The 111,509-nt window shown below is 43.1% G+C and overlaps 2 protein-coding genes and 4 non-coding genes across 6 annotated transcripts; all 6 read right to left on the minus strand.

The window, feature by feature from the left end:
- Positions 1-5,023: 5,023 nt before the first annotated feature.
- Positions 5,024-48,191, minus strand: LOC132392156 (guanylate cyclase soluble subunit beta-2-like). Its single transcript, XM_059966006.1, has 16 exons — positions 48,171-48,191; positions 47,158-47,231; positions 45,770-45,864; positions 44,617-44,777; positions 42,393-42,492; positions 41,131-41,315; positions 35,701-35,797; positions 33,637-33,740; positions 31,547-31,763; positions 28,823-29,143; positions 25,043-25,191; positions 22,709-22,855; positions 13,707-13,861; positions 12,800-12,996; positions 11,894-11,989; positions 5,024-5,175 (listed from the first exon to the last, which is right to left on the minus strand). The coding sequence occupies exons 1-16, from the start codon at positions 48,189-48,191 to the stop codon at positions 5,024-5,026; spliced, it is 2,271 nt and encodes a 756-aa protein (XP_059821989.1).
- Positions 48,192-79,466: 31,275 nt separating this feature from the next.
- LOC132392157 (uncharacterized protein C13orf42) lies at positions 79,467-84,882 on the minus strand. The gene is made up of 3 exons (XM_059966007.1): positions 84,481-84,882; positions 81,037-81,184; positions 79,467-79,711 (listed from the first exon to the last, which is right to left on the minus strand). Exons 1-3 carry the CDS (start codon positions 84,880-84,882, stop codon positions 79,467-79,469), a joined length of 795 nt encoding a protein of 264 aa, XP_059821990.1.
- A 4,507-nt stretch (positions 84,883-89,389) lies between these two features.
- Positions 89,390-89,462, minus strand: trnar-ccu (transfer RNA arginine (anticodon CCU)). The gene has a single exon. It is a non-coding gene; the product is annotated as a tRNA-Arg (tRNA).
- Positions 89,463-95,805: 6,343 nt separating this feature from the next.
- Positions 95,806-95,878, minus strand: trnar-ccu (transfer RNA arginine (anticodon CCU)). The gene has a single exon. It is a non-coding gene; the product is annotated as a tRNA-Arg (tRNA).
- Positions 95,879-99,589: 3,711 nt separating this feature from the next.
- Positions 99,590-99,662, minus strand: trnar-ccu (transfer RNA arginine (anticodon CCU)). Its single transcript has one exon. It is a non-coding gene; the product is annotated as a tRNA-Arg (tRNA).
- A 701-nt stretch (positions 99,663-100,363) lies between these two features.
- On the minus strand, positions 100,364-100,436 carry trnar-ccu (transfer RNA arginine (anticodon CCU)). Its single transcript has one exon. It is a non-coding gene; the product is annotated as a tRNA-Arg (tRNA).
- Positions 100,437-111,509: the final 11,073 nt, after the last annotated feature.

A 111,509-nucleotide genomic window follows, 5' to 3' on the forward strand; every position in this document is an offset into this window, starting at 1 on the left:
AGTGGGCCATCCAGCCCCGTGCGCCAACTCTGTAATCAGTACAATGATAGTGATCTATTCAGAGGCAACACGAGTGAATCTGCAGATGCTGGAAATAAATAAAAACACAAAATGCTGGCAGAACTCAGCAGGCCAGACAGCATCTATGGGAGGAGGTAGTGACGATGTTTCAGGCCGATCTATTCAGTGTCACTTTCCTGCACTAACTCTACTTCATCATTCCCTTAAAATCTAAACACTTCACTATTATGTTTTATTTCACTGTATGTTCCAATGTACACATGACAAGTAAACTTGAATCCTGAATCACGAAGCTTGAATTTAAAAAAGCCTTTACCATGAATTTATTCAGCTACCCAAATGTCTGTCGCATGATTGATGGAGGCTACAGATCCCTTTGATCCATGGGCCTAAAAAGCTTGGCTGGGGATTGCACCATCCGAATAGAGCTGAAATCTGATGATCTCCTGGCTGGCTGACTGTAATAGGGTATTCTGAGATTCATGCCCTGTGGAGTAGTAGTGTGTAAGGGTGTGGTAGGCTGTACTGTTCTGCCCTGGTGCTGATTGGTAGAGTTTGCCTTTCAGTGAGTGATAGGTCTACGATGCACTGAGCAGTGCCTGAGAAATGGACACAGCTCGTGGGATATCTTCTCTAAACCTGAATTCACTGATCTTGGCCACACATGTGATATCGCTGAACAATTAGTGGTATTGGGTCTAGAACATTGTTCCATTCACCTCAGCGTCTATTTCTCCACTGCTGCAATTGCATTTGATTGAAAGGTTTCTCTCTCTCCTCATCTGGCTTCAGGGACCAAGGTGTCCAAAACTGGACCTGAAAATCGGTGTGATTGCTCTCACCTATGCTGGCAGATCTCTGGAACAATTCCCTCCACTGTTTCTAGCTATAACTGAGATATCCGGAAGTGGAGGTAGGCCTTTTCAGTGCTAACTACCTTCAACCAGTGCTAACCTCTGACAAAGTTAGCCACTGTGCTGAGACGCAGTTAGTGCTCAGTAGCAAATAAAGAGCCGGCAGAAAAATTGTACGCAACTTGCACCAGATCAAACCAGGGTGTGTTAATCACACATCAGGACACCAGTGTGTAGTTAACTGCTTTAACTCATTTAGCCTCCTAACTCATTTTAACTCGTCTATCCTCATTTAGCATGAATGGTTACCATCTTGTGCTGTCTTTGCTGCTGTGTGATAGGCTTGGACAGATGCATCTGCTGATGTCTTCCAGCATAAAGTAACCTTTGTTTCTGATGGTGTGACATGTTCTTCTAAAGCGGGACCATAAACCTGCATCAATGTGAGTATAAATCTGTACAATTTCAGCCAGCTGTTTTAACACAAAGAGGTTTATAGCAAAGAATCTAAACAGACAGAAATGTAATGAGATTCGGTATTCAGAGCACAAAGTTCTCAGTGTTGATGTTTGTAAACCGTTATTTATGAGCTGTCTCCCACTGTGTTCTGAGTTAGTCAACAATGGGGTTGGAGGATGTGGGTAGGTGGGGATTATCATTGAGTTCTATCACACACTCCTAGCTAGTCTAGGCAGGATGTTACTGAAATGTTCAGAGCTGAGATGCATGATGTTTCCATGTATCAGTGGAGAAATGCAATAAAATTGAGATGCACATCAGCCATAGACTGAATGGAGAAGCAGGTTGACTAGCTTCTCCAGAATGTATGTGCAAGTCTCGTCTTGTTATTCCGCTGAACACTTCCATGGAGGGACAGGCAGTGCAAAAGAACCTGGACTGATTGGGAGAATGGGCAAAAAAGTGACAGATGGAATATAGTGTATGGTCATACACTTCGGCAGAAGGAATAAAGATATAGAGTCAGGGACTATTTCTAAATGGGGAGAAAATTCAGAAATCAGAGGTGCAGAGGGACTTGGGGCTCTTCGTGGAGAATCCCTAAAGGTTATCTTGCAGACTCAGTTGGTGGTAAGGAAGGCAAATGCAATGTTAGCGTTCATTTCAAGAGGTCTAGAATATAAAAGCAAGGATGTAATGCTAGGGCTTTATAAGGCATTGGTCAGACCACACTTGGGGGATTATGAGCAGCTTTGGGCCCTTTATCTAAGGAAGGATGAGTTGGTATTTCGAGAAGATCCAGATGATATTCATGTGAATGATCTCGGGAATGAAAGAGTTAACTTATGAGTTGCACTTGATGGTTCCGAACCTGTCCTCACTGAAGCTCAAAAAAATGGGGGATGGGGGGAAATCTCATTGAAACCTATTGATCATTAAAAGGCCTCGATAGAGTGGACGTGGAGAGAGTTTTTTTATAGTGCGGGTGTCTAGGACCAGAGGGCACAGCCTCAGAATAGTAAGACTCCACTTTAAAACAGAGATGAAGATGAATTTCTTTAGCAAGAGGATGGTGAATCTGTGGAATTCATTGCAACAGGCGGCTGTGAAGGCAAAATCAATGGGTATATTTAAAGCAGAGGTTGATAAGTTCTTGAATAGTAAGGGTATCAAAGGTTATGGGGTGAAAGCAGGAGAATGGGATTGAGGGGAATAATAAAAAGCCATGAGGGAATAATGGAACAGACACAATGGGCTGAATGGCCTAATTATGCTCCTGTGTTTTCAGGTCTTGTGTGGGAAAACATCAGGGATGGAGGTTGTGTCCATACTGCCTTTTACATAGTTGTAGACCTGGCTGCACAAATTGTGTTTACAGTTCAGCATGCTGTTCTTCCCATCTTACTGGTGATTATCAGCACAAAACCAGAAAAGGCTAATAAATGGAAAAGAAAACAAAATAGAGCAAGGCTCTGGGGAGCATATTGCACAATATTGGAACAAGTGGGGATTGAGTGCCCAAAACAAAATGTCCCGAAGGAAGTTTTGTACCTTCCAGGGGCCAGGTTCAGATCTAAAATAAGTCTGGATTGAATTTACTTAGTAATTATGCGGGGTGGGGGGGGGGGGGGGGTTGAACTTTATCCTAAGTTCTATTTCAAAATAATGATACTTATTTCCAATTACTAAAAGGTGTGCCTGTCACCAAGGTTACTTTGTACCTCTCAAAGTCTCCCTTACCTTTCAAAATCTGCCTTATTTTTGAATGTTCCCGTGCTTTGTTGCATCTACCTGAAAGTATTTTCCTACATGTCTCTGGATTGAATTTTCTACTTTTACACCCAGTTGACTAGACCATCCATATCTTTCTGAAGCCTAATACTTTCCACCTTATCATCAACTACATGGGCAAATATTGTATCATCTACAAATGTCATTGTCTGCATTTAAGTCCAACTCCACATCCATCTAAGAGGTGAAGGTTTGTATCATTCCATAAAATGCATTTCAATAATGTCTCCACCACTAATATCAAACCAACTGGTCTGTAATTACCTGATCTGTGCTTCCTTCTTACTCAACAGCATAGAATTAGTGCTCCTGTGATCCTCCAGCCCTATTCTAGAGCCGTGGAGTGACAGCCTTTTGAAATGTGCTACCCATAAAATACCTGTTGGTCAAACTCCAAAACTCAGAACTCAGGGATTCAAACAATGCATTCCACAGGCCTAAAGTACCCACAAAGTATAACAAACCCTTTTTTTCCACATTGCACCAAAATCCTGGGTTTCAAACTCGATAGGAGTAGTAGTTTATGGAATAAGAAGATACCATGTTGCTTACAGGTTCTCCCCGAGTTATAAACATCTGACTTGTGGACATCCCTTACATGAATACGCATTTGGAAGACTGGCAGGGTGGATGGGGCTAAACTCGCCAACTGCTGCATGTCTGCATGTATTTTCTGCCAGGTGGGAATAGGGCATTTTCACGTGTTTTTTCTCCCACCTGAACAGCAACAGGCAGGGGCTGGGTGGAGCCGAGCAGAGCTGGGAGGACTGAATCAGTGAGGCTGTTGTTTCCAGGCTTCCTCATGCTCTCGTCCCAGCTGTTTCTGTGATCCTCCTCCACACACTGTTTTCCTTCATCTACCTACAAAAAGTTCAGTTACTAACATTTCTCAGGATTAGAAATCTGTTGCAACCTGGGACTGCCTGTACTGCAAAAGGTGGCAAATCCTTCCTGTATATATATACTGGATTGTGTACATTTCACAGTTTATAATATACCTTATAACCTCCCAAATTTTGACATCATTTCTGCCCTCATCTGCCGATCCACCTGAATCTGTTTTAGCTCTTGCTTAGCCCTTTTCTCCACCTTCCTATTCTGGCTATTTCCCCCTTTGGCCCAGATGAAACACCTTGACCCAAAGCCACAGTTGTCCATTTCCCTCCATAGATGCTCCCTGACCTGCTGATTTACTCCTGTGTATTTTGTGTTGCTCTAGTTTTCTGCAATCTGCAGTCTCTTGTATCTCCTGTCTGTATTTATACTTGATCAAACCCACTTAGTACAAAACCCACCTCAGCAGTGGAAGAGTCTGCAGTCCCCACAGTGGCTTCATCAGTCACCTCAGCCTCCAGAACCAGAGCAGAAGTAAATCATTTTCAAAATTGGGGGACCACCTATGAAGAAGGAAATAACCAGTTCGAGCTGGCCACTTGCTGAACAACATGAAACTAACTACACTATTGTCAAAGTTAGAATAAATCCAGAATGCAGACTGTAATTTTTTTCAGATGACCGGTCTTGACCCAAAATGACAACTGTCCATCAATTTCCATCCACAGATGCTGCCTGACTGGTTGAATTCTTCCAGCATTTTATTGGTTGCTTTAGTGTAATCTATTGCATAATATATTTATTATTTTTGCTTTATATGTTTATTATTGATTTTCCACAGAACACCTGAGTGAGTAAAAGCCTTGTGGCTAAAACAGTACAGAAATGTGTAAGACATTTATAACTGCATGGTGAAAAACAATAGAAATACGTCTGGGTGAAACATTCTATGCTTCAATGCTCCAGAAAATGTTTTACTCCACCTATTTTTTATATTTTCAACACAAATCATGATGAAAACAAAACTAAGGTTGTGTCCCAGTTGGCTTTAGGCTGTAATCTGTTTACAACATGACACAGAACTCTGACTTTCCATTTTCCATATTGAGATGCTCCTCATTATTCAGGTCCAGTCCCGACTTTGCTCCATCCTCTTCCCTAGACTCTGCACTATTCTCTGGGCTCTTGTTACACTTGGATCTGCTGACCTCTCCACCTTCATAATGAAGATAAAAATATGATCACAATCACCTTTAACTCAAAATGTATGTCAAATACTCATGTTACATGTGCTGAATTATTCAAAGGGAGTAGCAGCTGGAGTAGGCCATTTTGACGCTTTGAACCTGCTCTGTTTTTCATGATCCTGCCCAACTACAGCTCCCACCCTCCCAAATAACCCTTGATACTTTTAGCCTTTAAAGCCAAATCTTACTCTTTCTTGAATATATTAATTGATTTGGCCTCAACTAGGTTGGTAGTATATAATTTTGCAGCTATCATAGTTATCATGTGTATTTAAGCACAAATCACAGAATTAATTATCAGCTGCACAATATCAATTAGAATAAATTAAGCAGTCTTTCCCAACCTTGGTCTACAGACCCTTTGCTTAACTCTAATGGTCCATGGCATAAAAAAGTTGGGGAACCCTTGATTGATAGGAAGTAGATAAAGAAAATGAGCTTTTTACTTGATTGAGTTGGCCAAGTGAGCAGTGGAATTGTATTTAGAAATGGAGCAGAACAATATTAATCAAGTTTCAAACAGCAGTAACAACTTGCATTTGTTAGCCCCTTTAACATAAAAATCCACAGTAGCCTCACAAGAGCCTGATCAGACAGATTTAACACCCTGCCGCATACATTAGTACAGCTGGCTAAATAGCTGAATTTTAGTGCAAATATTAGAGAAGGTAGTAAGATTGAGTCCTTTAGGGAAGGAATTTCAGTGTTCCAAATATAGACAACTGAAAGCACTGCTTCCTCTGGTGGAGTCCTGCACAACAAGCAGGAGTGCTCAAGGATGTCTTCAATCTCTCACTGCTGCAGTCAGGGGTTCCCACCTGCTTCAAGAGGGTGATAATCATACCAGTGCCCAAGGAGAGCATGGTGAGCTGCCTCAATAAGTATCACCCAGTTGCACACACGCCTACTGTGATGAAGTGCTTTGAGAAGTTGGTCGTGGCCAGAATCAACTCCTGCCTAACCAAGGACCTGAACCTGCTGCAATTTGCCTATTACACCAAAAGGTCTACAGTGGATGAAATCTCACTGGGTCTCCACACGGTCTTGGATCATCTGGACAATATGTCTGCATGATACTGCTGTTTATTGAATACAGCTCAACATACAAGACCATCATACCATCAGTACTAATCAGCAAGCTTCAAAACCTGGGCCTCTGTAACACCCTCTACAACTGGTCTCCCAGTGAGGAAGTCAAGGATCCACAGTCATTGCAAATTGGAAACAACATCTCCTCACTGACAATCAACACTGGCTCTCCTCATGGATGTCTGCTTAGCTCACTGCTTTACTCTCTCTACACCCACAACTATGGCTAGGCACTGCTCAAATGCCATCTATAAATTTGCTGATGACACGACTATTGTTGGCAGAATTTCACATGGTGACGAGGAGGCATACAGGAGTGAGATGGATCAGTTAGTTCAGTGGAGTTGCTACAACAACCACACACTCAACATCAGCAAGACTAAGGAATTAATTGTGGACTTCAGGAAGTGGAAATCAAGGGAACACACACCAGTCCTCAACGGGTGATCAGCAGTGGAAAAGGTGAGTAGTTTCAAGTTCCTAGGTGTCAACATCTCTGATGATCTATCCTGGGCCCAAAGCATTGATGTAATTGCAAAGAAGGCATGACAGCGGCTATATTTCACAAGCAGTTTGAAGAGATTTGATATGACACCAAAGACTCTCGAAAATTTCTACAGATGTACCATGGAGAGCATACTAACTGGGTGTCCACTATGGAGGGGCAACTGCACAGAATCAGAAATCATCTGGACAATAGCAATGTCTACATGAGACTGCTGTTTATTGAATACAGCTCCACGTACAAGACCATCATACCATCAGTACTAATCAGCAAGCTTCAAAGCCTGAGCCTCTGTACCGCCCTCTACAACCGGTCTCCTGGTGAGGAAAGTTGTGAACTTAGCTAGCTCCAACATGGGCACCAGCTTCCCCAGCATCAATGACATCTTCTAAAGACAGCAGCATCTATCAAGCCTCCACAGACAGATACCTCTTTCTCTCTGTTCTGTCTTTTGTAGCCCCTTGAGGCCTGTTATTTTTGCAATCTGTTACTGAAGTTAGCAATCCTGCTGAACTGCCTCTACTGCTCTATTTTTGGGTCAGCCTCCTCTGCATTTCTTGACAGGATGAGCAAACCCTCTGTTGACCCCAGAAGAGTATGCTTGCCTGAAGGAAGTCATTCTTTGACACGAGCACATGATCCAGACGCAGCAGGAAACCATTGACCATCTGCTCGCCGTTCCTTTCCAACTCTTCATCAACCCCATGGCAGTCAATCTCCTCCTTCTGAGCCCCAGATTCTGGTGCCTAAACATTTTGACGGATCCCCAATATGATACCCCAACTCTCTGTCACAGTACGTCTTACATTTTGAACTCCAGCGGTCTCTGTACCCTATGGAGTGAGCCAAGATTGCCTTCCTCTTCTCTCTCTTGACTGGGTGAACTCTGACTTGACCCACCTGAGCCTCCACCTCCAGAACCTAGGATGGTGGAAGGTGGTCCAGTGTACACAGTTCGCCGGTTGATGTATTCACATCACCATGGAAGGGTTGTGCAGCACCTGGTCAACTGGGAAGGGTACAGACTGGAGGAGAGGTCTAGGGTACCATCTGTTTGCATCTTGGATCCATCACTCATCAAGGAGTTCCACTGGACCCATCCAGATTGTCCTGGGCAGTCAGTGACTGGCTTTAGGAGGGTGGGTCCTGTTAGTTTCCACTCATTTAATAGGTGTCACCTGTCTCTCATTTCTCATTCATCTTCTGCAGCCATTTTAACTCTAGCTCTCATCCATAGTCCTTGTTCCCTCAGTGAAACAGTCAGCCTCAACAAGTTGCTCCTAGCCTTCAGTTACCTCACTGCCTGCTGTGTTTGTTTTTGTGACTTTCTGACACTTTGAGCCACACTGCCCAGCAACCCCGACAATTCATATTGATCCTAATATAATAATGGAACAAATTACAATATCTGATTAATCTACCAGGTATGTCTTTGGACTGTGGGAGGAGACCAGAGATCACGGAGAAAACACACATATTCTGTGGGGAGGACATACGAAGACTCCTTACATTGAGCTCCAAACTCCGATGCCCCAAGCTGTAATAGCATCACACTAACTGCTAGGCTACAGTGCTTCAGTATCTGTTCTCTTTTATTTGTGGCCCCTCACAGCTTGTTATTTTGCAGTTTGTTATTAAGGTTATTGTTATCTGCTGACTCATCTCTGCTGATCTGCTTTTGGATCAAGCCTCCACTGCATTTCCTGACAACATCCATCATTAAGAACCCCCATCACCCAGGACATGCTCTGTCCTCATTGCTACCATCGAGGAGGTACAGGAGCCTGAAGACACAGACTAAGTGTTTTAGGGACAGCTTCTTCCCATCTGCCATTACATTTCTGAATGGACAATGAACCCATGTACACTGCCTCAATATTTTTTGCTCTTTTTTGCACTAGTTATTTAGTTTAATTTAAAAAATATATATCTCTTATTGTAATTTATAGCCTTATTATTATTATGTATTGCAATGTACTGCTGCCTCAAAACAACAAATTTCATGACATATTCCAGTGATTTTAACCTGATTCTGAGATACTGACAATCTAAACTGAATACCTTAAAAATGATTCCTGTCCAAATGAAAAATAATTTAAAACAATTGTTTTTTTTTAATCCATGGCCTTTTGTCACTTGTGAAATATCAACAAACTTCCATATCTCACCCACAGCCTGTATGGAAGTTTAACATAAACAAACATCTAATGAAGGGCGGCTAGTGGAAATGCTGCTCCACAGCTCCAGCAACCCAGGCTCAATCTTGATCACTGGTGTGCGTGTGAAATGTGTTGCATGTTCTCCCAGTAATTGCGTGGATTTCTTCAAGGTGATCTGACTTCCTCCTACATCCCAAGGCTGTGCAGGATATTGGCCACTGTAGTATGTGGAGAGAATAAAATGGACAAAGGAACTTGATGCTTGCTTCATTTGTTTGCATGATTTGTTTTTTTGTCTCTTGTGCATCGAGTGTTGGTCTTTTATTTTTTTCTTTAAAGTGGGTTCTTTCAGGTTTCTTGCTTTGTGGCTACCTGTGAGCAAGCAGATCTCAAAGTTGTATAATTCTTACATTCTTTGACAATAAATAAATGTACTTGATGGTGGGCGTGTAGATAGAGGGCAAAAGTGCCTGCTTCTGTTCTGGACAACTTCATGACACTATTCATTTTGGGGACTGGAATTTGATATCTACTGTATATTTGTTTAATTGACTTTAGCTACTGCAAGTATTAAAGAGGATACTAAACTTCATCTAAATGTGTCCACAGTAGTTTTGAAAATAGGGGAGAGAAGATGTACAGTCATAGAGTCAAGTAACATGAGAAAACAGACCTTCCAGCCCACATAGTGCAGATCAACCATCAAGCATCTTGTTACACTAATGGTTGTATAACATTTCCAACAATGACAGGAAACCTGTGCGGGAGAATTTTTATAGTGGAAAAGCCATTGCACTGGGCCAGTTCCACTCTCTTGACCTCGGAAGTCCGGGTCTAATGGGACAAGTAGTCGTTGCAAACTGGGGGGCTTCCTTGGTTGCAGTGGATGACCGTGACTAATGCCTTGTCATGCCCTCGCTCTCCACTGGACTTGACTTAACATGCTAGGACAGGCATGTCCCTATCTCTTGGGTTACGAGGCACACCGGTCACCCTCACCTGGTTTAACCCGCCTGTCAAACTGGTGTACTACAATGTGACAGCTGTCACATGCAAACAACTACTTGGAGCCACAGATGAGAGTTGACTGTCAGTGGGGCCAAAAGGTGAATGAGCTGTCCCAAAATGGATACGACAAGCCCCTTTTCCAGAGGTGCTACCCCTCCCTGGACATCCCATACACCTCACCCTGTTACACTAATCCTGTTTTAGTCTCCACCTTCTCATCAACTGACTGCAAGTTCTACGACTCACCACTCACCTACACACAGGGAACAACTTACGGTAAACAATTACTTACCAACCCTCCCGTGTTTGGAATGTGGGAGGAAACTGGAGTTTCTGGAGGAAATCCACACAGTCACAAGGAGAACATGTGAAGCCCATACTGGCAGCATCCGAAAACCAGGATTGAACCGATGTCTTTGGAGCTGAGTGGAACCACTTCACCAGCTGCACCACTGTGCCCTGAAATTCCATCGTAATGTGCTGGAAGCTTGGTCTTTTATACCACAAAAGAGTTACACCCTGGAAATTCCCTGAGTTTTGAGTTTGGTTATGGCAGATCAGTTTTTGTTACTCTGGACCCTCTCCCAGCTTCTAAAGCCCGTAGGGAGACTCTGAACATCCATCTCTTGTAAACTGCACTTATCTGCTCTTTAAACCCACGTTAGATCCTGCCTTCCCCTGCCCAAGGTCATTCAGTTTTCCCTCATTTTCTTTGAATATAATTGTTTACCATCCAAAATTAGCCAAACCTCTCTCTGCTCCCACCAGTGACCCAAGCTTTTGTCTCTGATTTCATACAGCCTCATTCTGCTGTGCGAAGCTGAATTGGGCAGGATGTGGTCTCAGTAGCACCCTGCAACAATCACAATGCATCCATTTTATTCTCCCCACATCCTTCTCTATTCCACTGGACTTTACCAGTGTACTGTGCACTTGGGACAAGTTACAATGGTCAGTTGACCTACCGCTTCATGTGCTTTAAGATGCTGGAGGAAACCATCAAACTTCACACAAACCAAAGACCTGGCTTCAACCTGGATCACCACAGTGCTGTATTCTGCTAATCCTTCTCTGCACCCTTGCTAGCAATGCTCAGAATTGGTTACAACATGTCATGTGAGGTTTTGTTCAGCTTTATGGTGAACTTATTTCCTTTTCTATTACAGTTCTCTAGATATAAAGGCCTCCTCCCAAAGCTAGTCCATTCCTTTCTTGTCAATTTTTGTGTCTGCCAATTTTAATATCTGACAAACGGAGATCACAATGACTCTTGGGACCTACGTCGTTTCGACCTTTTAATAGTTTGGATAATTTTAATAATTACAATCTTTCTTACTTTGTGAACAGATGCTTTGCAATCTGGGTGAATAGCTTAAATGCGAGCTACAGTACCATGCAGAAGTCTTAGATATATACGTATAACTAGAGAGCCTAAATCTTTTACACAGTATTGTAATTTTATGCATTGCACTGTACTGCTGCTGCAAAAAAAGCAAACAAATTTCATGACGTGAGTGTAATGATAAATGTGGTTACGATATAGGTCTCTACTGAGAGTGGAAAGGGGGCAGGGAGAGGGGAATCATGGTTGGGAAAAGGAGATGGGAGGGAGTGGGAAAAACCAGAGAGACATTCTATAATGATCAGTAAACCAATCGTTTGGAATCAGATTACCTTGCCTGGTATCCCAGGGCTGGGTGTGTCTGCACCCATGCCATGCCCCTGCCTCTGGCACTCCTCTGCCACCTGTCCCACAGCGCTCCACTCTTGCCATTTCCAACATCCTTTGCTCCCACCAGATTTACAAACACACTCTCCACTCCACATTGAAAAATACAGCACTGTGCAAAAGTCTTAGGCACTCTTGCTGTAGGGCATATAGTTGTATATACTGTATTGTATGTGTAAAATGTATGTGCAAATTACCAGAAAGTGTGCAGCCATTTGCAGGTTCATTCTCACTGTCAGCGTATTTCATAGCAACAATGGTTTTGCAATCTTCATCGTCATTATTATTTTGATCTGCAATTTGAAGAACAGGGTAGGGTTGAAACCATTAATTACTGATAATGATATCCATTGATGTAAAAAGCAAACTTTTTCTATTCATTTCAGGATTCTGGCAAGGCCAGCATTTACTGTCCATCTCTAACTGTCTTCGGAAAGGTGGTGGTGAGCCACCTTCTAAACTGTAATCTACATTCATCACAGTTTCCAATTAATCAGTGATTTTTGAGCAATATCACTGTCATGCAATTAATATAATCAATGCCTGTACCTCTATTCTGAGGTATTAGGAAAAATGCATTTTATAAAATGACGTTTTCAATACATCAGTCCTATCTTGCCTTTGGCAGTATGTAAAATGCAGTCAAGATTACAGCAGAGAACACTCTCATTAAGGAGAACAGTTGGGATTTAATAGTTCCAGGTCAAAAGAACAAGGGTGAGACCAGATTGATGAAACTGCCCACACCTATGTGCAAGAAGACTCCAATAAGGCAAGTTAACGAAGAGGCCTTAAGTAGAGAAAGAAAGGCAGGTGGATTAATTTCAAGTGGATGCAGTACACATTGCTTAATTATGATCTCACTGTAGCATCTTTGAGATGATCCACGGAATAAGTGTCAGATACGAAGTTTCAGGATGTTGGCAGTTTTGCATTTTGCCAAGTCTCGTGGCATTCAAGCCCAGTACAAGTCTGATTATTTATTCAACTCCTGCTCCTGAAGAACCCACAATGTGTTGGAGAAAAATATGCTGGAGCTCTATTGCCTCTGTGTACAATTTTCAGAAATATGTCAACCCTGTTACACCTCCAGTTAAACTCACCATTATGGTTTGATTTCCCCTTGCTGTTCTCAGCAGTTTGGTTAGGATTCTCTTCATCGGCTGTCAATGGCTGTCCCATAATTTCTTCCTCTGTGGCACCCAGGTTCTGGACAAGGAAGTAGGTGATCATTTTTCCTTTGCCTTTCACTGTTATCGCCCCCCTTTCCTCTATTTCAAAACCTTTCTTCTGCAGTGCTCTGTAAGTCCAAAAATTTGTGTTGTTAGATGACCCTTATATACATATTTTACCAGGAATAATGGACTTGTGATTTTACGGTGCCCCTCATGACTTTTGGATGTTCCAAAGCAGTGTAGTCATTCATGAGAATTGCCACATCTAATATGCACATGTTATCATTCCATAACCACCAATAACATGACCTGATAAATTATTTCAACAGTGCTGAGGAAAGTGCAGTAGCCAGAAAATGAGGAAGAACTTGTTTCTCTTTAAATAATTCTGTAAGGGTATTATGTGGTAAAAACCCCAAGATCATAGATGCACAACTGGCAAGAAGTGGAAGAGGACAGTGATTGCTGAAGTACAACTAAGCATAGGAAATAGAAGCAAGAGTGGGACTTTCGCTCTGGTGTTCAGTAAGATCATGGTCAATCTTCTACTTCAACTCCATCTTCCTGCACTTTCTACTCACAGTACCCCAAAATCTCTCAATCCCAATCTTGAAATTGGAAGACAGCAGAACTGGAGAAGATGAATGTGGTGAGGAGGATAGTCGATGAAAGGATTTGAGAAAATGAAAACTTGAGCCTGTGTTGATCAGAGAGTTAATGTGAATTGGTGAGTACCAGGTCAATGTGCAGACAGCAATGTTTTAGATGAGTTGAAGTTGGGTAATGGGAGCCAAGGTGGAGTTGAAGCAGGAGCAGAGTTGCTGGATTGAACTACCTATTCGTTGATGCACTGAGATGGATTTTCCCTGGCAATCCATGGCTCTCCATCCTTGAGGCAGTGTTAACTGTGTCACCAAATAAACAATACCTCGGCATCTTCTGTCCTACCACTCCAGCCAGGACGGGTCCAGAATGAATGCCAACTCGGATCTGATTTTAGAGAAGAGAGAAAGAATTTAAAGTGAAACATCACCTTACGGAGGAATATAAAACCATGAAGAGTATTGATAACATAAATGTATGCAATGTTTTTCCCAGAAAAAACGTAAATCAAAAACTAGAGGCCATAGGTTTAAGGTGAGAGGGGAAAGATTTGAAAGGGACCCGAAGGACAACTTCTTCACACTACCAGAAAGTTGAAGCAAGTACAATTACAACATTCAAAAACATTTAGGCAGGTACATGGATAGCAAAGGTTTAGAGTGTACAGGCCAAATGCAGGCAAATGGCACTAGCTTAGATAGGCATATTGGTCTGCCTGGAGGAATAGGGCTGAAGGGTCTGTTTGCATGCTGTAATACTATAGGACGTTACACCAGTTAGCTGTGATACCATTGGTTCTCAACTGTCAGTCTCAGGTGAAAAATGATGATTTTTATGTCCTGAGTTATGGGCATCAGACAGGGTCATACACTCATGTTCGAACTGCCAAAGCTGATTGGAGAGCTCCAAACTCCTTCTGAAATTGCAGTCTTAAAGCACCTAGAATTACCAACTTGGCTGTTTCCCTGGGGAAACAGTATCCCAGTGAAGTTTGTGATGAGAGGTCAAGTTAGCCTTGTGCAAACTCTGGGCCAAATCTTTATCATTTTACCATCTGAATGGATGGACTTTCTAAAGTCAAAATTAAATCCTGGTCTATAATTCCCACGATTATCCTTATTACCTTTGTTGAACAAAGGGATAATATTTGCCATGGACCCCAAGATCCCCCTGTTCCTCCAACACGGTTAAGAATTCTGCCATTAATCCTGTGGTCTACATTCAAGTTTGAACTTCCAGAGTGTATCACTTCACACTTTCTTGAATTGAACTCCATCTGCCATTTCTTAGCCCAGTTCCGCATCCTATCAATGTCCCATTGTAACCTATGGCAACTTTCTACACTATTCACAACACCACCAACCTTCATGTCATCTGCAGACTTTCTAACTCACCCTTCTGTGTCCTCATCCAAGTCATTTATCTGGACCACAAGGTCCCAGAACAGATCCCTGTGAAATGCTACTGCTCACCAACTTCTAAGCAGGATAGGCTTCATCTACTGTCACCCTCTGCCTTCTATGAGGAAGCCAATTCTGAATCCACACAGTCAGTATTCTTTGGATCCCATGCCTCCTGACTTTCCATGTGAGCCTACCATGGGAAACCTTGACAAATGCCTTACTAAAATCCATGCACACTGTATCCACCGTTCTACCTCCATCACTGTTCTTTGTCACATCCTCAAATAATTCAACCAGGCTCATGAGGCATGACCTGCCCTTCACAAAGCCATGCTAACTATTCTGAATCTGACTACGTTTCGCTAAATGCTCATAAATCCTTTCTGCAATAGTTTGCTCATCACTGATGTAAGACTCACTGGTCTATAATTCCCAAGATTAATATTTGTCATCCTCCAACCTTATGGTACTTCTCCTGTGGTCATTGAGGATGCAAAGATCATTGCCAGAGGTGCGGCAATCTCTTCACTCCCCAGGAAATTACCCAGGAGGTGACTCGTGCAAGCAGCTTCAATGGAAACCATCAAATATTTCCGCTTCACTCTGCCACAGCTGAGAACCACAACTACATCTGAGGTCTATACAGTTAGCAATATCATTTTAAGGCAATTAAAAAAATCTATTCCCTCTATTCCCTCTCCATCACTGTCCATTTTCAACACTTGCTTTGTTCTATTAGCATATAATAAAACTATCATGAAACAAGAAGTTATTGGCCTCTTTCCTATCTTCTGAAAGAACTATGGATTAAAACATCAGAATCCAACAATTGGCATAGTCAGCAGGATATTGCAAAGTTTAAGGACTTGGAATAATCACAGACAAAGTGGAAATTATTCAGTGTCTGAACAAAAGGGGTAAGAACTTCTTCTGTTCCAATTTATCTTAGAGAAAACTTAGTTCTGGCTTCAATATCATTGGATAGAAATTAAGATTGAAGATGACTACATTACTATTTTGAACAGAAAAACAGATATAAAAATATTGTTTGCAATTAATTTCAATTGTAGGACAACTTATTTCTGTTGCATGACAATCTGTTGGTACCTAGTAAAGATATCAATTGCACAATCTATCAGTTGCAATCCATTAGTTTGGTTACAAGGCGACCCATCAGTCGCAAGATGACCCAACGGTTGCATTCTATTCAGTTAACCATAGAACATTACAGCACAGTACAGGCCCTTCAGCCCTCCATATTGTGCTGACCCATATAATCCTTTAAAAAAGTACTAAACCCACACTACCCGATAACTCTCCATTTTTCTTTCCTCCATGTGCCTGTCCACGAGGCCCTTAAATATCCTTAATGTTTTAGCCTCCACCACCATCCCTGGGCAAGTTATTCCAGGCACTCACAACCCTCTGTGTAAAAAACTTACCCCTGATGTCTCCCCTAAACTTCCTTCTCTTAATTTTGTACATATGCCCTCTGGTGTTTGCTATTGGTGCCCTGGGAAACAGGTACTGACTATCCACCCTATCTATGCCTCTCATAATCTTGTAGACCTCGATCAAGTCCCTTCTCATTCTTCTACGCTCCAAAGAGAAAAGCCCCAGCTCTGCTAACCTTGCTTCAAATGACTTGTTCTTCAAACCAGGAAACATCCTGGTAAATCTCCTCTGCGCCTCTCCATAGCTTCCACATCCTTCCTATAATGAGGTGACCAGAATTGAACACAATACTCTAAGTGCAGTCTCACCAGAGAGTTGTAATCTATTTCGGCAGCTGGACAATCTACTTAGTTACAATCTACTGATATTTCAAGATCAAGGTCAAAGTAACAAAAAGATGTACAAATTAAGATTGAAACAAAACAATGCCCAAAGTTGTGAAACCTACTAAGAGCTCTTACCTGAATAAATCATCTCAGTTTGATAAAATAGACAAAGAAGTCTGGCCAAAAAATACCGACAATGTTAAATTTATTGAGAACCAGATAATGCCCAATGGAAAAGAAAAACCTGGAATGGCTGTCAGTGATTTAGAGATAAGATCGCATGGTCAGTTTGATCAAATGTATGAGTGAATTAAAGAGCTAATGGGGTGAGTAAAGTCTTTTACTAATCTAAAGAAATGCAAAACTTGTAATGAACTATAAAAACAGTAGGATAGAGAGAGTAAAAAGTCTAAAGAACAAATCCTTGCATTAACTGAATGAACAAAAAAAAACTATAGGGTAACTGAACCGAAGTGCAGTGTATGGAGTTTCAAAGCAGACCGAGTCCACTTCCAACAGCGGTGGATACCTGCTGGTGGTGCTCATTTGATGTGGGTAATGATGCTACTGTTGTTGCTTTATCCTGGGAAACATGCCCTACATCAGACAGTTTCCCAAGATAGTGCTGGCATCTGAACTAGGAATTACAGCCTATATTGAACAGTGCCCTCACACAACAATGCCATCTGAACTCCGTAGAACTACAGGATGGACATGACATGGACTGTACAGTGGTTACTAGCAACTCAAGTGAGGATGATGGTAATGAAGCAATAAGATTGACACAAGTAATATGCTTGATGAACTCTGCAGGTCAGGCAGCATCTATGGAAATGAACAGTTAGTGTTTTTGGCACAGACTATGACTCTCCTAATTGCTGTCCTGTGTCTGGGCAAAGATTGACAGCTATATCACAGCTTGCTCCAATAAGGGCAAAGAAAGTGAAGATATGCAGGACTAAAGATGAAACCATTGCCCACCAATGTATTGACAAGCTAACCCCTCCAGTGGCAACTGTTGCTCAGCCACTCAACAACCTGCTGAAAGCAGTAAGTCCTCAGACAACCCTGTGATTCTTAATGAAGAACAACTGAAAGCATTTCAAACTTTAAAGGTGAAGTTGTGTACTGTACCTGCATTAAGAATTCCTGACACAAGTAAACCGTTGTGTGTCTCATTGTATGTCAATGAGAAACACAGCTACAGGATGCCAGTCTTAACCGAGGTACAGCAAATCCAGCTACACTGTTATCATTGGACATAGAAGACTATGATGACCATGACTGCAAGAACAGTGACCTGCCATGAAGATGCAAGTTACTACAAAGAATTGCCTCTATCAAACCCAGATCTGATCCTGTACAATAAGCAGAACTGAAAACTGATTGTAAGTTGGCAGAAGGAAGATTAGCTCATCTCTGCTCTGCTTCTCGATATGGTTTTGGAGTTGCTCATGATTTTGGAAACCCATGGAGACAAAGAGGATTTCTTAGGGCCATAGGAACACCAGTCTAGAATGACCAACTAGTACAAGAACTTATGTATGTCATACAATTGCTGTGTTAAAATGTAAAAGCCACTCAAAAATGACAATGACTAAGTATGATGAGGAAGGTTGCCATGCCCTATGGCTCTTCCTATGGTCTTATGTAACATCTGAGTAATCCCAAGCAAGAAAACCAAACTAATACTGCTGAAGGTAGTAACAAGACATCTATGTCACTGCCAGGAGTCCGTGATCTCAGACAAGCTGATATACACATTATGGCAGACAGTTTAGTTAACTATTGTGTGAAATTAACCCAAACTGTACGGTCTGCTTCTCAACAAGTTTCTGCCATTTGGAGTGATCCAACTGAAGGAGGACATACCCTGATTCCTGTTGAGTGGGTCCTGATTTAGAAACCACATAGGGCAACACTGGGAGATCAATAGGAAGGTCCTTATCAGGTGATGCTAATTGCTAGCTCAGCAGCAAAAGTAAGTGGAAACACACCAGCCAAGTGAGCTAAAGTGCTATTCAGATAGGGCAACATGCACTGTGATTACTCCGCTAGTAATCTCTAACACAGTGCCTGCACTGCTGGGCGACAGTGAGCAAATCACTAACCAGCCAGTAGACTTCAAGCCAGTCAACAACTACTAGACATTATGAAGTTTATTGTACTATTATTTTTTTACTGTTATATTTTCCCATCTTACAATGAGCCAGTTTAGATGTCTCTCAATGTATACTTGTGAGTATCACATGAATTTGCTGATGCCATTAATGCCTCTAGCTGGGTATGTCAATATATACAGCACACTCTAAAATATTCACCAATGCTGGGTATTCCTGCAGTTCCAGAACAAACATACACTTTCTTTATTAAACATTCCAGCAACGGTGATATTGACATTATGCCTATAATTCATTATTCTCAAGGGAGTTACAAGAATACAATGGGAGATACAAGGGAAATACCAGTATACCCACAACGTACCATCTTAAATTGGATCATTTATGTAAATATAATCAATATGATTTAGAGAATCATATCGTTCTGACTACACATGCATTTTTCCTGTGTTATCTCTATATCATGACAAAGCTATTAGATCTTTTCATGTGTTCACTATAAAAGCCACCTTTTGTTTGAGTTCAGAAGGTACCATTTCAATAAGGCATAGCTCATGCCTTATATTATACTAAAAAGGATAATGATTTGGGAATTTTTATTAGCAATCAGAAAAATATTACAATACAACAAAGCTCCTGCCATGTAATAAGAAATGGTCTAAGTTCATGGAACAATAGTACTTAATGTGCAGAAATGGTGCCTACAACTCTCTTCCACGTAATTGGTTAGGATCTTGTTATTTAGGGTATGTTCTTCCTCCCATGAGACATACACACTCCTGACTTTTACCTTGAGTCGAGAAGTAAACAAGACAGTTCAGAAGATCATTTTGCATCAATTTTATTTCAATTTTATAGTGTTGCACAAAGTACAAGAGAGATTAAAAATGTTGCTACAGCTTTATAAAGAACAGCCAATGACGCTGCCGATGCCTTGGGGAAAGTAACAGCAGAAATGGTCACCTTGTGTAGGATGGTTCTTCAAAATTATATGGCACTAGATCTTCCCTTAGCGGCTACAGGCAAGGAGCATTGTACTTACATACCTGATGGATCTGAAGACATAACTAATTGTCTATCATTTCCACAAAGAAGTAGCTAAAACACATCAATCTGATGGATGGGATTTCTTTGACTGGATTCACTTAAGTCTCAGAAGCTGGAGTTGCTCAATATTATGAGTCATATTATTCATACTAATATGCCTTATCATAATTGACATCTTTTTCACTTGTTTAAAGTTGATCATTTATAGAATAGTTCAAACTCGCATAAGAGTGCCTACTAACCTGCCCAACCATGACACAATCCTATGAATACTTAGAAGAATATATTCCTTTTGAATTTTCAGAACTTAAGTTTCAGATCATTTTATATTTAACATAGAGACCACAAGTTTCTCTGCCTCCGAATTTTCAGATGTAATGATTCTAAATGTTGGATCCCACTGTTAAATTGTTTTCTTAAGTTTAACAATTAATTGTCTGCTTGTATTTATACAATTACATATATACAAGTAACTGCTTACTATGCTTCCTAGTGGCCATAGTGTGTATATACAGCTGTTTAATATATTCCATAGTGGTTATATTGGTATGATTCTGGATATTTCTCTTGCTACTGCATTATTTGAATAAGAGCTTTCTCATTGATTGTCTCTTATTTATGAATTTGAATGGAATTTTCCACATCTCTGTAGCATGAAAGAGCTGATCACAAGGCCAGCACCATCTTAGTTCTTAGATCTTTTGACTTTTCCTTTCTTCAGCTAGTAGACCTCTATCGCGCTCTGTTTTCAACTCTCTCTTTGTTCTATTAACAAGTTTTCTGCCTTTTTCCTGACTTCTGAAAGAACTTTGGATTAAAGCATCAGAATCCAACATTCTCTAACTATTGAATCCCCTCTCTCCAGTGCTCTCCTCTTCTCCCCTCTTCCCTTCTGAGCCACAGAGCCAGACTCTGTGCCAGAGGCCTGATCACTGTGGCTTTCCCCTGGTTAATTGTTTCCCCCGACAAGCAATATACTTGTTATTACAGCTTCCTGACCAACAGAAGTCAGCAGGTAAGGATGGGACGGGTCACCTCGGATACTCGAATCACCAATACCGGCACCCTCCAGGGGTGTGTCCTCTCTCCACTGCTGTTCTCCCCCTACACCAATGACTGCACCTCCTCCAACCCCTATGTGAAGCTTTTGAAGTTTGCAGACAACACCACCATCATCGGACTCATCCAGAACAGTGATGAATCTGCATATTGACAGCAGGTGGACCAACTGGCGCTCTGGTGCAGTCGGAACAATCTGGAGCTGAACACGCTCAAGACAAAGGAGATGATAGTGGATTTCAGGAGACATCCCCCCGTTATGTCCCCCCTCACAGTCCTCGGCAGCCCTGTGTCCACCGTGGAGAACTTCAGGTTCCTGGGAACCACCATCTCTCAGGATCTGAAGTGGGAGCAGAACATCAGCTCCATCCTGAAGAAGGCCCAGCAGCGGATGTACTTCCTGTGGCTCTTGAGGAAATATGGTCTGCCTCAGGAATTGCTGCTGCAGTTCTATACCGCAGTCATTGAGTCTGTCCTGTGCACCTCCATCACTGTGTGGTTTGGAGCCGCCACCAAGCAGGATAGAACCAGACTACAGCGCACAGTGAGGACTGCCGAGCGCATCATTGGAGCCTCCCTGCCCTCTATTGTGGACCTGTATTCTTCCAGGTTGAAGAAGAGGGCGGGGAACATCATAAAGGACTCCTTCCATCCTGCGCACGGACTGTTTGAACTGCTTCCGTCTGGTAGGCGCTTCAGATCCCTCCAGACTAAGACTAATAGGCACTGGAGAAGTTTTTTCCCTACTGCGGTCACTTTGCTGAACAGTTAACTGCCGGTTAACTGTCAGCTAACTATTACTTGGATTGCACTACTTGTATGTATAATCTATATTTTCATTTATATTTATCATTATTATTGTTATGATCAGAGAGGCAACCTCTGCCGGAAGTAAGTTCCTTGTATGTGCACAGGTACTTGGTGATTAAAGTCTGATTCTGATTCTGATTCTGATTGAGGAGTACTTTGCACTATCCTTGGCAGCTCTGCTGGGAAAGCTGCAGCCTTTCCCTATTTTCAGGCCTCAGTTTATAAGGGTTACCTGGAGCCAGTGTTGGGAGGGTGACAGGCAACAAAAATGTAAAATTACTCTGACAGAAGCAGCAGGCAACTTACAGAACATAGAACATAGAAGAATATAGCACAGTACAGGCCCTTCAGCCCACAATGTTGTGCTGACCTTTAAACCCTGCCTCCCATATAACCTCCCACCTTAAATTCCTCCACATACCTGTCTAGTAGTCTCTTAAATTTCACTAGTGTATCTGCCTCCACCACTGACTCAGGCAATGCATTCTACACACCAACCACTGAGTAAAAAACCTTCCTCTAATATCCCCCTTGAACTTCCCTCTCCTTACCTTAAAGCCATGCCCTCTTGCATTGTGCAGTGGCGCCCTAGGAAAGAGGCGCTGGCTGTCTACTCTATCTATTCCTCTTAATATCTCGTATACCTCTATCATGTCTCCTCTCATCCTCCTTCTCTCCAGAGAGTAGCTCCCTTAATCTCTGATCATAATCCATACTCTCTAAACCAGGCAGCATCCTGGTAAATCTCCTGGTAAAACTAAGGAAACTATATCGCTGGACTTTCAGCCCAAACCTTTCCCCTACTCACCACTTCCATTTCCCTGGCTCTGGACATGCACTCCTAAGTGTTGAATTTATAATGCCACTATTGTTCTTATACTGCTGAAATACCCCTCTTCTCCAGCAACAACCATGGACTGAAACCCACAACTGCTCCCTTTTCATGAGCTGTATGTCTCACCCTATCTTGATGTAAGTGTCAGTCTGCAGAACAGTTTGGATCTGTTTCTCTACCTGAATTGGATTCCCAGTAACTGGGTTCTTCACCTTTCTTGCCGCAATCCTCATTCCCAGGGCAAAGTTGGCAACCCTTTCTGCATGGCTTGCTACGGGTACTGGAACCCCGCCGACAACCATGTAGGCATCTCCAATTGTTTCCACCTGCACAGAACCAAAAACATATTAATTTGCCCTCAAAACCAGACAGCTACTCAGAAGCAACATTTGTTTACCTTAATCCAAATGGAAGAACTTCATTTAATAATTTCAGCAACAGTAGCATTTCAGGAACACAAGTGTACCAAACACAAGTTTGCCATTTTCTTCTGTTAATCAGGACTTACTATTGGTTTTGCATTGTGCAGTTCTGCAATTATGGAATGACCGATGCAATTGTAGCACTGATGGAGGTGCCGTCCTTCAGACGAGACATTATTTTTGAGTGGACATAGGGGATCTCAAGGCATTACTTGAAAGAAAACTAGCATCCTTCCAGCATCCAACCCTCAGACAAACCACAAAAGAGTACCTGCTTACCATCATATTGCTGCTTATAGTGTTTGTTGTGCACCAGTCAGCCTCCAGTTATAACAGTAACAACAATTCAAAGATGTCTTATTGACAGAAAGAACTTTTAGTATTGTGAGAAAACATAATTAATCTCTTCTAAATGTAATCTCTCAGCTAATAGCATTTCACCTATGGGATAAAAGTGAAGCCTAAGCTTAAGTTCATTTGGGCATCCTGTTTGGGAATGGTACTCCCCAACACCAGATCTGAAACAGATTTATACTCTTTTGTACCTCAGTGACCTGTCAAATATGCACACGTACCATGTCTGCAGTAGATAATGGATCAGACCTTCTGCTGATATGCCCTGATCACCCAGCAGATAAGCTTGTCACTGGGTTGCTCCTGGAACAGAGTCCATGATGCACCCAGGCTCCCAGTAGGTCACCAGCCTCAGCTACTCATGGGCTCTACCAGCACAGACCTCGCTTCCCCAACTCTCAGAGGGAGAAATATAAGCCTCGCTAGTAAGTACTTGGATTAATTATTTTAGTTTTTTTTAAGTGTGAGTGTTACTATTAGTCATTGAACTTTCAAACATTTTTTGCATGTTTTGTATTTTTACAGGTGCTGAGCTACACTGGATGTTTGTGCTTGTAAAAGACATTCAACTGATAACTGATACAGCTGGGGGTGGGGATTCAGTGACATTCAAAATATCTCTCTCAGTTCAATTGAAAGAGGTCTTACACTTTGGTGGGTCACAGGAAGACTACACCCAGAGGTATGCTGGAAGTAACAGGAGAGGTAACAATGCATTCTTTAGCCAGCATGGGTCACAACAGCACCTCTAGCCTTGCAGTCCAATCCTCAACAACAGCATGTTTATCAGATTAAACACTGTGTAGGAACCACGTATCTGCCCTCTATCTGCTTTGTATTCTGTATTGTGCGTTCATTACGTTTATTATGGTAACTAGTCACATCAGTGGGCGAGGGGGTAGTAAAAGCAAAGAGAATAAGTTACGTTTTCCTGTTTATTTTGAGGAAGTTTGTAGCTTGGGACCAGCCGTGCTTGTATCTTTTCCTGATTGCTAGGATAATGCTGAAATAATGCTTAAATTCATTTGCTAATTGCTAATAAAGGATTGGACTTTTGGAGCAATCATTAGAGGTGGGGGTGCGCCATGCAAGTATAATAACTCCATAGCGGTCGCAGGCTAGCAGCTATTGCTTTGTTTTGGTTTTTGATTTAGTTTTGCTGCTACACAGCGCAAAAGATGAAGCCAACATGACAGCTGGAAAGTCCAAGGTGTCCAGAAGTCTCGTACCAGAGATGGAAGGGAAAGTGGCCACGAGCCCAGATTTCCTGTGATCACAGTGCCCTCAGGTACATGATTGGAAATGGGAAATTGAGCAAGAAGATTCACTACTGAAACTGGCAGGGAAGTTCCAACTCCACAAAAAGTCCTGCAGAGAGATGGAGAGTTTTTTTTGTCATTGTGTGGAGAATATTTACAATGCAGATTGCAAAGACTGAAAGGCAGCTGCAAGCAGACTCAACAACTCTAAGAAGAGAATTGAATAACTATTGGGAAAGGAAGGATTGCAGGGTATTAATTGGGGAGCTCTAAAATGGGCACAATGGGCCCATGCTGTCCCTTTTGTGATGGTCCTGTGCAGTGTGATCAAGTAATTCCATTATGGGAGGTACTGAGGGTACCATTAATATTCTCTTTTTTGGTTAGCTAATGGCATGCCTTTTCACCTGACAGTTTAAATCCATTTTACTGAGGGGGATTCAGTTTTGGGGTTAGGCGCCAATGCCGTCCGACTCACCTTGTAAACATCATGGACGGACGTTATGCGGTCAAATCGGGAATACATAGAATTGAGCATGTGGACAATCTGGATGGGCTCACAAGCAGCACAGATGTTGGTAAACGTCACCACGTCGCTAAAGAGAACAGTGCATTCTTTGAAGTCCCCTGAAGAAAAATGCAGATGGGTGTCACAACCACCATCACTTATGCAGAGGCTGATGAGCGACTTCGGAAGGAAGCCTGAATCATCTGGCCTGAAATTTGTCACAATGAGGGGCACATCAGGCCAACTCAAAGTTGAGTTTACTGTCATATGCACAAATATGTGTAAGAACAGGTACAATGAAAAGCTTACTTGCAAAAGCATGAAAAACTCACTATGAGAAGCTTAAATTATAAGCACCACAGACACATGCAAAAGGGGTAAGTTAGGTCAGTGTGTGAGTGGATGGAGCTAGTAAGTGCTGCACAGACCAGAAGGCAGGATGGCAAATGTATGTATTTTTAATTTTGCAGTCATTTGCAGGGGAATTAAGGGTTATGGGGGAAAGGCAAGCAGGTGGAGATGAGTCCATGGTCAGATTAGCCTTGATTTTATTGAATGGCAGAGCAGGCTCGACAGGCCAGATGACCTACTCCTGCTCCTATTTCTTGAGTTTCTTATGTATCTAATTTCAGATTGGCTGTTAGGTTCACTCTCAATCCTGTGGGTATATTCCCTCAAATGAGACCCAACAGCTAGGATTAAACAGGGGTTATGTGTTAAATTCCTGGACACTGCAATGAGCAATCCCAGAACAAAAATCATTTATAAAAAAATTTCAATTTTGTTTAACATTTTAGTTATAAGTTGTAACATTTCAGTTCTATCAGTGATCTGAAATCAGGACCATTTGACTACCATGAATTATCTATTTTGATACTGTAATGCCTGCTCATTTTCCAATAATTGTGAATTGGGATAAGTTGGTTAGAGGTAAAAACTATATTACATCAGAAATAAAAATGGAAGAAGGTGGCAATATTCAGCAGTAGGGGAGCATCTAGTATATGATGAGATAAATAGAATCAACTATCACTGAAACTAGAAAAAATTGGGATAAAAAAATTGCTAGGAAGGAGTAGTCAATACAGAGGCTAATAGGTTGCAGACCAAGAGACTGGATGACACAAGATTTGCTAATTGCAACTAATGATCTGATGGAAATGTAAACAGCAAGTGGTAATGGAAAAATGGGAGAATAAAATAAATACTCTAACACAGCAGCTGCTTGAAATCGGAAATGAAGCAAAGGATGCAGGAAATTCTCAATAATCCAAGCAACGTCTGTGGAGAGTCGGCATGCGATCACAAAGAAAACACACCAGTGGCTCTACTTCATTAAGAGTTTGAGGAGATTTGGTTTGCCACCAAAGACTCTTGCAAATTTCTACCGATATACAGTGGAGAGCCATCTGACTGTTCACATCCTAGGATTTCAAGAGGCTGCAGAAGGATGCTCACCATGTAGAACACACCTCCTTCTTGTTACTAAGATCAGGGAGGAGGTGCAGGAGGCTGAAGATCCACATTTAATGATTCAGAAACAGCTTCTTCCCCTCTGTCATCAGATTTCTGAATGGTTCACGAACCTACAAACCCGTGATCTACAGTGGATGCAATCTCACTGGCTTTCCATTTGGCCTTGGTCCACCTACTGTTGTTTATTGATTATAGCTCAACATTCAACACCATTATCCCATCAGTACTAACCAGCAAGCCTCAAAACCTGGGCTTCTGTACCGCCTCCTGCAACTGGATCCTTGACTTCCTCATTGGGAGGTCACAGTCAGTGCAGATTGTTAGTAACATCTTTTCACTGACAATCAACATGGGTGCTTAGTCCACTACTCTACTCTCTTTACAGTCGAAACTGTATGGCTAGACACAGTTCAAGTGCCATCTGTAAATTTGCAAATGACTCAACTATTGTTGGCAGAATCTCAAATGGTAACGTAAAGGCATGCAGAAGTGAGATTAGCTGGTTGAATGGTGTCGCCACAACAATCTTTCATTCAACATCAGTAAGACCAAGGTATTGACTTTGGACTTCAGGGAAGGGAAGTCAGGAGATGCACACCAGTACTCATCAAGGAATCATCAATGGAAAGGGTGAACAGGTTCAAGTTCCTGGATCTCAGCATTTCAGAGGATCCATCCTGGTCCCAACATATTGATGCCATCACAAAAGTGGCTATACATCATTAGGATTTTGAGAAATCTGGTATATCACCAAGGACTCCAGCAGGTTTCTACACCTTGAAAAGCATTCTTACTGGTAGCATCACCACCTGATATGGAGGCTCTAATGCATAGGATCAAAAAAAAAACAATCTGCAGAGGGTTGTAGATTCAGCCACCTCCATAATGGGCAATAACCTCTCCACTATCAAGGACATCTTCATCCAGAAAAAGGTGACATCCATCATTGAGGACCCTCACCATCCAGAACATGCTGTCTTCTCACTATGGCCATCAAGGAGAAGGTACTGGAACCTGAAGATGCACACTCAAAGTTTTAGGAACTGCTTCTTCCTCTCCACCATTAGATATCTCCACGGTCCATGGACCCATGAACATTACCTCATTGCTCTCTTTTTGCATTGTATTTTTAAATGTTTCTAATTGTAACTTATAGTAACTTTATATTTTACACTGAAAGCCCAACAAAAAGTAGTGGATATGGCCCTGCCCATCACAAGTAAAGCCCTCCCCATCATTGGGTATATCTACATGGAACGTTGTCACAGGGAAGCAGCATCTATCATCAGGGACCTCCACCACCCAGCACATGCTTCCTCTCACTGTTGCCATCAGGAAGATGGTGTAGGGACCTCAGCACTCACACCACCAGATTCAGAAACAGTTGTTACCCCTCAACCATCAGGCTCTTGAACCAGAGGGGATAACTTATATTTGCCCCATCATTGAAATGTTCCCACAACTGATGGACTCACTTTTAAGGACTTTTCATTTCCTGTTCATGATATTTATTATTTATTACTATTATTATTCTTTCCTTCTTGTTATATTTGTAGAGTTTGTTGTTTTATTTTGCACACTGGTTGAACCCTAAGTTGGTGCAGCCTTTCTTTCTTTGGTTCTATTATGGTTATTTTTCTATTATGGATTCATTGACGATGCCAACAAGAAAACAAATCACAGGGTTGTATATGACAACGTGTTGCTGATAATAAATTCACTTTGATCTTTGAACTTTGAATCACTGAGTTGACTGCACCACCACAGCCCTCACGGCTAGAGAATTTCAGACATTTGCAATCCCTTTGGGTGGAGAAATTTCTTCTCAGTCCCGTAGACAATATTAGACAAAAGCCAGTCCCTTCCCTTATTGTTTTCTTAACAAGCTGATCCAAAAAAACTGTATCTTATACACTCCATGAATTCACTATTGCCGGTAATTTAGTTTACCCAGACTCCCTGTGTAGCCCTGAGGAACTTTGCTCTGTCAGGTGGGCCATCAGTGAATCTCCCTCCCATACTAAAGTCAAAAAATCCCGTCGACCTTTCTAACAAATCCTGCTCTTTCGTCACTGACAAAGTTTATCATTCAAACAGTGTAATCAGCCTCATGCCCTTGGTGGGAATTTCATGACTGAAAATTTGATGCCGTATTTCCCAAATTTACAATGATTTACTTGAGGAAGTATTTCACTAGTCATGAAATGATGTGGACGGCCATGAAGAAGTGAAAGGCACGATACAAATGTAACTCTCGATTCCTGGCAGTATTACCTGCTTCGACTGGCTTGCCTTCCTTCAGCAGGTTGGCCACATGCCTGGGCAGCATGGCATACAGCAGCACCTCGGTCTTTTTCTTTTCCACCTCCAGGTTCTTAGACAGGATCCGAAGCTCTTCCTTCTTACGCTCAAGCTGATTGGACAATTCGATCTCAGCCAGCCGCTGCTGGTTGAGGAGGATGAGGTCTCGGGTGGTGTCATGTTGGGCAATATCAGCAAGATGCATTTTCCTCTCCTCCAGTTCCTGGAGGCAGCGCAGCTGTGGCGAGCACAAGTAGATCATGCACTGGAGGGATCCCATCCACAGCATCTGCCCTGAGCATCAGAGAGGGAGAGAGGGCAGAGAAAGAGAGGGAACAGGAGAGAGGACAGAGAAACAGAGGGAATGGGAGAGAGGACAGAGATAGAGAAAGAGGAGAGAGGGCAGAGAAAGAGAGGGAATGGGAGAGAGGAGAGAGAAAGAGGGAATGAGAGAGAGGACGGAGATAGAGAGAGAGGAGAGAAAGCGAGGGAACAGGAGAGAGGACAGAGAAACAGGGAATGGGAGAGAGGACAGATAGAGAGAGAGGAGAGAGGGCAGAGAAAGAGAGGGAATGAGAGAGAGGAGAGAGAAAGAGGGAATGAGAGAGAGGACAGAGAAACAGGGAACGGGAGAGAGGACAGATAGAGAGAGAGGAGAGAGGGCAGAGAAAGAGAGGGAATGAGAGAGAGGAGAGAGAAAGAGGGAACGAGAGAGAGGACAGAGATAGAGAGAGGGGAGAGAAAGAGAGGGAACAGGAGAGAGGACAGAGAAACAGGGAATGGGAGAGAGGACAGATAGAGAGAGAGGAGAGAGGGCAGAGAAAGAGAGGGAATGAGAGAGAGGAGAGAGAAAGAGGGAATGAGAGAGAGGACAGAGAAACAGGGAACGGGAGAGAGGACAGATAGAGAGAGAGGAGAGAGGGCAGAGAAAGAGAGGGAATGAGAGAGAGGAGAGAGAAAGAGGGAACGAGAGAGAGGACAGAGATAGAGAGAGGGGAGAGAAAGAGAGGGAACAGGAGAGGCAGAGAAAGAGAGGGAATGAGAGAGAGGAGAGAGAGATAGAGAGAGAGGAGAGAGGGCAGAGAAAGAGAGGGAATGAGAGAGAGGAGAGAGAAAGAGGGAACGAGAGAGAGGAGAGAAAGAGGGAATGGGAGAGAGGAGAGAGAGGGAATGAGAGAGAGGAGAGAGAGTAGAGAAAGAGAGGGAATGAGAGAGAGGACAGAGATAGAGAGAGAGGAGAGAGAGCAGAGGAAGAGGGAATGGGAGAGAGGAGAGAGAAAGAGAGGGAACGAGAGAGAGGACAGAGAGAGAGAGGAGAGAAAGAGGGAATGGGAGAGAGGAGAGAGAGAGGGAATGAGAGAGAGGACAGAGATAGAGAGAGAGAGAGAGCAGAGAAAGAGAGGGAATGAGAGATAGAGAGAGAGGAGAGAGAGCAGAGAAAGAGGGAACAAGAGAGAGGACAGAGAAAGAGGGAATGGGAGAGAGAGTAGAGAGAGAGAACGGGAACAGGAGAGAGGACAGAGAAAGAGAGGGAATGGGAGAGAGAGTAGAGAGAGAGAACGGGAACGGGAGAGAGGACAGAGAAAGAGAGGGAATGGGAGAGAGAGTAGAAAGAACGGGAACAGGAGAGAGGACAGAGAAAGAGAGGGAATGGGAGAGAAAACAGAGAGAGAGAGGGAAGGGGGAAGAGAGGACAGAAAAACGAGAGATAGAAGAGGACAAAGAAAAAGAGGGAATGTGAGAGAGGGGAAAGATGATAAAGAGAGGGAGTATGGTGAGAAAGGACAGTGAAAGAGGGAATGAGGAGAAAGGATGAGGAATAGAGAGACAAATATAGAAGAGAGAGGGAGAGCCAAAGAGATGAAGGGAGTGGGGGGGAGAGAAAGAGGGCAAGAGAATGAGAAAGGGAGAGGAAGGGACAGAAAAAGAAGTGAGATAGAGAAAGGTAGAAGAGAGGGGAGATGGGAAGAGAGACCAAAAGTAAGGAAGAGTGAGAGGGAGGGAAGGGGATAGAGAGTGACATTTAGAATATAATCCTGATTATCCCATCCGGTACTATAATGTAATGTTACAGGCAAAATATAACTTATAATCTTTACCTTCTGGTAAACAAACGAATTCCACCCCCCCCCCCACCTTTCCTCTATTCCCTCTCTGTTATTTTACCTCTTCTCACCCGCCTATCACTTCCCCTGGGTTCTCTTCTCCTTTCCTTTTACCTATGGTCCACTCTCCTGTTCGATCAGATTCCTTCTTCTCCAGGCTTTGATCTTTCCCATCTGCATCCTTCCCCTTCCTCCCATCTCTTCATTCTGGTATCTTCCTTCTTCGTGAAGAAGAACCTCATCCCAAACCATCGACTGTTTATTCACTTCCATAGATGCTGCCTGGCCCGCTGAGTTCCTCCAGAATTTTGTGTGTGTTGCTGTAATCTTTGAGATGCTTTCACAACAATTGCAGTGTCCCCATGTGGCTTTAGGAGGAAATCTCATTACTTAGATTGGGCTTGGTTCTTCTGTGCCCTTGTCTGTAGTCTTTGCAGTTATAGGGCACCTCATTTGAATACGAGAGCCTGGAACAAGCACCACATTGTCTGGTCATGCTCCATCTGCCATGGGGTTTTATCGAGATCACTACAGCCTTCTTCATCTCCTTAGTCCCCATCCACACCCCTACATCTGTTCTGAATGGCCATACCTCTGAGTTTCAGCATTGGTTGACTTCTCCAAGACACCGGCATCATTTCTCTCCGAGTTTTCAGTACAAACTGGCTGTTAATAAACTTTCTTATGCTGGAAATGGTAAACGGCACTGCTGGATGGGTGATAGTGAAGTACTCGTCGATGTTAACGTCCTTCATTTGTAACCCTGGCACATACTTCTGGATATTCACTCCTGCCTGCTTCACCCTTAGCTGGAGAGATCAGAAATTAATTTTTACCCTTAGCTGGAGAAACCGGAAATTAACTTGTAATCTGTCTTTCTAGTGTTCAATATGGATCAATCTTCAGTTGAGGCAATCAAAACCCTCGCAAGGGGTTTGCCAGAGTAATTCACCAACAACAAAACTCACGGAGCAACGTATTGAGTGTGTCTGATCATTTTAAGGCCATTGATGTTTAGCATTGGCTATACCTCAGTGGCAACCTGAAGATTATGGGTTCAAGCCCCACTTCAGGAACATAATTCATTGTGCAATTTTGGAGCAATGCAGTGGCATCAGATACGTTGACTTTCAGATGAGAGGGCAAAAAGGCTGCTCCTAAAGTGAATGCAAAAGATCCTACAGCACCAGCTTAAAGAACAAGCAAACCACTAGATGACTGCAGAGCCTTGCTATGTTTGAAATGTCTGATGCATTTGTCAATATTACATTGGCTAAGAAACCCTTTGGGAAATCCTGTCATCATTAAAAGTGCTCATTATGTCCTTCTCTCATACCAACATGTGAATTAGGAGCAAATTAAGTTGTTCTAGCTCTGTAACTGTTTAATTAGTATTGATCTAACTGTAACCTTAACTCTACATTCCCATCAGTCTGGTAGATAGACTGCCATCAGGAGTGTATCTATTATCTATGACTGCTTTCAAAATATCCTAAGACTCAGATTCCACCATCCTCCTTCCCTAAATATTTCTGCACCGTAAACCCCAAATCTCACTTTATGACCTCAGTTTTCTTGCTTTGATTGATTACATTCCATCATATCCCAGTCTCTGGGGGCTTTAATACACCATGCTGTAGTTATTACAGTGTTTGATGCTGAATTCTCATTCTGTATACACTCAATGGCCGCTCTATTAGGTACAGGAGTGGAACCCGGTGTGGTCTTCTGCTGCTGGAGCCCATCTACTACAAGGTTCAAAGTGTTGTGCATCCAGAGATGTTCTTCTGCACACCACTGACATAACATGTAGTTATTTCAGTTACCGTCACCTTCCTATCAGTTTCCTGGCCATTCTCCTTTGACCTCTCTTATTAACGAGTGTCCCCACCCCTACAGAATTACTGCTCATTGGATGCATTTTTGGTTTTTTTGTACCATTCTCTGTAAGCTCTAAAGACTATTGTGTGTGAAAATCCCAGGAGATCAGCTGTTTCAGAGATACTCAAACCACCCCATCTAACACTAACAATCATTCCAAGGTCAAAGTCACTTTTATCACATTTCTTCTTCATTCTGATATTTGGTCTGAACAACAACTGAACGTCTTGACTATGTCTGCATGGTTATATGCATTGAGTTGCTGCCACATGATTGGCTGATTAGATATTTAGATTAACGTGCAGATGTACCAGTGTACCTAATAAAGTGGCCCTGAGTTTGCATGGGTGTCCTTTCGGTGCTTTGGTTACCTCCCAGATCGCCGAACTCATGGACTTGGTAGGATAACTAGCCACTGTAAATTGTCCCTGGTGAGTAGGTAATTGGTAGAATGTAGGGGGAGTTGATGTTAATGTTGGGGAGAATAAAACGGGAATAGTGAAGGGATTAGTGTAAACAGGTATCATAGTTAAAGCATCATACACAACTAACTCTACACCCATAACAAACAGGTGGAGAGAAGGGGATGATAGACTTGCATAATTTTGCACTTGCCTGAACTGAACCTGGGCCACCATGTTGACTCACATTCTCAAGCAAACTCCTTTTGCAAACCTCAGTTACTTTCCTGCATCTCATCTGGTCTCGCTTCCACCTCCAGTTGATTACAATTGGAGGATGTCCGCACGCACTTTCTGAATCTGACAACACATAGCTTAGGAACAAGACACAAAGGTTTACCTCCTTATCAAAGACAATATGGAAAGGGAATGCGTCACAGAAAGCTTTGTTGTCGATCCAGAGCTTCTCCGGATAAACTGGCTCAAAGGAGTACAGCAAGTTACCTGGTGATAATAATACATCTGGGTGGTTAGTAAATTTTTTTACACATTTCTGGCTCTTGGCAGTTCCTTTGTGGTAGGGAACCAATTACATGGAAGGTAATCACTTCATTATGCTCATCACTGTAAAATCACTGCCGTGGAAGAGTTGGCATATTAATTAGCAGCTTGCTCCTTAACTCGGTGTCAGGTGGACTTGTTTGGGATGTCTCAAAGGTCCCATCTTTACCTTTGGGCTGATGCAACACTGAGGGAGAACATCACAGCGCAGATGATGCCCATTGGCGTCTACTGTTCACGGTCTTCATGTATTCTTTCTTTTCAAATCTTTTTATTATTATTATCCAAAATAACAAGAGTACATCGAAGCAGGTAACACTTACAATGTCTCAAAGGAAAAAAAGTAATGTTTTAAAGATTGAAAAATACGGTGACACAAAAAAAAAAGAAAAGAAAAAAAGCCCTACTAAAGCAAAGAAAGGTAAGAAAAAAAAAGAACCCATTAGGTGTTCAACCCCGGGGCCATGCGTCATACTAAAAGCTTCTAAAGATAAACATCAAACCGCCGGCAAACACAAATTATACCAAAATTTACAATTAGGTCATGGAGGAAATCTATCAATTAACTCAAATGGTAATAATGAGCAAATGAACCCCATCTTTTCTCAAAATCAAACATAGGTTCGAAGGTTTGACTTCTAATTTTCTCCAAACTAAGACGTAACATCACTTGAGAGAACCATTGTGACAGAGTGGGAGCCAACATATCCTTCCAATTCAACAGAATGGCCCTCCTAGCTATCAATGTAACAAATGCAATAACATGTTGGTCAGACAAAGAAGTACCGCAGATATTTTGAGGACTTATTCCAAAAAGCACTGTTAATTTGTTAGGTTGCAAATTAATTTTAAGTGCTTTTGAAATTGTAGAAAACATTGATTTCCAAAACTGTTCCAGTATAGAACAAGACCAAAATATGTGTGTCAGTTTAGCTTCATGGTCCTTCCAGAAATGGGTAATTGGCTGGCACGGATTTCATAGGTCAAAGGGCCAGAGTTACCTTTGTACCAGGTAGTCAGGTGGTTGGTCCAGCTAGAATCTAGAAAAAGCAGATTTGCTAGATAGTCACTCATTTCAGAAGTGTGTACAATGTGGCTGCTATATTTTTCTTTCTGGTGAATACACTTCAGTACATTATTGAGGGATTGCAGAATTTGTTCTAGAATTAATAAATAGGGCAAAACCATATCGGTAATCAGGATTAGAGTAGATAGATGAAGGAGAAGAAGATGAAGGACTGGGGGGGGGGACAAGTTAGATTGAAAGAATTGCACATCTGGGAAGGAAGTCAATAAGCTGTGTTTCTGATGTTCTAATGTATCTATGAGAAAGATGGACATGTGAGAAGGAAAAAATCCCAAGTTGAAGTGGCACAACTGATAGAGATGCTGCCTCACTCTTCAATCCTGATCTCAGGTCGTGCAGTATGAAGTTCATGCATTCTCCCTCTGTGACCACGAGGTTTCCTCGTGTGCTCTGGTTTCTCCCCAAAGGTAGATTAATTGTCCACTGTAAATTACCCCTCATGTGGGTTGGTGGTATGAGAATCAAAGGGATATGTATGAGAGAGAACATGTTGCAGGGATACAGGGAAATAAGGAGAGGGAAGATGGGATTGATGGAGATTGCTTCCCTGCACTAACATAAACCTGATGGGCCAAATGGCCTTCTGTATAGTTATGACTAAAATACAAAAAATGTTAACTCTATTTTTCTGAGCAATGTCAATAATATATCCTTTTATTTTTGGTTAAATAATTTATCACAAATTTCTTAAACTTGAATTAAACATTTTTAGAAATTCAAAATACAGAATAATGAGCAAAAAACTGATGAGTTTGAAGTGCACTATCCATGATTTATTTCATTTAATTTACCATCATTAAATATAAAAGAACATACCATAGCCTAATTTCACAACACTCCTGACAATGTCCCAGTATGTCCTTCTCCCCGACCTATGAGATGATGCATGATTGATCAGGTGCTTCTCAATGTCCTGTGTATACAGTAAGGCAGTATGTTAGTTCCTTCAGAGGTGCTGCCCGGTTCTTATTCAGTGACTATACTTCCTGTTAGAATAACTTCCAACTAGAATGAAACCAGTATGATAGAGTGAGCAGGATCCACCACAGGCAAGTCATCTATGTTGCCAGTCTGACTCCGAAAGGTTTGCCCTATTGGCTTTCAACCCCTGATGTAACAGTCTGCATTAACTAATGGCAGAAGGTGGTTTACCCCTCAGCTGCCAGAGTCATAAATCCCCCTGAGTCTGACCAAGAGTATTCTGGAACTAGGGGTTCTAGAATACTCCTGATCGGACTGGAACACGTTCAGAGAAGTGGCTACCTACGGCCATCACATTAACATTGATGAATAGGTGAGATCTGTGTCTGCCTGCAGAGAGAAGTGTGTCAAGAATGCCAGTGTTATTAAACACACCTATGTGAGGGAAAGTGAGAAGCCATGGCTGCAGAAGTCCAAGCACAGCTGAGAGATTGGAATGCTTCCTTCAGATTGGTGAATAAGAAAGCTCTCAGATCAGCAGGAGCTGTGCTCTCCCATGCCAAGAGGAAGGCAAGACAGAATTATTCACAGAGACTATTCAGCTCGGTGTTCAGTGCCCAAGAGGATGACAGTAACCTGCCTCAATGACCATCGTCCAGTTGCACTGGCCTCAACAATAATGAAGTGCTTTGAACAGCTGGTTATGGATTGCATTAAATCCCAGCTTCCTGCAACAGTGGGCTTTTTCCAGTTCGCTTATCGGTCAAATCGATCCAGTGATGATGCCATAGCCTCTGCACTCCACTCTGTCCTGTCCCACCTGGAAAATGATGCCTCATATACCGGGATTCTGTTTACTAACTTCAGCTAGGCAATTAATATGATCAACCCCTCAGAAGCTGGTTGGTAAACTGTACTCATTGAGTCTCAACAGCTCTCACTGCTGTTACCTAGATCCTGGACTTATTGACAGAAAGCCCACAGTCAATCCATTTTGACAGAAACATCTCTAGCTCCATCACACTAAGCACTGGCACGCCAACCCTGGCTAAATGCTCAGTCCACTGATGTTCACACTGCTGACGCACGACTGCACTGCTAGACCCAGTTCCAACCGTATCATCTAGTTCGCTGATGACACAACAGTGGTTGTCTCATCAATAATGATGATAAAACAGTGTACAGAGAGGAACTAGAGCACTTGGTAGAATGGTGCAAGCAAAACAACTTGAGTCTCAATGTGGACAAGACCAAAGAGGACTTTAGAAAGCTGTGAGCCAACTACTCCTCTCTGCACATACACAGATCCTCCAAGGAGAGAGTTGTAAGCACCAATTTTTTGGAAGAGCCCTTAACAGACAACCTCACCTGGTTCCTCAACACCACTTTTTTTTGGTCAAGAAACCACGGCAGCATCTTCACTTCCTGAGAAACTTGAGGTGAGTGAGGCTCACCCCACCCGCCCCCCCCCCCAAACTAATTTAATCAATTTTTTCATCAAGCGTGTTCTGGCCAGCTGTGTCATCATCTAACACAGGTATTTCAAGGCAACTGGCCACAATACCCTACAAAGGACAGCAAGGACTGCTGAGAGGATGATCAGGATCTCTCTTCCACCCATTAGAGATAATTATCAGGAGCACTGTGTACACTGGGCCCTTAGCATTTGTAAGTGATGCCTCCCTTCAGTCTATCAATCTTTTTGACCCTCCCCCCCCACCATCAGGCTGGAGGTATCATAGCATTAGCACCCAGGCCATAAGACTACTGAACTCCCTGACCCCATCCAGGTCTCATCACGCATGAAGCCACAGTGTTGTTTCATTTGGCAATATACATGTGAACAGTTGATTGACAATAAACTGTACTTGAACTTGACCTTATTCCACAGAACAGTAATGGGAGCCATAAGTAAAAATCAAAAGACTTTAAAAAATATTGAGTAGCAACTTGCTGTGAAGTTCTGGGAGTTCCTGATATAACTGTCAGAAAGTTTGTGATTGCAAAGGTTGAAGCCCCAATTTTCCTGAGAGCTTCTTGTTGCTATCTTTCTGATATGTTCCAGCACTGGATGTGGCGAAGTTTCCCAGCATCTGGAGTATACAGTTTGGTCTCCTTATTTAAGGAACAACATGCTTCACTGAAGCAGTGCAGGGAAAGCTTGCTTGGTTGATTCCTTGACATGTGAAGATTGGTCAGGCAAGATGCACCTATCCAGTATGAGGGGGATTTTATTGAAACATCTGATTCTGGGGGGACTGGTGGAGTGGTGCTGAGAGGAGCTGTTATGTTCCACTTGGATGTTTCCCTTAACAGGGTACCTAGAACTAGGGGTATGATTCCATTTAAGTTGGCAATGAGAAGGAAGTCCTTCCCTCTGTGGATTGTGAATCGTTGGAGTTCTTGAAGTGAGACAGCTGTAGAGACAGAGTCATTGAATGAGCCCTACAGAGAGTTGAAATACAGGGAGCCAATGGGTATGGAGAAAGAGAGGAAAGGTGGAATTGAGGCCAAGACAGGATGAACCATGATCTTTGTGAATGATGGAGCAGGCTGTAGAGGCTGACTGTTCTATCCCACTCCTGCTTCTTGTGGTTTTACATACAATTTCAAACCTACCTGGTGAACGTATACCAGAGTCCATCTGATGCTAGTTCATCCACTCCATTAATTTCAATGAAAGATGGTAACTTACAGGTATTTTTTATTTAACAAATTGAAATTAAATCTATTTAATTGTTTAAATGTTTTCTAGTGTTTTGAGTTGTAAATATAAAGCGTAATCAATTATTAAGAGTTTTGAGTGATGCTTTTTGACAATGGCATGGTTTTGGCAGCTGACAGCAACGTTCTGTAGGAGATGTACTCATTCCTCAAGAAGGCAGTGTCTATCATTATGGACCCTCACCATCTGAGACATCCCCTCATCTCATTACTACATATGGGAGGAGATACAGGAGCCTGAAGACTCACATTCAACAATTCAGGGACAACTTCTTCCCCTCCATCACCAGATTTCTGAATGGTTCATAAACCTATGAAAACTAACAGGATCCCACCACCAATCACATCTTTCCCTTCCCCCCCCCTTTCTGCTTTCCGCAGGTATCGCTCCCTACGCGACTCCCTTGTCCATTCATCTCCCCCATCCCTTCCCACCGATCTCCCTCCTGGCACTTATCCTTGTAAGTGGAACAAATGCTACACCTGCCCTTACACTTCCTCCCTCACCACCATTCAGGGCCCCAGACGGTCCTTCCAGGTGAGGCGACACTTCACCTGTGAGTCGGCTGGTGTGGTATACTGCGTCCGGTCCTCCCGGTGTGGCCTTTTATATATTGGTGAGACCCGACGCAGACTGGGAGACAGTTTCGCTGAACACCTGCGCTCTGTCCACCAGAGAAAGCAGGATCTCCCAGTGGCTACACATTTTAATTCCATGTCCCATTCCCATTCTGATATGTCTATCCATGGCCTCCTCTACTGTCAAGATGAAGCCACACTCAGGTTGGAGGAACAACACCTTATATACTGGCTGGGTAGCCTCCAACCTGATGGCATGAATATTGACTTCTCTAACTTCCGTTAATGCCCCTCCTCCCCTTCTTACCCCATCCCTGATATATTTAGTTGTTTTTTTTCTCTCTCTGCCTGTTCTCCATCTCCCTCTGGTGCTCTCCTCCCCCTTTCTTTCTCCAGAGGATTCACGTCCCATGATCCTTTCCCTTCTCCAGCTCTGTATCCCTTTCGCCAATCACTTTTCTGGCTCTCAGCTTCATCCCACCCTCTCCGGTCTTCTCCTATCATTTTGCATTTCCCCTCCCCCTCCTAGTTTCAAATCTCTTACGATCTTCCCTTTCGGTTAGTCCTGACGAAGGGTCTCGGCCCGAAACATCGACAGTGCTTCTCCCTATAGATGCTGCCTGGCCTGCTGTGTTCCACCAGCATTTTGTGTGTGTTGCTAAAATTACCTCTTTATTCCCTTCTTGGATAGATTATTTTGTAATTTATAATAATTTTATGACTTTGCACCGTATCGCTGCTGCAAAACACAGTTCATGTGATATACTGCACATCAGTGATAATAAATTTGCTTCTGAACAACCTATTTAAAAATTGTACCTCTTCCCTTCCAACAACACTCTGAAAAACTGTTTCCTCTCCCTCTTCTGCGAGTGACATCAGTTTAATGCTCTCACAATGAAGAACCATAGGGAATAATTTTTTAAAATCTTATTTGCCAATTGAAGGTGCCACATTTGGTAAATTTTATGGAATAGGAATTGTAGAGTTAATAACCTGAATCCACAATAGGCGATGGGCTTTGACTTGCAAAATAATTCCCACTGTTTCAGAAATTACAATTACTTTTTACACATACTCCCAGTTTAATCTATCTGGCATCAGCTATATAACTGCACATGTGACCATAGAATCTTGTGTCGTTTTAATACAGGTCCTCCCTGGGTAGTGAGTCCCCCGGCTTATGGACAGCCCTTACATATTTGGGAAAGGGGTAGGATGGATGGGGATGGATTTGCCAGCTGCTATAGGGTTGCAGGAATCTTCTGTTGGCTGGAAATGGGATATTTCCACACTTTCTCTGCCCAGCCTCTCCATATCCTCCCTCTGAACTTCGGCAGTCATGGGCCAGGTGGAGTCGAGGAAAACTGGGGAGCAGCGAGGTGTCTCACTCTCTCACTCACTCCTCCCACACTTGTTGACTCTCACATTACAGAAGTTTCTGTGATCCTGCCCCACGTGTTATTCTTGTTCATATCCTTCTTATGAACTGTTAGAGTCATGGACAGTTCTCAGGAACAGAACCCTGACATAACCTGGAGGCAATCTTTAATGTGGTTATCTGAATATTTCTAAAGAGCGCTAAAAGCTTTTGCAACAGGGCAGTCAAGCAGCCTCCTTAATCAAGAGAGCACACCCACAGCAGGCTCTATGTCATAACTATCAATATACAGAGCCTGAAGGCACTTGTATAGAATTTCCCTTGATGAGCAATTATTCCACCTACAAACTAGTGGCATGGAATAAACTGCCTGAAAGTGAGGCAGAAGCAATTCAATAACATTCAAATGTCAATTTGATATTTGGTTGAAAGGGGTAAATATTCTTGGCTACAGGAAGGAAAACGGATTGGCTGCCCCTTCAAAGGCCCAGCACAGGCAGAAGAGTTTGAATGACATTTGATTGCATGACTTAAAACAAGTGGATCTGCTGAAGATTCATGTAATAACTTTGGGACATTATTCCCAAAGAATAATTGCTTTCACAGATTTGGTTCCATGCTACAAAAAATGTAAGATCTACCTCCTTCCCTGTGGACTGTGAGTTGCCTTCCAGCCTCTCCCTCCTTCTCCTTGAGCATTTCTTCTGGACAACAAGGAAAATCACATGCTCCTTTTCCTCTGTGCATTCTTCCTCTTCTGACCGGTTCAGGATTTCCATCTCCACCTCTGTTTCAAAGAAGTCTATTGCAACGGCTTCTATTATCCCTAAAGGACCAGATGTTTAAAACAAAAGTGAAAAGCGATCTACATACTGGGGCAGGGTTTTCCCCAAACTGGCCCCTCAGCACGTGGAGGAAGTGGCCTTTCTATAGACCCCGTTTGATTTCCCTTCCAGTGTTTTGCAATTCACAAACTGGCTTTACACTTCATTGAAGAGCAACAAGTATGATAACCCTGGCTTCCCACAGTAACCCTGCCGGGTAACAACTGGGGCAAAATCCAGGCAAGTAGCAATATAGGCTGCAATCCAGTTTACCCTTGTAAACAGGCTGTAAGTGTAAAATCTGTCCTGTAAACAGATTACAGTTCTGCTTCCAGTCCAGCCTACATTCCAGCCTGAAACCCAATGTGTAATCAGACCTGCAATCTGCAATCAATCCTGTTTACAATCTAGTTACAATCCAGTCTGCAATCCTGCATACCTTCCTGCCTGCAATCCTGCCTACAAATCAGTTGCAATACAACCTGCAATCCTGCCTGAATAATCCCTTAATGCTGCCTTCATCTTGTCTGCATTCCAATTTCCAATCTGGCCTGTAATCCATTTAGCCAAGTTGCCTTTAACATACCCCCAAAAAATGGGGACAGATTTTTAATCCACTGGGCAGCAGCTGATGGCATCCTTCATGCATCAAGTGCACGCTAACACCACATGGTACACATCACCTTATCCAGTGCAACGGTCATTCCGCCTTGTTTACATTAAGACTCACGGCCCATTTGATGGTCCCAGCTTCCTATTTTCACCACAATCTTTGTTTGCAGGCTCAAGAATGGAGAGGAAGTAGCCAGTCAAAATAACAATTTCTTACTTTACTTCTTCCAAAGTCACAGGAAGGGCGTTGGGATAACTTGCCTAAATAAAGTACCTTTGATGAAGTGGGTAACATAAAGACACAAAAGAGTCACCAGGTCTCTGAGGTATAGATTCAATGTAGAATAAGCTCGATGTACTGAATGGCCTTATACTTTTCCAACATTAGTATCAATAACCGGCCTGGTTCTTCTGTATCCAACATAAAAAATGGGTGCAAGGGGGTGTTAAATAACAGCTGATAATACCTGGGACAATGTGGTAGAGACCTTTCCTGTCAGAATAATAATGAAGCCACATCTCTCCATTGTCCCTCATTTCCACTCGAAAAGACGGTGCTCTCATTGCCTGTTAACCAGATAAAATTGGGCGTTTTATTGACAGACATTGGATTTGGCAAATGTATTCTGCAACTTGCTTTCAGCACAGTAACTTCAAATGACTTCTTTGTCACTCTGGGGTACTGCAAGTCTGTGTCTTTATTGATACTCGATGGAGGGCGCTAATGTTTTTTGCTGTTGGGGGGGTTCTTTGCCTTGCTGCTGATTGTACATGGGGGGGGCCTTTGGGTTCTAACATTTACCTGTCGTTCATTCCTTGGGGCACTCCTCTGTTTTCGGGGATGTTTATGAAGAAAAAGAATTTCAGGATGCATATTGTATACATTTCTCTGACATTAAATGTACCGATTGAACCATTCACTTTGGACTTTAAAATCTTCTCTTTATACTTTTATTGGCTCCATTACAGTTCAGTCTGGAACATTGATAGTAGAGCAAGTGAAATATCTCAACCCTGGTGATTACCTGAACTCTGTGAACGTACCGAATCAGCTCTAGGCAACATTATTGCATTTGCTAGATTCTGGTAATTAAGCTGAGAATGGAATTCTCCCCGCTTAGTTTGAGCCCAGTATTGCAATGATTCACCGTGACCGAAGGCTGGTGCCGGGGCAATCGGCTGGGTGTGGTGTGGGTGACCTGCAGAGGACAGACACACTGAGTGACTGCAGCTGAATCTTTCCAGTTAGGCAGGCGCCTGACGGGGGAATCTGCTCTAACAGGAAGTATATCTGCAAGCAAGGCAAAATGTGTAGGGCAAGTGAAAAAACCAGGCAGGAGAACAGAACTAATTTGATGTTGGTTTTAATGATGCAGTAGGCTGAATAGCCACAAGGACCAACATTCCTCATCATCACCCAAAATAGCTGCCCCGAACAAGACTAGAAGCTCTGCTTCTCTCTCCATACATGCTACCTGTCTATCTGGGTGCTCTCCCCCTTTCCACAGTTAATTGAATTTCAGTCATCCTCAAGGTTGTACATTACAGAAATGCGTCCTTTGGCCACCATATCCATGCCAAACCTTTTGCCCATTTACCCGTGTTAGTTCCATATTCTTCTAATCCTTGTCTGTTAAAGTGCCCCTATAAAGACCTCTTAAACATTGTAATTCCAGAGATTGGTCACCCCTTGTGTTAAAAAGACCTTACACCTCAATTCCCCTTTAGACTCTGTCAACTCGGCTCCAACCTGTGGCCTCTTGTTTCTAGCGCTCTGTTCCTTCTTGTTGGCAGTGATAGCAGTTAGAAGGTGCAGTCCCACTCTCGGAACATGCTGTGACAGACACTTCATGGCCCAGCAACATTCAGATTGCGCTTTAGGCCAAGAGCACAGGGCATTTTGAAGCAGAAGTGAAGAGATCTTCCCAGTGTTCATACCAATATTAATATCTGAACAGCATTTCTAATTAAGGTTCATCTGCTCATGTATTTCATTGCTCTGTGGGAACTTTACTAGATGCAAATTTGCTGTCACGTTTCTTTTAGTGGCTACTCTTAAAACTTGTATCAGGAGGTACAGAAACCTGAAAGCACACACTTCAGGAACAGTTTCTTCCCCGCTGCCATGCAATTTCTGAATGGACATTAAACCCATGAACACTACTTCATTTCTTTTTTGCACTTCTTACTTAATTTAACATATGTATAAATGTAATTTAGTTTTTATTATTATGTATTACAATATTTTGCTGCCACATGACAACAAATTTCACAACATATGCTGGTGATATTAAACCTGATTCTGATTCCAATTTTGAGAATGTGTAAGACACCTTGGCTCATAAACAAAACATTGTAGAGGTATAAATATGTTTTCCGTGCTCAGAGTCAATTTACACAACCATCAGGTCAGGCAGCAGCCATAGAGAGAGAAACAGAGTTAACATTTCAGGTTGAAGATGCTTCATCAGATGGGTCTGATTAAGACCCTGTAACTTCTTCCCACAGTTGCTGCCTGACCTGCTGAGTATTTCCAGCATTTTCGGTTCCTGTTTCAGATTTCTAGCATCTGCGTATTTTTTAAACTTTCTATCAACCACAGTTTCAAATTGAAGTAATAAAAGTAAAATAGCTTCAATTATTATTAGCCCAAAGGATAATACCCACAATGCTTGTGGAAAGGTGTATTACCTGATACGACAGTGCAAGATAGCTGTGAAGGGCATCTAAATTTTCAATAAACTCCATCAGTGATCCTCCCAATGTGCGTAGCATCCTGTCATAGCCAGACATCTTACAAAAAGTGAAGAAGTATCCTCCAAAGAGTTTCAAAAGCACCTCAGTGGATAGGTCTGTGAGTAAGAAGATCTGGTTTAGTTTACCACTTTGACTACTGCAAGGTTACCAGTGAATTTTCACTTTATAACGCCACTTTTGAAAAAGATCGTGCTTTAATGCAGCCCAGAAAATACAGTGGAGTTTTACTGAGGGTGACGTGGAGTGATAGGCTGGTGACTATTCAGTGTCTGGGGAGGTGTGGTCAGTGTGTGACACATGCAAGCTCATACTTATTGTCAAGAACAAGTGCTTGTCAACAAGACAAGATCAATGAAGGACACCCACCCAGACACTCATTAATAGATGCATAGGTAGCTTATCGTACAGTTTAGTTCATCTGTATGTATGTAGATTGTTAATGTCCTAAACGGTGAGTGAAAAGCCATTGGGGTACAAGTATCTCATGCACTAAATATCAGAGGGAGTACGTATGGGTATCGAACTCTGCTTCAGTTCCATTGAAATCTGGGAACCTGAACCTCAGATGCAGAGTTTTCATACATTCCCACACTACCCGTTACTGCATAGGCAGAGAAGGAGTTAGGATATTAGTCAGTTTCTTCAGTAGATTGTTTGCTGCTCCAGGTTCAAGTATCTGCAGTCTTGACAGATTTTCCAAACTATTGGATAATATTCTGTTAGGGAAGCATGGGAACTGAGTCTCTGGGAATGGCAGGGGAATGTGGGAAGTGGGAACTGAGTAAGTTTAAAGGCAATGAGTTAACCAGGGCCCAGGTGAGTAGAAGGGGATTACTGATAAAGATCACCTGGTGAGCCAGATGCTGAACAATCATGGATTATTGAAGGTATTTTGCACTTGGCACAATCAACACCTATCTGCACTGGAATCTGTACATTTTGTATTGTCCATACAACTTTACTTTGTATGTGGCTCTCTGTACACCTGACAAACTGCAAATTGTGTTATACTCAGCTGCACACAACACTTTAACACATCCATTCACATAGGCATTGCATTCCCAATCTCTCGGCAATTGTGACTTACTGAGCATGTTAGATGATGCGTGCAGAAGACTCAGTGTGATAACGTCATCGTAAACCTGGTAGGTCATAAAGGTGTCTTGAACTTCAGCCTGTGCTCTGGGAAGAAAAGGGTTGTGAGGAAGAAGAACTTAAAGAAATGGAAAACCCTGGTGACAGCTAAAGAAAACAGGAAATTGGAACTAAAAGAGCAAGTGGTGGAAGTACACAGCAGATTGTTCAAAACCTAGCTGATATCTGTCCTGTACATTGCTCTTTGACTTCTGTGACTGATCCTTTTGACTGAACTGAACCTTTTTTGCTGGTTCCTTTCACCATAGAGTCTAATCTAAAACAATTACTGTCTTGCACTTGGAGTGTCAATAGTTCTTCTGGCTGATTTAGTTCAATGGACAAATCCACCCGTTGGACGTAGTCACAGCCCAAACTACAGTGTTGTCACTGGATGACAGTAGCAAAATAAACAATCATTCCACTCGAGGCTGTTGTAGCACCCTGTCCTTCAACAATTCACTGTCCCCATAGAACTTCACTGCTGAATTGTCCTTTGGGGATCTGTTTATTTTAACCACGTCCCTGATGCCTGGCCCAGAGATCAAAAGGTTATTTTTTAAAACAATGTCTTCCTGAAGGGATAATCATTCCAAATAAAATATCCATCATGTATGAGCCATGTGTCTGTTCTCTATCTGCATTGTGCTGTGTGTTTCTTACGGTAACTGGTCACATGAGTGTGGGTGTGGTAAAAGCAAAGGGAATAAGTTACATATTCACACTTTGTTCATGCCAGTTTGCAGCTGGATTCTGACGGATGTAGTATCTTTAGTTGACCCCCCAATTACACTTAACTTACACTTGGGCAATGCTTAAGTTTCATCGCTTCAAGATTGTATGTTTGCTAATTGCTAATAAAGGATTGAATACATACTGTATTTTCAACTTTTAGAACAATCATTATGGGAACCGAGGGTGCATCATTCAAGTGTATCAGATCCGTGGGGGTCACCAGTAGCAGCAAATGAATTTGGTTTGAATTGGCTGTCACATATTGGCTAAAAACTGGGCAAAAAAAACCACACTCACAGCAAGAAACCTCGAATCCCACTTTGGATTTCAACGCAAGTTAAAATAATTTCTGCCAAGCTTTTATTTTGAAGGAAATGGCCTAAGATTTCCAGCTTGTGGATGCCAAAGTCTCAGTGCCAGCTACATACCCTGCTAGTCTATACTGACTGGAAGAACTCAGATTTTGGCAATAATGGGAACCAAATGAGGACAGATCACCTGACCCTTTTCCACAAGAGGCTCCATTTCCAGTAACTTCAGTCAAAATGGCTCCCACAATCAATAAAGAACAGCTTCAAAGCCTTTGACAGAATTATTAGTACACACCTCAAGGCCTCCCATGTGTCTTCACCAAAGTTCTCCACTAGCAGAGATTTCAGGCAGGTATTAATGAATCCATACTGAAAACAAAATGTTTAAGCATCAGTCTATCACTGTGTTGGCTCTGTGACTACATTATAACTGTATCAAGTCAAGTTTATTGTCATGTGCACAAATGAAAAGAACTTGTTTACGTCACAGTCATATAGACCCAGACAACCGGGAACATGTTATACATAGATTATACATAAATTATATAAAACTTTAAAAATCCTGTGCAGAAACAGTGCAAAACAGAAGTAGTCAGAGAAAGTCCAGATGGTCCATTGTGTTGTGTTCCTGGGGTGGGTTTTGAGCTGTGCAGGTTGATTCAGGGACCCGATGATAACAGGGAAGTACAGTAGCTGCTCCTGAACCTGGTGGTTTGGATATTCAGGCTCCTGTGCTCCATTCTCACCCACCTGTTCTTTATCCATTACAACTTGGATTGACTGTTAAACACAAAGTATACTGCAGATGCTGTGGTCAAATCAACACGTACAAACAAGCTGGATGAACTCAGCAGGTCAGGCAGCATCTGTTGAAATGAGCAGTCAACGGATCCTGCCCGACCTGCTGAGTTCATCCAGTTTGTTTGTACGTGTTGGATTGACTGTGCTTTATGACTGAACATACAGCAAGGACTTGAACCTTGCAGGTCAGTGTGGGTGGTCTGTCCATGGTAGTTCCTTCATTAACTGTTTCTCCACAGATACAGGATATATGGCATATATTGCTGTAAAAACTCTACAACTGTTTGCAACAGTAGTGAGGCCACAGCTTAAGTTCTATGTGTTGTTTTCACCACGTTACGAGAAAGAGGGTGCAGAAGAGATAGAGGTTATGTTCTCAGTGCTGGAAAGTTGTCGGTGCTGGAAAAATAGGGGAGGCTGGGGTTATTGAAAGGAGACTTAACTGAAATGGTCCATGGTAATCTACGAGGGTCTAGATACAGTAAACAAGGAGAATCTATTTCCTACCACATAAGCATTAGAAACCATGTCGCACAGATTTAAAGCAACTGGTCGCAGGATTTGAAGAGAAACCCGATCCGCACCTCAGCCTGAAAGCACCCAGTGGCCGAAGCATTCGGTCAGCAGAAGGACCCTGACGACGCGGCGCGGGAGGGTGGAAGTAACAATCTGCCGGAGTTGCGATGGAGCTAGGCAAGGACAAGGGTGTCCCCACAAACTCAGTCAGAGTCCTCCGCAATCAGAAGCCCTGGATGAACCGTGAAATCAGTAATCTGCCGAGGGCCAGATCAGAGGCATTCAAGTCTGACGACCAAGAAAGTTACGGGAGGTCCAGGAATATCTCCGGAAGGCCATCTTACAGGTGAAGTGGCCCTCCCGGACCAAACCTGAATCATCGAAGGGTGCTCGACAGCTGTGATAGGGCTTGAATGTAATCACCTGTTATAAAGTTACACCAAGCGACAGCAGCGCTTCGATTCTGGGTGAGCTCAATGCCTTCTATGCTCGCTTTGACCGTCAACACTCGGAAGAAACTTTACGAAATCCCACAGCCCCCGATAATCCTGGGATTTCAGTCTGAGGCTGAGGTGCAGGCAGCCTTCAGGAGGGTGAACCCAGGAAAGACATCCAGCCCAGACAGGGTACCTGGCCAAATACTGAAGGCCTGCGCTGATCAGCTGGCTGGAGAGTTCGCTGACATCTTCAGCCTTCGGCCGTCTAAAGTACCCACCTGCTCCAAGCAAGCTTCATTTACAGCAACGTGCTGACCTGCCTCCATGTCAATCGTCCGGCAGCATTTACATCCACTGCGACGAGGTGCTTTGAGAGCTTGGCGATAAAGCATATCCACTCCTGCCCGAGAAGCGACTTCGATCTGCAACAATTTGCCTACCAGCACAACAAATCTACAGCAGATGCCATCTCATTGGGTCTTCACTCAACCCTGGAAAATCTGGACAGCAAAGATGCAAACATCAGGATGCTCTTTATCAACTATACAGCTCAGCATTCAATACCATCATCCCCTCAAAACTAATCAAACTCCAAGCCCTCAGCCTCAATACCTCCTTGTGTTTTCTGGAAATTACTTTGCACAAGTAACTCTGGCTTCGCTTGACATGGACACCTTCCAGGCTGAGTAAACTAACCCGCCAGACCAAATCTAACATTAGAGATAAAAGCGACTGCAGGCGCTGGAATCGCGAAGCCGCCGGGATCCTCCCGCTCTTCGTGTGCTGCGCCAAATCTAACGCTTGAAACGTTGGTGCAGATTCTGCAAGTAACAGTAGTGTAATTGTTGTGGGGACTACACACCACCGGACCCCGTTGTTTGTGAATCAACTGTTGACAGTACAGTTTTGGACAATTTGAAACTTCCCGCTGGTTCTCCGCAGATAATTTATTTTAGTCAGATATTCAACGATGTCCCTCCCCCTCCAGCGTGCCTTCTTCACTCAGGGTCCGCCTTTATACCGACTGAAGGAGACCTGAACCAGCTCTCCTAACCTTTCACCGTTCTGTGTTAATACCGCGCCCTGTGTTCCGGGCTCCAGCCGGTAACCACCGTCTGCGAGGGCAGGAAGGTCGAGAGGTGGGTGGGGGAGAATGAGAGCGGGAATTGGAAGTTGGGACAGGTCTACATGAGAGTCTAGCTACACGTACCATGTCGTCCGCTCTCCGCCGCTCTGTTGCCTCAGGCCCGTGGGTGAGTAGAGAGGACTAAACGGTAAATCGCGTTCCCGCTCTTCAGACAATACTTCAGATTTGCTCTGCCTCTCTCACTTTCTCCGCCTCTTGCTTTGACTGTGTCCCTCGGCGCGCGTTTCCTCGCTATGGGACAACCTGCTGGAGAAAGAGGCGTGAGGAAGGCACCGGCTTTCATTCCCTTGTGCGTATATCGCCCATCCTTTAAACCGGGTGCGGATCCTCCACCCCGGTGGGCAGAAATTCCGGAGCCCCTCCTGCTCTTCGCGAACGGCCAGTCCACGCCAAAACCTTCAAACCTCTCGAAGCCAGCACAGGTAGAATGCAGAATTTGCTTGCGGCAATTTGTACTAAAAATAATTCGAACATTATAATTAAATTAATATAATTAAACAATATTATCATTAAATTAATAGTACAATTGAATCAATATTATAATGAAAGTATTATTTAAATTGAGTCAAAATTAAAACTAAATTATATCATAATTAAAATAATTACAGTGAAAATCTAGCCATCAAATAACACCACACGCTGCAAAGTAATTTAACCAATATTACAATGAAGTGCTAAAGCGCCACATCAAATAACATTTGATGGTATCTGTTTTAACCTGTAGTCATACCATGACAGAATCATTCAACGCTGCGGTGCTACCGGGATGCACTCAATTCATGTAACTCTCAGACCGCGAAATAAATAGTACTAAATATACAACTTAATATCATCAAACAGTGTTATAATCAAATATTGCAATAAACTAATATTATAATTAACTCTACAATTGTGCCCAGTAGATGTCCCACTCGAACTATATTTAATAACAAAATCCTACAAATAAACGACGTTACAATCACTCTTTACTAGATTCAGAGTACATTTGTTATCAAAGTATGTATGTAGTATACAACCCTGAGATTCGCTTCGCACAGCCACACAACAAAGAAATCCATGGAACCTGCTCAAAGAAAATTATCTACCAACCCCCACCCCGCGCAAAAATGCAACTCGCGCAAACGGCAAAAAAACTAGTGGAAAGCACAGAATATAAAGCACAGAATTGAAAGAGTCCAGGTGTGAGAAACTGCAAACTATACCACAGTTTGTGATAGAAGACGGAAGGTGCTGAAGATCCTCAAGTTCATGCTTCAATTATCTTCCAACCTGAAGCATCCACCGCTTTTTCCTTCCAGATCTGCTGAATACACCCAGAATTTTCTGTTTTTGTTTCAGATTTCTAGCATGTGTTTTTTTTTAATTATTTTGCTTCTTGACCAATTGTGATACTGTCGTGGCATGGCTCCAGTAGGCAATACTAGGGTCAGAGAGGCTGCTGGAAAATGGCATCCAACAACACTGTAAGTAGCTGGCTTGTCCAACATTAACCATTACACAGCATAATGGAATACAGCTAATAGTCACACTTGTACAAGCAAGTGTTTTAACGCAATTTAACTTCATGTATTATTAACACTACAATGCTGAAATATCTCCATCCATCACTACCATAATAATGTATAATGTTAAATAGTATTGGAATTAGATAATGATAAATGAATCATAACATGGCACAGTCAAACAAAGCTTGAATTAAACAATGCTATAATCATTTATTGCAAAAGTTAATGAGGTTGAAAAAGAGCTGTATTTTGCTTAGAAACCATATTTTTGATAATAAGGTTATCCAAGGATTTATTGATCAGATCTATGACTGACACCCATTTAAAATAGATCCATTCCCCAGAGTTTAAAGGAGACATGAATAATGGAAGGCCGCAACCCCCAAACCCCTCCCAAGTGAAGGAACACACAAAAAAGAGTGGGAGGAGCTTAGTGAGTCAGGCAGCATCTGTAGAGGGGAATCAACAGTCAAAATTTAGAACCAAAAACTTTCGTCACATCTGGAAGCAGATTAACGGGTAGGGTGAGGGTGAAGAGCTGCTGGGTGATAGGTAGGTGAATGCAGGTCAGGGGGGAGGTAGGTAAGTGGAGAAAGAGGGAAGTGGGAATGGTGTGAGAAGCTGGGAGGTGGTAGGTGGAAGGGGTAATGGGCTGAACAAGATGGAATCTGATAGGAGAGGACAGGAACCAGATGATAAAGGGAAGAATATAGGGAACAGGAGAATCATATCAGATTCAGGTTTAATATGGCTGACATACTATATAATGTGAAATCTGTTGTGGCAGCAGTACAGTGCAATATGTAATAATAAAAACTATGAACTGCAACAAGAGGTATAGGTATATAAAATAAATTAAACACATAGTGCAGAAAGAGAGAAAGATTAGTGAATTAGAGTTTATTGTCCATTCAGAAATCTGATGACAGACAAGAAGAAACTGTCCTTAAAACATTGAATGCGTGTCTTCAGGCTCCTGTATTTCATTGTTGAAGGTAGAATAAGAAGAGGGCATGGCATGGGTGATGGGGGTCCTTAAAGATGGAGGCTGCCTTTTTGAGGCATTGCCTTTTGAAGATGTCCTGGATGCTGGGGAGGCCAGTGCCCATGATGGAGCTGGCTGAGTTTTTCCCAATCCTGTGCAGTGGCCCCTCCTACCAGATAGTGATGCAGTCAGTTAGAATTCTCCACATGGTATATCTGGAGAAATTCTTTGTTGCCACAGTAGGCATGAGTGCAAGAGGGGGATAGTCACTGAGGCACTCACCCTGCTTTTCTTGGCTGCTGGTATGATTGGCGGCCTTTTGAAGCAGATAGGGACTGCAGCAGTGAGAGATTGAAGATGTCCTTGAACACTCCTGCCAGTTGGTTGGCACAGGTTTTTTGTGACCCACACCACTGGGACCTAACTACTTGCAAGGGTTCATCCTCTTGAAAGATGTTCTGACGTCAGCCTCTGAGACGGAGATTACTGCAGGGATTCACACAGGAGTAGTTTTATTCTCCCTTTCAAGTCATTGGGTGTATTTAAGGCAGAGATAGATAAGTTCTAAAGGGTATAGGGTGAAGACAGGGGAGTGGAATTGGAAGAATTGGATCAGCTCATGATTGAATGACAGAGTAGACTTGATCGGCCAAATGGTCTACTTCTGCTCCTATATCTTATGGTCTTTCAAAGCATGCATAAAAGGTGCTGATATAATTAGGGAGTGAATGATCAGTAAGCAAGAGGGAAGAAGGAATATGTGATGGACAAGTCATGAGGACAGGGGAGGGGAAAGAGAAGGGGTGAAGGACCCAAAGGAATAAGTGAAAACAAATGGGGTGGAGGATGGAGGAGCCAAGGTGTTCCTCTAATCTGGGTCTAGCCTCAACTTGGCAGTAGAAGAGTCCATGGACAGACTTGTTGGAGGAATGGGAAGTGGAATTAAAATGGCTGGCCATTGGGAGATCCTGGCTGTTAGGGTGGACAGAACAAAGATACTCAATGAACTTGTCCCACACACCGTGTCAGGTCTCACCACTGTAGAGGAGGCAGCACCAGGAGCATTGGATACAATAAATGGCACCAATGGATTCACGTCTGTTGTTGTGGGTCACCGGGAAGGCACCTTAGGGTGATGGGGGAGGAGTTGTAGGAGCAGATGTCACACTTACCACTGATATTGGGAAAAGTGTCAGGAGGGGGAACAGTGGAGAGGGACAAGCGGATAAGCGAGTCTTGAAGGCAGTGATCCCTGTGGAAAGTGGTCAAAGGAGGGAAGGAGAAGGTGTACCTGGTGGTGATAGCAGAAGTTGCAGAGAATGATGTGCTGGGGGGGGGGGGGGCACTTGCCTCTGCATCCAATTCCACTCAACCGGTTCCCCTCTATCGTCACCCTGCTCTGTCTGACAGAACACTTCACAACTTCTCATTCAGCTCCTCTCGCTTTCTCCAGCCCAAAGTTGTAGCCATAAGCACTTGCATTGGTCCCAGCCCTGCCTGCCTGAAACAGCCCATGCAGCAAGCTGTACTGGTATCAGTCCCAAGCTCTTTCTCCACTACACTGCATTGGTGCTGCTTCCTGCACCCATGCTCAGCTTGGCAATTTCATCACATTTGCCTCCAGCTTCCAACCTGCCCTCAAATTTCCCTAGTCCATTTTTGACACTTCTCTTGCCTTTCTTGATCTCCATCTACAGCACTTTGTGTATTTTGCGTCAGATTTCCAGCATCTGCAGAATCCCTTGAGTGTGTACACCCATTATTTATTGTAATGCCTGCATTGTTTTGTGCACTTTATGTGTAGGTCCGTAGTCTAGTGTAGTTGGGTTTTTTTTCTCTCTCTGTTGTTTTTTACGTTGTTCAGTCTAGTTTTTGGACTGTGTCATGTAGCACCATGGTTCTGAAAAATGTTGTCTCGTTTTTACTGTGTATTGTGCATAGCAGTTATGGTCGAAATGACAATAAAAGTGACTTGACTTGACTTGACCCTTGTAGAAGGTAGTTTTGTTTTGCACACTTTGTTGAATGGTTTTCTATTTGAGCAATGTGCTGACACCATGTGGTGAAAGTGTGGCATTGCTATTCCTCAGGCAGTGTGTGATAGGCAAAAAAAACTGCTGGAGGAGCTCTGCTAGTCGGGGTGCAGAAGAGTTGAAAACATTTTGGACAAAGACCGGGCATCAATGCTGTTTGCATTAATGCAAGTTAAGAAATGCAACAACTGAATTATGCACAGAGAGACTCCAAAAACAACATCTGATTCTGCAGATGCCAGAAGTCCAGCACAACACACACAAAATGCTGGAAGAGCTCAGCAGGTTAGGCAGTATACTTGGATATGAATACATAGTTGATGTTTTGGGCCAAGCCGAGATCCTTCATCACTAGAATTTAGAACGGGGGGGGGGGGGGGGGGGTAACTCTTTGAAACCTATTTAATGTTCAAAGACCTGGATAGAGTGGGTGTGGAGAGGATGTTTCCTCTGCTGGAGGAGTCTAAGACCAGAGGACACAGCCTCATAATAGAGGGGTGTCCATTTAGGATGGAGATGAGGAGGAAGTTATTTAGTCAGACAGCTGAGCAGGCCACGTCATTGGGACAGAGGTTGACAGATTCATGATGGGGTATGGGGAGAAGGCAGGAGACTGGGCCTGAGAGGGAAATGATGAAATGAGAGCCATGATGAAATGGTAGAGCAGACTCGATGAACCAAATGATCTAATTCTGCTCCTATATCTTGTGATCGTATCGGGACTGAAAAGGAAGCGGGGAAGATAGGGGGAGGGGAAGGCATACCTGCTAGCAGGTGGGGGAGAGAGGATGAAGTTAAGAAGCCGGGAGGAGATAGGTGGAAAAGGTAAAGGGCTGAAGAAGGAGGAATCTGATAGGAGAGGAGAGTAGAACATAAGGGGAAAGGGAAGGAGGAGGGTCACCAGGAGGAGGTGATAGGCAGGTGAGGAGACGAGAAGTGGTAAGGGAGGGCCAAAATGGGGAATTGATGAAGTAGGAAAGGGGAGAGAGAAAAATCACCAGAAGTTGGTGAGGCAGAAATCACAGGGGGGGGGAGTGAGGGGGGTCATCGCCTCAAGGTATGCCTACCCTGAAGAAGTGCAATATTCTCTTGGACGGGAGTTTAGTGAGACCCTCTCATGATGTTTCCATTCTGTGATTTCTGCTCCTGTCTGACAGTCCAAGCTGCGGTAATTTTCCCTCCCTCCTGTCACTCTTCTTCTATGCCCCACTCTGACCACCCTCTTTTCCTCACCTGCCTATTTCCTTCCCTGTTGCCTCTCCTCCTTCCTTTTCTCCAATGGTCCACTCTCCTCTCCGATCAGACTCCTTCTTCTCCAGCCTTTTATCTTTTCCACCTTACTTCGTTCCCTGTTCCCTACTCATCTGGCCTCACCTCTCACCTTCTAGCTTGTACCCCTTCCCCTCCCTTCACACTTCCTTTCCAGTCCTGATGGAGGACCTCGGCCAAAAAATGGCTGTTCATTCACTTCCAACAACTGGATAATGTGATTTTAAGTGTGTTTGAAGGCAAACTCTTGTCCAGGGCATCCTGGAGCTTTCGTTCTCCCAATGTCACACACCACCATGGACCATTGAGTCATAGAGCATTACTTCACAGAGACAGGCCCTTCAGCCCATTGCATACTTGCCAAGGTATTCTTTCTAGATCCATCGACCTTCACCTATTGTAGCCCTCTGTACCCCTCCCATCCATGTACTTATCCAAATTTCTCTTCAATGTTGAAATCGAACTCACATCCACCACCTGGGCTGGTAGCTTGTTCCATGCTCTCACCACCCTTTGAGTGAAAATGTTCCCCCTCAGGTTTCCCTTAAATATTTCACTATTTTACCCCCTAACCTATGACCCCTAGTTCTAGTCTCACAATCTCAGTGGAAAAAGCCTGTTTGTATTTATTCTATCTTTACCCCTCATAACTTTGTGCACCTCTGTCAAATCTCCCCTCATTTTGCATGGTTCCAGGGACTGGAAAATTGCAAATGTCACTCCACTCTTTAAGAAAGGAGGGAGGCAGCAAAGAGGAAATTATTGGCCAGTTAGCCTGATCTCAGTGTTGGGAAGATGTTAGAGTCAATTGTTAAAGACAAGGTGTTGGAGTACTTGGTGACACAGGACAAGATAGGACAAACTCAGCATGGTTTCCTCAAGGGAAAATCTTACTGATGAATCTGTTGGAATTCTTTAATACAAATACAAGTACTTTATTGTCACCAAACAATTGATACTAGAGCATACAATCATCACAGTGAGATTTGTTTCTGCACTTCGTGCCCCCTGAAGTACAAGTCGAAGTAAATACAATAAAAATTTCAATTATAAATCATAATTAGAAAATAGAAAAGGGAAAGTAAGGTAGTGCAAGTCAGGTCCGGATATTTGGAAGGTACGGCCCAGATCCGGGTCAGGATCCGTTCAGCAGTCTTATCACAGTTGGAGAGAAGCTGTTCCCAAATCTGGCCGTACGAATCTTCAAGCTCCCGAACCTTCTCCCGGAGGGAAGTGGGACAAGAAGTGTGTTGGCTGGGTGGGTCGTGTCCTTGATTATCCTGGCAGCACTGCTCCGACAGTGTGGGTGTAAAGTGAGTCCAAGGATGGACGATTGGTTTGTGTGATGTGCTGGGCTATGTTCACGATCTTCTGCAGCTTCTTCCGGTCTTGGACAGTACAACTTGGACATCACCAGGTTGTGACGCACCCTAGAAGAATGCTTTCTACGGTGCATCTATAAAAATTAGTGAGGGTTTTAGGGGACAGGCCAAATTTCTTCAGCTTTCTCAGGAAGTAAAGGCACTGGTGGGCGTTCTTGGCAGTGGACTCTGCTTGATTAGACCAAGTCAGGTCATTTGTGATATTCCCCCCGAGGAACTTAAAGCTTTTGACCTGTTCCACCTGCGCACCACTGATGTAGATGGGGTCGTGCGGTCCGCTACTCCTTCTGAAGTCAACAACCAATTCCTTCGTCTTGCTGACTTTGAGGGATAGGCTATTGTCTTTGCACCATGCCACTAGGTTCTTAATTTCCTCTCTGTACTCAGACTCATCATTACCCAAGATGCGGCCTACAATTGTGGTGTCATCAACAAAGTTATATATTAAGTTCGATGGAAACTTGGCTACACAATCATGGGTGTACAGTGAGTACAGCAGGGGGCTGAGTACACAGCCTTGTGGGGCACCGGTGCTCAGAGTGATTGTAGAGGAGAGCTGGTCCCCTATCTTTACAGCCTGGGTCCTGTCTGTGAGGAAGTTGAAGATCCAGTTGCAGATCTGAGTGCTAAGACCCAGGTTCCAGAGCTTAGGAATCAGGTTATTTGGAATGACAGTATTAAAGGCAGAGCTGTAGTCGATGAAAAGGAGCCTTACATATGTGTCTTTATTCTCCAGGTGTTCTAAGGAGGAATGTAGTGCCAGTGAGATGGCATCTGCCGTTGACCTGTTGCTCCAGTAGGCAAATTGCAAAGCGTCGCGGTTAACCGGTAGGTTATGGTTGATGTGTGCCATAACCAATTGCTCGAAGCACTTCATAGCAATTGATGTTAGAGCCACAGGTCGATAGTCATTCAGGCATGCCACCTTGCTTTTCTTCGGCACCGGGATTATCGTTGCCTTCTTGAAACACAAAGGGATCTTAGACTGAAGCAGGGAGCAGTTGAAGATGTCAGCAAACACTCCAGCTAGCTCACTTGCACAGGCCCAGAGAACTCATCCCGGGACGCCATTTGGGCCCGTCAGCTTCCTTGGATTTATCTATGGGAAGGCTCTTCTAACGTCTTCATCGGTGACGATGAATCTCGATGCCACCAGGTCCGGTTCATCCAGAGGGGGCGGGACACTCCTCTTCTGTTCGAGTCTTGCATAGAATACGTTAAGTTCATCAGGAAGAGAAGCACTACAGTTATTGATATTCCCAGCCTTTTCTTTGCACCCAGTGACTCATTTAGACCCTGCCGTCCCTCTGGTTAGCTTGGGCTTCCAACTTGTCTCGATATTGCCTCTTGGCACCCTTAATGGCTTTCACACAGTCCTCTGCGCATTTCCAGATAAAGTCCGTGACAGCTGAGGCGTACTCATCGAGGTCAGCTGCCGAGTCCTTGAATACTAACCAGTCCACTGATTCAAAGCAGTCACGGAGAACCTCATCCGTTTCCTCTGTCCAACACGACACCACTTTTGACACAGTGACCTCCTGCTTCAGTTTCTGTTTGTAAGCCAGGAGGAGGAGTACGGCCTGATGGTCCAATTTTCCGAAGTGAGGTCATCGGACGGAACAGTAGGCATCCTTGACTGCTGTGTAGTGGTGGTCAAGTATATTCGGGCCTCTAGTGGAGCAGGAGACATGTTGGTATAAGTAGGATAGATAAAAGGGATGTAGTGGATGTTACATATTTGGATTTTCTGAAGGCATTTGACAAGGTGCCACATGCGGCTCCTTACCAAGTTAAGAGCCTATGGTATTAGAGGAATGTAATTAGCATGGTTAGAACATTGGCTGATTGGTAGGAGGCAGCGAGGTTCATTTTCTGATTGGCTGCCAGTGACTAGTGGTGTTCTGCAGGGGTCGATGTTGAGTCCGCTTCTTTTTATGCTGTATATCAGTGATTTAGATGATGGAGTAGATGGGTTTGTTGCCAAGTTTGCAGATGATACGGAGATTGGTGGAGGGGCAGGTAGTGTTGAGGAAACAGGTAGGATGCAGAAGGACTTAGACAGATTAGGGGAATGGGCAAGAAAGTGGCAAATGAAATACAATGTTGGAAAATGCATGGTCATGCACTTTGGTATAAGAAATAAATGTGTAGACTATTTTTAAAATGGAGAGAAAATCCAAAAAGCTGAGATGGAAAGGGACTTGGGAGCCCTTGTGCAGAACATCCTAAAGGCTAACTTGCAGATAGAGTCTGTGGTGAGAAAGGTAAATGCAATGTTAGCATTCATTTCAAGAGGTCCAGAATATAAGAGCAGGGGTGTGATGCTGAGGCTTTATAAGGCACTGATGAGGCCTGACCTTGAGTATTGGAACAATTTTGGGTTCTTTATCTAAGAAAATCTGTGCTGCATATGGAGAGGGTTCAGCAGAGGTTCACAAAGATGATTTTGGGAATGAAAGGGTTATCATATGAGGAATGTTTGATATCTCTGAGCCTGTACTTGTTGGAATTTCAAAGGATGAGGTTGAGGGGATTTCATTGAAACCTTTCGAATGTTGAAAGGCCTAGACAGAGTAGATGTGGAAAGGACGTTTCCCATGGTGGGGGAGTCTAGAACAAGACAGCATAGCCTCGCAATAAAGGGGCATCCATTTAAAACAGAGATGTGGAAAAAATTTCTTTAGCCAGAGGGTGGTGAATTTGTGGAATTTGTTACCACGGGCAGCAGTGGAGGCCAGGTCATTGGGTGTATTTAAGGCAGAGATTGATAGATTCTTGATTGGACATGGCATCAAAGGATATGGGGAAAAAGCCAGGGAGTGGAACTGAGGAGGGTAAAAAAGGATCAGGCATGACTGAATGGCGGAGCAGACTTGATGGGCCAAATAGCCTAATTCTACTCCTATGTCTTATGGTCTTATGATCTCATTTTCAGTGCTCCAGGGAATAAAGTCCTAACCTGTTCAACCTTCCCCTATAACTCAGTTCCTCAAGTCCCAGCAACATCCTTGTAAATTTTCTCTGGGTCACCGAGTGGAACTCCTAACCTTCTGGTTCTGCTCAGGACTGATTGACTCATCTGATTGAAACATTTAACATAATTAAAGGATTTGATAGGATTGAGGCAGGAAATATGTTCCAGATGTTGGGAGAGTCCAGTACCAGAGGGCATGGATTGAGAATAAGAGGTCAGTTATTTAAAACAGAGTTGAGGAAGAGCTTCTTCTCCCAGAGAGTTGTGGAGGTGTGGAATGCACTGCCTCGGAAGACGGTGGAGGCCAATTCTCTGGATGCTTTCAAGAAGGAGCTGGATAGATATCTGATGGATAGGGGAATCAAGGGATATGGGGACAAGGCAGGGACTGGGTATTGATAGTGAATGATCAGCCATGATCTCAGAATGGCGGTGCAGACTCGAGGGGCCAAATGGTCTACTTCTGCACCTATTGTCTATTGTCTATTGTCTATTGAAGTATCAGCCTAAACCCTCCGTGTTGCTGAAATAGGACTTCACTCTTGATCTAATTCAAATGAATCCTCAGTAAATAATAGGAGGGTGTGTGCAACAGAGACACATGATTTAGTGAAGTCTGTCTGCCACATCAGTCTTCCCAATCCATAATTAAGGGATCACTGAATCACTGATTGGGAAGGATCAGTGTTACAGGATGAGGCTTGTCCATTTAAACAAAAGAGCCCTCTAACCAACAATCTGGTTTCGTAGGGTGCTCACATGCCAATTCTGCTATGTCAGGATCAGAAGTATTGACACCACTGAAATAAAAGTCTGGGTCCAGAGGCAGTTTTTGAGTATACGAATAGTAAATGTAACTTGAATATTGTTGGATTGTTGAAATATTTATGGCGATGTTTGCAGTGCTGCCAACAAAGGACAGACCTCTTGTGATAGTAATGAGGTATGCACTGTCAGGGAGAATTGCCTCTGGCAGGAAGCTCAGGACTTGTGTTTTTTGCTATATTCCACTGAATGTCCTGAAGTTCCTTGTGTTTGATATGCTGAATTACAATGGTAACAACAATCTGGGGCAGCAGGGTAGAGAGGCAGTTAATGTATTGCCTACAGTAGCAAGGGTAGGCAGACAACTTGGAAATGTCAGTTCCCACAAACAGCATTGAGGTAACTTGATAACCTTCCCTTAGTGGTTTCTGAAGAAGCTCTCTCAGTCAGGATACCAGAGGAATTCGCTTGTTCTTCCTATGTCTTAGGCTCTTTTACGTCTCCTAAGAGAATGTATATGGTCTCGGACCACGTGGCACTCCCTCAGTGCTAAAATAATGTAATGCTGCTGTTCGCAATCACCCAGAGAATCAAAATCACAATCAGATTTAATGTCACTGGCAAATGTCATGACACTGTTAAATTTGTGACAGCAGTACAATACGATACATGATAAAAGAGAGAAAAAACTGTGAACTACAATAAATATATATATAAAGCAGTTAAATAAGTAGTGCAAAAATAGGAAATAGCAAAGTAGTGAGGTGGTGTTCATGGGTTTAATGTCCATTTAGAAATTGGACGGCAGAGGGGAAGAAGCTGTTCCTGAATTGTTGAGTGTGTGCCCTCAGACTTCTGTACCTCCTTCCTGGTGATAGCAATGAGAAGAGGGCATGTCCTGGGTGGTGGAGGTTCTTAATGATAGATGTCGCTTTTCTGAGGCATTACTGCTTGAAGATGTCCTGGATACTACAGAGGCTAATGCCCATGATGGAGTTGACTGGTTTTACAACTCTCTGCAGCTTATTTTGATCCTGTGCAGTACCACCTCCCACCCCTGCCCCCATACCAGATGGAGGTACAGCCAGTTAGAATGCTCTCCATGGTACACCTGTAGAAATTTGAGTATTTTTAGTGACATACCAAACCTTCTCAAGCTCATAATGAAATATAGCCACTGTCTTGCCTTTTACAACTGCATTGATATGTTGGGCCCGGGGTAGATCCTCAGAGATACTGACACTCAGGAACTTCAACTTGCTCACTCTTTCCACTTCTGATCCTTCTATGAGGATTGGTGTGTGTTCCCTCATCTAACCTGTTCTGAAGACCACACTCATTTCTTTGATCTTACTGTCATTGAGTGCAAGGTTGTTTCCGCGACACCACTCAACGAGCTGGTATATCTTGCTCCTGTACGGCCACACATCACCATCTGAGATTCTTCCAACAATGGTTATATCATCAGCAAATTTATAGATGGCACTTGAGCTGTGCCTAGCCACACAGTCGTGGGTGTATAGTGAGGAGAGCAGTGGGCTCAGCACCCGTCCCTGAGATGTACCAGTGTTGATTATCAGCGAGGTGGAGATATTATTTCCAATCCGCACAGGTTAGGAAGTCAAGCTCCCGGTTGCAGAGGGGGTACAGAGACTCAGGTGCTGGAGCTTTTCGATCAGAACTGTGGGAATGATGGGATTAAGTGCTGAGCTGTTGACAATAAACAACATCCTGGCATCGGTAATTGAATTGTCCAGGTGATCCAAGGCCACATGGAGAGCCAATGAGATCACGTATGCCACAGTCCTATTGTGGCGATAGGAAAATTGCAGTGGGTCCAGCTCCTTGTTGAGGCAGGAGTTCAGTCTAGTCATGACCAACCTCTCAAAGTATTTCATCACTGTAGATGTGAGTGCTACTGGACAAAGGTCATTAAGGCAGCTCACCCTGCTCTTCTTGGGCACCGGTAAAATTGTTACCGTTTTGAACCGTGTGGGAACTTCCGACTGTAGCAATGAGAAATTGATAATGTTTTTGAACACGCCAACCAGTTAGTTGGCACAGGTTTTCAGAGCCCTATCTGGTACTCCATCAGGGACAGTCGCCTTGTGAGGATTCAGCCTCTTGAAAGACAGTCTGATGTCGGAATGTGATTAATCTGCTGGATGGGACTCATAGCTGGAATGAGGTAATTGATTGGTGTTATACACACTGGCTGAGCCACAAATATTGGGTGTGGAACGGGACAGAGTTCAGATTTACCAGAATAATACCGGAATTTTATTGGCTGAACTATGTTGGTTTTATAGTGTGAAAGAAATTGAAAGGGTACTGCAAGTGAAGTGTTTGAGGAGTACGAGTGGGGGATACTGTGTAAGGAACACACCAAACTGAGCTACACCACTCGAGGCCTATGTTGCTTCTTCAGACAAAGTGAGGGGAGGTCTGGAAATCTGCTGAGGATTTAATGAGACAGCACTCCCATATTAAGCAACGCACGGTGAGCCTGTGATCCTGATGCAAATCAGTTTTAATTGCACCTGTGCATACATATTCTTGTACATCTGGCAATAAATTCAACTCCTGCAAAACTTCATCTGAAGGGAAATTGCACAATTACCCAGTTGGAACGGTTGATGATGTCATCACTATTTACATGAAAGGCTGGTGATACGTGAGGATCTGAGGAACTGTGGACAACGCAGTTGGAGTTTGAGGGAAGAGCTCCCCAGCGCTGCCGGCCTTTTCCCTGGACCCTGGTTCTCAAGCCACCCTGGTGCCAGACTCAGGACATACACAGTCAGGCCTCTAGAGCAGCCATTATGGTGACCAAATGCCAGGCTTGGAACATGCCAGGGTTGTTGCCCGACTGACGTCAGGTCACAAGACACATACAATACTAGGCCTGGGCACCAGGGGCCAGCTTAGGGAATGCTCTCGGTAGGTCAGTCTACCTTCTTATCGCTGGGACTACTTGTGGCAGAGCTATGGGCTTCAGAGTTTACTGTTCAGAGTTCAGATTGGGTAATTAGCAGAAATTGTATTTTCTTTATCCTGTTATACTGAGTTTTTGTCATTTTGTACAACGTCCTGGGATCCAACAGGCAGGTACTGCTTGGATTAGTTTGTGACCCTGTTCACAGCCTCCCACCCAGAATAATTTCTATCCACCTCCACCTACCCCAATGCAAAATCCTTCCATTACTGCAAGAATACAATGTCAACAACTTGAATCAGGTGTGTTGAAAACAGCAATACTCAGGGATGGGATGGCTGCAGTTGGGGAGATTATTGAGGAACGAAGATAGGTAATTGGAGTTCGGGTACAGGAAAATAAGATCTAGTTCAATGCAGAGGAGACTCAAAGGGCTACGGCTGTTCTCAGGTTAGTTCATTAGATGGCAGGTAATGTTTAACACCAGAAGGCGAGTAGGGTTTTGAATGTAGCTGTTGTAGCTGCACACATAATACTCTTGTGTTACACAATGCCACATACAGGCCAAATGTGAGGCAGGCTGAGATATCCAAACAATCTCATCCTTTGTGGACACTGTGTACCAGAACAGTGGCCCAACCGTCAGGGAACGTCCTACCCAACCTCATTACATCAACCAGTCAAAGTGCTGCTAGAGGAGCAGAGAGAAAGTGCAAGCAGACAGTCGTGGAGATGTTCTTGTGGTAGGACAGCACCCTCTTGTCCTGGTTGGCAAGGTGCATCGAGATATCCATACCTGCTTCGCGTCAGCTCTTTACAATTTCCATTCCACTGTTCAATCAGAACATCCAGCAGAAAGGGCAGACGGCCACTGGGTTAATGCACATCAAAAAGACATTCAGCACACACTAGGGTTCACCTGGAATCTGGCCTACAACCTACGACCTCCTAACCCCAAGCTGAGAATATGATCAAGTTCTCTGGAGCGGTGGAGCCTGAGTGGAGATTTGATCGAAGCTTATAAAATTGTATGAGGCATGGATAACCAGTCTCTTTCTCCCAGGAGTGAAATGTCCAATACCAGGTGGTCTGCATTTAAGGTGAGAGGGGACACATAATATAGCAAAAATTAGTGGGAAGCTAGAAGATTAAAAAAAACAACAGAAAGCAAATAAAAAAATAATAAGGAGAGGTAAGATGAAATATGAGGGTAAGCTAGACAATAGTATAAAAGGGGATGCCAAAGTTTTTCAGATATATAGAGAGTAAAAGAGAGGCGAGAGTAGATATCAGACCACTGGAAAATGATGCTGGAGAGGTTGTAATGGGGGAGGGCAAAGAAATAGCAGATGAACTGAATAAGTATTTTGTGTCAGTCTTCACTGTGGAAAACACCGGCAGTATGCCTGAAATTCAAGAGCGTCAGGAGACAGAGGTGAGTATAGTCACTATTTCCAAGGAGAAGCTTGGGGTGCTGAAAGGTCTGAAAGTAGATAAGCCACCTGAGCCCCAGATGGACTACACCCCAGGGTTCTGATTGAGGTGGTTGAAGACACTGCGGAGGCATTAGTAATGATCTTTCAAGAGTCACTAGATTCTGGAATGGTTCTGGAGGACTGGAAAATTGTAAATGTCATTCCACTCATTAAGAAGGGAGGGAGGCAAACAAACACACATTTATAAGCCAGTTAGTCTGACTTCAGTGGTTGGGAAGATGCTGGAGTCCATTGTTAAAACTGAGCTTTCCGGGTACTTGGAAGCACATGATAAAATAGGCCAAAGTCAGCATGGTTTCTTTAAGGGGAAATTTTGCCTGACTAATCTGTTGAGCAAAATAACAAGCAGGAGAAACAATGTAGTGTCGATTGATGTTGTGTACTCAGATTTTCAGACAAGGAGCTGTACATAAGTCTGCTAAACAAGACTTATGAAAGATACTGGTATGGACAGAGGATCGGCTGACTGACAGAAGGGAAAGAATGGGAATAAAGGGAGCCTTTTCTGGTTGGCTGCTGCTGACTACTGGTTTTGGGACTGCTGTTTATGTCAATGATTTGGTTGCTGGAACTGGTAAGTTCCTAGATCATACAAATGTAGGTGAAGGGCCAGGTAGTGTTGAGGACTCCAGAAAGAGTTAGACAGATTAGAAGAATGGGCAAAGAAGTGGCAGATGAAATACAGTGCAGAGAAGTGTATGGTCATGCACTTCACTAGAAGGAATAAATGTGTAAACTATTTTCTAAGTGGGGAGAAAATTCAGAAATCAGAAGAGCAAAAGAGAGTCCTTGTGCAGAATTCCCTAAAGGTTAACTTACAGGTTGAGTCAATAGTAAGGAAGGCAAAAGCAGTGTTTGCCTTCATTTCATGACTAGAATATTTAAGCAAGGATATAGTGTGGAGGCTTTATAACAAATTGATTTGACTGCACTTGGTGCATTGTACACAGTTTTGGGCCCCTTTTCTAGGAAACAATGTGGTGGCATATAAGAACATACAGAAGAGATTCACGAGAATGATCCTGGGAATGAAAGGGTTAATGCACAAGCAGTACATAATGGTTCTGTGCCTGTCTTCAATGGAGTTTAGGAGAATGAGGGGGATCTCATTAAAACCTATTGAATATTGAAAGGGCTAGACAGAATGGGCATGGGGAAGATTCTTCCTATAGTGGAGGAGTCTCAAACCAGAGGATATGGCCTTAGAGTATATGGACATCCCTTTATTTCTTTAGCATTTCTTTATCCAGAAGGTGGTGAATTTATGGAATTCATTGCAGGATTGAAGAGTCACTTAGATAGGTGCATGAATATACAGCGTATGGAAGGATATGGTTAATATGCAGGGTGAAGGATTACATTAATTAGTAGTCATTGGTTTAATTAGCTCTACACAACATCTTGGGCTGAAGAGCCTGTCCTGTGCTGTATTGTTCAATTATCGACACTATTTGTTTTATATTCTAAGTTTGCTGATGGTCCTTTCTTTCCACATGGAAGTCGAGGTTCAAGTATCAAGTGCAAATATTATTACTGTAACCTCATTGATGTATTTTTTGTCGATTTTTTAAAAATAAAATAAATCTGAGACAAACACAAGGAAATCTGCAGATGCTGGAAATTCAAGCAACACACACAAAATGCTGGTGGAACACTGCGTTCCATCAGTATTTTGTGTGTGTTGCGTAAATCTAAGACATTCATTTCACAGACTAAATGCCCAATGCACAAACATAATGTGTTATTCAGTGCTGGTCCATTCTTTTAACAACATCAAGTCATAATTACTTTGGGTCATGGGAATGTATAGGTTCTTTCTTTTGGTGGTTATCTGGAATTAAGAATCTGGAGGATTGATTAATAATCATGTGGAATGTGACTTCAAATCCCACTGTGGCAGGATTTGAGTTCAGTTTCCATACTGTCTAGATGTGAAAGGTTCGTAATTGGTAATTGTCAGTAGAAGCGACCACAAGTGCAATTAGTTCATCACAAACAACTGATTCGCTTAGTTGCCTCAGCAAGTGAAAGTTCACTTCATTCGCTGACTGTGCCATGTAACAGTCAGGATAGGAGCAGATTGAGATGGTAGATAAATGTGTGGCTAAAGAATTGAAGCAGGGAGCAGGGATTCAGCTTTCTGGATAGTTGGGACTACTTCTGGGACAGGTGGGACCTGCACAAAAGGGACGGGTTGCACTTGAATCCAAAGGGGACCAATATTCTTGCTGGCAGGTTTGCTAGAGCTGTTGGCAGTGATTTAAACTGATATGGCAGGGGGATGGAAACCAGTATGATAGAGTTGAGGATGAACCAACAGGTTTACAAGTAGATTATGGATGTAACACGAATGTAAGGAAGGACAAGCCAAAGATTAGGTACAAATTCAGAGAGAGCAAACAGTTACATTATACCACAGTGGCAAAATAAAAAAGAGTGACGAATGCAGGACTGAAGGTGCTTATTTTAAATGCATGGAGCATTCAAAATAAGGTGGATGAATGTGGCACAATTAGAGATCTGTCAGTATGACATTACGGGCATCACTGAGTCATGGCTGGAATAAAGCCATAGTTAGGAGTTTAACATCAAAGGATATACTTTGTACCAAAAGGACAGGCGGGAAGGCTTAGGTGGTGGTGTGGCTCTGTTGGTAGGAGATGGAATTACATCTTTAGAAAGAGGTGACATAGGATCAGAGAATGTTGAATCTTTGTGAGTGGGGTTACGAAACTGCAATTATGAGAATCATATATAGGCCTCCAAGTAGTAGCCAAAGTGTGGAGTTGACATAGCAAGGGGAGCTGGAAAAGGCATGTAATAAGGGTAATGACACAATTGTAATGGGGGACTTCAATATGTAGGGGGACTGGAAAAATCAGGTTGATGTCAGATTGCAGATTTGTTGAATGCCTACGAGATGGCTTTTTCGAGCAGCTTGTGCTTGAGCCTACTTGGGGAAAGGCTAGCTTAGACTAGGTGTTGTGTAGTAACCCAGATCTTATTAGGGAGCTTAATGTAAAGGAACCCTTATGAGGCAGTGATCATAATATGATGGAATTCATACTGCAATTTGAGAGGAAGAAGCACAACTTACAAGTATCAGTATCACAATGGAATAAAGGGAATTACAGAGGTGTGAGAGAGAAGCTTGCTCAGGCAGACTGGATGAAGATACTGGTGGGGATGATGGCAGGGCAGAGGTGGCTGAAGTTTCTGGGAATAATTCACAAGGTGCAGGATAGATATGTCCCATAGAAGAAGTTCTCAAACGGGAGGAGTAAGCAACCGTGGCTGACAAGGGAATTTAAGGACTATATAAAAGCCAAGGAAAGGGCATATAAAGCATCAAAAATGAGTGGGAAGTTGGATGATTGTTGGATGATTAAAATCCAACAAAAGGCAACTAAAAAAGCTATAAGAAGGGAAAAGATGAAATATGAGGGCAAACTAGCCAATAATATGAAGCAGGATGCCAAAAGTATTTTTCAATTTTATAAAGAGTAAAAGGGAGGTGAGAGTTGATATTGACCACTGGAAAATGATGCTGGTGATGTTGTAAAAATGGCAGATGAACTTAATGTTACTTTGCATCAGTCTTCACTGAAGAAAACGGTAGCTGTGTGCCAGAGTCCGTGAGAGTCAGGGAGCAGGAGTGAGTGCCACTGCTATTACAAAGGAAAAAGTGCCAGGCAAACTCAAAATACCTTGAGTATTGTAAATGCAAAAGAAAGGGGATACAACAAAGCAAAAATCAGTGGGAAGATAGAGGATTGGGAAGTTTTTAAAGACCTACAGAGAGCAGCTAAAAATCATTAGAAGGGAAAGGATGAAATATGAAAGCAAGCTAGCAAAGAATATCAAAGTGGATAGGAAAAGTTTTTTCAAGTATGTTAAAAATAAAAGAGAGATGAGTGGACAAAGGACCACTAGAAAATGAGGCTGGAGAAATACTGACAGGGGACAAGGAAATGACTGATGAACTAAGTGAGTATTTTGCGTCAGTATTCACTGTGGAAGACACGAGCAGAATTTTTCTGATGTTGTAGTGTGTGAAGGAAGAGAAGTGGATGCAGTTACTGTTACAAGGGAGAAGGTGCTCAAAAAGCTGAAAGACCTAAAGGTACGAATAAGTCAGCCGGACCAGAGGAACTGCACCCTAGCATTCTGAAAGAGGTAGTATTAGAGGTTGTGGTGACATTAGAAATGATCTTTCAAAATTCATTGACTCTGGCATGGTGTCAGAGGACTGGAAAATTGCAAATGTCACTCCACTCTTTAAGAAAGAAGGAAGGCAGCAGAAAGGAAATTGTAGATCAGTTAGCCTGACCTCAGGGGTTGAGAAAATGTTAGAGTCAATCGTTAAGGATGAGATGATGGAGTACTTGGCGACACAGGACAAGATAGTACAAAGTCAGCATGGTTTTCTTCAGGGAAAATCCTGCCTGACCAACCTGTTGGTATTCTTTGAGGAAATTATAAGTAGGATAGTTAAAGGGGATGTTGTGGATGTTGTATATTTGGACTTTCAGATGGCCTTTGACAAGGTGCTACAAATGAGGCTGCTTAACAAGATAAAATCCTATGGCATTTCAGGAAAGATACTGGAATAGATAGAGGAATATCTGACAAGCAGGAGGCAGTGAGTGAGAATAAAAGGGGCCTTTTCAGGTTGGCTGCCAATGACTAGTGGTGTTCTTCAGATGTCAGTATTGAGACCGCTAATTTTTTACATTGTTTGTCAATGATTTGGATAAAGGAATTGATGGCTTTGTGACAAAGTCTGTAGATGATATAAAGAAAGGTGGAGGGGTAGGTAGTGCTGAGGAAGCAATGCGATTGCAGCAGGACTTAGACAAATTGGAAGAATGGGCAAAAAAGTGGCAGGGGAAATACAGTGCTGGGGAATATATGATAATGCATTTTGGTAAAAGGAACAAAAGTGCAGTCTGTTTTCTAAATGTGAGATGGTTCAAACATCAGAGGTGTAGATGGACTTAGAAGATCTCATGCAAGACTCCAAGAAGGTTCATTTACAGGTTGAGTTTATGGTAAAGAAGGCAAATGCAATGTTGGCAGTTATTTCAAGGGGAACAGAATATAAAAGCAAGGAGTTAATGCTGAGGCTTTATAAGACATTAGTCAAGCTGCACTTGGAGTCTTGTCAACAGTTTTGGGCCCCATACCTCAGAAAGAAGATGTTTTCATTGGAGAGAGTTTAGAGGAGGTTCATGAGGATGATTCCAGGAATGAAGGGGTTAACATATCAGGAGCATTTGGTAAGTTTTGGTCTGAACTCACTAGAACTTAGAAGAATGTGCGGGGATCTCATTGACACCCACTGAATGTTGAAAGGACTAGATAGGGTGGATGTGGAGAGGATGCTTCCTATGGTGGGTGTATCCAGAACTGGAGGGCACAGCCTCAAAATTAAGGGGAGACTTCTAAGTACAGATGTAAGGAGGAATTTTTTTAGCCAAAGTGTAGTGACTCTGTGGAATGTTCTGCCACAGACTGCAGTGGAGGCCAAGTCCGTGGGTATATTTAAGGCGGAAGTTGATAGTTTCTTGATTGGTCAGGGAGGGCATCAAAGGATATGGTGAGAAGGCAGGTGTATGGGGTTGAGTGGAGTCCGGGATCAGCCACGATGGAATGGCAGAGCAGACTCGATGGGCTGAATGGCCTAATTCTGCTCCTATGTCTTATAGTTTTACGGTCTTATGGTCTTCTGGTTTGCTGTGAGTCCAGTTTTCAAACTCTGTCCCTGGCTTCAGAGAGAAACCTCTCAGATGCAATACCATTAAATATTGGTCCTAACACCTTCTTCCAACCCCATGCAACTGAGTTTCTGGTCATTTTCATACACATTCTTGCAGTGGAAGAGGACAGTGTTTCACAGACTAGTTCCCGGGCAGACATCAAAGTAAATTATTATCTAAGCACATATATGTCACCATATTCAACCCTCAGATTCATTTTCTTGTGGACATACTCAATAAATTCAATAACCATAACAGAATCAATGAAAGACTGCTCCAACAGGGCTGACAACCAGTGTGCGAAAGAGAACAAACTGCAAATACAAAAAGAAACAAAATAATAATAATAAATAAACAAACAATAAACATTGAACATGAGATGAAGAGTCCTTGAAACTGAGTTCGTAGGTTGTGGGAACAGTTCAGTGATGGGGCGAGTGAAGTTGAGTAAAGTTACCCTCTTTGGTTCAAGAGCCTGGTGGTTGAGGGGTAATAACTGCTCCTGAACCTGGTTGTGAGTCCTGAGGCTCCTGTACCACCTTCCTGACGGCAGCAGTGAGAACAGAGCATGACCTGGGTGGTAGGGTTCCATGATGATGGATGCTGCTTTCCAGTGATAACGCTTCATGTAGATGTGCTCAATGGTGGGGAGTGCTTTAGCCGTGATAGACTCTTTGGAGGATTTTCCATTCAAAGGTATGCATAGGGGCTTCCATACCTGGCTGTGATGCAGCCAGTCAATATACTCTCCACTACACATTTATAGAATGTGTGTTGTAAGTTTTAGATACCATGCCATATCTTTGCAATCTCTTCAGGAAGTAGAGGTGCTGCTGTGCGTTCTTTGTAATTGCACTTAAGTCCCGGGCCCAGAACAGGTCCTCTGAAATGATAACACTGAGGAATTTAAAGCTGCCAACCCTATCCACCGCTGATCCCCAATGAGAACTGGCTCATGGACTTCTAGCCTCCTCCTGTTGATCCATAATCAGCTCCTTGGTCTTGCTGACAGTGAGTAACAGGTTGTTATTGTGGCACCACTCAGACAGATTGTCAATCTCCACCCATATGCTGATTCGTCATCTCCTGTGATTCTGCCTAGGGACAACGGTGGCACAGGACACACACAGAAGACTGAATAAAGTCGATGCCCCCTTCCCCTCTTCCTCACTCTGACCTTTACTGCTTCTCACCTACCGATCACTTCCCCTTCTCCTATGGTCCACTCTCCTCTCCTATCAGATTCCTCCTTCTCTAGCCCTTCACCTACTGCCACCTTTTGCTTCACCTATCACCTTCTAGTTAGCCTCCTTCCTCTCCCTTTTTATCCTGACGTCTTCACCCTTCCTTCTCAGTCCTGAAGGAGGGTCTTGGCCCAAAACATCGACTGTTTAAGCATTTCTATAGATGTTGCCTGACCTGCTGAGCTCCCCAGCGTGTTGTGTATGTTGCTTTGGATTTCCAGCATCTGCAGACTGTCCATGTTTATGAATAAGATCAGAACCAGGGAGGCAGGAGAAACAGCTGTTTAGCAGTAAGAAGGAATTGCTAACCATCCAGTTGAAGTCCACTCCACTGAGCAAACTCCATCCAGACGATCCATCAAATTCCATGGTTGGGCAGTTGACTGCCTTCATCTTACCTGGCAATAAGAGCTGCCAAAGCAGTCTAAAGGCTTTGAAATTTACCAGGGAGGCTGTTCATACAATATCTACAAGTGCCATCATTCTTTGACCGCCTATGCTAGCCATCAGTTGATGGTGTGACTGACTTCATTCCTGACCTTGACTCTGTTGGAAAATGTTGGAGTCTCAACCTGAGCATTTGCTACTTCATGTCCCATGAGGCAGCGCGGCACAGCAGCAGCGGCCTTTCAGACCTGGTGTTACTTTAATTTTCTATTTTAAGTTTGATACACAATTTTCAATTAGGGCACATGGATAACAGAGTGGCTATCTACCATCACCAGATACTACTACAGTATAGAGATCGCCCAAAAACAAACCTTCACAAAGATCTGCTGGCTGAATTACGCGACGTCGGCTTGCTGAGGGAAACGGGCCTACAATCCTCGGACTTGCCTGATGCTGGGAGCCGGAGATGGAGACGTTGAAAGCGATGTGCGAGGAAGCAGAAGTGAGGCAAACGGGCAGGGGTCCGTGCCAGGCTAAAAGCAAACCCTAGCCGGCCGGCTCTCCCGTCCATTCTGCTCTCCAATGTCCGCTCCCTGGACAATAAAACGGACTACATCCAACTCCAACGTAATACTTGGCGGGATTACAGAGTTTGCTTCGCATGTCTTCACAGAGACATGGCTCACTGATGGGATTTCAAACGCTGCCATCCAGCAAGACGGGCTAGCTTTGTTTCGTTCGGACAGAGATGCAACTGTCTCCATCACGGTGGTGATGTGTGTGTTTACATCAACATGGAATGGTGCAAGAACTCCGTGCTGGTTTCCAGACACTGCTCATCGTTAGTGGAGTTTGTGGCAGTTCGATGCAGACCATTTTATTTGCCACGGGAATTCACCTCTGTCATTATATTCGGTGTCTACGTTCCCTCCAGCGCTAATGCTAAGGAGGCGCTCTGTGAACTGTACGGGGCTATTAGCGAACTGCAGAACGCACACCGTGATGGTCTGTTTATTGTCGCCGGTGATTTTAACCACGCGAACCTTAAGTCAGTGCTCCCCAAATTCTATCAGTATGTGGACTTTACAATGAGGGGGGAGAACGCGTTGGACCTGGTTTACACAAACATCCCCGACGCATACCGGGCAGAGCCCCGCCCCCACCTCGGATACTCAGACCACATCTCTGTAATGCTAATCCCAGCATACAGACCGCTCGTCAGGCGCTCCAGACCAGTTCAGAAGCAGGTGAAAACCTGGCCAACAGGAGCCATCTCTGCTCTTCAAGACTGTTTTGAGCACACTGACTGGCACATGTTCAGGGAGGCTGCAACCGATGGCGACTCTACCAACTTAGAGGAGTACACAGCATCAGTGACCAGCTACATCAGCAAGTGCATTGATGACGTTACTCTGTCCAAGACCATCATTATACGTGCCAACCAGAAGCCATGGATGACCGCAGAGGTGCGTGCGCTACTGAGGTCCCGCGACTCCGCCTTCAGAGCAGGCGACAAGGCAGCTTTAACAACAGCAAGGGCCAAACTGTCCCGAGCCATCAGGGGGGAAAAGCATGCACATGTCCAGCTAATCCACAGCCACTTCCAGGACAGCGGCGACACGCGGCGCATGTGGAAGGGCATCCAGGACATCACCAATTACAGGACAACATCTCCTGACTGTGCAGGTGATGCCTCCCTCCCAAATGCACTGAATAACTTCTATGCCCGGTTTGAGGCAGAAAATGACATGGCGGCGAGGAAGTCCACCCCTCCTACAAATGACCAGGTGCTGTGTCTCTCCGTGGCCGATGTGAGAAGAACCCTGTGCAGGGTCAACCCACGGAAGGCTGCTGGACCAGACAACATCCCTGGTAGAGTGCTCAGAGGATGTGCAGACCAGCTAGCAGATGTTCTCACTGACATCTTCAACATCTCCCTGAGCAGAGCCACCATTCCAATGTGCTTCAAGGCTGCCACCATTGTCCCTGTGCCGAAGAAATCTTCAGTGTCCTGCCTAAATGACTACCGTCCCGTTGCACTTACATCCATCATCATGAAGTGTTTCGAGAGGCTCATCATGAGGCACATCAAGACCCTGTTGCCCCCCTCACTGCCCCTGCAGTTTGCGTACCATACCAACCACTCAACAGATGACGCCATTGCCACCACCCTCCACCTGGCCCTAACCCACCTGGACAAAAAAGACACATACGTTCGGATGCTGTTCATAGACTTCAGTTCAGCATTCAACACAATCATCCCTCAGAAACTGATTGGAAAGCTGAGCCAACTGGGCCCGAACACCTCCCTCTGCAACTGGATCCTAGACTTCCTGACTGGGAGACCTCAGTCAATCCGGATCGGGAGCAGCATCTCCAACACCATCACACTGAGCACGGGGGCTCCCCAGGGCTGTGTGCTCAGTCCACTGCTGATAACTCTGCTGACCCATGACTGTGCTGCAACACACAACTCGAACCACATCATCAGGTTCGCCGATGACACGACCGTGGTGGGTCTCATCAGCAAGAACGACGAGTCAACTTACAGAGAGGAGGTGCAGCGGCTATCGGACTGGTGCAGAGCCAACAACCTGTCTCTGAATGTGAAAAAAACAAAAGGAGGGCACAGAGCGACCACTCCCCGCTGAACATCAATGGCTCCTTGGTGGGGATCATAAAAAGCACCAAATTTCTTGGTGTTCACCTGATGGAGAATCTCACCTGGTCCCTCAACACCAGCTCCATAGCAAAGAAAACCCAGCAGTGTCTCTACTTTCTGCGAAGGCTGAGTGAAATCCATCTCCTACCCCCCATTCTCATCACATTCTACAGGGGTTGTATTGAGAGCGTCCTGAGCAGCTGCATCACTGCCTGGTTCGGAAATTGCACCATCTCAGATTGCAAGACCCTGCAGCGGATAGTGAGGTCAGCTGAGAAGATCATCGGGGTCTCTCTTCCTGCCATCATGGACATTTACACTACATGCTGCATCCGCAAAGGAAACAGCATTATGAAGGACCCCATGCACCCGTCATACTATCTCTTCTCCCTCCTGCCGTCTGGGAAAAGGTTCCAAAGCATTCGGGCTCTTACGAACAGATTATGTAACAGTTTCTTCCCCCAAGCTATCGGACTCCTCAATACCCGAAGCCTGGACTGACACCTTGCCTTATTGTCCTGTTTATTATTTATTGTAATGCCTGCACTGTTTTGTGCACTTTATGCAGTCCAGTGTCGGTCTGTAGTCTAGTGTAGCTTTCTCTGTGTTGTGTTTTTTTTATTACGTAGTTCAGGCTAGTTTTTGTACTGTGTCATGTAACACCATGGTCCTGAAAAACATTGTCTCATTTTTACTGTGAACTGTACCAGCAGTTATGGTCAAAATGACAATAAAAGTTGACTTGACTTGTGAGTGTCTCCTTATCTGCTCCTGAGCCATTATTGGCTCAAAGTCTGGCAGAACCTTAGTTTTCAAATTCCCATCTACTGAAATCCATTAATGGTCTCATCTAACCCTGTCCTTAAACCCCTACTCTCTTTGGTCACCACTGAATAAGAGAAAATGTGTTTTCACTGGATAGCTGAATGAAGGGTTGTAGAGGAAGTTTACAGAGATGTTTGAAAAATTGCAATGATGAGAAATTTGATAGTCCAGGATGTTTTTTTTTGTGTGTCATACTCTGCCAGCCTCAGCGACCACTTATTTTTTCAAGTGGTTGTCTTGCAGGATAGATTCTGTGAGTGGTCCCCCAAGTCTTTCTTACAGCACAGTGTTTTTTTTTACGAGGCCGAGTTGCGAGCTCAACACTCAACCCGGCACGGATGGAAAGAGTGTCCAAGAGCGGGCCGACTGGACTTGAACTCAGGAACCTTCGCTCCGGAGTCCGGAGCTGTTGTCACTGCGCCATCAGCCAGCCCTAGGCCGGGATAGTTTTCTTTAAAATGGAAGAGGTTGTGTGTATTATTGTAGTGTAAGGGTAACTGGCGTCTGATAGTCAACATAAACTAGATGGGCCAAAGAGCCTGTTTTGAAGCTGTATGGCTTTGTGACACTACAATAACTGAGGTAAAGGAATAATAAATAGTCCCAGAAGGATAAATGGGAAGGCTTTATATCCCTTAGCAAACAGGTGTAAAACCTGCAGTGCAGACTTAAAGCAACAATAGCCAGATTAGAGAGGAGATGAGAAAATTTCTTTCCACCCACAGGGTAATTGTGCCCTGTAATTTAAAGGCTGAAAAGATGAAAGAGGCAGAAACCCCCATATAACAGCCCTTGAAGAGCTGTGGTGGAGCAAGAGCTGGAAGGTGGGATTGAGTTGGATGGCTCTGTTTTGACCATTGCAGACATAGAGTCAAAGGACATTCACCTTTGTTGAACATCTTCTATGACCCTCCTTTACTGATCTCCATTCTTTCTCTCTCTTTCTTTTGGCCTTTCCTTAGGAAATGACCTCACTACCTGTTCTAAATTTTCTTCATTGCCTGATGAAAGGGTACAACATGGAATCAGCCCTTTCAGCCCATCAAGTATGTGCCAACCATTAACCACCTATTTACACTAAGCCCATTGAAGTCAAAGCATGCATGAGATCATTCTTTGTATTTTTGACATAAGACTGATATTAGTGCTAGATATTTAATTTCAACTGATTACCATGGGAATAACATCTGCATCCTGCAGAGTGCAAGCTTATCTCCAGCCTTCTTACCCCAGTCAACATCTATCCTGTTGGATGATGAGCTTCAGACATCTCATGCCCATTTGGCTGTGTACTGGGTGCTCAGAGGTTATTTTTGCACATATTATGATTGATATTGCAATGTAAGGCTGGGCCCTGAGGCACTGCACTAACTTCCCACTCTGTCTGTTGGGATCTGAAGATGACAGGAAAACACATCTCTGGGCAGTGGGAAACAGAAGGAAGCTTCCGCCCTGTCTCTGTGATGTGAGCCCGTCTCTTATCCCTAGATAAAGCGCAGCAAGGCATTTGGGAATCACAAACATGAGAAGTTCCTCCAGTATCTTGTGTGTCTTGCAAAGCATTTGGGGAAACTAGTTAAAAGGTTCAATCATTAGGTATTAATATTGAAGTAGTAAAATGGATTCAACAGTGGCTGGGTGGGAGATGCCTGAGAGTAGTGGTGGATAACTGTTTGTCAGTTTGGAGGCCGGTGACTAGTGGTGTGCCTCAGGGATCTGTACTGGGTCCAATGTTGTTTGTCATATACATTAATGATCTGGGTGATGGGGTGGTAAATTGGATTAGTAAGTATGCAGATGATACTAAGGTAGGTGGCGTTGCGGATAATGAAGTAGATTTTCAAAGCTTTCAGAGAGATTTCGGCCAGTTAGAAGAATGGGCTGAATGATGGCAGATGGAGTTTAATGCTGATAAGTGTGAGGTGCTACATTTTGTTAGGAATAATCCACATAGGACATACATGGTAAATGGTAGGGCATTGAGGAATGCAGTAGAACAGAGTGATCTAGGAATAACAGTGCATAGTTCCCTGATGGTGGAATCTCATGTAGTGAAGAAAGCTTTTGGCCTTTATAAATCAGAGCATTGAGTATAGGAGTTGGGATGTAATGTTAAAATTGTACAAGGCATTGGTGAGGCCAAATTTGGAGTATTGTGTACAGTTCTGGTCACTGAATTATAGGAAAGAGAGCACAGAGGAGATTTACTAGAATGTTACCTGGGTTTCAGCATCTAAATTACAGAGAAAGGTTGAACAGGTTAGGTCTTTATTCTTTGGAGTGTAGAAGATTGAGGAGGGACTTGATAGAGGTATTTAAAATTATGAGGAGGATAGATAGAGTTGATGTGGATAGGCTTTTTCCATGGAGAGTGGGGGAGATTCAAACAAGAGGACATGAGTTGAGAGTTCGGGGGCAAAAGTTTAAGGGTAACACGAGGGGGAGCTTCTTTACTCAGAGAGTGGTAGCTGTGTGGAATGATATTCCAGTAGAAGCGGTAGAGGCAGGTTTGATTTTGTCATTTAAAAAAAATTGGATAGGTATATGGACAGGAAAGGAATGGAGGGTTATGGGCTGAGTGCAGGTAGGTGGGACTAGGTGAGAATAAACGTTCGGCACGGACTAGAAGGGCCAAGATGGCCTGTTTCCATGCTGTAATTATTATATGGTTATAAAAAAACAGAAGGGAAGTAGAAATACAAAAAGATTAGCTATTAAAATATTATGATTCAAGGTCTCTCGAAAGGCATCCCAGGGAGCTGGCTGGCAACGGACCTCAAAAGTTACTCCCTAATCAGAGCAGGAGAGCTGTTCTTTTTCATTATGGTGGGATGGTTGTGGGAAACGGAAACTGGATGGCTTCCTGAAGTCCCGATTAAAAAAGGCTGCCAGCTGAGATAATGTTTCATCGGTAGTTAATTAGCAAGAGGTTAGCTCAGATCTTACTTAGAATTAGTTAATTAGTATAGATCTATTCTAGGAATTTAAAATGTACCAAGCCACAGGAGTTGTTGCTCCACAGAACATCAGACCAAAGAATTTCAACTTGCTTTGTAATATCAATCAAGCTTCTGCCGAACATCAGTTATGTTTATTTGCTAATTACCCTGAATGTTTTTCTCCCTCCACTGCCATCGCCCCTTGGCTGCAGTGTGCATCATGTACAAACTGCACTGTAGCAAATCAGCAAGGTTTCTTCATCAACAGCAAAACTGAGCCCCCAGTGCCTGGCTGGTTATGGGCAGCAAACGCATTGGAACAAAGTCCCCTCCAAGTGTTTATCTCCTGACATCCAAGACCAATGATCTGCAGTGACTGGCTCAACACACCTTCGAGATGGGCAATAATTGCTTGTCTCACCCATTTGAACATTAATATATTAAATATGGAAGGTGCAATGTTAAACAAAGATCTGAAGGACTAAACACAAGCTTGTTGCCTGGTGTCCACACATTTCAAAGCTGATGCTGTGAATTTGACTACACTTCATCATCTTCATCGTGTGCTTTTGGCTTGAACCTCATTGTATGAATTGGGCTTTCGACCAGCTTGGGCAGGTACATCGGGTGCCGCTCTAACCTCTTGAAGCTCATTCGCATCCCATCGCTGTATTTTCGGGACAATTCCTCCACTTTTGTCAAATGTGCCACATCAATGGAGTACCTCCTTGGTGATTTCAGGATCCAGTTGGAATGCAAACTGTGTTCACTTGTGCTGGTGGCAACTGGGTACAGATACAGAAAGAGAAGTACATAGATTTATCATCAGCACACAAGCAATGATCTCCTACATTAGGTTAAAGAACCACTTTTAACATAGTAACATGCCACAAGCCACTGAGCAGAAGTGTAATCATACGATGAGGACACATGGAGATCTATCACCACTGAGAGCTGTAGTGTTTCAGATGAAGTCAGGATTGTGTGGGGTTTAAAATAAGAAGGTAGCCATGTAACCATCATCTGTATAAACAAACATTAACCCTATGGTGTGCCACTCAGCCCTTCAATCCTGTTCCTTGCTCAATTAAATTTCCTTCATGGTTCTATTTAGCTACCCTGGATGAATATTCTTCAAAGCCTTTAGCTAAAGTTTAGTGATCTCAGTTTGGAAATTTCCAATTTATCTCCAGTTTCAACAGTTCATCGCCTGATCATTAATGCCAGAACATAATTGGTTTTGGCATTACCAAACTTCCATGTACCCTATTTATATCCAAATCTACCAACTACGTAAATATTTTCCACATGACTCCAGCGAGTGCATTTCAGAAATACCTCATCAGCTGGAAATTCCTTGGGAAGATTCCGAGGTGATTAAGGAACAATATGAATTAAAAGTTTTTATTCCCAAATCCTACAGTTTGTGTTATTTTCTCTTTTATGGGGCTGGGATGTTACATTACTATCAGTACAGCCTCTCTCAGTTTTCAGATACACAATGACATCCATTTAGTATGTTTGAAAGAAATGAAGACACTGGAGAGGTGAGATCCAGCTCCCAGTTGTCACAAGGCAGCTCATCAACCTGTACCTCAGCTCAGTTCTTTGTCCTCAGTTTCACATCCCTACATACTCGCACCCTACATCAGTTAACCGGCTTTGACATGAGACTGTATTCAATGTCCTTCTTGCTGACCACCAAATCACAAGAAACAAATCGCTACTCACACACCCAGAACCCCCTGTGATTTTGTAGGTCTACAAACACCTAAAGGGCAGTCACTCAATGAAAGATATAAACAAAAGAAATCTCATGTCCACACAGAGTTGGAGATTATTAAGTTTTGTTCAATTATACAATAGCTTTATTGTTCATTACTGTGATTATGTAGTTACAATTTTTGGAACAATATTTTCTGTGTGACAATTGTACACAATTTAAAGGAATACATTTTGATTTTGAATATTTTGATCTGCTGTAAATGTTTGAACTTATTGTATGACACCGAATTCCTTGGAAACTGTAAATCTACAATGCCAAAAGGCTCAGTGAGAAGGACATGAGGCTTAACACAGTACACTTTGATTTCCACTAAAACAAACTTACTAACAAAGTCCATGTCAAGGTGCATGCCCTCTGCAGTGTGGACTCTGGGCTTGTTTCCCTGATCAAAAGTTGCAATGACCGAATCAAAGTATGCCAGCGTTTCTGCCTCTGTTGCTGCTGGGGTGGGATCGGATTCATCCTTTGTTTTCTGTTAAATAAAAAAACAGTTTTATGCAGGTGTCACAGGGTTCGGATGTGGCCCAAGTGCAGAGTGAGAGACACTGAAGCGGGTCGATAGTTCACAGACTTTAATGGGAACAGTGTTCAAAGGAAAAGAAAACAATAAACACTAGGCCAAACAGGGCCATTAACTAAACCTCTCAAATGGAAAATGAAGCCTACACTGCAGCTGAAAAGAGCAACGAAGAATAAAACAAATACCACTAGTCTTCAGAGTCATTTGACTCAATAGTCCAATTTCTCAGGCAAGGTGGAAAGCAAGCGGACAGCAAAGCATTGCTGTGTCCAAGTCTCAACAAATTCTACGACGGAATGAATGGGGTTAAATACTATCACAATGAAATAATAATTAGCTGACACATGCACATTCATGAGCGCAATTGCCATATCTACTGCGCTGCTGAATCTGTGGCTGTGACAGTAGGTCAGGATGGAAAGTATTCCTCAGTTGCCAAAAAAAAAAATTAGTTGCAATGAGAAATGTATCTCTGAGCTGAGGACTTGGTTGTATATAGAAATAGGCCCTTTGGCTCACGGAGTATGTACTGACTCATTTATACCAATCCTATTTGTTAATCTCCCAAAACCGACTCTGTCCACTCAATCTTACCATTCACCACAGGCATTAACAGTGGCCACTAACTTTAACCTGCACATTTTTTGGGCTATAGGTAGAAACCAGAGCACCAGGAGGAAACTCAAACCATTACAGAAAGAGAGGGGAATACTCTGCCAAAGCTTAGGAATAGTAAACTAAAGGAGGAATAAAATCTCTCAGGCCCAGTGATGTTTTATACGCTGAATTTGGGATTAACATTAGAAGAAAGAGTTTCATTAAAATGCCAAATTTCCCAATCTCAAGACATCTCATAGTGTTTTCAATCATTGAAGTACTTTTGACTTGCCATCACTGTCATAACATTTCAAATACAGACCTCAATATGTGTATAGAAAGATCCCACAAGCAGCAACCTATTAAGACCAGGTTAGGATGTTGATTGTGGATGAACATTGCTCAGGAAGCTTGGTCTGACTTACCTGCTCTGTGGGATTTTTCTTATATGTCAGCCTGAGTGGTCAGACAAGTTAACACCGTGCCTGCAAAGCTAGCCCCCCACCACTGTGTTTCAATCTCTGCTGTAAGATTCAAAGTCATGACTTCCTGACTGAAGGGTAAATTCCTTGGGTGGGACTGCACACAGTGGGATAGTCAAGCAATAAATTGAAATGTTTTAAGCGGTTCTAAAATCATGCAATCATTTTTTAATCATACAAGTATCAGTGTTTATTTATTATGTAAGTAATATTTAGTATCAGGAGTATTTTTGTACTCTGGGATTGTAAAACAGTGCAGTTTTAATTGGTTGTTATATTTATAACCTGTATTATATTTACATATTGAAGTCTGCCTTGTCCAATTGATACTTCTCTCTTTCAACAATGTAGAGTGTAAGCTATATGAATGCACATAATGTTCCCTGTTTTAATGATACCTGTTTCTGGTATGACATAAAGAAAATAATTATGGATCTAACCAGTGAGCTATTTAAAAATTACATTTTACAGATCTGATTTTGACAGTTGAGATGGTAATTCACCAGTCAAGGGCCCGTTTATTGGATACTGAACAGCCTCCTGTTTCGAAAGTGGTGTGAAGGAAATGTACTAGTCACAAGGTGGATGTGATTCATTTGTTGCTTTGGTACAGGATTTCCCTAATCCTAACCCAAGCTTTATATCCTGTGCACATCAAAACGTGCAACCCTGTGCACGCCTGAGGACTTTGCTGCAAAATTGGTTTGTCCTATGACATCTACTCTGAGCCCGGAAAATTAGGTAGCATTTCCTTTAAGCTATTTCTTAATGAGCCCATTGCAAGAAATAAGTAAAGGTAAAAACTTCTTTCCCCTGAGGCCATAGCATTGTAGTGGGAATGTCCCTTTCAGCAAAAGACTGAAGCTATTCAAATCACTACTGATTACTCGTGTGCCTTACCCATCACTCCATTTGACAGTCGTTAGATCAAATGACAAGAATGCAAGAAGGTGGGTTTGATATGGATGCCTCTGGATCAAGTGATTCATCCACACGTGGTACAGCTAATCATTCTAGTACCACCTCCTTATCTACTTCGAACCCATCCAGAATCTCAGCTTCGCCTTCCCTTGCTGAGACTCAGCAGCGTCATCTGCGGTGATAAACACCAATGTAATGCACCTCACCAATGAGTACATGTTTTGGGGTGCCTGTAAACTCGGTCTTTATTATTGCTGCTTGTTTACTCTTTTGTGCTCATAGAAGATTTTTGGATTGTCTTTCACGTTAGCACCAGTCGTTCCTCATGTTCGCACTCTGCCTCTCTATTGCTCTTTTATACTCCAAACTTCCTAAAATCAGCACAGTTCGCACGTGTTGTTCACCTGACATGCCCTTTTCCCCTTAATGTGACACTCCATCATTTTGACATCCGAAACGTTCTGATTTTAATTGCCCCACTGAGAATGTGCCCACTCTGTACTTGAACCTACTCATGGCAAATAATTATTATCCTATCCAACCAATCACACCACAGACTGTGCCACAGCAGTGCCCACCTGACTAACTACCGCACCTTATGGCTTCGAGGAGGCAGGCTGCCACCAGAAGCCACACCAAGCTTCTTCAGGGAGCAGCTGTCTGACCCGTGATACGAGTTTCACTGCCGGACTTTCTCTTTTTTATCAAAGTTCCGCCATCTGCAGAGGTTGTTTTCAATCGGCCATTCACTTTTAGGGCGCCGCAGGTTAGATTTCCGAAAGAAACGTTATTATGAATTGTAAACACATGCTAAGTGAAAGAATTTTAAACCGCATGGACTCCCGGGGTGTTTCACAGCCAGCTCTGTGCCTGTTCACTATTATTCTGACGCAGGAAAGGGGCTAGTCAATATGTCCGGTGATAGTAAAATAATGGCCAGTTATATACCAGCCGAGCACTTCCCGTTCTATCAGTGATGTCATGGAATATTTATATACCCTCCTGCATGCGGATTATCGTTCATTTACACATAGGAATGGCAAAATACAACCACAGGCCTATACAGCAGAGAAACAGGCCCAATCACAACCAACCACCAACAGAGTCACTGAGCACAACATGAAACCAATGCTATAATAGAAAAGTAATGGCAAAGCTCCCGATGTTAACGTGCTGGGATAGATAGTTATCAACTTGTAGATTTAAAAATGCAACCACGGTGCGCTTAATGGGAACGGTTATACTTGCTTTGGAGGTGTGTTTTCGAGTCTGTGGCTTCTTGCTGAATTTGTGAGGTGTGACTGGGACTGAGGATGGGTCCTTGAATTTGCCTGGGTCGCTGGCAGGTCGATATTGTTGGCGGAGGACTATCAGGTCGTGTAGGTATTGCAGGCAGTCTTGTGTCCTCGAAAACATCCACAGCCTGTCTTCAGCCTTGATGTTGTAGATGGAAGAGTCTACACTCAGTGCGCTCTGGCTGCGTTTCAAGGAGCAGCTGGTGTGTTGGTAACTTTCCCCGATTAGGTAGAGAGACGTGCTGCGGACCAGCCTGATGCCGGTCTCCTCGCTCGGACACTCTCTTCTGCGGCCGGATTCGCCCAGTTCTTTCACGGCGTCTGCCCGAAACATTACGTTCAATTTCTTCAGCATGGCCCAAGAGATGATCTCCGAAATACCCCAGACCACCAAGTGTTAGAGGGTAATAAACAGCAGCATCTTCACAGCTTCTTATTGGAGTTTGGGCTTGTACCCACGGGGTTATCATTTAAACCGGACTGACAGGAAGCAGAGTCTCCCTTGTTGGATTGGTGATTGCATTATTGTCCAATGTCCTTTCAAAAGCAATTCCTCGGGGTAAGCTTGACTGATCTTTTCCCCGCGGAGCAGGGTGCTGACCAAGGTGCTGAAAACGCATACAAACGTGGACGCCCGGGTTGGAGTGTGCTGGGGTAGAATTGAACAGCATAAAGTGTCTGGGGACGGTTGACTCTGTAGTAATATAAAGCTGCAACGTGATAGCTACTTCCACTCTGTCACACGAGCACTTGGGCTCAAGTGTCTCCCTGTTGCTTTGCAGACAAAAGCCGGCGTTAACGTCGCCTAGTTGAAACATCATTTATCCAGAAAGCAGCAATCAGGAAAAACGAAGTGTCATGCATGCTGCGAGCAAATACAGTCACTGCTAGTTTGGGCATATAACCTCATGAGGAGAGCACGAATGTCTTAAAATATCTTAAAGCGTTAAGACTTTGCTCTTGCGTCAAGTCTGAGCAGAAATAACTTGTTCCACGTTTTGCAACGAGCATTTCAAAGGAGCAGAGCAAGTGTTAAATCATGAATGGATCGGGATAAAATTACTGTTTGCCGGGCTGTCTGTTAATCGTTGCAGAGATCAGGAACTAAAGGGGGTAGGTTTCACTTATTTGATAAATGTTGTATTACAAAGAGGGAAATAGCTATAGACCGATGTTCCGCCATTTTCTAAAACCATGTCAGGATATTGAAGACGAGGTATATTAAAGCTCGTGTTTAACTTGTGAAAAGAGTTGAATTCTAACTTATACTTTAGTGCCTGTGGTTTACCCAAAACAGAATAATTTACATGACTAAAAGGAAAAGCTAGCAAGGAGCAGGACTGTGAAAGAACTGGCACTGATGCAATGTTTAATTTGAGACTCTGTCTCAGTATCACGGTTAAATTTGGTGCAGAGTTTCTGCCCTGGGTGATATAAGTACAAATTCTGATCAAAGTTTGGGTCAAATATTTTGAGATGCTTTATTTCTTGAATTTTCATTCAAACAGACTATCAATGAGCCAACAGAAGTGACCAACATTTTAGTTGGAAAAAATTTTTTAAGGTCATTGAAGATTTGAAATAAAAGCAAGCACAGCAAGTTTGGCAACATGTGAGGAGGGAGAAACAAAGTTAGGATTGATGACTTGCTGAAGGCTCTCTGCCTGCAGCGTGGATTGTACTCTTTTCCATAGACGCTGCCTGGCCTGCTGAGTTCCTGCAGCATTTTGTGGGTGCTGCTTGGATTTCCAGCACCTGCAGGTTTTCTCTTGTTCGAGAAGGTGGATATTGTCTGTTTTAGACTAATAGAAACATGATCTACCTTGGAGCATTTGCAATGGATTTGAACATGGAAAATGGAGATGCGTTCCTGACCGTAGAAATGGTAACACCTGCAATACTGTTGGAACACCAAGTGACATGGATAAGTAGAGTGTGAAAGGTTTAAAAAGAAGGCAGCCATATCCAGCAGGCAGCGGAGTGAGAGGCAGCAGAGTGATAGGGCTTTGGCTTAACGGGCTTAGGCGGTAACAGGTCAAGGTGAGGTAGGTTTAACTGTGTTATTTGCGGAAAGGAGGAAGCATGTGTGAAAGGCCAGTTTTCTGTGCTCGGTGTCAGATGTGGGAGGTCCGTCCTGGAGTCTCCCAGCCTTCTGGACGGCCATATCTGCACCAGGTGTGTCGAGCTGCAGCTCCTAAGGGACCACGTTAGGGAACTGGAGATGCAGCTCAATGACCTTCGTGAGGAGGTGATGGAAAGGAACTACAGTATAGGCAGGTGGTCACACCGGGGCCTTGGGTGACAGACAGGTGGGTCACAGTCAGGAGGGGAAAGGGGAAGAGTCAGGTACTAGAGAGTACCCCTGTGGCTGTGCCCCTTGACAATAAGCACTCCTGTTTGAGAACTGTTGAGAGGGGGAACAGCCTGCCTGGGGGAAGCAACAGTGGCCATGCCTCTGGCACAGAATCTGGCCCTGTGGCTCAGAAGGGTAGGGAAAGGAAGAGGAAGGCAGTAGTGATAGGGGACTCTATAGTTAGGGGGTCAGACAGGCGATTCTGTGGATGCAGGAAAGAAACTCGGATGGTAGTTTGCCTCCCAGGTGCTAGGGTCCAGGATGTTTCAGATCGCATCCAAGATATCCTGCAGTGGGAGGGAGAACAGCCAGAGGTCATGGTATATATTGGCACCAATGACATAAGTAGGAAAAGGGAAGAGGTCCTGAAAAAAGTCTACAGGGAGTTAGGAAGGAAGTTGAGAAGCAGGACTGCAAAGGTAGTAATCTCGGGATTACTGCCTGTGCCAGGCGACAGTGAGAATAAGAATAGAATGAGGTGGAGGATAAATGCGTGGCTGAGGGATTGGAGCAGGGAGCAGGGATTCAGATTCCTGGATCATCATTGGGACCTCTTTTGGGGCAGTTGTGACCTGTACAAAAAGGACGGGTTGCACTTAAATCCCAGGGGGACCAATATCCTGGTGGGGAAGTTTGCTAAGGCTACTACTGGGGAGAGTTTAAACTAGAATTGTTGGGGGGTGGGAACCGAACTGAAGAGACTGAGGAAGAGGGGGTTAGCTCACAAATAGAGAAAGCTTGTAGACAGTGCGAGAGGGAGGATAGGCAAGTGATAGAGAAGGGACGCACTCAGACCAAAGGTTTGAGATGTGTCTATTTTAATGCAAGGAGTGTTGTGAACAAAGCGGATGAGCTTAGAGTGTGGATCAGTACTTGAAGATATGATATTGTGACCATTACAGAGACTTGGATGGCTCAGGGACAGGAATGGTTACTTCAAGTGCCGGGTTTTAGATGTTTCAGAAAAGACAGAGAGGGAGGCAAAAGAGGTGGGGGGGGGGCGCGTGGCACTGTTGATCAGAGAGGCATGGATCGTGTGGATATTCAGAGGCTTTTTCCCAGGGCTGAACTGGTTGCCATAAAAGGACAAAGGCTTAAGGTGCTGGGGTGTAGGTACAGAGGAGATGTCAGGGGTATGTTTTTTACTCAGAGAGCGGTGAGTGCGTGGAATGGCCTGCTGGCAATGGTGGTGGAGACGGTTATCATAGGGTCTCTTAAGGGACTTTTGGATAGGTACTTAGAGCTTAGAAAAATAGAGGGCTATAGGTAAGCCTAGTAATTTCTAAGGTAGGGACGTGTTCAACCTGTATTGTTCTGTAGGTTTTCTATGTTCAAATTCAGGATAATAACAAAAGATTCTTGTCTGGAGTAATGGGGAAGATATGATCAGAAGTAATAGAAAATAATTCCAAACTGCATGAAGGAGTTAGGTCCTGATCTCAAATAATGGTGTTAGATTTTTAACTTGTTGTAATGGATACATTCTCTAACCGGAATAATGAAAACTCTATCCTGGGTTAGATTCAGATTTTTTGTGAGTCAGTTCTAACATAGTGTAATAGAAACACTGGTGTTAAATAAAGGAGATTTATTCTCCACTGGGGTCATGGGAAAGGATGTGGGCAACTGTAATAGGGATGTATTCTGGCCTAAAGAAAAAGACAAACAATCTGACTCAGTGGGTGGAATGAGTATGCATTCCAATCTGGGCCAAGGGAAAAGCTCCCAACCTAGAATAATGGCGTAGATTCTCAAGGCATAGATTCTCACCTGGAGCAGTAAATCCTAATCTAGTCCTAAGAATTAAACCATTCCAAAGGTTGAATAACACCCATCAAACCTTTGAAATCTGCAATTTTCTGATTTCCAGCAGTAGCAACAATGATCCAGCAATGATCTTCACTGCCCCAGGTGGGACTTGAACCCACAAACTATGGCTTAGGAGGCCAGCACCTTATCCATTAAGCCACTGGGATTTCTTGTGCCTGTAACTGAGCTTGATAAATAACAAGAACATTGATTAAGCAGGGCTCTTCAAACCTACAGAAATTGGACAGCACACAATTATATACACTGGAGATAGATTCAACTTTATTGTCATCATTAGATTCTAACCTCAGTAAATGGGATAGACTCTAAACTGGGGTAATAAGAATAGTTCTAGCTTCAAGTAATGGAAATGACTTTTGATGGCTGTCTAATGGGGAGGGGGGGTTCTTTCCAATTTAGAATTTCTGGAGAAAGTGCTCATCTGGAATAATGATATAGGAGTATAATTTGTGATTTTTGGGAATTTTAACATTGATGAATAAAGAGGAAAGTAATTTAATCCTGGTGTGTTGAATGAGAGCATGGAAAGACTTCAAAACATCTGTTGAAGAACAGATGCCCTGGAGGCTAATCTGTAATGGGAATAGATACCCACTTGGCGATGAGAGAAATGAAGCAACAAAGGAAGAGACTGTTCAGCTCTGACAACAACTACATGACCAGAAGGAAAGTTCTTCCTCACCCCAGATGGGACTTGAACCCACAATCCCTGGCTTAGGAGGCCAGTGCCTTATCCATTAGGCCACTGGGGCTGCTCACTAATTTTTCTAAATAGGGAGATAGCTGAAGCTGGATACACAAGAGCTTCAGCCCCACAGTATTCAAACACCTTCAGCAAGGTACAATTTCCAAATACAAGTTTTCCAACAACACCACTGCTGTTGGGTTAATCACAAGTGCTGATATATCAGAGTACAGAGCAAGATAGGACACCTGGTTGAGTGAACACCGTAACAACAATCTCTCCCTCAGCATCAGTTAAACTAACGGGCTGATTGTTGACTTAGGAAGGAGGACCAACATGCATCAGTTTACATTACTTTATTGGAGGGTTAAGGGATTTGGCTTAATACTGTAACAAACTTCTACAGACTGAAGTGTTGAAAGTGTCCTGACCTGTTGTCTGGTACAGCAATTCAAATGCACAAGAAGGTTATAATCACTCTCCATCACTGGTAGCTGCCAAGGACGTGTTAGCTCAAGATGGCAGTATCTATCATCCTTGCCATCTGGCCCTTGCTATCTTTTTGCAGCTACCACCAGGCAGGCGGTACAGAAGCCTGAGTACCCATGCTGCCAGATTGAAGAACAACCATCCACCTACCTCGAAACCTTGAATGATAGGAAAATTTCTAACTTGGAATAATGGGAAAAACTATGACAAAAAAATCTATTCAGTTAGTTCAAAAGTAGCTATTGTTGATGCAATAGTTAAGGAATTCATCACCCTAGACTTGAACCCACAATCCCTGGTTTAGGTTAGTGGTTAGTGCCTCAAACCATGGGGCTGCCAGCATCTGTAGGTGGTTTTGATTAATGGGGAGATTGCTGAGCCAGGATGCACAGGATGGATTTGAAATTCATTATAGTCAAACAGCTTCAAAGCATGCACACTGGGAACTAATTCTACAGTTGAATGATGTCATCAGATTTTATTCTTCTGTAATGCAGTTAGACGCTGAACCATGTTAATGAACATAGACTCAGTTAAAGTAAAGAGAATCATTTCTAATATTGTGTAATGGGGCAATTCCTAACCTGGGTTAATGTGGTTATACCTGCTGGAGTACTGGGATAAACCTTTGGCATGACATAGCGCACCAAAGGTTTAAAAGAAAGACCGCCGTATACAGCAGCCATCATCAGAGTGGACTGAGGCAGAGTGGGTCGGCTTTGGCTCAATCAGGCTTCAGCGAGAACAGGCAGAGGCGAGGTTTGAAGGGGCACAACTGCGCAAGCGCGTGAAAGTCGGCCTCCAAGATCAACGGGGGAATTTAAATAGCGAGCAGAGGCTGGGTACGAGTTTCACTCCAGGTGATGTAAGGCCAGGTAAGCTCCTTTAATTAATCTAATTAGCTTAGGAGTAGGTAATGAAGGCAGCAGTTAGGGCAGTTGAGTGCCCCATTTGCAGTACGTGGGAAGTCAGGGCGAGCATTGTTGTCTCTGATGACTACACCTGCAAAAGGTGCATCCAGCTGCAGCTCCTGACAAACCGTGTTAGGGAACTGGAGCTGGAGCTGGATGAACTTTGGATCATTCGGGAGGCAGAGGCAGAAATAGACAGGAGTTTCAGGGAGATAGTCACCCCTAAGAGTCAGGAGACAGGTAGTTGGGTGACTGTCAGGAGAGGGAAGGGGAATAGACAGGAAGAGCAGAGCACCCCTGTGGCCGTTCCCATCAACAATAAGTATACCATTTTGGATACTGCTGGTGGGGACAACCTACCAGGGACAAGTTGCAATGGTTGTGTTTCTGGCACCAAGGTTGGACCCTCAGCTCAGAAGGGAAGGAGGGAAAAGAGGAGAGCAGTAGTGATAGGGGATTTGATAGTTTGGGGGACAGATAGGAGGTTTTGTGGAAGAGATTGAGAATCCTGGATGGCCTGTTGTTTCCCTGGTGCCAGGTTCTGCGATACCTCGGATCGAGTTCTCGGTATTCTCAAGAGGGAGGGTGAGCAGCCGGATGTTGTGGTCCATGTAGGGACCAATGACGTGGGTAGGAAGAGTGAGGAGGTCCTGAAAGGTGAGTTTAGGGAGCTAGGTGCCAAGTTAAAGGACAGGACCTCCAGGATTGCAATCTCAGGATTGCTAACTGTGCCACATGCAGGTGGGTTTAGAAATAGTAAGATAGTGCAGATCAACATGTGGCTGAAGACATGGTGCAGGACGGAGGGATTCAGATTTGTAGATAATTGGGCAGTTTTGCAGGAAAGGTGGGATATGTTCCGGCGGGACAGTTTACATTTGAACTGGAGGGGGACAAATATTCTTTCACGTAGGTTTGCTAGAGAGGCTCCAGTGGATTTAAATTAGATATGAGGGGGAGGGGAACCAATAGACAACAGACAATAGACAGTAGGGGCAGGAGTAGGCCATTCAGCCCTACTAGCCAGCACTGCCATTCACTGTGCTCATGGCTGATCATACACAATCAGTACTCCGTTCCTGCCCTCTCCCCATATCCCTTGATCCCGCTATCTATAAGAGCTCTATCTAACTCTCTCTTGAATGCATCCAGAGACTTGGCCTCCACTGCCTTCTGGGGCGGAGCATTCCACATATCCACAACTCTCTGGGTGAAAAAGTTTTTCCACATCTCTGTTCTAAATAGCCTACCCCTTATTCTTAAACTGTGGCCTCTAGTTTTGGACTCACCCATCAGCGGGAACATGCTTCCTGCCTCCAGTGTGTCCAATCCCCTAATAATCTTATATGTTTCAATCAGATCCTCTCTCATCCTTCTAAATTCCAGTGTATAGAAGCCAGAGTGTAGAAACAGATGTATGGGAGAAGGAAGAAAAAAAAGACAGTAAAGTTCTTTGTACTGTTAGAGATAAACAGCGAGGAAGGAGTGGAGAATTTCTTAAATGCATTTATTTTAATGGTAGGAGCATTGTAAGAAAGGTGGATGAGCTTAGAGCATGGATTGATACCTGGAAATATGATGTTGTAGCTATTAATGAAACATGATTGCAGGAGGGATGTGATTGGCAACTAAATATTCCTGGATTTCGTTGCTTCAGGTGTGATAGAATTGGAGGGACAAGAGGGGGAGGTGTTGCGTTGCTTGTCAGAGAAAATATTACAGCAGTGCTCTTGCAGGATAGATTACAGGGCTTGTCTAGGAAGACTATTTGGGTGGAATAGAAGAATGGGAAGAGTGTAATAACACTTATAGGGGTGTATTATAGACCACCTAATGGGGAGCAAGAACTTTGAGGAGATGCGAAAGGATTTAGGAGTGGATTGGGACTATTTATTTTATGGGAAGGATGTAATAGAGAAATGGAGGTCATTTAAAGGTGAAATTTTGAGGGTACAGAATCTTTATGTTCCTGTTAGGTCGAAAGGAAAGGTTAAAAGTTTGAGAGAGCCATGGTTTTCAAGGGATATTGAAAACTTGGTTAGGAAAAAGAGAGAGATCTACAATAAATATAGGCAGCATGAAGTAAATGAGGTGCTTGAGGAATATAAAGAATGTAAGAAGAATCTTAAGAAAGAAATTAGAAAATCTAAAAGAAGATACGAGGTTGCTTTGGCAAGTAAGGTGAAAATAAATCCGAAGGGTTTCTACAGTTATATTAATAGCAAAAGGATAGTGAGGTATAAAATTGGTCCCGTAGAGAATCAGAGTGGACAGCTATGTGTGGAGCCGAAGGAGATGGGGTAGATTTTGAACAATTTCTTTTCTTTGGTATTCACTAAGGAGAAGGATATTGAATTGTGTAAGGTAAGGGAAACAAGTATGGAAGTTATGGAAACTATGACGATTAAAGAGGAGGAAGTACTGGCGCTTTTAAGGAATATAAAAGTGGATAAATCTCTGGGTCCTGACAGGATATTCCCTAGGACCTTTAGGGAGGTTAGTGTAGAACTAGCAGGGGCTCTGACAGAAATATTTCAAATGTCATTAGAAATGGGGATGGTGCCGGAGGATTGGCGTATTGCTCATGTGGTTCCATTGTTTAAAAAGGGTTCTAAGAGTAAACCTAGCAATTATAGGCCTGTCAGTTTGATGTCAGAGGTGGGTAAATTAATGGAAAGTATTCTTAGAGATGGTATATATAATTATATAGATAAACAGTGTCTGATTAGGAACAGTCAGCGTGGATTTGTGCGTGGAAGGTCATGTTTGACAAATCCTATTGAATTTTTTGAAGAGGTTACGAGGAAGGTTGACGAGGATAAAGCAGTGGATGTTGTCTATATGGACTTCAGTAAGGCCTTTGACAAGGTTCTACACAGAAGGTTAGTTAGGAAGGTTATATCATTAGGTATTAATATTGAAGTAGTAAAATGGATTCAACAGTGGCTGGATGGGAGATGCCAGAGAGTAGTGGTGGATAACTGTCAGGTTGGAGGCCGGTGACTAGTGGTGTGCCTCAGGGATCTGTGCTGGGTCCAATGTTGTTTGTCATATACATTAATGATCTGGATGATGGCGTGGTAAATTGGATTAGTAAGTATGCAAATGATACTAAGGTAGGTGGCGTTGTGGATAATGAAGTAGGTTTTCAAAGCTTGCAGAGAGATTTAGGCCAGTTAGAAGACTGGGCTGAATGATGGCAGATGGAGTTTAATGCTGATAAGTGTGAGGTGCTACATTTTGGTAGGAATAATCCAAATAGGACATACATGATAAATGGTAGGGCATTGAAGAATGCAGTAGAATAGAGTGATATAAGAATAATGGTGCATAGTTCACTGAAGGTGGAATCTCATGTGGATAGGGTGGCGAAGAAAGCTTTTGGTATGCTGGCCTTTATAAATCAGAGCATTGAGTATAGGAGTTGGGATGTAATGTTAAAATCGTACAAGGCATTGGTAAGGCCGAATTTGGAGTATTGTGTACAGTTCTGGTCACCAAATTATAGGAAAGATGTCAACAAAATAGAGAGTACAGAGAAGATTTACTAGAATGTTACCTGAGTTGCAGCACCTAAGTTACAGGGAAAGGTTGAACAAGTTAGGTCTTTATTATTTGGAGCGTAGAAGGTTGAGGGGGGACTTGATAGAGGTATTTAAAATTATGAGAGGGATAGATGGCGTTGACGTGGATAGGCTTTTTCCATTGAGAGTAGAGGAGATTCAAACAAGAGGACATGAATTGAGAGTTAGGGGGCAAAAGTTTAAGGGTAACATGAGAGGGAATTTCTTTACTCAGAGAGTGGTAGCTGTGTGGAACGAGCTTCCAGTAGAAGTGGTAGAGGCAGGTTCGGTTTTGTCATTTAAAGTAAAATTGGATGGGTATATGGACAGGAAATGAATGGAAGGTTATGGGCTGAGTGCGAGCCAGTGGGACTAGGTGAGAGTAAGCGTTTGGCATGGACTAGAAGGGTCGAGATGGCCTGTTTCCATGCTATAATTGTTATATGGATATTATATGGATAATTCTAATTGTGTGTGGTGTGAAGGTATTGGGTTTGTTGACCGTGAAGTTCTAAACTCAAACGAAGCCCAATCCAAGATAGGTAGCTATCACTATCACCCAGTTGGTTCAACAAATGAATGGTTAAAAATAGCAAGATCAAAGAGAATATTTAGAAACCTGGAAATATAAGAGAGTAACTTAGAAGTGGGTATACATTCTAACTTTGAGCAAAGGGAAAACTAACCTAATGGGAGTGGATTCTGACCTATCGCCTTGATTGAGAGAAACATGGAAGATATAAAAACAACAGAGAAAGAAAGCATTCACTTGGTTCAAGAATAGCAATCCAACCTTCTCCATGCACAGTTATAGGACCCAGATGGGACCCTGGTTTCAGAGCTCAATCCCTTATTCACTGAACCATAGGGGCTGCTGAGACCACCAGTTGGCATCCGTCAGCAAAGAGTTACTGAAGCTGAATCACTGGGGGATTTGCAGAAAATAACACATCCAGCTATCCATGCTGGGACCAAATTCCACTCTGGAGTGATCTCAGCTGCTTTCTAACTTCACTAATAGCGATGGACTCTAAATTTGTGTATTAGGGATGGTTCTAGCTTCAAGTAATGAGAATGGTTCAGGGGGTAACCCTAATGGGGATTCTCACCTTGAAAAATATGGATCTCCCCTGAGGTAAAAGAATAGTTTCTGACCTGGAGTGGATCAAACCAGGAGCAACTGAAAAAGATTTTAACCTGTGAAATGGGGAGAAGTCCTATTGGGTATGGCTGTACCTCGTACAATGGGGGACACGGTCCATCCTACAATAACGTAGATGCAATCAAATTTGGAATGACAGATGTATTCTGTGTTGTAACTGGATTCTCAGCAGAAGTATTGAATGAGAGAAACATGCCAAATTTACGGCAAAGGCAGAGACCAGTCAGCAGATCAGAAACGACTCTCTCCATATTCCAGTAACATAACCCAGTCAGAAAACATCACCACCCCAGATGGGACTTGAACCCACAATCCCTGGCTTAGGAGGCCAGTGCCTTATCCATTAGGCTACTGGGGCTGCTCACTAATTTTTCTAAATAGGGAGATAGCTGAAGCTGGATACACAAGAGCTTCAGCCTCACAGTATTCAAACACCTTCAGCAAGGTACAATTTCCAAATACAAGTTTTCCAACAACACCACTGCTGTTGGATTAATCACAAGTGCTGATATATCAGAGTACAGAGCAAGGTAGGACACTTGGTTGAGTGAACACCATAACAACAATCTCTCCCTCAGCATCAGTTAAGCTAATGGGCTGATTGTTGACTTTAGGAAGAGGAAGGAGGACCAACATGCATCAGTTTACGTTACTTTATTGGAGGGTTAAGAGATTTGGCTTGTCACTAAACACTGTGACAAACTTCTACAGACTGAAGTGTTGAAAGTGTCCTGATTTGTTGTCTGGTACAGCAATTCAAATGCACAAGAAGGTTATAATCCCTCTACATCATTGGTAGCTGCCAAGGATGTGTTAGCTCAAGATGGCAGTATCTATCATCCCTGCCATCTGGCCCTTGCTATCTTTTTGCAGCTACCACCAGGCAGGCGGTACAGAAGCCTGAGTACCCATGCTGCCAGGTTCAAGAACAACCATCCACCTACCTCGAAACCGTGAATGATAGGAAAATTTCTAACTTAGAATAATGGTAAAAACCATGACAAAAAAATCTATTCAGTTAGCTCAAAAGTAGTTATTTTTGATGCAATAGTTAAGGAATTCCTCAACTCAGACAGGACTTGAAACCATAATCCCTGGCTTAAGGAGGCCAGTGCCTTATCCATTAAACCATGGGGTTTGATTAATGGGGAGATTGCTGAGCCAGGATGCACTGGATGGATTTGAAATTCATTATAGTCAAACAGCTTCAAAGCATGCACACTGGGAACTAATTCTACAGTTGAACAATGTCATCAGATTTTATTCTTCTGTAATGCAGTTAGACTCTGAACCATGTTAATAAACATAGACTCAGTTAAAGTAATGAGAATCATTTCTAATGTTGTGTAATGGGGTAATTCCTATCCTGGGTTAATGTAGATATACGTGCTGGAGTACTGGGAAATAATTCTAATTGAGTGTGGTGTGAAGGTATTGGGTTTGTTGTCCGTGAAGTTCTAAACTCAAACAAAGCCCTATCCAAGATAGGTAGCTATCACTAAAGGGAGCTTATACTGTAACCACCCAATCGTGAAAGATTTCTTCACTTATCTGTTCCTCCGTGGTTAGTTTAACTGCCAACAACCAGTATTTGTGTAGTGTCCTCCCCCACACCCATCAAGGAGAAGATACTTCAAGCTAATACAGATCATTTATTTTTAGTAATACACATTTAAATCCAAATAACATTCTTGAAACACATTTTAACTCACAGTGGACTTTAATCTTTTAAATATTTCCAAATTAGAAACCATTTCTAAAGCAAAGGATTATAAGCTAAAAAGACATACCTATGAGCCGCAGATGAAAGACTCGTCTGTTGCAGAACTGAAGGCAGAAAAATAGATTCTGTGTTTCTGTCATTCTTCTTGATGTTTCTGGGGTTATTCCTAAAAAGCCTGGACTGCTCGCTACATTTATACTGTTTCTCTGCCATCTGGGTGACTTCACACGTCATAATTTTCCAGATTCCTTTTTACAGAACTGACTTTTAGACCGCTTCTGGAGATGGAGTACCCAGGTACCCATAATTAATGCTGTGAAGCAGATTCTTTTAAATATACAAACCTTCCAAATATTAGCGGATCAGCTGTTTGATGTGCTAAGTGATAATATCAATCTGGTTTGAAAGATTCTTGGAACTAGGATAACTTTGCCAGCACTGTCTACTTTGAAAAAAAAATAAATTAAATAACCCATTGACTTACACTGAACCACTTTAGCAACAAGCCCAGATGTTGTGAGCCATTAGGTCTGCTGTATAGACTGAGGTTGCTTGCAAAACTGTCCTTTTAACTTGAAACTGATTACTGCTTGCAATTTACTTTAAGAACTGAAGGCCGGGCTCTGTTTATGACAAGAAGCCAAACAAAGGATATTGGTTGGAAGTTTAACTTACTTAAAACAATGCTTCGATCTCTACAACTGTGAGCTGCTGTGTAGAAAGGTGAGCTTCACAAAAACAGATGGTCCTCTGGCCCTGGCAGTATCCATGACAGAGGATAAACTCTAAACTGGAGGAACTGGAATAGATTTGATCCTGCAAAAAAGGGGGTGAGGTTAAATCAAGAAATACTGGAATTAGTTTACACTTAATAACTGACTTCATTTATAATATTGCAAATGGAATAATAAAGACCTATCTGTATCGGAGTAGAACTGAACCTGAAGAAGTGATGCTATCCAGATGTGAGTATTTGTGACTTTTATTAAAAGACAGATTTATGTAGGAGTAACAGAAATTATTCTAACCTGGTCCAGAGGAGGTGGGACCTGATCTTGTACGATAGCCATAGTTTTTTCTCTTGGTGCACTGGATACATCCTCTGTTGGACTAACGTTGAATTTAAACTGGAATGCATTCTAATCGCCATAGTGGGCTATAGGAACACCAACCATGTGTAAATGTGATAAATTCTCAGCTGGGGTCATGAGAAAGGATTGTGTCAAAATCAAAATTGAGATTATTGTCATACATGCAAGAACGTGTACGCACATGTACAATGAAAACTTACTTCCATCAGTATCACAGACATGTGCTATCATATAAGCAGCATTCACAGGGGAAAAATAAACATAAAATATACCTAATTTGATACAAGAAAACACAATTAGAACAAAGAAAACAAAGTATTTTCGTACACAGAAGTCAAAGAGATCATATTGCAGTAATTGAGGTATGCCAGTTGGTTCAACAAATGAATGGTTGAAAATAGCAAGATCAAAGAGAATATTTAGAAACCTGGAAATATAAGAGAGTAACTTAGAAGTGGGTATACATTCTAACTTTGAGCAAAGGGAAAACTAACCTAATGGGAGTGGATTCTGACCTATCGCCTTGATTGAGAGAAACATGGAAGATATAAAAACAACAGAGAAAGAAAGCATTCACTTGGTTCAAGAATAGCAATCCAACCTTCTCCATGCACAGTTATAGGACCCAGATGGGACCCTGGTTTCAGAGCTCAATCCCTTATTCACTGAACCATAGGGGCTGCTGAGACCACCAGTTGGCATCCGTCGGCAAAGAGTTACTGAAGCTGAATCACTGGGAGATTTGCAGAAAATAACACATCCAGCTATCCATGCTGGGACCAAATTCCACTCTGGAGTGATCTCAGCTGCTTTCTAACTTCACTAATAGCGATGGACTCTAAATTTGTGTATTAGGGATGGTTCTAGCTTCAAGTAATGAGAATGGTTCAGGGGGTAACCCTAATGGGGATTCTCACCTTGAAAAATATGGATCTCCCCTGAGGTAAAAGAATAGTTTCTGACCTGGAGTGGATCAAACCAGGAGCAACTGAAAAAGATTTTAACCTGTGAAATGGGGAGAAGTCCTATTGGGTATGGCTGTACCTTGTACAATGGGGGATACGGTCCATCCTACAATAACGCAGATGCAATCAAATTTGGAATGACAGATGTATTCTGTGTTATAACTGGATTCTCAGCAGAAGTATTGAATGAGAGAAACATGCCAAATTTACGGCAAAGGCAGAGACCAGTCAGCAGATCAGAAACGACTCTCTCCATATTCCAGTAACGTAACCCAGTCAGAAAACATCACCACCCCAGATGGGACTTGAACTCACAATCCCTGGCTTAGGAGGCCAGTGCCTTATCCATTAGGCCACTGGGGCTGCTCACTAATTTTTCTAAATAGGGAGATAGCTGAAGCTGGATTCACAAGAGCTTTAGCCCCACAATATTCAAATATCTTCAACCAGATACAATTTCCAAATAAAGACTTCCAACAACACCACTGCTGTTGGATTAATCATAAGTACTGATATATCAGAGTACAGAGCAAGGTAGGACACTTGGTTGAGTGAACACCGTAACAACAATCTCTCACTCTGCATCAGTTAAGCTAACGGGCTGATTGTTGACTTTAGGAAGAGGAAGGAGGACCAACATGCATCAGTTTACGTTACTTTGTTGGGTTAAGAAGATTTGGCTTGTCACTAAACACTGTGACAAACTTCTACAGACTGAAGTGTTGAAAGTGTCCTGACCTGTTGTCTGGTACAGCAATTCAAATGCACAAGAAGGTTATAATCCCTCTCCATCATTGGTAGCTGCCAAGGACGTGTTAGCTAAGATGGCAGTATCTGTCATCCCTGCCATCTGGCCCTTGCTATATTCTTGCAGCTACCACCAGGCAGGCGGTACAGAAGCCTGAGTACCCATGCTGCCAGATTGAAGAACAACCATCCACCTACCTTGAAACCTTGAATGATAGGAAAATTTCTAACTTAGAATAATGGGAAAAATTATGACAAAAAAATCTATTCAGTTAGTTCAAAAGTAGCTATTGTTGATGCAATAGTTAGGAAATCCTCACCCCAGATGGGACTTGAACCCACAATCCCTGGCTTAGGAGGCCAGTGCCTTATCCATTAGGCCACTGGGGCTACTATAGCCAGCAGCCAGTCTGAATAGGAAGGCTGCCAGACCTGGACTGCCAGGGAGATTTTCAAACCCATGGTTACTGGATGACTTCCAAACATGTATAACTTGGCTATGATACTACTTGGGGGTGATGACATCAAATTCTAACTTTCAGTAAAGGATCTCAAAACTAGATAATTATAAATTCAGACAATGGGAAAGAATTCTAATCTTTTGTGTTCTATCCAGAATTAATTAGGGATGAGCTCATTGGAAGTAAAGAGATTAAATTCCAGCCTAGAATAATTGGGATTCTAACCTGAAGACAGTTTGTCCCAGAAACACTGAGTATAGTTTTAATTGTAGTGTTAGAGGGCAAGTGTTCCATCCTGGGTTACTGAGGATACAAGCAAAGTAGGAGCCATGGAGATAAACCTCTCCCAGGTTCTAGTGGATAGATTCTAAACTGGAGTTATTGGAACATTCAAAGCCTGGAGTAATTCAGACACATTCCAACCTGAACTAATGGGGATCTTTCCTAAATCATAACTGGTGATGTATTCCAGCTGGGAGTTGTGAGGATAGATTCTTTCTGGGGAAGTTGGGATTCTTCCTGCTGTAGAATGAGTAGGGAAGAATCTCACTGGAGAAAAGAAAGGTTAGTTCCTACCCTGGAGTAGTGGAAGTGAAGTAACCTACAGTGAGTGGAAAATATTCTGTCCTACAGTAATGGAGAGATGTACAGTGCTATTGGAGAACACTGTGGATCATTTAAACCTTGTGAGATTTCATCTTGGAATAACAGAAAATAGAACAAAAAGCCATACAGCACAGGAACAGCCTCTTTTTTTTCCACGATGTGGTGCCAAACTAATTAAACCAACAACTCCTCATTAATCTAATCCTTCACATCCGTACACTGACCATGTCTAAAAAGCCTCTAAATGCCTCTATCACATCTGCCTCTACCAATATTCCTGATATCCTATTCCAGGCTCCCACTACTCTGTGTGAAAAAATTATCCCACACACCTCCTTTGAATGCAAGCCCTTGAATATCAAACATTAAATCCTGGGGAGAAAAAAAGGATACTGGCTTTCTACTCTGTCTAAGCCTCTCATAATCTTATAAACTTCTATATGGTCTTCCGAGAAAACAGCCCATGTTTGTCCAGCCTCTCTTTAGCCTCTAATCCAAGCAGAATGCTGGTAAAATTTCTTCTGCACGCTCCACATCCTTTGTATAAATGGGCTGGCTGGATCCACATTATGGATGTGATCCATCTTGGAGTATTAGAGATATAATTTGTCTTGGAGATCAGATTTCAACCTGGATAAAAGGAGGCAAGTACATTCCAAATGAGAATTTGTTACTGATTCAAAATCAAATCTTATGAATAGTTACATATTCTGATTTAAAGTACTCTGGATAGAGTCCAACTTTGAGCACTATTAACTGATTTAAACCTGGAGGGAACTAGATTTTATCTGGAGTAAGGTGAGTGGAGTCTAGCTTGGAATTGTGTGCATATATTCTCTCAAAGTATTAGATTTAGATTATGTCTGAGTAATAAGGGAAAATTTTTATTTGTAATAATAGAGAAAGATTCTTTCTGTGTGGAGTGGGGGCACATTGTAATCAGTAGTCATGGGAAAAGAACATTCGGAACACACAATAGATGCATTTCAATGAGATAAAGCAATTTTGAGGGGAAAACTCACTATTAAGATCGCATCAAATGTAGAGAGAAAGTATATATCACATTTCAAGTTTAATTCATTCAATCATACATGAATGCCCTTGAATACAGTCAGATGAAACAGTGTTACTCTGGGGCCAAGGTGGAAAACAAAGTACAACAGTCACACAGAGCACACACAAAATAGAAAGCACACTTAAGATATCAGTAAAATACAGTCATACAAGAATATAGTCCAAGTCTCTGAATGCATGAATGTCGCAGAAATCACAATACAGATTGTCTTCTGACAAGTGAACACTGGGTGGCAGCACTGACTCCAGCTTGGATGCCACGCAACACCACCTCTAGTGGAGTGCACCGACTCTGACACTCGGGAAGAGTTCCCAGGAATCGGTACAAAAGGGGGCCATTATAGCAATCCATGTGGAGAGGTGTGTTGGACTCCTGCTATTACTGTTGAAGTCCTGCATCAAACCCAGCAGCTCAGCGGGAGCCTGCGTGTGAGGTGATGAGTCAGCTTGGAAGAGCCAGGAGACAGAATCTTGCATGATATCCATTGGGTGGTGATGAGGGACTGGGGTATCTATCAGCACATGGGGTAGGTGCTGTAAGTGGGGACTCATTACAACCTGAGCCCCATATCTCACTGTTGAGCAATCGTGGCACTTAAACCCAGCTCAGCCAACATCAGGCCTCCCAGGCAGCCTCTTCACACTGAGTCATCGGGTGAATCATTCTGAGAGATGGTGGTGAGGCACAATGCTGATTTCATCCTTGCCAATCGTGATGCCTGCTTGCACTACCCACATTTGCAAATATTATGCTCATTTCCCTCAACTCCTTTCCTTTCCAAGTGCCAGTCCAGATACCTTTTAAATGTTGTATTAACATCTGCCTCTACCATTTTGTCTGGCAACTCATTCCATCTAACTACCACCCTCTGTGAAAAAATTTGCCCCTCAGATTTGAATTTCTCTCCTCTCACTTCAACATAGAACATAGAATAGTACAGCACAGTACAGGCCCTTCGGCCCACAATGTTGTGCCGACACTTAAACCCTGCCTCCATATATCCCCCACCTTAAATTCCTCCATATACCTGTCTAGTAGTCTCTTAAATTTCACTAGTGTATCTGCCTTCACCACAGACTCAGGCAATGCATTCCACGCACCAACCACTCTCTGAGTGAAAAACCTCCTTCTAATATCCTCCTTGAACTTCCCGCCCCTTACCTTAAAGCAGTGGTTCCCAACCTTTTCTATGCCCCACACCACTAGGAAATGATTGATTAATGTTTGCACCCACTACAAAAGTAATATCTCATTTGAAAATGAAGAAGTCTAATTTCTAATTATTGAACCACATACAACACTGCAGGTGAACAAATTGAACTTAAAAAAAAATAAGCTTTTAATTCAGTGCATAAAATGAAAATATAAATTGAGCAATTAAATTCTAATTTATTCAGGAAAAATTGTAAGCAGTAAATTGAAGAGACTCCTCAACTCTGAGGTGTAACTCCCAGGTAACAGTGATGAGAATCATCAACGCTGACTCGGGCAGCGGGAGACTGGAGTGAGTTTGTCGCACCCCATGAAATTCCATCTCGCACCCCCTGGGGGTGCAGGCACCCCAGGTTGGGAACCCCTGTCTTAAAGCCATGTCCTCTTGTGTTGAGCAGTGGTGCCCTGGGGAAGAGGCGCTGGCTGTCCACTCTATCTATTCCTCTTAATATCTTGTACACCTCTATCATGTCTCCTCTCATCGTCCTTCTCTCCAAAGAGTAAAGCCCTAGTTCCCTTAATCTCTGATCATAATGCATACTCTCCAAACCAGGCAGCATCCTGGTAAATCTCCTCTGTACCCTTTCCAATGCTTCCACATCCTCCCTATAGTGAGGTGACCAGAACTGGACACAGTACTCCAAGTGTGGCCTAACCAGAGTTTTATAGAGCTGCATCATTACCTCGCGACTCTTAAACTCTATCCCTCAACTTATGAAAGTTAACACCCCATAAGCTTTTTTAACTACCCTATCTACCTGTGAGGCAACTTTCAGGGATCTGTGGATATGTACCCCCAGATCCTTCTGCTCCTCCACACTCCCAAGTATCTTGCCATTTACTTTGTACTCTGCCTTGGAGTTTGTCCTTCCAAAGTGTACCACCTCACACTTCTCCAGGTTGAACTCCATCTGCCACTTCTCAGCCCACTTCTGCATCCTATCAATGTCTCTCTGCAATCTTTGACAATCCTCTACACTATCCACAACACCACCAACAGGTCATTAATAAAAACCATGAAAAGTAGGGGTCCCAGAACAGATCCTTGTGGGACACCACTAGTCACAACCCTCCAATCTGAATGTACTCCCTCCACCACGACCCTCTGCTTTCTGCAAACAAGCCAATTCTGAATCCACTTGGCCAAACTTCCCTGGATCCCATGCCTTCTGACTTTCTGAATAAGCCTACCATGTGGAACCTTATCAAATGCCTTACCAAATCCATGTAAACCACATCCACTGCTCTACCTTCATCTATATGCCTGGTCACCTCCTCAAAGAACTCTATCAGGCTTGTTAGGCACAATCTGCCCTTCACAAAGCCAAGCTGACTGTCCTTGATCAGACCATGATTCTCTAAATGCCCATAGCTCCTATCTCTAAGAATCTTTTCCATCAGCTTTCCCAACACAGACGTAAGGCTCACTGGTCTATAATTACCTGTGCCTTGTAGATTTAAACTCCCCCAACCAAGGAAAGAGACTCTGTGTTATCATTGAAGAGAGTCCAGAGGAGGTTCACAAAGATTATTCCAGGAATGAAGGGGTTAACAATGCGGAGTGTTTGGCAGCTTTGGGCCTGTACTCACTGGAATTCAGAAGAATGTATGGGGACATTGAAACCGGGACCAGATGAGATATACCCCAGGTTACTGTGCAAAGCGAGGGAGGAGATTGCTGAGCCTCTGGTGTTGATCTTTGTGTCATCAAAGGGATTGAAGAAGTATCAGAGGACTGGAAGGTTGCAAACATTGTTCCCATGTTCAAGAAAGAGTGTAGAGGTAACCCAGGAAATTATAGACCTGTGAGTCTTACTTCAATGGTGGTGGGCAAGTCGTTGGAGAAGATCCTGAGAGGCAGGATTTATGAGCATTTGGAGAGATATAATCTGATTAGGGATAGTCAGCATGGCTCTGTCAATGCAGGTCGGGCCTTACAAACCTGACTGAAATCTTTGAGGCTGTAACACAACACATTGATGAAGGTAGAGCAGTGGATGTAGTGTATATGGATTTCAGTAAGGCATTTGATAAGGCTCCCTATGCGAAGCTTATTCAGAAAGTGATGAGGCATGTGATTCAAGGAGACCTTGCTTTTTGGATCCAGAATTTGCTTGACCACAGAAGGCGAAGGGTGGATGTGGATGGATGCAGATTATGTTCTGCATGGAGGATGATGACCAGTGGTGTTCTGTAGGGATCTGTTCTGGGACCCCTCTGCTTTGTGATTTTTATAAATGGCCTGGATGAGGAAGTAGAAGACTAGGTTAGTAAATTTGCTGATGATACAAAAGTTGGGGGTGTTGTGGATAGTCTGGGGGGTTGTCAGAGGTTACAGTGGGACGTCATTAGGATACAGAAATAGGCTGAGAAGTGGCAGATGGAGTTCAACCCAGATAGATATGAAGTGGCTCATTTCAGTAGGTCAAATATGAAAACCGAATATAATATTAATAGTAAGACTCTTGGTAGTGTGAAGGATCAATGAGATCTTGGAGTCCATGTCCATAGGCCACTCAAAGCTGCTGCACAGGTTGACAGTGTTGTTAAGAAGGTGTATGGTGTGTTGGCCTTCGTCAACTGTGGGATTGAGTTCAAGAGCCATGAGGTAATGTTACAGCTATGAGACCTTGGTCAGACCCCACTTGGAGTACTGTGTTTTCTGGTCAGCTCACTACAGTATGGATACTGTAAGAGAGTGCAGAGGATGTTGCCTGGATTAGAGAGCACACCTTATGAGAATAGGTTGAGTGAACTTGGCTTTTTCTCATTGAAGCGACAGAGGATGACAGCTGACCTGATAGAGGTGAGATGATGAGAGGCATTGATCGTGTGGATTTCCCAGGGCTGAAATGGTGAACACAAGGGGGCATAGTTTTAAGGGTGCTTGGAAGTAGGTACAATGGGGGGTGTCAGAGTGTGGGGGGGGGTGTGGAATGCACTGCCAGTGACAGTGGTAAAGGCAAATACAATAGGGTCTTTTAAGAGATTCTTAGATAGGTACATGGAGCTTAAAAAAATAGAGGGCCATGCGGTAGGGTAATTCTAGGCAGTTTCTAGGGTAGGTTACATGGTCGGCACAACATTGTGGGCCGAAGGGCCTGTAGTGAGCTGTAGATTTACTACGTTCTATGAAACCACCTGAATGTTGAAAGGACTAGATAGGGTGGATGTGGAGAGGATGCTTCCTATGGTGGGGGTATCCAGAACTAGAGGGCACAGCCTCAAATTTGAGGGATGACCCTTTAAAACAGAGGTAAGGAGGAATTTTTTTTAGCCAGAGCGTATTGAATCTGCTCTGCCACAGACTGCAGTGGAGGCCAAGTCCATGGATAAATACAAGGCAAAAGTTGATCATTTCCTGATTGGTCAGGGCATCAAACGATCTGGCAAGAAAGCAAAATATGGGGTTGAGTGGGATTCCAGATCAGCCATGATGGAATAGCACAGCAGGCACGATGGGCTGAATAGCCTAATTCTGCTTTTATGTCTTATGGTCCTACCTAATCTATGTCCATCGTGATTTTATAAACCTTTGAGGTCACCTCTGAGCCTCCTACACCCTAGTGAGGATAAACTCGGCCTACCATGTAGCAACTGTGTTTGATTCCAAGCCATACCCTGGCGAATCTCTTATTTGTTATCACATTCTTCCTGTCGTGACAACATACAATACTCCAACTGTGGCCTGACTTAGCTCTCAGAAGACATTTAGAAAAAGGCGGCATCAAAGATCATGGTGTAAGAGGCAACATATAGATGTGGGATAGAAGTCCGGCTCAATTAAAGAGAAGTCAACACAAACTGTACTTTTCTTGTGGTTGGCAAGATGTGATGAATGGCGAGTAAGAGGAATTAGTGCTGTGTTCTCTGCTTTCAGCTATTAATGAAGTTGGCTTTGATGAGGCACTGAAGCTGCGGTGACTAAACTTGTTGACAGTATAAAGATCGGGAGCCCACCTGTGGTGTAGTGACATTGGCACTGAACCTTGAGGCGAGTGGTCCTAGGTTCGAATTTGGCCAGCTCTTTGCACACTTCCCATCCATGCTGGGTTGAGCGTCGAGCGAGCAACTCGGCCTTGTAAAAGTCAAACAAAAATGCTAAAGAAACGGCAAGGTTGCCGCCCGATATGCCGCAAGGTGTGAAGAGGAACCACAAAGACAGGTGGGAAAGTAAGATGTGATGAGGACATAGGAAACTACAAAGTGACAAATAGAATAAGTAGGCAACTATCTGGCAAATGGAAATATCTGTAATAGTTACTTGTTTTAAGAAAGGATGTTAAAATGTCAGAAGCTATTCAGAGGATTACTGGACTTTCTTTTTGTGGAAGTTGTGGTAAGACAAGAGTTAAAGACAATGTCCAGGAGATAATAGCCTGTATTCAAGTGAAACTGTCAGAGACACCTCTGATTACAATAGACAGGATGGGTTGGGGTGACTTCAGCAGTGTGTACTCAAACTAGACATGTGAGGCCTTTGTAGTGAGACTTGTCCAGAAAGAAGATCTTCCTAAAGCATAGCATCCCTTTACACAATAAAAGTGCCAGAGACAGATGAGATAAAAATAATGGATAATGTGAAAGGTAGCCAACAACTCAGGGACAATTGTCTTTTCAAACTTCAAAGTGTCATCGACTGTCCATTTGAAGTTTTGATTGACTTTAATATCTCTATTGTGAATGGCAATTGATTCTTCAAGCAAGGAATTCAACATTTACAATTTATCAAATGGTCAATGTCCCTAACAGATAAGTCAGTTCTGTTTTCTGTCTTGGCTTCAGAACAGGGGCCATGCTGTTCTCCTTGTACACAAGTAAAATAAAAAGAACATTTGAGTTGTAGGAGTATGTGTGTTCTGGGCTCAGTTATTTTAGTTTTAATTATTTTAATGACACTTTGTCTTATTTATTGTTTCTGAAACTGGAAACTAACTTGTTTTACATTCCCATTTCTGATTAAGGATCCTTCACCTGAAATGTTAACTGTTTCCCTCTCCAAAAATAATGTCTGGCCTGCTGAGTTTTTCCAGCATTTCTGATTTCACTAGCTCAATGAAATATGGTTTGTCTTGGAGGAAATGTTGAGCAGGCAGCACTTGTACCTACTTGAGTTTAGAGGAACAAGAGAGGACTTGATTGAAACATGAGAAAAGCCTGAGTGGCCTTGGCAGGATGGTTGTAGGAGGTTATTTACCCCTTTCGGAGAGTCTAGAACTTGGGGTCATTTGTCCGAAAAGACAGGGTCATCTAATTAAGACAGAAATTCTTTCCTCTGGGGATTATGGCTCTTTGGAGCTCTCCTCTTCAAAGAGTGATGGTGTCTTTAAATATATTACCGAAGGCATGGATTATATACAGGCTAACTGAAAGGTGAAAAGTTACAGGCAGCAGGTGAAAATACTGAGCTGGAAGGTGCAATCAGATCTAATTTACTGGAGCAAGCTGCAGATGCCAAGTCACTTATTTCTGCTCTTAATTTGTGTGTTTGTGTTTCCTATCCTGTTAATAGATTTGGATTCAATTCCAGAGGAACATGCCCTTGTCACGTTTCTACCATCAGGGAGGAGGTACAGGAGCCCGAAGACCCACACTCAACATGTTAAAATGGGTTAATAGTGATTCTTGAAAGATCATTACTAATGCCTCTAGAATCTCTTCAGCTACCTCTTTCAGAACCTTGGGGTGTAGTCCATCTGGTCCAGGTAACTTATCTACCTTCAGACCTTTCACTTCCCAAGGACCTTTTCCCTAGTAATAGCAATTGCGTTCACTTCTGTCCCCTGACGCTCTCGTATTTCTGTCACACTGCTCGTGTTTTCCACAGTGAAAACTGATGCAAAATACTTATTCAGTTCATCCACCATTTCCTTGTCTCCCATTACTACCTATCCAGTGTCATCTCCCAGTGCTACAATATCTACTCTCACCTCTCCTTCACATTTTAAATATCTGAAGAACTTCTGGTATCCTCTTAGATATTATTGGCTGGCTTAACTTCATATTTCATCTTTTCCCTCCTATGGCTTTTTTAAATGTCTTCCCAATCCTCTCAATATCACACTATATTTTGCTCTATCATATTCCCTCTTTTTTGGTTTTATGTTGGCTTTGACTTCCCTCAGCCATGATTGAGTTATCCTGCCTTCAGGGAACTTCTTCTTTGGGATGTACCTACCCTGTGACTTCCAAATCACTCTGGAAAAACTCCAGTTGTTGCTACTCTACTGTCATTCCTGCTCGTGACCCCTTCCAATCAACCTTGGTCAGCTCCTCTCTCATGCCTCTGTAATTCCCTTTCCACCACTGTTGTACTGAGACATTTGACATTAGCCTCGCCCTCGCAAACTGCAGGGTGAATTCTGTCATACTATGATCACTGCCTCATAAGAGTATCTTTACCTCCATCCCACTCCCTCTGCCTATCTGCCTGTCCTTTCAATACAATTTGTATCCTTGGATGTTAGACTCCTGGCTCAGCCACAATTCACTGATGCCCACAATGTCACACCTGCCAATATCTAACTGTGCTACAAGATCATTTACCTTATTCTGTATACTGCATACATCCAAATGTAACACCTGAATCTTTCCTGTGCCCTTTACAACTGCATGACATCCTTCACAGAGTCAGGAGACCAGAACTCAACACAGTATTCCAAGTGTGGTCCCGCCAATAACATACAGTTGGAATATGATGAACACTGTGACTAGCTTTGATGGAGGTAGAAGTAACATTCTTTTTCAAAACAGCTCTGTGACATTTTTTATCCTCACTAGGAAGATACAATTAGATCTCTGTAATCAAATTGGCCGTATTACTCCAATTAGAATAGATTTACATTGCTCTAAAATGAAATCTGTCCCTGACTTGATCTGGATAAAACCTGCTCATGTTAATAAAATTTGCTATTGTTACTCTATAAAAGAATTTCTTCTGAACAATTTAATTTTTGTTATTTATTTTCTTCAAGTACTAATGAAGCGCATTCCTATGACAATATTTGTCACTATTGTAGTATCTATCACCGTTCCTCTACATTAGAATCTAACCTCTTGTTCTTTGTTAGAAGCTGAACATCATACTCTGTTTATTATCTTACCTGGAAAGTGAAGCCCCCAGCAAATTGTACTTCCTCAGTACTGCCCCAGGTTAAGATCTGTGAAGTATGTTTTGACATGCAAGTACTGCAGAAAGCCAGGCTGAGAGTCTAAAAATGAAGTTGACACTTTTTGTGTCAGGCAGGACATGTTCTTCAAGAATGAAGGCTTTCTTTATTGATTCTTGTGACATGAGTGTTGATGCCAAGACTGAGATACATTTCCCATCCATGTGCCCTTGAGAAGCCAATCCTGGACTTCAGAGTCATCGAGTCATAGAAAAGCCCTTTGGCCCATCCAGTATTTGCCGAACCATTGAAACTGGCTACTCCCGCTGACCTGCATCGGGACCATGGCCCTCCATAACCCTACCATCTATGTACCTATCCAAACTACTCTTAAACATTGAATTCACATGCACTACTTGCACTGGCAGCTCATTCCACACTCTGATGACTCACTGACTGAAGAAGTTTCCCCTCACTTGCCTCTTAAACTTTTCACCTTTCACCCTTAACCCATGACATCCGGTTGTAATTCCACCCAACCTCGGTGGAAAAAGCTTTCTTGCATTTACCCTATCAATACTCATAATTTTGTATACCTCTATCAAATCTCCTCTCAATCTTCTACATTCCAAGGAATAAAGTCCTAACCTGTTTGATATTTTCTTATAACTCAGGTCCTCCAGACCCGGCAACATCCTTGTAAATTTTCTCTGTACTCTTCCAGCAATATTTAAATCTTTCCTGTAGGTAGGTGACCAACACTGTACACAATACTCCAGATTTGGCCTCACCAATGTCTTATACAACTTCAACATAACATCCCATCTCCTGTACTCAATACTTTGATTTATGGAGGCCAATGGCCAAAAGCTTTCTTCACAAAAAAGTCAAAATTAAACTAAAATTTCTGATGCTGGAAATCTAAAACTAAAACAGAAAATAGTGGAAATGCACAGCAGGTCAGGCAGCTTCTGTGATTGACTTGGAACCTTCTTAAAAC

Source organism: Hypanus sabinus, chromosome 4 (genome assembly GCF_030144855.1).
Source record: "Hypanus sabinus isolate sHypSab1 chromosome 4, sHypSab1.hap1, whole genome shotgun sequence".
NCBI lineage: Eukaryota > Metazoa > Chordata > Chondrichthyes > Myliobatiformes > Dasyatidae > Hypanus > Hypanus sabinus.

Excerpts from the sequence above, each read along its gene's own strand:
- LOC132392156 (XM_059966006.1), bottom strand. The coding sequence starts at position 48,191 with ATGGTTTCTAATGCTTATGTG. Across the intron at positions 47,232-48,170 it reads TGGTTTCTAATGCTTATGTG|TATGGATTCATTAATACCTG; the intron begins GTAGGAAATAGA and ends TTTTGTTTTCAG. Across the intron at positions 29,144-31,546 it reads ACCAATGCTGAAACTCAGAG|GGCAGATGCTGTGGATGGGA; the intron begins GTATGGCCATTC and ends TCTGATGCTCAG.
- LOC132392157 (XM_059966007.1), bottom strand. The coding sequence starts at position 84,882 with ATGCTGAAGAAATTGAACGTAATGTTTCGGGCAGACGCCGTGAAAGAA. Across the intron at positions 81,185-84,480 it reads CTCGAAAACACACCTCCAAA|AAAACAAAGGATGAATCCGA; the intron begins GCAAGTATAACC and ends TTTATTTAACAG. Across the intron at positions 79,712-81,036 it reads CCTTGACATGGACTTTGTTA|TTGCCACCAGCACAAGTGAA; the intron begins GTAAGTTTGTTT and ends ATCTGTACCCAG.